Below are 121,896 nucleotides of genomic sequence, written 5' to 3'. Positions count from 1 at the left end.
GCCAAGTGATAACGAGGTGTGACTTTTTCCACTACCATGTTTTTGGGATGCAAATATATCACTCTTTTGAACACATAATGTTTTGGGAAGAGAAACGTTTTATTTTGCTGGGTCTAGCAAACCTGCTGGACTACTTTCGGCTTGACCAAAACTGGACGAGAACTCTGCTCACAGGACGCTGCCGGGGGTAAGTCAGCGTGATTGCATGACACTGGTGATGGGGAAGCCATACAGATTCATGTCAAAAATCCCGAAATATCCCTTTAAGCCAATATGCAGGTCCTTTGTATGTCCTCCTCCTTTTAACAGTTGTATCAGACAGTCTTGGTAGGTTCCCACGTCTATCTTGGCAATCATTGTCTTGCAATTTGACCATATTTTCACAGGCACCCACTGAATGGATTGCCATAATTTGTTTAGGGCTATGTTGAAAAGAACCACACAGTCTAGTATATCCCCCATAACATTATGTAGATGTTACTTTGTTCTCTTTGCACACAGACTTCTGTTTTTAGGTTGCTGGTACAGTTTCCCTCTGACCCTACTGGTAGATCCTGCTTGTGCAAGCAGACATGTGTGTCATATGGGGGTTTACTTGCCCTTATTCTTGTTAGTAGACATAAAGTGTTTTCCTGACAACGTTTTCATCTTTTCATTATGACCAAAACAGCCCATAATTAATGACATTTAAGTAGGTGAGGATTTCAAGCTAGAAGGATTTTAATCTCTCTTTATTCTACCCGTGTTGTAGGAATTAATAGTTCAGTTTTTCAAATACTCTGTCAGTTGTTTTGAGGAGCTTATGTTTGAGTGTTTCCAACATATTTGAAGAGTCAGAGAATTCCTCAGCCTCTGAGATTCCCTCTCATTCCAAATGGTAATACTTGGCTTGCATTACAAGTCAAAGCCTGGCAAGTTTATGCTGAGTTCGAAGACTTATCACGTATATTCGCTGTGTGTACAGAAGATGCACTGGAAACAGAGATACTATATTGCGCTTGTCCTTTACAGCTGGTCTATACAAAAGAAATGGCCTATGGTGTAATATGAGGCTTAAGCGTTTCCTCCCTTCAATGCTTATTCTCCAGTCTGTTTGAACGTCTGCTCATGTGTGAGGTGACCTCTCCACTCATTGATGTCATTGCCCTCTACCTTTGAAAGACTCTGCCAATATGGCAAAATCAAAGTTAGAATCCCCTCTATATTTAATTTCAGTTTAAAGAGACCACATACATTCAGTCATGCTGCGATTGGCAGCTCCTGCTATAGCTTGAAGATTACTTCATGCTTAAAGCAGCAGTAAGGATTTTTGGCCTGACATTAGTAAGCTAACTATTTAAAAGGCATAAAGTACACCACCAAAATTGGCAGTGATACAAGCTGTAAACATGCTCACTGGTGTCTTTTGCCAATACAGTTGGCATTGTTGCGCTGTGAAAGCGTCTCTTACATTTTTGCAGGGTGTTCCAGCCCTGCACACAGAACTGCATAGTGCATATCCTGGATGGCTAATGGGAACAACACGTGTAATTGTCTGTCATATCATGATCACATTGCATTAAAATTAATTTGGAGATGATACCAAAATACCTGGAAAATAATCTTAAAGGGTGATGCAGGCCTATTCAGAGTATTGAAATGGCCATGTTCACACAAAATACAATGTAGACTAATACAGATAAACAGCCTTCTCAGCCATGGGAGGCATTGGTGCATCTGTAGTGCATAGAGCCTAGTAATTGTAGTAGTAGATTGTTATTGTTATTATGTATGCTATTCTGTAGGTCTGACATTCGTTTAATAAAGTTAATGAGCATATCAGTAATATCACTAACCTAACACAAAATCAGATCAGAAGAATCGAGATCATAGACATATAAACGTTAACATGTCTATGGTCAAGTGGGCCTTTTTTTCCTCTTTCTAGAAGGAGACTTGATATTAAATTCATCATTAGGCCGTTTCTTCTGGTTCCCCTGGTAACAAGCAAACCCATTGCATCGTTGGGTCGTACCATAACCAGATTGCAGGGAGTTTGAACACATCGCTCGGACAAGGGCAATGGTCCAGTAGGCCTATTTGTGGAGAAAAACGTAATTTTGGATTTAAGTGCAAGCTTTGATAAATTGGTTTGTGCAAATGTCCATAGTATAATTTGTAGTCGACGCACAAAACTGCTTTAATGAAAACTCACGTTCATATCATAGCCCTATCAGCTGTCAGATGCTTGTTGATCATACTAGCGCTAACGTAACCTCTGTAAAATAGTTTCCCCACGATTTTATCGACGAGTAAAGTCGAATTCTCTCGAAATGATTTAAGCGGCAGTTGATGGTTAATAACAGTGCCAAGGTTTGTAGATACAATAGGTGCTGCTGAATCAGTTGGTCGAGCTTTTTTCTGTTTGGTCTAGGCGCAGGGTTGGTTTCCGTCCTGTCTGCGTGACTGGTAGCTTGCAGCAGTACAGCAGCAGAGCACATCAGAAGCGATTCGTGACGATGAGGTAAGCAGGACTGTCAATATTCTTGCAACCCGATGTTGCTAGCTAGCAAGCAAGCGTACTTTTGCTTATAGACGTCATTGGATAATGCTTATGTAAACAGCCGTGTGGGAGTCTAGACGTAAGTATTAGTTTCATCATAACCTTACAGTTGTCATTCCAGGCAGTGTTAGTGCATGGTGACGTTATTGGTCCATGCACTCAGGTTACTGAAAGCTAGCATGCTAGCTGACGTTAAATGTTCCGTAGCAGGAAAACTTGCTAGCTTTGAAAGTGGGTGGAAAGCAGCCATCTATATTTGAGCAAACATCTCCACATTGTCACAGTAGTAACTGTCTTGTGGTTTGTCACGTCTAATGGAATGCCTTTGACAGATTCCAGACTTTCTAGGACTCCGATGTCATTACTTCACGACTTACTGTGAGTCTGCGTTTAGTGGGAACTCGGTCGTATTATTTGGAGCACAGCGTTCAAGCTAGCTGGTCTATTAATTGGCAAACGTTATTGTCATCCAACCATTATGTAGCGTCAGACATATTAGACAGTTACACGCTTTAACATACGCTGGGCTGTTAACTGATCACTTTTCTTTTGAACAAATAATTTAGTATTTTTTTTTTTTTGGGAATAGATTTGGTAAGGACAGACAGTAACGTCACAACCGGTTCACTTTGTGACGTTTGTTTACTTTACTTCTCTATCGTCAATATGAACATAACATTTCTGAATACAGCGCATGGTCATCTGAGAAGCTTGGCTTCTCAACTTCTGCATTCATTTATCAGTTTTCATATCTTTAATAACTTTACAAGTGAAATGGTTTACTTAGAGTGCCCTTTACTGACTACAAAATATTTGATTTCTCATTTACTTCCATGAAAATATGTTATGTAGCAACATTTCAATTTAGTTTTCCAACAAACAAGAAGAGCCATCAGAATTAAAGGGATATGTGATGTTTCTGGAAGTTGGTGTATTTCAGCCTCGCCTGTCTGTCTGTTCCTCAAACAGCAGTTCTGTATGTCGTCTGCCATTGGACAGACCTCACTGGGAGGTCCTTCCTGCAGGCGGGCTGGGTTCACAGGAAGGGGGGTGGCCAAAAATGTTTCGGACAGAGTTAAGCAGACTGTCTTTTCCTGTACTGTCGGTGAAAGAAAATCCCTGTGAGAGCATGGACCCTTTGGATTCGACACCATACGAGTGAGAATTTAATGTGCCCAGAATTAAAGTAGACGAAACAATTTGTCGTCATCTCTGTGGATTCAGTAGCATCCACTGAGACTTGAGAGGATCTGCAGCACTATGTGAGGTGGGAGAACCGCTTGTTTTTGCTCTTTTCCTTACTTAGCTTAGATCAAAATGGACAGCATTGTTCTGTTAACCATTTGAGGGTTTGGAGAGAGTCAAGATTGGACAGAGGAAGAGAGAGAGAGAGAGTGAGGGACAAGGAAACCTGTTCGAAAAAGAGAACGAGAGATGGGATACCTTTAAAGTCAGGCACAGGTTGCTAGAATGTGCTGTCTCCCAGCACACCGCTGGCTGGTGCAGCACTGCTACCATTTGCATTCAGGCTGCTTCTGCTCACAGCGGGGAACTTAGCATACCTCTCGCCTCGCCCCAGGAGAGATAAAGGTGCCCCTTAATGCTCTCGGCAACTTACTGTGGGGCTCCCGCACAAGCTTGGGATACGGTGTCTGCGTCTGAACCCCACTCCTCTACCTTCTTTCTCTCTCCCTATCCCTCATGTTGGACTGTTTAATTTGGTCAAGGAGAGATAGATTAGATATCCTGCAGCAGACTCAGCCAAGGGCCCAGTGTCTCATCATAACTGATTTAACATTGCTTTAGATTGAAGACCATGCAGTGTGTCATAATGTTATTCAAATTGCAAGATGAAGGGTCCATTTACAGGGGTAATGGGTGAAGAATTATAAAGTTGCCACCTGACAGTGACTGTAAATGTCTTAGTTCTTTATAGCTACACTTTAATTTTGTGTTGGCTACATATAGCATCACCTTTTCTATCCTTTCCCCTACCAGATTGGATGCAAATTGTTAATTTCTCCACCCTCATATGCGATGTGTTTTCATTGGTAAACAGCAGTGTGTTTGTCATGCCTGATGTCAAGTGATCTCACAAGACTGACATTTTTTATAGGCCAGCAGGCGGACAGAAATAGTAGGCCTATTTTTTTCATCGCCACAAGCGTACTCTTCCTCTCCCTGTTGGTTACTCTTCGATAGATAAGCACTACAGACAGCATCAATCAGAGAGGTAACCTTACTGGAAAGAATATCTCAGTTTACCCCTAAAGCAAAACTTTGATGATTTTTTCAAAAATGACATGCTAGACCAAAAAAAAACATTGGAAGACCAAAATAAATGAGTTGCACATGTTTTTGATGGCTCCCATTCTGCAGTTATTTCACCAAGTCAAAATGGATTGGATTTATGGACTTACTGTAGCCTGAAACGTCTTTTCTTAGCAATTGAGACACTGCTGCGGCATTGTTTGGAGTGTGCCGTAGCATTCTGGAAGAGATTTTTTTTGGGGGGGCTGTGGAGAAGATTTTGCAAGTTTCTTCCCAGTTGCCTTTTTCTCTGTAGGCTACCTCGAAATGTCTTTGTTTGGTTGAAAGAGATTTGGTCAAAATCAGCAGTGTTCTACTTTTAACTTTGCTGACACAGGAAAGTGCTGCATGCATTGCCTCTTACTTTTCACACAAACCACAGCTGTGATGAATATGACTCTATGGCTTCAGCCTAAATACTAAATGATTCCCCAGTTTTTGTTTGATGGCCTTTATTAATAAATGGTTACGTTTACACTTTTTTTTTTCATTTTCCTCATTGGATATTGGTTTTACGCCTAAATCTGATGTTGGCAAATGATTTTATTGTTTAAACATTTTAGGTCAGAATGTTAAGCAGCTCCTTGTAATGGATAAAACCATGGTCTGTATTACCAAGGCTTTTTGCCATAGTAGCATGCCAGTCTTGGACAGTTTCTGAAGGATGTCTTCATTTTCCTAATTCCACAAAACTGGTAGAATGAGAAAATATGTTTCATATGAAAAAAAAAACATCTGCCATGTTTGAAAGGGCACTCCAAGAATCTCCAAAAAGAATTTCAGTGTTGACTGACACGATTGGAAGACTGATATTTCCGTTGTTGCTGATTTATCTGTAGTCGAGGTAATTTAGGCTTACGCATCACCTAGGCTAGATGTTTTTCCCCCTGAAAAGGCAGATGTTAAAACCCACAGTACCAATTAAGGAGTGCTCTCTACAAGCTATTTAAATTTCCCTGGGTGAAAAAAACATACACAATTACCCCAGTTAGCTTGCATTCCAAGCCTTTGGGGAATAAAAATCGTCTCGTTTGTTGAATTAAACGACGCCTGTCTGTAGTGGGAGGGTACTCGGCCTAATTTTCCCTCAGAGTTAGGCTGCTTTCGGCGATGATTGAAGGCATAATTGCAGTCAAACAGTTCAGTCTTGGTTCTATATTTTGTCCACAAATTAGCCTACTCTGAATTTTAAAGGGCCATATTTAAGAGTTAGTATTTTGAGTCTAGGATATCTTCGTTTGCTCTTAACCTTTATATATAAAAAAAAAAAAACATCTGTCGTAATTTCAGGGTATGGCCCTTGTCTTGTGATATAGGCCAACAGCTGAGCATGAAGTGTGTTTAATTGAAATATAATAAACCCCCGTCAGAAAAGCGTTCAAGGGCAGTAGCCCTGATCATCAAACAGGTAATTATGATGAAGTCGCCGTGCATTATGTGATGAGAAGATGAGATGCAAATGGAGCTTGACAGGGTCTTTTTAGAGTTCTGCTAGCCATAAGACTAGCTGCATGGAAAGCACTTTGGTGAGGAGCTTGCATTGAAAGTATGGGCTGACTTTCATAGGTCACAGGAGCATTCAACCTGCTGACCTTGTTTCTGGTTTTGTGATTGGGCCCAAAGTGTTTTAAGGTAGGTATTGTAGGCTAATGCATTGGTAGTGTTTTTTTAACACTATATTTTGGTGATGCCAATTGAACAATGGAATGTTCCATTTGTCATTTGATTTTAAGTGAAACACTAGTGCTTTAATTCCTGGGCAGAATAATTAGGTCTATAGTGCATTTGTAGGGTTGCATCATCTGGAACACAAGCAGAGTGGCCTCTTTGAACTCCAATAGTCATTAGGACTAGGTCTGATGGTTACTGCCCTTACCACCAGTTTGTTTTCTAATGGACTGTCTATTGAACCTTTACCATGTTAGATTGTAATGTTTGCCCTAAACGTGTATTTGACCAGCCTGTAGAAAAAAAAAAAAAAACATGTCCGGTTATAGTGAGGTCCTCATGAGGTTGGCCAGTGGTTAGAGAGTGATGGCGCCTAGATAATGTTCCCAATCTAAATCTTTAATTATCAAGATATTGCACTTGGTGTGTTTTTTCCGACTCACCAAGTTAACCATTACATTCTCATGTCAGCTGCATGTCAAACCTTAATTTGATTGTGTGAGTCATGTATCATCAAAGCATAATCAGCACTTCTAGCCGGATATTAACTCCATACTGCCAACAGCTGGTAAAACAGCAGTGATCTTACTTAACCATCATCTTTTTCAATAGCTGCCATTAAAATCCCCCTAGGCTGCCAAACAGTAGTAAGGGGTGGCAAATGTCAAGGGTAAAAAGCCGAACGAAGCCTGAATATAGCATATTCACAATGTATAGGATGGATCTTTACCATGAGAGAGGGTCTTAGAATTCTGTGAAATCACACATGTAACTCAGGGCTTTGTGCACTGATCTGATTTTCGTCTCGAGTAGGTCAGGTGTGTGAGGTTATGCATCGTGTTATGTTTAATTGGGGTGTCATATGGCGTCCTCCCATCCGTGAGGACTCCCAATCCTCTGAGTTGCCACAATGTTCACATTCCATAAGGCAGGTCAGATCCGATTGCTCTGAAAGTCAGAACACAGTACACATTGCACCATATTTGAAAAAGTCTTTAGCTAAAGAAGAATTTGAGCAGCAGACTTAATTTTTGTTAAGTGAAACTTGCTTAGCTATGTAGCAAAATAGTGTGAGAACATTTTATAGGGCCAGTTATTTAGACAAATAAATCCCCCATCAATGATACTCTTTCATTTTGAACTGTGTATAAAACATCAAGCATACTATTAGTTTAAAGTGCACATTGTTATCAGACACTGCTCCCACTTTTTAATCAGGCGCTCTACCTGTTGTCAAGAATAGTCTAAGCTGCTTATTCTTCTGTTGGAACAGAGGTGATTTTCAAGTAGTTGCGATACAAGCCAATTGATTTAGGTTGTTGTTGCTTTAAATCATCAGTGGGCAAGAATGGGGATTGTTTTGCTAAACTTTCACTTTCAGGAATTGCTGGTGTTGAATGGGAAAAGGGGCTACCATAATAGCATGTCAATCGGTGCAATTACAGGGAAGCAGTGTAACAGTACACTAGCGTAACAGCTTGCAAGAGGTCTGCTCCTTCCTTCAGTGATAACAGGTTGTATGAATGTGATATGAGCACGAGAGTGGGGGCCTCACAGATGTTAAAGCGTTCTACGGTAGGATGAGACGACCAGTTGAGAATGGCTTGGTTGTGTCTGTTGATGTGCTTAAAGTGTCCATGAATGCACCACAGGCTCAGACAGAGATTCCCTCTGAAAATCTCATTAGAGTGAAGACCACTTTCTTTTAATAGGATTAGTAATGTTCCTCCACCAGTACTCCTGGGCCTGTGCTATTCTAATGAGCTGAAATAGACCTTTCACACTCAGCCTTATTTTTCTCTCTCTGCTCTTCACAGATCTCTGTCAGAAAGTGCCTTTCAGATGCCAGCGCCCTCCCGACACTTCTCGCCGGTCCATGTTTGCATCTGATGCCAGCACTCCCCTGCTAGACCTTGGCTCAGACGGCGATCCCTCGCTTGCAAATCTTTGGCCTCCCTGTCTGATTTCATTGGTGAAGGAACCTCGAGCAGAAAGATTTACTGTGGAGAAGGAGGAATTGCCAATGTGGAAAAACCTGACACAGTGGAAAACTCAGAACTTACGACAGTGTGTTAGCACTGAGGTCTCCCAAAAGCGCACCTCGTTGACTACAGTGGTATAAATTGAACGATTGTTTCCAAATCGGTGCATTGGTACTGATGCTTCGTCTGTACGGTGAACGCACTGGGAATGCCTCTGTCTCATAAAAGTGCTCTTTCAACAGGACGCAACCATCCAGAACGCATAGTCTGTTGACTGTCAATTCAGGAGACTGCCGCTTCATCGAAAACAATTTGCTACCAATGATTTGAGATCTCACCAGATCTCACAATTGTCAGAACTATTTCCCAGACTCCTCATTGGTGCCATCTTTAAGTGTGCTTACAGATTCATCTGAACAGGCTAGTGCTAAGGTCAGACCTTTCTAGTGATATGGCTTTCAACCTGAGTTCAATACGTGACACAAAATGGCTGACTCTAGAAGTGTGTCGGCAGTTTCAGAGAGGGACATGTTCACGTAGTGATGAGGAATGCAAATTTGCACACCCACCAAAGAGCTGCCAGGTGGAAAATGGAAGAGTTATTGCTTGCTTCGACTCACTGAAGGTAAGGAATGTCATGCACAATTCTTTGAAAAGACCAGACAATAAATTTCCATAGCCCACTTCTGCATAATATCCCACATTAAACTGGTGAGAGAAAAATGTTAAGTCTTTAAAAATCACATTTTGAAATGAGGTAAACAATTGAGTTGTGTACGGTAACTAAATTATTTTGACCATGATGCAAATATTCAAGTTGATTTAATCATGTTTATGTCAAGTATTATTGTAAGTAGATTATTCAGTTACAGCAATAGGAGAGTTTTGTGATGGCCATGGCAGTTGAGAGTTGAATAGTTCCAGAGGTCCAGCTGCATAATGAGATGCAAGTAGGGAGTTAAAGGTGTTATATCAGCACTACTACTGTTCCATTAGAATCTAATGATTAATAAATCTGATATTTATATATATATATATATATATATATATATATATATATTGTATATATATAATAATCGTCTAAAATGTCACAAAAACATTTTACAGTTATTAAAAAGAGCTTTCTGATAGCCTTGAGTCTCATACAAAAGGACTTATTACAGCTCATTTCACAGCTATTTAGTGAACTCCACTGATACGTACCTACCGTTTGCAGCACCCACAGCAGAAATTCCTTGACATGCTTAGCAAATGCAGGCCCTCAAACTTCGAGTGATTCTGTTGAAATTGAATTTGGTAATTTGTCCTTAGGGGCTTGCTGATAACTGACATGTTAAGCAGCTCATTCGTAGTTCTAGGGATTTTGGGGGGCGCTGGACAAGTCAGCACAGCATTCTCATTATGTTTCCTTGTCCAATGCATGAGTCTTCAGGCCTGATGTGTTCCTCCTAAAGGGAATCCTCTGCATCTCACAGGGTTCATGAGGCAGGTGTTTGCTTTTCCCTCTAACTATTTGTCAGGGGTCACAAATGTGTTTTTCTAAGATAAATACAGCTGTCCTGTTTTTTAAAAACAGCTTCTGCATCCAAATCTTTGTTGGCAACAGACTTTACTTTATCCTTGTGATTTAACTTCTTTTCAGCACGATGTTAAATACACACATGCATTATTCGTGTCTGAAGGTAGGGCCCAGCCAAGAAAAGGAGCATCATGGGCACTGTTTTATGACTCATCAGTAGCTGTACATAAATTGTAGGCTGCACCAAGTGACCAAGTTCTCCCATCTGCATGACTTAAAGCAGGATTATGGGGTTTAGGTGTAAAACTAGCATGCTAACAACCTAAAAACCTTCCAGACCCAAACACGTTGCAAAGGCCACCAGCAGCCCAGTTTCTAACGCGCTGTGAAGGCTTCTTTCACATTTTCACGTGGACCACATAACTCCATAGTGCATAGCCTGGAGGGCTAGTGGGAACCACCGGTGTCCCCATCAGAATATGGGGTGTGGTTGTGCAGTGGTTAGCTCCACCACCCTGGCGGCGGCTGGCCCGGGCTCAATTCCTAATCGCTGCAGGCAGACAGTAAGTCTGCTAATTACCTGACCTTTACCTTCACCAAAGCAAAAGCAAAAGTAGAAGCCTTTAAAAACATAACACAAAAGGTGGCAAATTGTTACATAGTGTTACTATAGACATTTTTCTTTTCGAATTAAAGTATACTTTCATGGGGGAACACCAATGCCCACAGGCAAAGAATATTCTTTTAGATTAAATGATGCAGGGGTGTGCCCACCAACTGCCAATACTTTTCCATGGCCATTCAATAAACCACCCAACCCAAAAACTGGGTGTATTTCTTTGGATGGGTTTTGATGGGTCAGCCCTCACTTATGTAGCAACCAAAAATTCACACCTGCTTAAAATGCATTTGCTGAATATTACAGCAAAACCTTTATCTGAAAAGAAAGTGCAATGATAGATGAGATGCAGGACTCACGTATGATGCTTAGCATATGGTTACGTCAACATCACGTTATTGGTAAATGGTTACGGTTAATTGATTCAGAGGTCTGATTTCATGGGTGAGCTTGGCCTATCAAACTATCTGAGTCATGCTTGAAATGTGGAAAATTGACATTGAAGGAGGAAAGTCATTGCTAACCCAAATGGCACTCACTGAAGGACATCAACATGGGCTATTCTCTAGCAGGCTAAGAGTCAGGGACGTGCACAGGAGTGGGCTAAGGTTGCTTGGGCAACTGCCCATTTGCCCTCTTCGACCGAAGTTGCCCCTCCGAAGGAAATATATATATATTTGCGATCAGGGGATGGGGGCGTGGCAGCAACGGTTAGTGAGAGTTTAAAATGATATTAGCAAAATATGCGATCAGATGACGGGGGCGTGGCAGCTCTGCAGTGAGAAAAATTATTGTGTTGCCCCTTTTTGTCCAGGGCAGACCAACAAAATTCCTGTGCAGGTCCCTGCTAAGAGTGATGCTATGTAGTTTTTGTCTACTAGGAAGAAGTGTAATTTAAAAAGGAGCCCCACATGAAAACTGTATGGCAAGAGTTATTAGAATGCCGGTGAGCTTTGAGTACTTACGTAGTCATGTAAATTGAGGGATGGCTCATTGCTCATTGCATATGACTAGTTTTTCTGATATTTGGATGCAAAGAATGTACAATTGACTTCTTGAAACAAGCTTTTCCAAGCTATTCGATCATACTAAAGATTTCAAAGGTTTTTAATGGTGGTTTAAATTTAAAGGCACTTCTCCAGAAGTCAGTGTTGGTCTGCGGTGTGATCCTTTAACCAATGAGGTGTTGTACCCGGGTCTGGCTATGGAGGGGAGAAGGCTTAGAGGTCGCAAACCTGCCCGCCCTGCTGGACCCTAGTTGGCCTTGCTGTCAGTTATGACGACTCTGGAAAAAAGAGCTGTTTTCCTTACTGGCTGCAGCGCTCCCCTGGGCCTGTAAAGAAGCTGAGGTAGAGGAAAGCTGGGGACGCAGTGACAGTGGGAGGGGGAGGGGAGTAGAGCAGAGAGTGCTGAGGCAGCCTAGACAGGGCATACTGATGATGCAGAGTGTAAGCAGACAGGCCCAGAGCTGTTCGGCTCAGGTGGGGGAGGGCCAATGTGTATCACTTTCAAGCTGATTAAAGGCTCTTTTCTTTTTAAAGCTCATTTGGGTCATTGGGGCGGCGAGGGGAGACTGTGGCTGGAGTGTGTTTGAATGGTGGTGACGGCACAGTGCTGTTCCATTCACAAAGCTCAGCCACTGTCATCTGGCTGTAGCATGTTGTTCCTGCAGTAGCATGTTCCTGCTGTAGCATGTTCCTGCAGTAGCATGTTCCTACTGTAGCATGTTCCTGCAGCCCACTGTCTGAGCTCGATGAAAGGGTTAAGTTGCTCTCTCAAGCTGATGTGAGTCAGTCCTACGTGACGGACAGTGTGAAGTCCTTGAGAGGGTTTGTGGGTGAGCTGTCGAGTGACGTGCCGGATGCGTTCTGAGCTGAGATAATAATGGATTATTTATTCCAAGCCGCTAGAACAGCTGTGAGAATCTCTCTCGGGCTCAGAGAATAGACAGAAAAGTTGACGTGTATGGATTTTAAATGCCCCTTTTTTTTATTCCAAAGCGGTATTGAATACAATGTTGCTGTTAGTACTAGTTTTAATCCACCATACAGTCCACAACAATCTTAACTTTCTTCATTGTCTCAGCCTCACCTCCCTCACTGTCACAGCCTCATATCCCTCACTGTCACGGCCTCATATCCCTCACTGTCACGGCCTCATATCCCTCACTGTCACAGCCTCATATCCCTCACTGTCACAGCCTCATATCCCTCACTGTCACAGCCTCATATCCCTCACTGTCACGGCCTCATATCCCTCACTGTCACGGCCTCATATCCCTCACTGTCACAGCCTCATATCCCTCACTGTCACGGCCTCATATCCCTCACTGTCACAGCCTCATATCCCTCACTGTCACAGCCTCATATCCCTCACTGTCACGGCCTCATATCCCTCACTGTCACAACCTCATATCCCTCACTGTCACGGCCTCATATCCCTCACTGTCACAGCCTCATATCCCTCACTGTCACAGCCTCATATCCCTCACTGTCACGGCCTCATATCCCTCACTGTCACAGCCTCATATCCCTCACTGTCACAACCTCATCTACCTCACTGTCACGGCCTCATCTACCTCACTGTCACGGCCTCATATCCCTCACTGTCTGTTGTACAGAGTTGCAGGAGCTGATACAAATTTGTGTCCTGTGCACTTAGTCTCCTCCCAGGCTATCTTGTTTATCGCACGCTAGTGTTTAACATTCAGTGTGTGGGTGGGGTGACCAGCACACCACATGCTGCTTTATCAGTCTGAGTCTTATTTGTTGATCGAATGCGGCGGCTGAAAACTCAATGTTGTTTGCAGAAATTGCCCCCCAGATCAGCACTGTTGATGTGCTGTTGTCATAAAAATAGATGAAAACAATTGTATTCCTACTTTAATTTCCACACAAATGGAGGTTGAATGGTATCATTTAGATAGTTTGCACTTGCAGTATGTTGTTTGTGTGTTAGAGATTGGTGCATCTACCACCTGTCTCGGGTGCCACCCTTTAAGCCACATTAATGACTCCATGCTTGGGGCAAGATGATTAGCTGTGCATTAATCTTGATCATCAGTTTAGCAGGTTTGCCAGCTCAGCATACTGAATGTCACACCTGCAGAAACTGACCACATGTTGGTCCTAAAATGGCTGTGTTTACTCATGCCCTCCTTGCTGGAAAACAAAGATGTCTTTCATCAGTAGAAGGCTGTCAGTTTTGAAGCCCCCCCTCACTGGCTCTTCAGACCACTGTTTGCCTCATTCTTCCTGTATAGACCTCCCCTTCTCTCTGTCTGAAAAGGAAAGGCCAAGCAGTCTTTGAATTGAATTGGCTGAAATTTAATACAAAGGCCATGTTATGTTTGCTCCAGGTCTGTCCAAGTCTATTTGTGATGCAATCTTCAGGGGCAGTTCCTCTTCGATAACCTTTAGGAGGAAGAGCATGGAGCCCCAGCCTTCCCTCAAGCACAGGGGTCTGCCTGCAGCATGGCTGGGCACTTCATGTCATAACTGGCTGTGTAAAATATTTACTCAACAGGATGACTTTTGCATTTAAATGAGTCTCTGGAAACCTTATCTCCAGATTTTTTTTTTTTTTTTTAGAACATTTCCTCCCTTTCCTACTTTTGTTGAATGTATGTATTGACATCCATCAGCCATGGTCAATGAATGAACCATGTTTGTTCTTTTCCTTGGGCGCGCCCCTACAACAACATTGCATATTTATTCACCTCAGTCTGGCTTATTTCAGCTGCTTTCAACCTGTGTTAGCTTGTTATGCCCGTGTCAAAAGCACTTGGGACCAAACACGGTAGTTCCTTGGTCTAGTGTTTGTAGATTGCCTGTGAGCCAGTGACCCAGCCAACCAGTAGATGGTGAGTGTTGGTTCAGGTGAAGCCCAGTGGCATATAGAACTGAGTTCAAGGGGGTCATCCATCATCCTGTGAACAACATCAAAAGCCCTCACGTGACACGGGGCTCGAGTAGGAATCGATCAACTGTAGGGTCATTTTCAGTCCCGCGTCACCTCTTGCGTTCTTTCTGAAGGAATCGATCAACTGTAGTGTCATTTTCAGTCCCACGTCACCTATTGCGTTCTTTCTGAAGTGAGGCGCCAGCCTTCTGGACTCTTACAGCCACCTGCTGGGCACCCCGTCGCCTGCAGGCACCCGCGCCGGCACCCACGCTGGTGTGACGTGTGGGGGCCTAAGTAGATATGACTTACTGATGTCCTCTGAAGCACTGCGTGGAGGCAGTGGGCAGCAAGCACCCTTGCTGGAGGCCAGGCAGTGGGGTGGGGGGTAGGGGAGGGGAGGGGGAGCTATGGACTGCTGCAGGGTCCCACTGCAGATCCCATGGCTGTGCAAGAACACGAGCAGCAGCAGCAGAAGGAAGCTGTGGAGCTGTTACTGTTGCACTTTATCTGCAGAGGAGACACCGGCTGAGTGAGCACACATACACTCACACCCACACGCACACACATACGCACGCACACACACACTTACGTGCACACACACACACACACACACACACACACGCTTACGCACACGCTATTGTTTGGGGGTATTAATATCCTGCATGTCAGCAGTTGTTGTTGCTTCCCATCTGTAAGGGGTTTAATAGTGAAGTAAACAAATGCATGTCTTAATGACCTCAGGGGAAAAGATACAGACTATGCGCATGTGTGAATGAAGGCCAAAAAGTTCTAAAGATGAGCATTAACCCTCTTATATTAGGTGTTCTTACTTGGTGTATCAGCCTTTATGGAAACACTCACCGGTACACTCACAGTAGACTTCTGATATATGTTTGTCTTTCTTGTCATGGGTCTATGCACATATATGGAGTTCTTGCCATTGCAGCCGTCAGAGCCATTTAACACCGGCTGAACAATAACCCTTTTATTCAGGCCATAGATTTCCATTAGGGAATATTACGCCAACACAATATGCTCCTCCATTTAGCTCTCGGGGAGGCAAACATAATGCAGATCAAGGTGAGGACAAGCCACTGTTTTCTTTCTATTTATCATCCAGATGATAAAGATATATGTGTCTGTCCCATCTTGACAGTGCTTAATGGCAGACAAAGTAGAGTTACCCTTGAATGTGCACTTGCACTGAACTGGGGTGAAGCAGCTGCATGGAGTAGTGTATTGTACCAGATTGCACCAGAACCATCCTAGTCAATTCTAGCATGTTCGCTGCTCCACGGTGGATTGAGGGAAACTGAATGATAAGATCTGTCAGAAGTCATTTTTAAAAGAATGATGCTCTGATCATCACAGAACACCAAGCACAGCTCATGGGTGATGAGTGGGGGTGAGCTCAGTGACCACCCCACCCCCCACTGAACCACACGCCTTGGAATAAAGGCCCACTGTGCCTGGCCTCTGTCTGTGTGTGTGTGTGTGTGTGTGTGTGTGTGTGTGTGTGTGTGTCTGGCCACTGTGTGTGTGTGTGTGTGTGTGTGTGTCTGTGTGTGTCTGTGTGTGTGAGTGTGTCTTTGCCACCCCCATAGTGGCAGTTGGGGTGGGATTGGGCCATGGAACCTTGCTTCTGCAAGGCACTTAAGAAGTCTGTCTGCTGTTCAGTGTGATTGTGGAGGAGTGTGTGCATGTTTATGTTATGCAGGGTGTGAGCAAATGCACAATTGGAAATGTAAACCACATTAGTGGTTCGGTCTTCACCTACCAGATGGCTTGAGATGCAACTACGAAAACAGTACGCTTGTTACAACAAGTATGTAATTCCTACTGACGAGCATAATAGCTTAATTACCAGTAGGTATTATGATTAGCACTCTACCGCTAAATAGATTTGCAGAGGGCAACCATCCCTCACTTACATGTCAGTAATGGGGAAAATGCCTGACCCGAACATGCTATTAAACCCATTCATTGTTTAATACCTACTAAAGTGGTGATGGCATTTGTTTGAGGCGTTTTTTTTCCCCCCTTTCTCTCTCCTCGCCTCAGTTTTACAAATACAGTGTTGTGTTTTGTTCACGGTTGTGAATAGGGAGTTTGTGCTTTCCCCAGCTGCATGGGAGCTTTCTGCATCACTCAATAATTCAGACTCCTGCTACATGAATGGAGGAACCCACATAATTTATGTGCAGCTTGAACAAACCCAATTTAAACTCTTGACTTCTCAAAGGACTACCAAACCGATGATGATACAGACCTCTGATTTGGTCAGACCCTCTCTGTTGGCAAGATAAACAATTCATCTTTTTTTCCCTCTCTCTCACAATCTGCTCTTCACAGTCTAGAATAGAGTGAAATTGAAATAGAATGCAAATGCCATTTCTCATAGGAAAAAGTCAATCTTTCCTCCCAACAGGCTGTCCTTCCTGAAAAGCCAGGTCAATGAATTGAGCTGTACAGCAGTAGTCCTGCATACACTTAAATTGCTCTCTATCCTGAAGAGTTTCCATTTGCCTGTCCTACCTAGCACTTGCTCACTGGCAGTGCAGCAAAGACAACCAGCAGAGGACAGTCAGAATGCACTATAGGTTAGAGTAGTATGCTGAAGCGGAGGCACTATAGGTTAGAATAGTATGCTAAAGCAGAAGCACTATAGGTTAGAATAGTATGCTATAACTGAGGCATTGGGGATGTTAGTTTGAGATATGATGAGATGGAGCTGTGAGCGTTTAAACCCTCTAAGCATTCATGAGAAACCTGCTTTGGTAATGAACCGTGTCCGTAATGTGTTTATGAAATAAGTGGATATCCCTGTGGACTCAAATTGCTTATGAACGCTGAAAATATGAAAATGTCAGGGATGACGCAGAGCTCATTAGTCATACAATAACATTGTTTATTGTTTAAAATCTAACAACAGTACGTTTTTTTAATCCCCTTATTATTCACCCTGTTGTACTGCAGGCATCAGTGTGTGGTACTGGCTCAGCCAGCTCATATGGGGACAGGAGTCAGAGTGCAGAGCAGGGAGTAGAGGCTGCTGTCAGTCTGCTCTTTGGAATGTGCACTTCATTCGACCATCTCCCAACAAAAGGGAGTGTAGGATATCAGTGCTTAGAGATCCCCTGTCTGCGCTCGCAGGCACGCAGTCATTTTCTGGCCATTCAGCTGTTCCTTTAAGCCTCTTTTAGGGAGGGCTGGTTCAGAGAGCTACCCCCTGTCATAGGACAATCAGACGGGACCATTACGGTGTCCTGCTAAACTATTGAAACGGTGGATCAATCCTTATCATGCCTAGACTAGACTGAGTTTATTAGAGCACAGTGGATGGCTCTGCTCTGTGCAGTCAGCTCTTGTATTCTCCAGTGTTTCACAGAGTTGTGCTCTAACTTGGCAGTAGCAGCATCCTAAAGAGCCTGCAGCTTACACCCTTTTTGCCGTTCCCATACCAACACTGTCTGCCATCAGACTAGAATTTTTCGTCAGATTCTTTCCCATGGAAGCCTTGCTTGAAGCGCTTTAGCGTACGAGATGGAGTGCTGCTTGGCTGGCATTGGGGAAGCTGTGTGTAAAACGCTCTGGTCTTTTGATCACGGTGCTCAGTGATAGTCAGCCGTAACAAGCTGTCTGCTGCCACACCTCTCCAGCAGCACCACCAAGACTGGAGAAAATAATTGCATTTTGTAATGACCTTGGTCAGTGATATTCCTCTTTTTAGTTGGGTGAGGATATAGTCAGTGATCATCAGATTTGTTTGGCTACTTTGAGAAACACAAATTCAGTATTTAACATGTATGTTTTCTAATCTTTCCAAATCTATGAAATCTGTACTGTTGGATTTTAATGTGAAATGGAGTTGAGCTCAGACCTCTGTGTGATTTGCATGTCAATGTCACACTTAGCATATGTAATTTGACCGCTCATGATCACATGTCATTGTCACACTTAGCATATGTAATTTGACCGCTCATGATCACGCTGGCAACTTAATGGTTGACAGTGGGTGGTGCTGATATGGCCACATTACATAGTCTGCTGTTCTCAGATCTGATCCAGGTTGAGTGGAAGGTACCGTTTGTCACACAGTTTTATTGGCAGTGTTTGTCAATCTAAGGCAATTGGCGTTCTTCATCCACTGAATCGCTTACCATTCGCAGGGGCGCTGCTCACGTGAGAACTGCAAGTACCTTCACCCACCATCTCACCTGAAGACCCAGCTGGAGATCAACGGACGCAACAACCTGATTCAGCAGAAGACGGCGACCGCTATGCTGGCCCAGCAGATGCAGTTCATGATCCCCGGCGCTAGCATGCCCCCAGTCGTGAGTGTGCTTATCTTACACCAGATGACAGTGCAGGTCATCCAGCACTGGCCCTCTGAATGTTTCTGTTTACCGACCTACACCTTACCTAGAGATGAACGATGATTCACTGTCTAGTCATAGCTCCCTACAGCTGACAGGCATCACTGGTAGAGCAAAGAGCTAACGACACCAAGGTCATGGTTTCGATACCCAAGGTGTACACTGACTAACAAAATAAATGCATAACTTCTAATGTACGCAACTGTCATTTGCTAAATGTACTAACATAAAGTACATAAAGGAGGAAGTCAGAGGCTGCTCTCAATATATTGGTTTAACAAAAAGCCAGACAATCAACGTTTTAGTATCAAACTAATGAACTGTGGCTGAGACCTGAGATATTGGTCATGTCCCTGGCCTAAATGAAGTGTTTTACAGCATTCACAGCATTATGCTTCAGAAGACTGAGCCTTGTTTTCTGTCTGTTTCCTCCTCAGCCCCAGTTTTCTATGAACCAGGGTCTTGGGAGCAGCCCGTGCATCAGCTACTCCCCCTACATGACGTCCATGCCTCATGGGATGGGGCTGGTTTCCACGGAGATGCTCCCCAGCACCCAAGTCATGATGCCTGGCAGCCCCCCCGTCACAGTCCAGAGCGCCTCGTCATCCTCTCCTACCCAGAAGGCTTTGCGCTCCGACAAACTAGAGGTGCCCATTTCCTATCCTGTTCAGAAACACTGCCAACGTAACTTCAAGACAAAAATCTAATTTACTGTAGAATTTTTGACAACTCACTTATTGGCTGCACTTGTCATTTTTCAGACTGTTATAATCTTGCCTCAAACTAAATCATGTTCTTGGGCTGTCCTTACGAAATCAAATCAAAGTCTGTACGAAATCAAATCATAATGTAAATGTACATTTTACAGCATATGATTGATATGGTTCTTAGCTTCTAATGTTGACATTAGTCGTTGACATTAGAAACATATTCTGTTATAATTGAAGACTGTGCCTGTGCTTGGTTTATGATTTGGTTTTGAATTGGGATGTCAGTGAATTTGAATATTTTAAAGTAAATATGTATAGCTGTTTCCTTCTCATGCCTTTGATTTTTGAAAGCAGCTGTATGTTTACAGTGTAGCAATAACACTATCAAGAGCAAAATACCTTGGGGATGAATGTTTGAAGTGTCAGACCTGTAAACATGAAGACAAGGTGTACACTGTCTTGTGCTGAGTGAGTTTAATTTGAGGAAATTGTGTGAAGACTGGTGCCAGTATTTTATGTGATCCCAATAGGTTGGGAGGCATGTGTATTTTTTTCTCTGGTTCCTAACTTCAAAAGCAACCTATTCGCACTAAAGATGCATCGAAAACATGCTTGTGTGATTTTTACTTCATGTGAAATCACGATCCTTGCGCTGCCCTGCAGTTGCGCTCTTTGCACCAACTTGAAAAAGAGAACTGTTATCATTCCTATCTTCCATCATTCTTGAAATCATCTCAGTCCATTTAAAAGATGGCTGGGCGAGACCTTTCCTCTTCCTTTCTCCCCCTTCATCTTTCATCTCTCTGTGTCTGCTGTGCCAGGTGTGTCGCGAGTTCCAGCGCGGCAACTGTGCGCGCGGCGAAACGGACTGCCGCTTCGCCCACCCCAGCGACAGCCCCACCATCGACACGAGCGACAACACCGTCACCGTGTGCATGGACTACGTCAAGAGCCGCTGCTCCCGCGACAAGTGCAAGTACTTCCACCCGCCGGCTCACCTGTTGGCTAAAATAAAGGCCTCCCAGCAGCAGGCAACCCAGAACCAGGCTGCGCACGCGGCTGCCGCTGCAGCCATGGTAAGCCCGTCTCCAGCAAACCCCTTCAAGGCCCATGATAGACTTGATAGAATTATTCATATTTAATGCCTTAGTCATTCATATTATGATATATTCATATTAAAGGCCTTATTCAGTGAGGGTCTAATACTGGTAGCGTGACTTACCGGAGATGACACATGTGGAGCCCTGCTTTAGTGATGTGATTGCCCCATGAAAGAATTATTTACATAAATAAATAAATAAATAAATAAACAAAAACAAACAAACAAACAAACACCCACTGTAGGCTGCTGCAGGCCAATCTTAGCACATAAGATGTACACACACGGCCCGAGAGGACTGCTGACTGTTTAGTTGCTGTCTAGTTTAATTGTGAGATTTTGTTTGTATGTGAACATTCATGCAAACCTTTGCACATTGAGAAGCCTGACTCTCTGTGCACTTGACCAGTGATGTGTGAGGCTGGCCTTCAGCCCTGTCTAGAGGATATGAATTAGCCAACCCCTGCTGGTCTTTAGCGGTTCATATCTCCACATGACAGATCCCCACAACTTCCCCCATGATCCCTGATTTAAAGAGCTTTGTTGTATGGGGGAAATGCAAATGTCCAATCTTATCAGAATTAAGTTAAAAATGTTCGTTTTCCATACTCAGAATTTAATTCAGATGCCAGTCATGCTCTTTTTTATTTATTTTCATGCTGCATACCATTATCATTCTAGAATGAACTTCTTTTACTTTTTCAAGTTCATGAATTTGCGTGTTTTGCTCATTTTCTTTCTGGTGCTATCATTGAATCATGCATTGTTCAGTGTTATTTAATATTATAATGAAAAATACTTATTTCACGCAAAGATGCCTTTCATGGCAAATGTGAAATAGTAATGGAACTGGAAAATAATAATCATAATCAACCCCAAATTCACCAGCAGACCTACCATAGAGTATAATATGGAATAATTCGTTCCCACTTTCCAGTCATCTTGCCTCCTACGAAATATTAATTAAATCTTTCGACAGTACAGAAAATTGACTTTTCCAATGATTCAAGCCCATAACACAAAGAGGCGTCATGGGCAAGCATGAGAACAAGCAGAGCTCCACATTGTCCGTCCCTGCTCATACTGCTGTGCATGTAGGTAGTCTAGGTGGGTGAGACTGCATTTTTTCATGTGGTAGTCATTGGGTCAGTTATTAAAGCCAGTGTACATTAGATTGGCAAAGTTCATTGAGCAATATTAAATGTAGACAGAGTAGAAATGCACTGAACTGTTTTGTAGTCTTTTATATACTCTAGATGTCATTAGTCTTCTGTTTATAAGTACTTAGTATTATTTCTACTGTAAGCAAGTGTCTGAGAAGCTGAACAAGATGTGTGTAATGTGTCCTGCTTTTAACAAGGGTGTACCAGACCCAGTTTGCTCACCCACTAATTCGGGACGTGTCTCTTTAAAGTGCTGATTTCTGTTTATAAGCATGCTATTGTTTCAGTATGTTTGGTATTCTGCATTCAGATTATTTTGTGTTTTTTTCTTTTTGTTGTTTCTTTCTTCTCACCTATCCACAATGCAATGCTGTCCCCCCATGACGCACCTCTGCTTGCTGTTACCTGTATGTTAATACGCTTGAATCCCATTGGCCCACTGCCATCATGTGCTCGCTGCCTGCTATTTAAAGACTCAGTCGACTGCCAAAGCAGTGAAGCGACCCATCGAGGCAACTGTAGATCTGGTACTTGGACCTTTCACCTTTCGCTTTGCATGTAGCTTTAATTGTACTGTAGCCACTCACAGAATTGATTTGGCTTTTTTGTGTATGTCACAAGTAGAGTCATCCAGTATGTGTACAAAACCATTTATCATTTAACCTGTAAAACCTATTATAATAATATTTGTTTGAAAATGTGTTGATTGTTGTGTATATCCATAATTCCATAATTACTTGAAACATTTCTAGAATCTTCTGAATAATCTAGAATGTGTTAGTATGCATGTAAATATAAAACAATTTTGCACTGGCCGATTATATGTCAATTCTTTATACTAGTAAAGTGTGTGTGCGTGTCTGTGCGTGTGTGTGTGCGTGTGTGTGTGAAATGTTTACCAGCTTTGTGGCATTAATACGGTTTCTCTAACTCTGTTCCCCACAGGCCTACCCCCACAGTGTCTTGCAGCCCCTACCAAAGAGACAAGCGTTTGAGAAGAGTAACGGGGCCAGCGCTCTGTTCAACCACAGTGTTCTGCAGTACCAGCAGGCTCTGGCCAACGCGCAGATGCAGCACTCCTTCTTCCACAACGGTAAGCCCAAGGTCACTGCTCCCTCTCCCAGGCCAGGACGGGCCCTGCTGATGCTGGCCACTCGTCTAGCTAGGGCTCAGTAGGGAGCCAGTAGTCAGACACTCCTCGTGCTGTTTAGCCTGCAGTCAGGGTTTGTCAGATTAAAACAAACAAACAAAAAAACAAACAATCAATACAAGGGAAGACAGGATAGCAAGAGTGTGTAATAGCTTCTTTATGTCATTGTCGGGGTCAAGTCATTGATTGTCTTTGTGTGATCTCAATACAGTCTGAGAATGCAATGCAAGCGCAGCAAGATCTAGCGACAGAACATTCACATATATATCAATATTACACAAAGAACAGGGCAAATTAGTCATAGCATGCTACACCATCAGATGTGAATATCTACCAGTATTGTCCTCCACCTCGCTCAGACAAGCATGATGCTCCTATTTCCCTTGAGGAATTTTGTATTTCTCAGAGCAATTAGTGTTAATTAGATGGCAAGGGCCTTTTGCAAAAGAAACCGTCACTGACAGAAGTCTAGTTTGATCTCTGATTTTCACCAAGTTCTTTTTTTATATTGTGGCACTCTTGTGCCTCTCCAAGGCTTGTGTTGAGCTCCCACTGCCTCCAGCTCCTCCTAGCCCCTTAGCGCCGCTCGCTGCTCTGTCAGGCCCTCTGTCTCCGCTCCTCCCCAGCCTTGGCAGCCTTGTCTCTGTCAGGTGGCGGGACGTGACAGGCCTCCGCATGCTCCAGTCACACATGCCTGAAGGTTGACGTGAAAATCACTCCTGTAAAATTCACACACTTGAGAAAGCAAGACACGAATACACATGGATGCACACATGCATGCTGCTCACTGGCATAAGCTAGGTACCGACAACACACACACACACACACACATATACACCACTCATTGTATTCAACAATCCCCCCCCCCCCCCCCCTCTATACACGCACACACACAAACATGCGCATTAACACACACACACACACACACTCCCTCGCAGACTGGCCACGGCCTGTAGTGCAGGGGTGGCATGCCTGTTGTCTGCATGCGGAGCGCAGGATGAACATGTGAAGATGCGAGGGTGCGAGTGAGGACGGGCAGCATGCTGAGAGCGAGCACTCTGCTAATCTGTTTTACCCCTTATTAACCCTCTGTTCACTCTCCACTGCACAATCATCCAGGGCAAGTCTTGTGCATGACTCCTGCTACCAGCATTGGTAGGTCCCTTGCTTCTTTATTTCTCTCGTCTTTTCGGACGGATGGCTCAGACTGACGCGCTCTCACAGTTGATCTAAAAGGCCTCTCTTGATTTGACCGTCTTGATTGACTCCTCCTTAACTGGGGGGGGGGGGAGGGGGGGTGTGTGATTGGGAAAACTGTTTGGGGGGAGGGATGCTTAAAAATAGCTTCATGCGGGCATTTTAAACCAGCTGTCAGAGAGTCAGTTGTATGCATAAAGTGTAATTGTGTGTGTCTCTTGTATGTGTTTCATATGGCTATCTGCTCTTCCTGATCAGCCTCTGGTGTATAATTAGTCTTATGAATGTTGCCCTTGTTGTTGCGCCGTTTCATACCTTTTCCCCTTGGTCTCACTCCCCCAATAGTGTATTATTACACAATAAGTACCTCCCAACCCTCACGCCCTTCCACATACTCTAGATATTCCACGCTGTTGTGTCCCATTCTTCAGGACACTCTATCAGCTTCCCAGAGATTTTTTTGGCATCCAATATTTTCTCTTCTTAAAAAAAAAAAAAAAAAACAAGAAATGGAATTGTTTAAATAAGATAAATTAAATGAAAGGTTGCATTAGTGACACGAGATTGCAGGTTCACCGCATTAGTGGTTTGAAAGCGCACAACTGAGGGTCTCCCCGCATTTGGCGTTGATCATGCTGAAAACTGCTCTGGGAATTCACTGATATTCTAACTCATTTCTTGACTGTGTTGTGTCTGTAATCTGCCTTTCTTGCTTTGATTTCTCTCCTGTGCTTTATTTGTATTTCTCTTTGATTCTTGCTTTGCTCTGTTGCATGCCATCTGCTGGTCTAACCTAACGATGGCTTGCCGCTGTGTTGGTTATAACAACCAAAAAAAAAAAAAACTTCGCCATGGTTACCATAATGCTCCACCTACTTGTTCATTGCTTCCATGGTTCCCTTCCTGAAAAAAGTACCCATGATGTACAGTGCTCCGCCTGCTTCGTTCTCTGCAGCAACAACTCCTGCCACAAGTGTCCCCTACGCAGCAACAGCACCAGCCAATCAGGTTTGCTCCTTTTGAAGCTTTCTTTCATAGACCCCTGAACTCTAAATAAGTGCGCGTTGCCTGACGTTAATATTTATACCATGCATTCAAATCAGAGAGATGCCAGTCATTGTCAGTCCTGTGGGCAGACAATCAGGATTACTTTAAAAACCCTACATCTACTCACAATTTGTCAGGCTAAATTTGGTAAGGACATAATAATATAACTGGATCTAAAAATTAAAAACAATGCTAAGCACTTATTTAGAGATCCCACATATGCGATTAGTAGTTGTGTTGTGTTGCTTAATTTCCTTCATTGTTTTTTTTTGCATGTTTTTGCTTATATGACCTCCCTTTTTATCAGCATTTTTATTTGTATTGTTGCCTTGGAGATCTATTTAAACAGCAATAAAAGAAGATAGAAATGCACTAATGCTGGGGCTATTGATACTACCTTGTCATCTTCTTCTTGGAGATACCTCTGAGTGAAAAGCTATGGCGTTCCATAATTACTTTCATAATTATTTTCATACGTAATAGCAAGGTGTCAGTCAAGCAAGTCGATTAGTCATCTGCCAGTCATCCCTGAGATTTTGATCCAGTATGAATGAAAATTATATTTGATTATTGTAATTTCTGACAGCTTTTATCATATAGCCTATGGCTCTGAAAAAGGTGCTTATTTTTATATTTCTCCAAATGGAGATATACCTGCTTTAGAAGAGCCAGAAGACCAGGAAACTGAAATGGCTGTGCACATCCTCTGTAACTTAAAGGAGCCTCTCTATAACTGTGCTTTACTGCCCCCTATTGGCAATGTTAGGCAATGTAATACAAGGTTAAATTAGGTAACACTGGACCAGTCAGCCTCTCTCAACAATAGAGCAGTTTGTTGGGGTGTAGGAAGCGAGCGGTGGCAGTTTTAGTGTTAAACAGTAGAAACAGTGCCGTTCATTGATCATTTACTAAAATGGTGTAGAATCTCAGAGCTGACTGTACACAAAGAAGGGTTACCTCAGACTTGACGGTGGGGTTTGATTCATGGACTTAATACGCAGTGCTGACATTAGTGACAACAGCTTTCTTACACTTACTTGTATGCAGATGTTCTTTCAGCTGCAAGATAAAACTCTGCCTCTGGTTGAATCGAACTCTGTGTTTGACAGGAGCAGTCTACTAAATCCAACTTAGTTTATGCAGTTTTAATAGGTTGAACAAATGTAGTGGATATGTAGGTACATATCTGTGACCTGTTTGTATTCCTTTCCTTCAGTACCCTTTTTTGTTTTCGTATGATGACCAGTTCTATTACCAAACAAAGCAAGGACATCCATCGTGTTTGACTTGATTATGTCTCGTACTGCATCAAAAGATTTGTTGCAGTTTCTCATCAGCATTTTAAGAAAAGTTAGTGAAGTGTGAATTGTATATCATCTTCTTCCCATGATGTTTAAATACACACATGCCAACTGAATATTTCATGTCATTAATGTTTAAGACTTCAGTGAATCAGAATATGTGGTAGAGTAACCACCTGATAAGTATGGAGTAAGGAAGCTGTCAGAATGTTCGTGTGTATAAAATAGATATACGTGCATATTTCTTGAAGTTGAGCAGAAAATACATATTTGTAAACTCTTACAAACACAAAATGCAACTTCACGATAACGATTTCTTCATTACGAATACGAAAACACGAATTACAAACACGAAATACAACTCCACGATTACGGTTTCACAAATTACAAACACGAAATGCAACTCCACAAGTTACGGTTCACAAACGTGACTAAACTGTCAAAAATACGTCACCACTTTCATACGTCACCACAGACATTATTATTGAGCAGAGGATACATCGATCCCACAGACTGCGCATGCGTTCAAGTTCCCGACCAAAGCCAAGAGAAACTGATAGTGGCTTAACAACGCGATCGTGACCGGGGTGATAAAAGTATGAAATTTGGCACACATTTAGCTTTTACCCTTCCAAATGATATTAGAAGGGGTGCCCAAGTGAAACTGCTCAAAATTTTAGTTGTGACCGATCCATCCCGAACGGGTATGCAGGCAGGCTAATCCCCAACATGTAGGCCTATTATACAGCGCAGATAAAAATGATTCAGACTACAGCGTTTATATGTTCAATAATATGAAACTTATAAGGTGATTTTACATGACACCAAATTAATTTCGGATTATTCCAACGGCAGAATAATCGAAATTAATTTGGTGTCATTTTAAATCACCTTAGACTAAGTTTCATTCATTGCATTAACACATCGGACACACGCTTTTAATAACGTGCTTTCAAACACGATGATGCCGGTAACAAGCCAGCCTTCCCGGTTCCATCTATATAGGCCTAACAAAACGTAAATTCTTTCAGCAAATGAAGATGCATGAGTAATTATTCTCACGCATCTCAATGCATATTAGGCTCATTCATTGAAAATTGCAGATGAGGCACAGCTCGTCGCTGCCTCTCACTGTTTAAACAGGAAAATAAAAATGCTCGAAATGATTGTAATCGTGCAGAACATACATTAATAGCACAGATCAGTAGAAAAATGTTAATTGTGACTGGCCTTGCTAAGTTTGACTTGGCTATCCAGCAAGTTAACAACTCAAAACTAAGAATGTCGATGTAAGCAATGAATGTAGATAGACTGTCTTCCTTTCTTAATCTCTTATGCTTTAATTTCAAGCTGTAAAAGAGCACTGCCCTCGTGGGAGTAAGATATGATTAAAATGCAGGTGGAAATCTTAGAAACTGTAACTAGCGTTCTCCGTAGTAATCAATCACACCAATTGACCCTTCCGCAAACTCCGCCCCCCTTAGCAACGTTTGGTATATCAGTCAAGCATTCACGTTTCCCAGGTTCTCAGCATTGGTATGATTGGGGTGGCAACATGTTTTCAACCGTGTCAATTTCAGCTCTACCCAAAGAAATCATAAGTATTTTTTGGAAAAACAGCAAGATCTCAGATCGAAGCAGGCAAAAGGGTCTGCAATATGCTTATATAGGCTACAACCACGACATTACATGCCGTGTTTGTAGACAGACAAATGCTAAGGCTAACAGGTTCATTCCAGCTATGTTTATTTGTTCTATTATCTACACAGTCGCCGCTACGCAAACATGTAAGGTGGTAAAACTGAATCGTATTTTAAGCAAGGGTTTTCTCACGTTTTCGATGCAGTGGGCAGATTTTAGGGACATAGCTTCTTGGAACAAAGTAGGTGCTTCTGTTTACGTTGCTGACATTCAGCTGATGGGGGGGGGGTCGTCTACATTGTTTGATCCACAACAGGCATTTCTCTCTCTGGGTCTTGGGTTTCGGGAAGGGATAAAATGTTACCCCTCCCTCCAGCCTTTTTGGATATCGACTGTCAGAATTACACACTCCATAAGCGCAACGTTTCATTTTCTCTTCTCGAGCAGACATCTCTCTCATTGACTTCCATTCATCAAAATGGCTCGCTTGACTGAGGTCCCGAGCTTAGTAACCGTTGCTATGCTATGATTGATCAGTTACCGTTTTGGGGAGTGGTCGCGGAAGGGTCAATTCTCTAAACACGGAGCGGGAAGCGTTGCTATGGATTCTAAATTATTTATAGATACCAACTAAGGTCACAAGAGGGCGCTCTAACACAAGAAATTAAACACTTTACAAATATTGAACCTGTACTCAGACCATGACATTAATATTTATTTTAATTTTATCGTTATTTGTTTTTTACTTTCATGATGATAGATGGGGTGCTCTCGCATAGAACCGTGAGCGGGGAGCCAAGCTGCTTCACTGAATAGGCTTATATGCTTAATCAATACGTTATTTGAAGTCATGAAAGGTGTAGAGTAGCCTGTAAGCGAAATACACTGGAAACATAGATTATTTGAATATAAATCAGTTCACAATGTCGAAAAAAACATGCTGTGAAGGCTATTTATGTTGTTATTGTACCAGGACGTCGTTCCGCAATCTAGGATGAGCTCGCGCATGGTATTTTTGTCTGTTTATTTTAATTTTGCTACTTTGTTTAAACCAACACATATAAAAAGCAAACTATAAAACACAAACATACATGAATAACACTTATTTGGTGAGCATTTCTAGGCAAAAAAAAATCACAGGTACCACAGGTAACGCATATCCTGATATTGGTCAAAACTTCAAATCTCCTTAAAACGAAACAAGTTTCACTTGGGCACCCCTTCTAATATCATTTGATAGGGTAAAAGCTAACTGTGTGCCAAATTTCATGTTTTTATCACCCCGGTCACGATCGTGTTGTTAAGCCACTACTATGGTTTCTCTTGGCTTTGGTCGGGAACTTGAACGCATGCGCAGTCTGTGGGATCGATGTATCCTCTGCTCAATAATAATGTCTGTGGTGACGTATGAAAGTGGTGACGTATTTTTGACAGTTTAGTCACGTTTGTGAACCGTAACTTGTGGAGTTGCATTTCGTGTTTGTAATTTGTGAAACCGTAATCGTGAAGTTGTATATCGTGTTTGTAATTCGTGAATTCGTATTCACAATGAAGAAATCGTAATCGTGCAGTTGCATTTTGTGTTTGTCAGAGTTTACAAATATGTATTTTCTGCTCAACTTCAAAAAATATGCACGTATATCTATTTTATACGCACGAACATTCTGACAGCTTCCTTACTCCATAGATAAGTCATACCCGTTTGTCAATGGCTGAACAACGTCCCTTGTCCTTTAGTGCACATTCCAAACACAAATCTACATTTATGTCACGTCTCTAGGGCAACGCATCTAGGCTGTTACTGTGCGTTATCATTCATGTTGAATAGGAAAATAACCAAATTGTCTTTTAGTGGTCGGGTCCATCCCATCTCTATAAGTAACCAACCTCTCACCCTGTTTGCTTCCTTGAAACAGATAATCTTGAAATAGCTAATCAACAAGAAACGGAGTGTCATCATCATGCTGCACTTAGAGGTCCCCCACAGCTCCTCTGTAAATATAACCTGTTCTTCAAACAAGATCTGCAGCAACATGCATGCTAAGACAAGAATTAAGAAGCAGTCACCTTTTTCCTTACAGTAATGCCGACTTCAAATGTTAACTATACCAATAAGAGTAACGTAATACTAGAATGAATACTAGTTTCGTACTAGTACATGTATTTGACACAATCAAACTATTGTATGTACATACACAAAACTTGTGAATGTGGAGACTTTATGGAAATGTGTAACCTTGAGTTTTATTTTTGTTTCATATTTGTTTTTAAAACATTATGTACCAAGGAAACTTAATTTGCACTTTCAGGAAAGACATGACTGGTGTTTTATGCAGTATCCTATGTGCTGTGTAAGAATTATATGGAGAAGAACTTTGTGTAATGACCCAGAATTAGACCTGTTATGGTCACTATGGACATGGCTTGACTCTACTCCTCTCCTTAATACCACGAATGTTACAGAGACGGTTTAATGTCTCCACTTTAGAGAATGATCAAGCACCATTGCTCCAAGACCTGATATGTTTTTTTTTTATTATTTGTTTCTCTTAGTAGTAATAATAATGATATTAACAACAACATCAATAATAATAACAATACTTATAGTAATTGTTATGTTGGAGCACAGTGCCCCCTTGTGGAGGGAAATCTGTCCTGACCTCCTGTACTTATTGAACTACCATCCAGATAAAAGTAATAGGTAATCGCCATGCCAACTCATACAAATATTAATGACATGAATACATGTAGATGGTGCGGTTTAACAGATTCTACATTTCTAATTAGTTTCAACAAATTTCCGTAGTTTGTTTAGAGTTTGAATAAGCTTATCGTGCATCATTGTCAAATCCTTTTCAGTCCCATCACAGTGGCATATACCCACATCCACATGAAGTGCCATTTGGACATAAAATAAAATAAAAAAATAGATTATGTGGTTAAATAGTATGGGTGTCTGCAGGCGGACAGAAATGGCCAGGGAGGAATAATATATCTGGCAGAGGCCAAAAGGAGGAAGTCATAGCAGAGCAGACTTACTAAGGCATCCATAAGTTTCAGGTGGGTCTGTTCTGAAGTTGTCATAGACAACCACTGTCAATGAATGATTCATCCGTTTGAGTAACTGTAGAAGTGCCTGAAGTTCTTAATCTACAGAAACACACATTTTAAGATGATTTATGTTCATAGCACATTTCACCATTTTTATTGTGTTGTGTCAATATTATTTGATATGGAAGAAGGTGGGAAACATTTTGTTTTATTGGGTTTAATTTTTGTTTTTAAGTGAGATGTTTAAACCTTTAGCTGCATTTAGAGATATAACTGTGTTGGTATAGGTCTAAAACAAGTATGACATGATGTTTGGGGTAGAAGAAATGTTGATGTAATCACTTTTTAAATTGTTCCCAGTTTTAACTGCGAAAGTAAGTGTGAATACTGCATCCACATTGTCACTGACAAGTTACTTCTCTCATCTCTATTGTCCTTGGATGTACAATTTTATTTCAGAGCTAAGAGCTTTCCAAATGCATTAAGCACTGAACACCATTCTATGTGGATTTCATCATTATATGCAGTATCTATTATAACATTAGTCCTAACTTTTCAGTATAGTACATTTCTTTCTTTCTTTCTCTCTCTCTCCCTCTTTCTTTTTTTTCGCTCTTTGTTTTTCTCTCTCTCCTTCTCGCTCTCTCTCGTGTGTGTGTGTGTGTGTGTGTGTGTGTGTGTGTGTGTGTGTGTGTGTGTGTGTTTGAGAGAAAGAAAGAAAGAGAGAGAGCATTTGCGTAGGTGCACACTTGCATGGGGATTTGACAGAGACTAAAAGAAAGTCACTAATAGACAATCTGCATCGAGTCTCCTTTAAGTCTTGGGATGAGGCACTATTACTTACTCTTCTGTTAAGATATATTTTAAAAATGTCCTTATGGGTGTATATGGAAATATATTAATTAAGTGTATTTTGTTTTCATTCTTTGTTCTTTGTTAGTCATTGACACAGTGTTGTAACCGAGTATATTTTAAACTGAATGTAATTTATTATGCCAGGCCCTGTTCTGCTGGTGTCCCTGCAAGAGCCGGTACTGGCAGTAGGGTCTCTGAAAGCCGTCTGTGATGTAGGGGGGTTTCTGATAGGTCCGCTTAGGCCTCCAGATCTCACACTCTCATCACTGCCTTGCCACCATCACAAGACAGCGCACTACAGTAGAAGCAAGGCTGCAGAACTGCTTATATTATCTACAAAGGTTTTATTGTATAGGTCATGGAAGAAAACAAAGGGGTAAAAAAAAAAAAATACAGAAGTTTCATTGTAGTATGTGACTATTTTATAAAAGTACTAATTTGTCAGTGTGGCAACCTGAAAATGACAATGACTAAAGTTCTGTATTTTTGTAAATGATGTAATTGTTAACATTTTAGAGCACTGTTTTAAATTAGGGTGTAGTCTCTGAACATTTCTTATCCTATAACAACAGACCCAGTGACACATCTTAAGTTACCTCCGTCATGATTATTCCATAGACACCAGGGAGACAGTGGGCCAGGGTTCACCCCAGTTCAAACATGAGGGCTCACGAACATCAAGGGACACATGCAATGAAATGAAAGCATCATTTAGAGACTGATAGGAATTGTAGGTCAGCGTTTTCTTCATGTGTTGTTTCACTAAGTGATCAGTGATCTTACAAAGCTGGCAGTGATGTTCACAAATGGCTCTAAGTAGTGGGCATGGGACGTTACACATTAAAATGTGTTAAACAAACTGTTTTTGAAAACGGTTGGACCTGTTGACGTTCTTTTCAGCATTCCGCAGAGTGTCTTTGTGTCAGAATAACAGTAATGTCTTCAGCTGGATTTCAGATCACATGGTGAAAAATAGAGAGGGTAAATGTCAAAATGTTAAGACTTAACATTCACACACAAACGTGCACAATATTCTTGGCAGTTTTGGACTTAAAATGGCGTAAGTGTGAACCTTGCCTTACCTTTACAAGTACTGTTCTTATATTCTATGTTATAGAGCTCTTAAAATAGGAAGTACAGTAATTGGTCTTACAAATCAAACAAAGTGTGATTTTAAATGTGTGGCCAAAATAGTAGACTGTTGTGAAGGAGGCAATCTTGTCTAGCACTTCCTGACAAAGCTTGATGGAGATACATTTTCACCTTTATGTTTTTCATTCTATCTTTGTAAATGGTTGTAATGTGACTGCATAAACCTAATCTCAGCTGTCGACAGTGCCACATAGTTCCATCAGTGAAGTAGCACTTCGCACCGCAAGATAAGAGAGGAATATTGGGCCCTCTCTAGAGTTTAATTTCAGTCTGACAATTTATTGGTGGTTTATTTGTGCATATTTTTGTGCTGTTCATGTCATATTAAGTAGTTTGTTTTGAGTTTCTCTTGAAAATATGTAAAAGTTATGATAACAAAATAAATTAAAAATAAAATAATTAGGTGTGTGTGTGTTTTTGTAAATTTTACAATTTAGGACATATCTCAGTTTAAAAAATTATTTGGTCCATATCTGATCTTGTTAATTCATGAGGGGTTTAGGACTTTTAGGTGCCCCTCCACTTACTGTGAGAAAGTTGGACCTAGATAGACCAAAGGTTTGGACTGACTGAGGGTCTCACCCCTCCCCCTCCTCTCCTCGGCCTGTAGCTTAGCCTAGTGTTATTGGTTAATACAATCAAAAGGCTTGTTTGGCACGTCCAATGAGGGATACCTGGTGAACTTTAGTACCAACTTTAAAGTTGAAATAAAACACTGTTTGATAAATACGTTGTAAAACCTCTTCAATAACAACGTTACCATAGCAACAACATCCGACGCACTAGGCTCTTCTTGGATACACATCCCCAAGCTGCTTCTGCTATTGGATAAATGCTCTAGAGATGTCACTGTGGCAACCGAATGGTGAGGGGTTTGACATCCAAACGGAAATCCAGCCCTTGAATTTGTACTGGTCGGTTTGGTGTGGAGTCCATCGGTCCGTGGGCGAGGTTTCTGGAGACTGGACGCAGCCATTGGACTATTTAGAGATCTGTTAAATGAGGAGAAAGACGTCTCTTTTTCGTCGCTACGGAAGCCGAGAGGAGAGTGGCTGGTTGCGCGGCGGCGGTGGGTCTCCACCCGAGAGTATGGCGGCCAGGAATGTATTGCTGTGCGAATAAATACCGGAGAGCGATAAGAGAAGATGAGAGGAAATCAAAGAGGCTAAACTTGTTATATCAACTTTCGAGATTCCTGACCATTTAACGGCATTTACTCGGATAACGCAAGCGTCTCTCTGAGGGAAAAACGGGGTCTTTCCAGGTTTCCTCCTTATGTCCTCGCAGGAGCAAGTTTTGTTTTTTTATGATGCTTTACAGTGGCGAGCTAAACAGATGAAAAAGCACAAGTTATTAATTGCCGAGTCGCTCTATTCCACCCTGATGTATGCGGGGAATTACAGGCGTCTGGACTCAAATCATTATCAATGTCTAGGTTGCCTCGGGGAATTTTTACAATGAAACCCATCTCTGGGCACCAAGTCTTTGTGCTCTGGCTGTTTATTTCTCATAGCTAAGCAGTGGTAAGCGAGATAGCCTTAGTCTGTACATCCCCGTAATAATGGGATGCAGTCAGTAGCCTGATTGCCAGTGTTTTTACGGCGATTTATGTTTACATTTTCCAATGCCGAATGGTAAGTAGTAGCGTCCGACAGTATTTTTGTTTTATCCGCTAAAACACGGGAGCGATGCGCGAGTACAAAGTGGTGGTCCTCGGAAGCGGTGGGGTCGGGAAATCCGCCCTAACGGTGCAGTTTGTCACCGGGACGTTCATTGAAAAGTATGACCCTACAATAGAGGATTTTTACCGTAAAGAAATCGAGGTGGATTCCTCGCCCTCGGTTCTGGAGATTCTGGACACCGCTGGTACGGAGCAGTTTGCCTCCATGCGGGATCTCTACATCAAGAACGGCCAAGGCTTCATTCTGGTGTACAGTCTCGTCAACCAACAGAGTTTCCAAGACATCAAACCGATGAGGGATCAGATCATCAGAGTTAAAAGGTGAGGGGGATTGAAAGGGGATCACTTGTTCATATATGAAACGTCTTGACATAATGGATAGCCAATGCAGTGAGCTGCTATGTTGCAGATGGTCTGCCATCTGATCGTGGTGGCCAGCGATTGCTTCATCATAATGTAGCCAAACCACTCATGCAGAAGAACAGTACTCATATATTTCATAACAGATTGATGTTTCTTTTTGGAAGTGGTTAAAGAAGACCTCTCATTGTTGCTACTCCTGCCTCTGGTCTGTAGTGGTGCACTCAAATCGACCAAGTTACGTGGCTATGTTGCATACAATTTAATGGAAAATACAGCTCAGGCCCTCTAGACATGTTGGAATAACAGAATGTTGACTGTCCTTATATTTCAATCAGCTAGTGCTGGTGTGGTGGTGATAATATAAGTATTGATTGAAACTTGTCACACAGTCCACAGAGCTACGGCCCTCACCTGTTGGAGCCCCAGTACCCTAGAAGGGGTAGGAGTTACAGGTCTGCTTAGGTGTGTGTGTGTGTGTGTGGTCCAGCATACAGTTACCTACTGTGTCATCAAGGCTTTTTGCATTCATATAGTCTGGCCACACAATCATGCCGTGGACAGTTTAATCTCGTCGCAAACCATATGTTGCCCTTTGTGTATGACCCCACCAAAATACTCCTGTCCATCAGAAAATGTTTGGCTGACTGGGCTCTTTTTCTCTTCTGCTCTTCTATTAGAGTTGTGTGTGTGTGTGTGTGTGTGTGTGTGTGTGTGTGTGTGTGTGTGTGTGTGTGTGTGTGTGTGTGTGTGTGTGTGTGTGTGTGTGTGTGTGTGTGTGTGTGTGTGTGTGTGTGTGTGTGTGTGTGTGTGTGTGTGTGTGTGTGTGTGTGGAGCTCTGGTTTGATGAGCTGTCCACCGTAGTTGTGTACTGCTGCCCCCCTGAGAGACCCAAGCACAGCACCCAGAACTCAGTGCACTCAGAGCCCTGCTGGAGGAGGGACGCTTTTGGCAACACATCCCGGAACAGGGCTAAAGCTGTACAGGGTTAGGAGTGGCTAAATTTGGAGGAGGGGTAGGGTTTAAAAAAAAAAAAACTAAAAAACAAGCCCACAAAATGGCAAGTCCCTGCAGAGAGAGAGTGATGTTTTTAATTAAAAAATGAGCACAAGCTATTCGGAAAGAACAAACAAGAATCATTGGTGGCGTGTTGCTTCATTAGTGTTGAGTGGATACTGTTTGCATGAGGTCACACTTTTGTAAGATGACAGGAAGCGTTCTACTTTGTGATGTCTGTGGCACCATTTTGGTACTCCTAGAGCAACTTGACGATGTAAAGAGATCTGTCTACTAGGCTGTGAGGGACCTGTCTGCTTGAGTCAGAAAGGAAATGCTTCTCCCCGTCGTAGTAAATAAGTATTAAAAAGAGACACACAAAATCCTGTCTGATAGCACTGAAGGCCGTTCGCTATAGATTTATTCAGTAGCACGGAGTGGGTTCATACGCCAAGGTGTCGGTGCGGTGAGCTGGACTGGCTTTAGTGGGCTCAGCCTTTGTCATTATCCCCTACACATCAGCTGGCGGTGTTACCCCTGAGTGTACATCCCCCGTATGATCCAGGCTAGACTTTAATAAATACATCTCTCATAAAATAGAATTTGGCGAGTCACCATGTAAAGCAGGATAGTCTTACTGAGGGGGCATCGTGTTATAAAAGACTTGTCTTGTGGTTGTCGCGCCCAGCCTCGTGTCACCAAACACCGGATGGACTGACGGAGGTTCTCGCTCGTCATTCTCAATTCGTCGTGTTGCTCCAGGTTACTGTGTTGTGGTTGGTTTTGTGCTCCGCTGTTGTTTTATGTGGGGGTTAGCATAGTTTACTTTGAACCGCTGTTCTCTTTTCCCCACAAAAGCGCATACCCCAACCCTCCCATTCTCACCTTGGGCTTTTGTGTACTGTAAGCAGGCTGTTGCATTGGTTTTGTTTAGCAAGCACTGGCATTCCTGCTGTGCTGTGTGCCTCCTTTATGCAGAGGCCCTCTGCAGTTTTACTGCCCGTTGTTCTGTGGGTGGCATTAATGGCGGGAAGACAAAGGAAAGAGATGGAAGTGGTTAACGCATTCAATAAATTCTGCTGAAAGACTGAGGGCCTCTTTCCCATTACTGACACTGCAGGTCTCCTGCCGTCTCCACAGGGGTGCACGTCCACGCCCGTCCGCGCCACCCCCCTCTCATCCTCAGAGCCGCATACCAGCTAGGGCCAGACAATCCAGGTTCAAGCTACCCATAAGCCTACCAACTGCACTACACAAATCTGTGTCTGCCCACTCCATATGTGCTGATTTATGAGTTTCTCCTCCTACTCGCCCCTTCAGCACTCAACAATGTTCTTGTGTTCTGGACTTCATTAACCTCCGTCACAAATGTGAGATGAGGATTTTTGTCGACTTTGTTCAAAATGTCTGTCTGTTTATACCTCAGCTCAGTTTTCCCTAGTTTTCCTTAGTTGTTATCTGCAGGTATCTACTATCTCTACACTAGTGCTGAGCCGTACGTGATGCTCAAAGCAGACCATTCAGAGATGGTAGATGCCTCCTGATACCTCTCTGGTATTCCTTCTCTCAGCTTGATCTTCATAGAAAGAGAATTGGTTTTTGGTGAGAAAAGTGTGAAGTGAGCTGGCGGGGTGGAGGGGGGGTGTTACTGCAGTATTGAGCTGAGCAGGTGAAGGAAAACCCCACTGAGGCTCATACTTCAGGGCAGTCTTCAAACGTACACCACTGACAAATAAATCATCTGGAAAAGCTCATTTAAACTGTCTTCCAGTGAAAGGCTGAAAGATTAGCCTACGGTATCTTTGGATTGGGTAATTGGCTAGGTAATTTGTGTGGCACGCGCCAGCAGGCTTAAGTCCGTCAGCTTTGCTGTGGTCTTCACAAGTTTGTGAAGGATTCGCCCCCTCTGGAGTCCATTAGCAAGGCTTGGCACAAAAGATGCTCCACATCTATATCGGGTGATTCAGACAGATTACATTCATTCGCTGTGACATGGACATCTTGCATAGTAGTTGCTCTATTGAATCACAGAGCCACTGTGTACACATCAGATGAGAGCAGTGAAAGATAATCGATCACATCGCATAGTATTGACAAGGTCCAAGGACAGGGGTCCATGCCTGCACATTTCTTGGGGTAATTATCCTTGTCTGCCATGGTATTTGCTCCACTACCTCAACAATGAATCTTCAGGATGTGGTTGTTGCAGTTCCACAAATTATCGTTTATCATCCAAGTTTAAAACTGGATATCAAACTGTATGTGTAGAAACCAGAATAGATATCGACTGCTCTAGTATTAGTCTGTTGTCATGTTGTGTGTCTGCATATCTTTACCCTAGAGTTGCATACATAAACCGTATCACGGTGCATGGCAATGGTATGCGACACAGCTCAAGTCAAAGCTGTATTCCCAATGGCATTGCCCCCTGTAGGACGGCGCAATAGGATGTCAGAAGTCAGTGTTGGGAAGGAAGAAGTCACTCCCTGGGCTTGTTTGTTTGCAGGCTGGGAACATGTAATGGGAACGGGACCCTGTGTTTACTCAGTAAACGTGAAGTTTGAGGGGGAGGTGGGGGTTCAGGCTGTTGGGTTCATACATCTGCTCACTCACCCTGGTACTCACACCATCTGTGAAGCGTTTTACAAACATGCTAAATTGGTGGTTGTTTCCAACAGTAGTGTTTAGGGCTGACATTTAGAGTTTAGCAGTGTTTGTCCCTTGGGCTGTGCTCATTAGGGCACCGCTACTTCTGTTGCCTGTCTTATAACTATAGCCTATTACTTCTGTCGACCCACGCATACAAACTCAACAAACTTCTTTACTCGAGGCATGTCTTTCTAGGATGCAGTAGCACATACTTGTGCATGATAAGCGAATTGCGTGTTTAGGGATGACCTATAATACAATAAATGCAAAACCCGCAACCTAATAAGGTCAGGCAATGTGGGTTCAGGCCCTCCTGTTGAGTCTAGGCTTTAGCCTAGAACCTTTTCAAATCTGACCCAGATTTAGGCTTGATGTTTCTGTCTCACAGGTTCTTCAGACCTCATCAGCAGTAAGACTACGTTTCATGCCAAACATCACATCTGTACACACACCGGCCTTACCGCACACACACACAGACACACACACACACACACACACACACACACACAAACACCTTATTGATGAACTTTGCCTGTGGTGACAGCCTGTGGCTTCTGCAGCTGTCGCTGCTGCTGGCTACACCACCTCTCCCTCCCAGTCCGCTGCCAGAGAGGCCATCCAACGGGTCAGAGGCACCGGCGTGTGTCATACTAGTCCCGTAGCCCCTGTCACGCAGCATCAGCGTCTGTCCGCACGGCGTCACGGCTCGTTATTAGCGGAGCTGATGGGTGGGGATGATGAACTGGCGCTGCCAGTGGGCCGCCGCGAGGCTCATCAGCCCAGAGCTCAGGCACCGTTAGCGTGCTGCAGGTGATGGCTCTCGACAGCCGGCTCTGGACGTGACGACTGCAGAGCGAGGGAACCGGAGGGAGAGCCATTACTGATGAAACACCGGAGAAAGCCGCCTTATTACTTTCTGCGTTTAATCCCATTGAGGATATTAGAGCTGCTTCCCGCGATCGTTCTTGCTGATGAAGAATGGATGTGTGATTCTCAGCTTTGCTTATTTAATCCCTCAAGTGCAGGCTCCACGTGTGTCTTTATTAGCACACTGTTCTCTCCTCAATAGACAGAATGGACTATGTCATATCAGTACCTTCGTGCAAATGAAAAATACATCAATGGTTTTAATATTGAAATAGCCATATAATGCACTAAATATTTCCTCTAAAACATCAACATTCCTCATCTAGATTTTTATATCCTTCATAAGTACACAAAACACATCAAATATTTAGTAGTCTGTAGGCCTAGTTGATGCAGCAGTTTGGACAAAACCTGCTTTGTTTTGTGCTCTGTTCTGAAGACCACACAGAGTTAGCATGTTATACACAAGGACTCCTGGAAGCAACCACTCTGGGAACTGAGAAAGGCGTCTGTCTTTCCCAACTTAACATCAGCATGACCGTTCAAAGGCGTAAAGCAGTTATTGTGCCGTTGGTGAACAGATCCGAGGAAAGCAATGACAAATAATTACAGTGGCAGAACTAGGATGTCTGAGCACAGTGGTACTGCTCAAAGGGCGATAATTGAAATGATTGCACTGAACGTGTGACAAAACTATTTTATATCTGAACAGAATTCATAAAAACTCTCAAATTTTCTCTTTGTTAGAAATGGCAGTTCTACAGAGGCACATAATTGTAAGAAAAGCAAAGGGCACGCTCCAACTTAGTCTTGCAAATTGTCACGATTCGAATAGCCTACGAAATAAACCACAAGATGACATTTACCTTCTTGTTTTTCTGTCTCTTTTTTAAATGACCATTTTCATACCTGAAGCATTATTGCTTTGCAAAGGCTACACTAATTTAATAGCAAATGTGTGTGTGATCTTTGACCCAAACAGACTCAGCCAGCTTCTCAACTCTCTGTCCAGTCTGAGAATAGTATCTGAGGGTTCACAGGAAACACCATGAAGGAAGTGGTTTCCTCCAGCAGCCCTGACCCTTCGGATAAAGAATATAGGGACATTGTTGAGATACAGAGGCGGAAGAATGAGGTTATGTGTCAGCTGTTGTCTGCTTTTATCATTCGGCCAGCCCGGCATCACCCAGTAGGCTCCTGTTGGCGTGCTTCATCATGCGATGACGCAGCAGCCCTCGTACAGTAAGCCTCTTTGCTCAGCTAGTTAGGGGCCAGACTCAAGCAACCGGCTAAAGCTCTTGCCGTGCAGCTCCAAAGCAGATGGCCAGATCTCCCACCCCAGCAAAAATGCAGTGATTACTGGCGCAGATAAAGCTATTCAGTACTTGATTTTTGTGGAGGTTTGGGCAGATTTATGCGGTCTGACATAGCCGTGTCCTCAGACCACTACCAAAGTGCTGTAGAGGCATCCTGGCTCTAGCCAAGCGGAGAGGGGATTTGACATACCTCCAAGAGTCGATTCTTAATCACCTGAAAAGCTATAGCATATATCACATCGGTGTACTGTAGAAGGCTAGTGTGAAGCATTACACTTAAAGCTACACGATGCAAGGGGGGGCACTGTGGCTCCCATGGAGGACACGGGTTCGAATCCGGCCCGATGTCATTTCTCCAGTCCACTCCCCACCTCTTCTCCCTCTCATGTCCTGTCCGACTCTTCACTAATCTATCAATCAAAGGCATAAAAGCCCAAAAACAAATATTAAAAAAAAAAAAAAAGCTACACGATGCAAGGCCTGGTAATTATGCGTTTTGCTAACCAGATGTTTGGGAAAGAATCTCTCAGCTCCCTCCACTTCCTTTCCTTTCAAGGCCAAGGCTCACTGTGCCACATAAGAGAATATCTCCATCACGCTATCGTCAGTGGCGTTCATTAAAATGGCCATTGGGCGCATGTATCCGCAATAATGTTCTTATACGGATCCAGATGAGTTTACAAAACATGCCTTCAGCGGCGCGAGACCCAATGTATTCTAGCTGTCCGCACAGCCTTGGCTGCAGTGCTCTAAATCCTGCTGTCTGGCCATGCAGGTGTGTGTGTGTGTGTGTGTGTGTGTGTGTGTGTGTGTGTGTGTGTGTGTGTGTGTGTGTGTGTGTGTGTGTGTGTGTGTGTGTGTGTGTGTGTGTGTGTGTGTGTGTGTGTGTGTGTGTGTGTGTGTGTGTGTGTGTGTGTGTGTGTGTGTGTGTGTGTGGCTCCCTCCCACAGTCTGGAGCTGCTGCTAGCATCAGGGGCCAACAGCTCCCACCTCCCCTCAGCTATATCAGTTAATGCGTCATACATTATATATAAGGTGTGTCTGGGAGAGGTGCTGTGGGTATTTGCAGGGAGAGTGCTTCAATGTAGGCGGCCTGTCTTGGTGCAGTGAGCTGTGTGTGTGTGTGTGTGTGTGTGTGTGTGTGAGAGAGTATTTGTGTGAGTGTGTTTTTCTTCCAATTTATGTGTGGGTGAATAGTTAGAGGCGGGGTGTCAGTGGCAGTGTCTGCAGAGTGAGTGGATTGGGTAGGTGAGGAGGAGGGGGGGGAGAGGAGAGGAGAGAGGGAGGGAGGGAGGTAGGGAGGGTGTCAAGTGTAAAACTGTGGATTTGAAAGCTCTTCAGTGGGCACTGGGGCTTTGTGAAGGGCGGGGGGAGGGAGGGGGTGCAGGGGTCTGTTGTGAAACTGGCCTCAAAACCTGCCTACTCCCGTCGAGCCCAACACTTTCCGTGCGAAAACCTCCCAGCGCGGACTGCTGTCTGTGGCAGCCGTCCTCACACACCTCCTTGAGATTGCAGGTTTCCCTCCTCTGTTATTACGGCTATTTTTAGAGCCTCTCCTCCAATGGCGCCAGATTGCAGTGCTCTGCGTTTCAGGCGGCGCACGCTCCCATGTTCCAGGGCCCCACAGCGCCCCGCTCCACTCCGTTCCAGAGGGAGAAGCTAGCTCCAGCCACCTGGCATCTCCCACCACTCAGCTATTATTGTCTGCGCGTGTGGTGGAGACCGCTGGGCGGGAGGGGATAAGACCCAGGTCCCAGGTCCTCGGGGCAAAGCAATGTTAGCCGTCCTTCAGCAAATCCACAATTCAGATCTCCATCCATCTCTGACAGTGAGAGCAAGTGCTTTCCATTTTGTCTTTACAGTAGAAAAAAAAAAAAGAAAGTTATTTCTTTCTCGGGAACAGAGAGTCAGACAGCCGTGACGGTGGCACCAGGGAGAGGAGCAGAGTTACAATCTCATCAGCGCTCCTGAAATCCTTTCCTTATATCGGAGCTCAGGCGCTAAAGACCCGGCTCCAGAGCCTGACGGGGGGCACAGCCCTGCCATTAGATGCTCTACACTCTGCACACTCACACTCCCTCGCAGACACACACACATATACACACACACACACACTCTCTCGCAGACACACACACACACACACACACGTACACACACACACACACACACACACACACACACGTACACACACACACACACACACACACACACACACTCTCTCGCAGACACACACACATATACATACACTCACACTCTCGCAGACACACAAACATATACACTCACACTCTCTCGCAGACACACACACACACACACACACATATACATACACTCACACTCATGCAACCACAGATACTCATAAGGTGCTTTTCCACTACAGGAACTCAATGGGCTGTTTTAGGGGGGCTGGCACCTTTTAGGTGGTTTTCCACTTCAGGAACCGCCCATAAAGGACCACTTTCAGGGCTGTTTTCGTGGGTGAAATAAGTTGTTACTCTGGAGGAAGGTCCTTCTGTGCGGCCCTGAAACTGCCTGGTGGCGCTTATTGCTTAAACATGACGAGGGAAACCTATAATCTGCAGTCATGTGATGGTATTAATCCACTCAGAGACGGGCGTGTGTATTGGGGAGTCACTCACAGAGGTGTCCCATCACATCACTATTCCGCCATTCTGTTCAGAATAGACCACCACAGCCTGCGGTGGGGGGGGAGCGTGTCGGTCTCATTACCCAAAATGCAAGGCGTTTCCCAGCGTGCGTCTGAACGGGCTGTCGCCACAGAGTATGGGCTGAACCCCCCTCCTGTCTTCATCGCACCACTGTGTAATTAGGGTTTCCTTAAAAACAGAAAAAGACAGCAGATGACTGTGGTGCTGCACACTGTTACTGCACCCTGCAGTGAGATAGCACTGTGTACAGCAAGGGCCTGATGAACCCACAGTGCTGCTTAGTTTGGTATTCTTTTTCTGTCTCGTGTAAGCACGACATGCTTGATCAGTGCCGACGTTACCATGGCGGTTTTAATATGCTGTGGGGTTATGCTTGCCTTTTATGACTGGAGGATCGGTATCACAAAGCACATGGATTAAAGTTTTCCGTCGCTATGACGGATTTCCGTCAACTCGGCTCGCATAAGGCCAAAAATGAGATTGATGCAGATCCGAAGAGAAACAAAATAGGGAGGGGGGGGCACTGATATGATTTGCAGAGTCGGAAATACACGAGGGCAAAGGGCAAAACTGCCCCTAAGAAATGTAATTTTGCCCCTAAAATTTATAAGAGTAAATTATAATTTTCTGTAATAATAATTTAATGAACTTGCCAAAAACATCGTAGCCTATGACCCGGTCAGTTGCCATTTAATGTTTTGATTTTCGCATTGACTGATTGTTGCGTGAAGAAATGAACGTTCTAACAAAAAATATTTGGAGCGCTTCCTAATCAGACCTGGCTGTGAGTGCGAGAGTGAGGAGAAATGAGGATCAGCGCAGTCTCTGTCACCAGCTCAGGTTCTAAAATATAAAATTCATACACCCAGCGACTGTCAAAAATGAAAGCTAGATTGACTGGGTGGAGGAAGACGATGACGAAGAGAAAAAGACCCGGTTTTGTTTTCAAGGCATGTCGGAATTGTGGACAACGAGTTGCCCAAATCCTTGTCAATCCAGCACAGGTACATTCTTCTGCTGACTCCATCAAGGGGAGCAACAACATTCAGAAATACATGGCATTTCGTCACCAAGCACCAAGCGACACACATCGCCTACGTTGAATGATAACTAGTAATAATACTTTTAGAAATTATTTAGTTCGGTTAAGCTAGTTTAATGTTAGTTAGCAAACGTTGGCTACAAAGGCTGGCTTGCATGCTAGCTAACTAGTCTAATCTGTATATCCTGTAGGCCTACTATGGTAGGTACATGATTAAAGGTAACACAAAAATCCATAAATATAATGTGTTAATATAAAAAAAAGAAAGAAAAAAAACGATTGTTAATAGTTTTTTTTTTTTTTTTTTTTACCTCTAATAAGATTGTATTAGTTGTTATTACTATAATAGAATACTTTTGAATATGATTGTCCAATTTACGTTGTCTGTTTGGTTTTTGTTCAAAAAAATCTAAGAAAACATTTTGTATCTGTAGACTAATGCTAATAGTCTTATTATTGCCATTTGATGACAATTGTTCATATACTGTAAGCCTACATAAGTGTGTTTATTATTTTGAACAAAGGTTAGGCCTAAATGTTATTTCATAAGTTTCTAAAAGTGCCCCCATTTTTTTTTAAATGCCCCTGGATTTCAGTAAATCGTTTTGTCATGTATAGCCCATTAACAAGAATGGTGAAGTCTTGCAAAAAATATTGGTTTTATGCCCTAGCTTTGAACTAGTAAGTGATAATATGAAGATCAAATATCAAGGCGGTATGCAGCCACGACCCAAAGTGAGTGCCGATTTTTTTTTCAGTCAGATGATTTTTTTTTGCTTTAATCCCTGAAAGCAGCAAATCATTTCAGAATTATAAACTGAATTCAGTGTACTATTAGGCACTTTAGACATTAGAATGTATTGATTCTCTTGTGTTAGGGGATTGATTTGCCAGTTGTAGGTTATGTTCATAGAACACCAGAGCCATTTTCATACTGTCAGCGCACCTGTCAAGACCCCTCTGGTGCGGTTGTCAGTCAGTGTTACCAAGCGGTTATTCTTAGCCAAGGAAAGGCCTATTGCAGCAAGGCAGTGCTTTACAATCCTTGGTGGAAATTGAAAAGCCAGTGAGAAGTGACGGGTGCAAACCCTTACTCATAGACGATTTCTAGTTTCTCTTTTCCATCTACAGTTACTGATGGCCGTCAGGTGCCAGGTGCCAGCAGTGGTCATTGACTCCCCACACAAGTTACTCTGCGGTTTTTCTCTCTCTCTCTCTCTCTCTCTCTCTCTCTCTCTCTGTCCCTCCCCGCCTCTCTTCATTCGCATCTCATCCTCTCTCTTTGTTAGGGCCATCAGTTCGCTGTATCTGTTTTTCTCTTTTCTAACGGTTAATAATTTAATGGCATGAATATTTCATGCTTGAAAAGGCTAACCTCGTGAAAGTGGTAATGGTTGGTGCCCAGAGGTGGTTGGGTGGATAATTCTCTCGTGATGCTGTCAATAACATCACAACATAACACAAAGCAGAACTCCCCTCCATCTCGTGCTGTGGCCCAGACATTGTTTCGCCCTGTATGAGAGATGGTCAGTCACTGTTTTAGTGCACTAGTATTGACCTTATGCAGTCATTAAAGTGTCCTATATCCAGAAAATACTGTATTGGCACATGAAAGCTATCACAAAAGGGGAATACAAGTAATCTGTTTTACCCAACGCTGTTCATGGATTTGTTAGTGTGGCGTTACTAATCTGACAAGTGAGAAAGCCAGGCAGAGACAGTCATGTGTCCTTTAATGATACACTGTTTGGGAGGCGGTTCAGAAACAACTGGTATCGATATATTTGACAGCAGTGTGTTCCTCTGTGTTGTGCTGAGTATCGAATACAGAAATGGTAGGTGTTCACAAAATCCTACTAGTGCAACAACCAAGTCATCTTCAGAGTGTACAGGAATAGTTCCCCTATAACCTGAAGGAGGTGTGGGCTCATATGTAATATGCTCTGTTTTAGACTGGTGCTGCTCGCACATCCTACACATTGCTCCCACAGTTCGCACGTCCTACACAGTCTTCTGAGGTTATAGACAGTTTCCACGTTACATAACATGATTCGGAGATGAAGGACAACTGATGTAACACACCGTTTTGGGGCATTCTCACAAGGGATGCTATCCTCCTCACCATGCCTCGGTGTTCAAAGCGCACTGGATGAAGGCTTTCTCCTCTCCCTAGGGACTGTTGCACCCTAACGCCCACTTCCTGCTCAAGAGGAAACTATAGACTGCAGACTCTGTTATGTCCTTATCATCAAGGCAGAGTTCTAAGAGCTCCTATAACTTCATTGTATTCAGTTTAGATTCTGTATTTGAATATTGTCAATGTCTGTTAATGTTACAGCTCCTGGTTAGTGCTATTAAGGGAGGTGCGCTAACAAGATGGTAACAAACTATACAATAATTAGCTGAATCTTGGAGAAGGTTTTTGAACAAAATTAAATGATGAAATGATGAAATAACACTCTGAGATTCTTTTGAATGAAAAGTGCGTTAAAAATAAAATGAATTATTATTATTATTATTATTATTATTATCTAAGGCTCAAGGTTTGTTTTCTTCTTGGCAGGTATGAGAAGGTTCCGGTGATCCTGGTGGGGAATAAGGTGGACCTGGAGAGCGAGCGGGAGGTGTCGGCGGGCGAGGGGCAGGCCCTGGCGGAGGAGTGGGGGTGCCCCTTCATGGAGACCTCAGCCAAAAGCAAAACCATGGTAGATGAACTGTTCGCCGAGATTGTGCGACAGATGGACTACGCAGCCCAGCCGGATAAGGACGACCCTTGCTGCTCCTCTTGCAATATACAATAGCCCCAGAGCCCAGCGAGGACATTGTAGGAATCTCCGGACAGGATGAAGAAGGAAAATGAACACTCACATGAGTGGTGAACTGCAAAGGATGTTCTCTTTTTTTTTGGTGCATAAAAATCCCTTCATAAAGTAATTCAAATGAAAATGGTTATGTTTATAGAAAAAAAAGAGACATCTTTGTTAGCCATAAGACCTGAGGAACTGGACAAAAAAAAAAGCACTCGCCTTATGTCATCCTGTTTTCTATGGTCGAGGAAATTGAGATTTCAGTGCAGGATTTTCAAACTGGTTTTTAAGAAGCTTTTTTATTTTCCGCTGTGGTATGATTTGGCAATATTTCATTGAAACGGGATTCATTTCTCGTATGGATGGTGTGTGAGAGCGTGTGTGTGCATTTTGTTGACATGACCCAGTTTTTCTGTGCACATTTTAGTTTTTTTTTGCTTGAGAAAAAACCTTAAGTCACCAAGGCACCGCAGCCGCTATCTACTGCACAGCCCCCAAGAGAAGAGATTATCCCCCTTGATCATCTTGTTTGAAACATTGATGGGTAATTGATTTATGTACCCCGGTTTGTCTCCGCAGAGCTAAAGAAACCGTACCTCCAGTTGAGAGGATGTTTTGTACTCATCACTGTCACGACCAAAGAGGTCGACTTGAAAGCGCCTCAGTTCTTTCCTGTCGTTTTATTTCTTCCTCTTTTTTTTTTCTTTCATTTATTTGTTCTGAGAAAAAGGATGGTGGAAGCCCATCTCTGTCCTTGAACATCAGTACAATGACGTCTTTACCATCAGTGTTCTCTTTTTTTGAGAGAGAGAGCTCTTTAAAGAAAGTGCACAGGTTTAGCTCTGCTTCCACTGAGGGTGACTCCACACAGTGGAATAAGGACTTCATTTCCCAGTGACTCATTGGAACTGGACTCCGTCTGGAGTGAGGAAACTGAGTGTTCAGGAATGGAGGACATTTTCTCATAAGGTGCCATCAATCGTTCTACTAGCCACTACTGTCATGTTCTCTGATTGGGTAACAAGATACTTTGAGGTGCTGAGAGCTTGTGAGCTTCTCACTCATCTTCGTGTATTCTGAGTACTCATTAAAAAAAATAGTAATAATAGTGTTATAATAATGACAATGCTAATAACAACGGTAATTAACTGTAGTGTAAATAATTTTGTATGGACGGTGCCAGCTCCTCTTGAGACACAGACGTTTAACACTCATGTATGCATGGCTAGTAAAACAAACAAAAAAGAACTTGATCATTTTGAGATTTATTTTTTCAGGAGGTCGAAATGTGCCAGCCAAACACTCACACGTCTGGACCCGGGACACTGGTTAGCTCCATACGTCTGTGATAACCAGAGGGAGGGCAGTGTTCCCTCTGTTCATTCTCATTGTTGATTTTCTTTTCTATTTTTTTTTATGTATCTACTTTCTCCCCCTCCCTTTATGAATGGTGACACAGTTTCATTTTGGCATCGGAACAATAAAGTGTGTTCGACACGACTCTGCAGGTCTCCCTTGCATTTTCTCTGGTGATGTTGCTCGAAAGAGGACAGACTTGACCTATTTTAGTGCAGGCAGGACAGTTTTGCTTTTCTCAGGACGATTCACTGCCCCCGTGAATTTCTGAGCAGCGTGTTTAATTTTGCATCAGAAACCCAAAGTGGATGATTAGCTGCTCCCTGCTCATATGATCAAAAGTGCCGGATCTCTCTCTCTCCTGTTTACTGGAAGGGGCGGGTAGCTACATATAGGGCAGGATGTAAGTGTGGGTGAGATGCCTGTGCTGCTCAAGTAATGGCACCAGTGGAGCTTTAGTTGACTGCAGCCATGGATACTGATATTGCCAATTAGTATCCCAGCCCCTAACTGCCTGGGGGAAGGTGCTGGGAGAGCCTCATAACGCTGTCAGAGGCAGACAGCTGGGCAAACAGAAAACACTAACCTCACGCTGGGGTTCTGTTAATAACCATTTGTGCAATGTGGAGCAAACATCTGCGTGTGTGCGCATGTGTGTGTGCGTTACCAGTCCTGCAATTTGAGCCATACACTTCTTTTTTAATAACCCTGTCCTCTTTTGTATAAGGTTGTGTGCACTCCTGTTGCAGTTCATATCAGTTCATGGCCATGTAGCATTATGTATCCCCACCCATCATCCATATAGGGTATGGCTGATGTCCCAGTTTTACTCCCCCCCCCCCCCCCTGCCTGATCCTAGCCGACAGTGATGGGCTCGGCTCATCCTCTGCCACCAGGCCCTCCCCCCTCCTCCCTCCTCCACTCGCAGCCCCAGCTCAGAGCCTTTGGTCGGGTTCCATCTCAGCCGCAGGGGGCCTGCTGGAGGGGCTCCAGAGCCGTATGCCCACACAGGGCCAGCAGCCAGCAGGCCAGGAGGATTAGGGCCTGCTCAGCACCCAACAATCCAGTGGGACAGCCTCTGAAGATAATGGAATTAGACAATTAGCTAAATACTATTGAGATTGCTAGCACTTTCACAGATAAAGTGTCTCTGCTTTTCATCGGTACTTACAGAGGACACTGCCGCATTGTTGGTCTGATTAGCAACTCCAGTGGGTTGGGGCGTCACTGGAGATGAGACAGTCCTCTCGGAGAGAATGTAATGGAAGGGCAGGGGGATGAGGTCTATTCGCTGATCTGAATCAAAGCTGAAAATGACTCACGTTTTTATAGTTCGTCTATTTCTGGGCCACACTAATTTAAAACGAATCCTCCATCCCGGGGAGAGTTGGGAGGCGAGTGTTGGATGTAACAATGAGACACTTGAAAGGAATGATGAAAGTTTTGATCCCCGGCGGATCAGCTTTCCCGACATGCCTTGCTCGTGCCTCACCGTTTAATTCACAGATTGTCCCCCATTCACACAAGGAAACAAGAGCTCACAGGAACCACCAACCACCCTCAGGAGGGAAAGTTGTTAATAGACCCAAAGATGTCACCCGTGAAGAGTCCCAGCATCTCTCCAGAGAGACAGCTGTCACCAGTCACCGCCCACCCTGTGAGACATCCGTCCTCCATGCAGAGAAGAGGCCTGCCGCCCTCCCCTCCCCTCCCCGCTCTGGCTGTGCCTGCCGCAGTCATGGCTGGGTGTGTGGCTCCCTCTCTGCACAGCTCAAGCAGAGGAGCGGTGAAGGGTGGACTCTCAAAGAATGCATTGCATAACCAGGAGGTTTTTCAAAGCTCCGGGACACTGGAGCTTCTTCAAAGTGCTCCAGAAAAGCCCCCCCCCCCCCACCCATATCCACCCACACACCCACCCACTCGCCCACCCTACCCGCTGGAGCTCTGAAGCCTGGCCTCATGTATTAGTGATGAGCTGACTCACCGTGTACCTGTGCACCCCAGAACAAGGATACGGGTTGTGACACACAGTGGCTTGTGTTTGTTCCACCTGAGAAACTCATCACAGGCCGCTAAATGCTGAGCCAGGGAGGAGCAGAGAGGGAAGAGACAGTCACGCCACCTACCCCCCCCCCCCCCCCCCCCCCCCCTTCCTCTTCCCCTCCCCTGTCACTAAGGGAACAGTGGTCCGTGACTGCTCCACTCAGCCTGTGAGAGAGTCCGCTCTGCTCCTCTCCTCTAAAAATATTTTCACAATGCAAGGAAGGAATGTGGTTGCTTTGGACCGCCACAGAGCGTGAGTGTGTGTGTGTGTTAGTGTCTGTGTGTGTGTGTGTCTGTGTCTGTGTGTGTGTATGGTGGTGGTTTTGAAGAGGTGAGGGAGTTCACAGAGGATGGTCTGGATTAGCTCTCTATGATCCCAGAGTTTATTTGTCTCTCCAGATGTGATGTGGGACACCTCCCTCCTCCCCAAGCCTTCCGAGAGGAGAGGAGCCCCCCACTCCCCGCGCTGGAATGAGGCAGCTGCTCTGGAGGAATGACTCACAGATCAACTCTAACAGTCGTCTGTTAAGGTTTCATTAATTGGGTAATGAGAGCCCATAAAAACAGCAGCTGTGATTCCGCCTATATGCCCACATTCAGAGGTGCTACGGCTGTCCGTTCCCTGGACGAAATATCGTTAAGTGGCAACTCTTCCTCACACACACACACACACACACACACACACACTTCCACACAGAGTGTTTGCTGGCTGCCTGTATTCATGGCCTGGAGGTGTTTTTCTTTCTTTATCTCCAGGTAGAGCTCGACTTGAGTCACACTCATCGTGGATGAGGCACAAGCAGCACGAAGTACATGCCCGTGTAGGACTGTCATGAAGCCCTAATGACTAGGTGTCATGGCAACCAGATGGCTATACATGAGTTGTCAATTTCACAGTCTAATTTGCAGCTGTAGGAATTAACAGAGCCAGTCTATGCTGTGCTGTACTGTGTGTGTGTGTTTGTGTGTCTGTGTGTCTGTGTGTCTGTGTGACTGTGTGTGTGTGGGTGTGTGTGTGCGTGTGTGTGTGTGTATATCATGTGTGGTTAGTGTTGGGGGAAGAACATCGTGGATGGTTTCCATCTTGTGCTTATGCATTTTTCATCTGTGGATTAAAAGCTCCATGGCCACCATGGAACAGGAGCACAACTAGGTAGAGGATACAAACTGTGTGTATGTATGTACACACACACACTCATTTCAAGCTTTCAGTGCTGACTTGCCATCTCCTCATCAGTGGTGTTCTCTTTAGACCTCCTGCTTTAGTGAGGCATGACAGTACACCCCGCCGAGCACAATGCTCCCTTTGTCCTTAGCACACTCCTTGACGCCTTTCCAAGAGAAGTGTCCTTCACTAGGGGACCATGTCCTAAACCTCTCCACAAAGTCCCAAAAGGGTAGGAGTAAGATTGCCCGCAGCTGTGCAGATGCAAAGGCCTCTTAATGATGAGATGCCCAAGAGTGTGTGTGTGTGGACTGTGACGGGGCCCTCTGCTGGTGCAAAATAGAACTCTTCCTTTGAGCTTTTTGTACTTAAACAAACAGACCAACATTAGCGGGTTTGCTGGTACATGCAATGTATATTGACCATACTTGGAGACTAGTCATGTTGGCGCAAAGAATAGAACACAAAAATAGAACACAAAAGAATAGTTTGATGTTGAGGTGGTGCTTGCCCAAGGCTCGAAGGGGAACCTAGATGGTGACTGGCATAGCATGATTCAGCAGCGGCCCAACTCCACAGGATAGTGAAATCTCATTGTCTTTCAATATTGTAACATATATAATAGTTCATATTCCAATATTTCTCTTAATATATTAAGAGGTAGATCATTTACAACCTTAACCATGCTGTGTATACCACTGAGCTGAGACTCAGACTGAGATGTGATGTCTGTTCTGTCTCTTATTTGACGTGTTGCCAGATAGAGCTCTATAAGTACGCATATATGTGCCGTGTCTGATAGAGCTCTATAAGTACGCATATATGTGCCGTGTCTGATAGAGCTCTATAAGTACGCATATATGTGCCGTGTCTGATAGAGCTCTATAAGTACGCATATATGTGCCGTGTCAGAAATAGCTCTATAAGTATGCATATGTGCCGTGTCTGATAGAGCTCTATAAGTATGCATATGTGCAGTGTCAGATAGAGCTCTATAAGTACGCATATGTGCTGTGTCAGAAAGAGCTTTATAAGTATGCATATGTGCCGTGTCAGAAATAGCTCTATAAGTATGCATATGTGCAGTGTCAGATAGAGCTCTATAAGTACGCATGTGCTGTGTCAGAAAGAGCTCTATAAGTATGCATATGTGCCGTGTCAGAAATAGCTCTATAAGTATGCATATGTGCCGTGTCAGAAATAGCTCTATAAGTATGCATATGTGCCGTGTCAGGGTTTCCGTAATGGGGCATAGCAGGCAGCACCCCGCTGCTCCCCTCAGACTTTCAGGATCTGGGGCCTCAGCAGGGGCCGCACTGAGTGGGAGGCAAACACACCTAGTCAGTCCCCATCCCCACTGCGTGTGTGTGTGTGTGTGTGTGTGTGTGTGTGTGTGTGTGTGTGTGTGTGTGTGTGTGTGTGTGTGTGTGTACCCTCTTACTCCTACATTCCAGGAATTTCTGAATTAGGAAAGCTCCCTGGATGTTGCCAGATACTGAAAAATGTATCAGCATAGAAACTAAACTCTGTTCAACTCTGATCTTAGTAACAGCTATGGAAATCACATTTGTAAGTAATAGGTTTATAGATAATTCATGTATTTTCTAAATTATTGTTTGCTCATTCCTTCCAGTCAGAAATTGGGCCATTATTTAGCAGGCGTTCAATGTGTTTTTGGTTGCATAATTACTGCATTCATCTTTTCCAGGACTGCAGGAGTTTTTCTACCATAGCTCCATTTCTCCCCCGATGCCCACTAGAAAAGCATCTCTACGTGAAATGGGATCTCCGTTCATGTCACAGCAGTTTGCCACACCAGACATGATCCAGCATGAAGCTTGTTTACCACTGTCAGAAAGCATAGGTAACATAAAAATCAGGCTGTTTTTACCACGGATCCCCCGCAGTGTTTGACATCCTGTTTGTCATGCAGCGTTCCCTCTCAGACACCTGAACAAACAATGCAGCATCCTGTAAGGTCTGCAGTGACACGAGGCAACAGACGCCTCCCCCGCACCGCGCCGCTCCGCGCTCACTCCGCTCCATTCCACTCCATTCCGCTCCGTCTGCCTCTGTCATTATGGCCATGAGCCGCACTGGCAAGAGGCATTTTTCAGACTGAGGAATGAAGGGCTCCCTGAGAAGGAAAGGACAAATGGCAGGGAGTCGACAGAAAGGCAGCGTGTCCTTGCATCGAGTTGTTTACTGTTTTGGAAAAGTGGCAGAACAATTATATCCTAATATTTACACTGGAGTGTCTACATCAATAAGGATTTGACTGTGTCTCTTGGAACTGTTTGGATAAAGAAGTTTGTGCACCACCCACTTATTCCTCTATTTTCATGATGCCATTTCTGTTGACTTTCTTTCATACTCTACATATCCTTACATGAGAAAGGGTACACTATAAGTGCTTTTTCACTGCAGGAACTCACAGGCTGTTTTAGGGGGGCTGGCACCTTTATTCAACTGCAGGAACTGCCCCCTGTAGGACCTCTTCCAGGGGACATTTTTTAGGGATGAAATAAGTTGTCACTCTTCGAGCAAAATTCAACTTGACCTTGGGGTTCTCCTAATGCTATCTATAAAATATCTGGTTTAACGTCTAAAGTTGGTGCCGCTGCTGGAGAAATATATAATTATTGTGTTGTGCTTGGAATTGAGGTAGCAATCAAACAACTAAAGATTAGGCTATGTCAATTGTAGGTCCATACCTCCTGCACCACAGTGGAAACACAGAGAAGAAAAAGGCTGAGAGGGCCGAGTAGGGGGCCGCTTCTGTAAACGTTCGCGCAACCTGGGAAGTGCCCCGAGTTCCTGCAGTGGAAAAGCACCTTATAAGTATCATATACACATATAGTAACACAGAAACAAAACAGATCCAGCCAGGGCCTCCATGTTTTGAGAACTGCCAGTGGTAAAGAAATATATGGTTAATACCACAGGCTTTAAAAACATCACCACCTTATGCCATCTACTTCTATTTGGGCACTGAATCAAACAGTTCTCTGGCCTCAGGGCTACTCACAGTCATACTATTCAGGTTCAACAGATCAGAAGCTGCTTCTCCCACATCCATCCTGGAGTCTCACTGGGATCTTCAAAGAAACCAGCCACTCTATCTCTTCCCATCAGCATACGAACACTGCAAGTAGAAGTATCACAGCTGGCATGTTGCTTAATGTTCTCAGAGATATGTCTGAGTTTACAACACATTCACTTGTCTGTATAAGTGAAAAATCATCTTTGTTCATACACAGAAAAGCACATTGGTATTAAAGGAACACCTATAGTATGTTTATGTTTCATATACTGTATATTCCCCTTTGTTCAGACTTAACTCTGTCTCTCATTCTAAATTTCAGATAGCGGGGACAATATTGCGTCACCATATAATTCACCTTCCTGTCACATTCCCATTCCCAGGTTATAACTGTTTTTGTCCCTTTCACTCACAATAGCGCCCTCCCTGGACAAGACTGAGCATTGTCCTTAGAGTCCTCTTGCCTTAATGAGGTGAGGTGTTTCCTGTATCTGAGACAGCTTTAAGGAATTCAGCCCTCCCCTGTTATTCACAGCACCTATTCAATTATGTCTTATTTCAAAGCCCTCACAGGCTGGTTCTCCCTTTCATGTTCTGGATCATTGAGTCCCCCCCCCCTTTTTTTTTTTTTTACACTTTTCTGATGTCTGACTGGGCTTTGGCATTACACATTTTACAAACGCGGGACGTGTCCTTAAAAACCCAGAGTTATGCTTTGAGTTCCACTTTGATCCAGGTTGAGGTATTTTCAGTCTGGTATCCTACATGTCTTAGTTCCCGCCTCTCATCTTGTATCCTTGATAAACTATGACGGGTATTTACAAAGACCGGGAGGAAATTCCATCACTAAGGGAGTAGCCTTCGGCATTGTGTGTGTGACCAGAAATCCACAGCATGTAGCTATTGGTTGCTTGTTTAGCATCTAATGTGTGGTATTCATGTTATTTTATTTCAGCCTGTTTGCTCCAAAACTGTTATATTCACTCTCTCCTCATCTTGATTATCTTCTTCCTGCTCATCATTAGCACACTCACCTTTGTGAATTCTACTTCCTCAATGTCTAAGCAACCACCACCGTTGTTTTGTTTTTTTCAACCTCCCTCTATCCATCCTTGGGTCAAATCTTAATATAATGCAATATAATATAATATGGTATGGTCTCTCAATTTAAAATCAATTTTTTTCCCCAGAGACCTGATAAACATGGTTGCATCATAGCACAGCATTTTAGATCTTTTATGCCAATCTCAGTTTATTAGTTCTACATATCTTGGCATCTTCATTTCACTTATTCTCTTTGTCCCCATAACAGTATTTCATCACCCCTTCCTCAGACCTACTACATTGGAGTGAAGTGAGAAGTCTTTTTTATCTCTGTCTTTTTCAATTCATCCCCCGTCAGGCTCCCAACATAACGCTTTTTAAACAGTCCCTCAAGACTCAACTTTTCAACCTCGCCTTCACCTGAATTCCCCTGCTCCCTCCCCTCCACTTTAAGACTCTTACGTTCAGTTTTCCTTTCTAACTTGTTTCTGTCTGTTTGTTTTTGTTTGATCTTTTGTATTTCACATTTTTTTCTGTTGTCTTGTTTGCTTGCCTTCTGTAGAGCGTCTTTGGGTACTAGAAAAGTGCTATAGAAATTCGAATTATCTTTATTATTATCCCCCACTCTATTTTACTCCTTCAGGTATCCCTTTGTGACAGTTATGTTTGTCAAATGAAAACCACACTTTTCTATTCTATACGTCTACATTTTTCAGGCATATTTTCCCCCAAAGCTGGGAAACAGCTGGATGAGAATCCCTCCTATCCCCACAATGAGTCATTACTGTTAGTGAGTATAGCTTTGACCCACCAGACACCAGACACCAGACACCAGATGCTTCTGCTTCCATAGCCGTGCCCGCAGACATCAAGGAGGGATTGGTCTGCTTTGGGTAGTAGTCTCTAAGTTTAGGCCCTCCTCAGAGAGAATGTCTGCATGCTGTCGCTTCTTACAGCACTTTCAGTTTGTGCAAAGACCCTGCAACTGGTTCACTCAGACATTCAGTAGCTCCTGAAAGCATGTTCTTTCAGCATCAACATGCTATAAATTATAAAGGTTATGGTGCATTTCTGTTTTGGACCTTATTCCAAGCAAGCATTCAGGCTGAAATGTGAACAAAAACAGTCTTTACTCAGACATAGAAAGAAATCTGATTAATACTGAATGAAGTATGTTGTATTATGAAACATGCAAGACACTAGCTTGCAAAGGAATCGCCCTAAAAGTAATCGCCATTTCACAATAACAAAAGACACTTACACATATTTACCAAATCAGTATTTTTTATTGCGAACATTTATGTTCTTGTATATTTCCAAAGGCAATATATTGAATTTCTCTGCTTACATAAAAAAAAAAAATTACAGTACTTACATAATAATTCACACCCCTGTGCTTTTGAGTTCCAGATTAAGGCAGATGACAAATTATTTGCAAACGATACACTTACCACTTATTTGACCGTAACCAATCATAATTAAGTACTACCTATGAGTGAGATATAAAATAACATAAATCACCATATTCATTATATACAATTATAGATATAAAATCACTCTGTCGAAGGATCATCAGGTTGTGAAAAAAACAGAGGAAGAGAGACTGTGATTCAGTGAGGAAAAGATTCCAGTGTTTTGATGTCCAATTGAGCACAACAGAATCTATAAGAAGAAAGTAGAAATTGCATCACACCACCCAGATGCTTTGCAGAAAAGGCTGTCCCCCAAACATCCAAGGAAGATATTAACTGGTGAGGAAGGCCACCACAGTCCAGCCATCACCCGGAAAATCTACAAAGTTCAGTGGCTGAAATTTAAGTGATAGTCCACAATCTTAAGACCTATTCATAAAACATCGTTTTAGAAGATCAGCAGTAAAGTTTGTATCGAGATTGTTTTAAGATGTGGTCATATGAGACCAAAAATAAGCTCTCTGGCTAATCCTGGAAGCACTATACGTGGCATAAATCTAACTCTGCTAATGGCTGAAACACCATTCCAGTCATGACATATGGCGCTGGTAACATTATGGTTTGGAGATATTTCTTGTCTGCAGGAACTGGGAAACTTTTCAGAATGAAAGTGAGAATAAATGGAAATACATTAATCACACATAAAACCTGTTGCAGAAAACCTAAGGCTTTGGAGAGGGAATGCCAAGCAGGAGGACACTTACCCAAGACACAAGGCTAAAGCAACATCGGAATGGCTTAAAAACAGTATAGTGAACATTTTAGATAGGTTAAAGTCTTGACCAAAATCCTAGTGAAAATCTGTGGCACTCATGTTCAGGACCGCTATCCCATCAGTTCTATATTAATTCAACCCAGAGGAATGAAGAGGATACACTGCAGAACATGTGCAACGCTGGTCCTGTCTCACTTCAAAAGTTTTAAGGCTATTGTTGCAGCAAAGGGGTGCCCTTCCTGGTAACAATAGGGATTGAATATTTGTATAATAGTATAATATTAGTTGTTAATTATTAGTTTTAATTTATTCCTTTTTAATTTAACATTTACATTTAGTCATTTAGCAGACGCTTTTGTCCAAAGCGACGTACAAGGGAGAGAACAGTCAAGAGAATTTTTTGAAGAATAGAAAAACAACATAAAAAGGAAAAAGAAGTGTGGGACTGTCATTGCTTAAGTGCAAGTTAAGCCAAGGTGCCAGTTAGGAAGGGAGGTGCTCTCTGAAGAGTTGGGTCTTCAAGAGCTTCTTGAAGGTAGAGAGGGACCCCCCTGCTCTGGTAGTGCTAGGCAGTTCGTTCCACCAACGTGGATCTACAAATGAGAATAGTCTGGATTGCCGTGCTTGCACAGGCGGTAGTGCCAGACGACGCTCATTAGATGAGCGTAGCGTCCTCTGTGTAACATCTGCCCTTACAAGAGCATTTAGGTAGGTGGGAGCAGAACCAGCAAGCACTCTGTAGGCCAGCATAAATGACTAGAGCATAAGTGCTAAAGATTGTGGTTGGAAAAATATTTGTAAGTATCTTTTGTAAGCCAGAAAATGGTGATGTCCTTCGGGGGGTTGAATACTTTTGCAAGCCACTGTATAACAGTAGATGACAATGCAGGGGGTTGAGCATCAAGAATTAGTCACCAAATCAGCGTGTCTTTGGACATCCCTAGATACATGTTGTAGTGAATTTACAGCATGACAATATGTGTAGAACAAATGGGCCTTGACCACTTATGTGGGACACATGCAGTAATGCCATGAAAGGAATGACATGTCCTAACAAGAACTGGTGTAGATATTAATGCCATCAGACTCAATGAAGAAATGCAAAATAAATGACAGTTAATTGAATTCAGTATACTTTAAAAATTAAATTCTGCAAATATGAATCTTCATTTAGCCTGGGTTACATCAGTGGCCCAATTGCAGATGAATTGATGTTTCACAGTACATGAGTATATAATCCCCACAAATGTGATTTAGTTATGGGACGTAGCTTTATTTTACTGTTACCACTGAGCCCCCTCTTCAGTATTTGGAATGTTTAATATATAAAGGCAGTGTCTGCAAAAGTCAGCTTTTAGTCAGCCAGCTAAAAGAAGAAATGAGTCCATGTTCTCCAAAGCTGAGTAGTGTAAAGTGAAAAAGGCCATGACAGCCATGAACACCCTGCAGAGAGCTGATTCATTATCCGAGCCTTAAAGCACCAGTGCAGCCCTAGCTGCTTTTTTTAGAGGTCTGTATCGCTTCCGAGAGGCAGAGTGGGCTCTCCTCGGTGCGGAAGGCAAATGAGGATTCTCTGTGTGTGTGTGTGTGTGTGTGTGTGTGTGTGTGTGTGTGTGTGTGTGTGTGATTCAGTGCCATTCAGTGAGGAGGTGGGTGGACAGCAAAGGAATGTAAAGCCTGAATCTGGCTCCTCCGCGACATCGCTTGGGCCTTTCATCTGCCTCCCCTGCCTCGGCTGCATGTAGACGAGGCGTGGGTGGGCGTCATCAAGGCCTCAGCCTCAGTTAATGCCCCAAGCCACCCAGAGATATCGTTCCTGAAGAATACATCAGGTGGGCAGGGAAATGGGCTCCAAACACAGGCAATGGCAGCTGTCCTTTCAGGCCTATTTAACTGCTATGAACGTTTTGAGTTCTGAGGTATTGCCATGACACCATTGTGTCAAACCCATTTAGGAGACATTGCAGGGCATCATTAATCATACTTTGAAACTTGAGAACAGAAGCCAGAGGACGTTTGGCTAAATTACACAGAGTTGGAGGACTTCGCATTGTATGGATGATGGTTTTAATTATGTGGTTAACAAAGGTTCACTTCCAATAAGGTGTCACTCACTCTTCTATATAGAGCAGGTTACAATGGAGCGCCTCCGTCTCCAAACTCTTAACAGTTTTTTTATTGTAAAAATGAACTGAAGTCTATCATCACAGTTCCCTACTTATTCTGTATCATCATGAAATACAAGTTACAAGTCTTTTATTGTCAGATGCACAAAAATGACACAGGATTAGACTGGGCACTGAAACTCTCAGGACAAGGCACCGCACAACAACCTACCATAACATAACAGAACATAGTATAACATAACATAACATAACATAACATGACATACACTCTGTGCAAGTACTTTGAGCATAATTTAAACGTAATAAACATATAATAACATGAATAACCTTACTAATTATACAATATAAATATACAATACAGTATGCTTAACATATAACAACTTATACATATAATACTAACATACATATAACATATAATACACATATATAATAAACTATGTTAACCTATTTAACCTATTAAATATTGGGCATCCTTAAGGTGATCCCAGACATGACACGCATAGAAAACGTAATATCAGAGAAAGCGTTCCATTTACAGATTCAGACACCAGGATGATTCTCCAAAAGGAACACTGAAACATTTTAAAACATTGTAAATATTGATGATCTGAATTATTTGTGCCCAACCTTGGAAATAAGGATGTTTTTGCCTTATTCGATACAGACAGACCGGCCGATAGAAAGATACATAAATTGATTGACTGATTGATTAGTCATGTTATGTTCTCTACCTACAATTCTGTGGCAAGATGACAGAAGCTGAAGCGCGAGCTCTCCCTCTCAAAACCGCAAGATGGTGCTAAGGAATTACTTTTCCTTTGCTGAGGACTCTTGCAGTTGCAATGCCAATTACAATGGCTGGAGGCACTGTGCGTCCTTTTATTGTTTGAGTAACAAGCTAAGTGTGGATCTGCCGCTCGTTTCGATGTAATCCTGTCTCCACAGGCAGTCGTCCGACATGGCGACCAAGAAGAAGGTCCTCAACGCTGCAAGAACCATCTGAATTGGGCAAGGCAGAAAGGCTGATCAACTTGCTGTTGAGTATTTTATTCTTTTACCCCTGGAACGCTTGCTTACACGTGGATTTAGCAGAATTACAGGCAGAGTAAGTCATTTCATATCGTCCCTCTTCTTGAATGGACAACGGTAGTGCTACAACTTCTGTCTCTAAGGGAGATAAGCTGTAAAGCCGAGAACAACCTGGGGGTATTGGTGACATTGTTGGTCTTGGTTTAAGCGGTTTAATTGTTGTAACGTTTTATTTGCCTATGCCACTGCCGGACCATCGGTAGTGAAAGCAGTTTTCAGGAGGGAGTACAGATTTTTTTTGGTCAGTTTACATTCAATTTGAATAGGCAACCACAACACCTTCAAATCTAAAGAAGAATATGTCTCTGGTTGGACGTGCATTGCAATGTTGCCTACATGATCATTTACACGGTGTTAAAACGCCGCAAATGCATGTAAGTTCCACACACATGCCCTGCATTTGTTGGGAGGGATGCAGAGGAGCCGGTAGAGCATCGTTTCGCCGCACGCTGCCATTCATTTTGATCTCATGATCGGTTATTCTCTTCGTTTAGGTTTTCTTGGTGAGAGTTAACACTAATTATCCTTTTTGTCTGTCCCTCCACACGAAGAACCTTATCTTACCTTTGGGGGGATCTTTTCGTGTAGCCTAAATGATTTGTCCGCTAACCTACATTTGATGAAGACATTGAATTTGACTTTGCAATAAGCAGTATTAGTCTAGTGAATGAATGGCTTTTAAATGTCACGTTAAAAGAGAAGCTTTTGTGATTAGTATTCATTTGATTAATTTGTAATGATGATTTCAGTTGGTCGTTGGCGTCCGTTTAACTATTCCTGGTACATTCACCTGTAATCGTATCTCACAAGGTTTAATTTCTTGGAGGCAATGACAAACACGACAGTTGCCTGCAGATGTGTGGAACAGGCTGTGGACTTAGTAAATTGCATGATGTTGGTGACGTTCGATCTCTTGCCTTAAAGACCTGTCAAACACTTCCCCTCCCCCTCTCCAAGCCGTATAGCATGCAACAGTGTAATAGCATAACATGGACAGCTTGCCTTGTGGCTTTGAACAGCCAATCCTGGAAGATATCATATTGCTTTGGTGTAATTTTGGTTTGAGACTGAACATTTGTATTGACCCTTTACAAACCACACCCTTATATGTAGGCTACTCAGTGCTACATATGATCATGCATAACAATTCCAGCAATACTGAATTTCAACCAGGCGCAGTTATTAGAAAATGCAGCTGTGCAGCTTAAAGTACTTGTGAATTATCTGACAGATGACCATTGCCCGAACAGAGGGCTCTGTGTTCCTCTCCAAACTTATAGGCATGATGTCTACTTCCCCCCTCTTGCACGTTGATGGGGAATGTGAACACAAACAAGTTCAAAGACGCAGAGAAATGATGGGCCATCTCCACATTCTGGTTGACACGCACCCAGCTGCCAGTTTTCTAGGAACACTGAGCTCAAACTAATTCAGTCCAATACACCAGTCCACCAATAAAGCTTAGTGTCATGACGGTTTTAATATTTAGTATTGGTTTAAACTAGTTTAGAGAGCTGTTGATTTAACTGTGTGCTCATTTTGGAGGCTGTTGTTTGTGGTGATGTTAAATTTGTATTGCGCTGTACTGACGTGTGCTTCTATTAATTTGACCACTCCATGTCAATCAGTGAGGTTAGGCCAAACCATTGTTTTCTCTTTTGACACCTTTGATCGAATACAGTTTACAGCGCCACAAACTGCATCCTCCAAAATGATCTTTCAGTTGATTCGCCATCTTTCTTTAACTGTTTCAACATTAGCTAAACATTATAATGGACATGAAGGGGGATGTATTGTTGGTCTGTTGTATTAGACTGCATTTGTTTTTGCTAGGTGTTCTTAATAAACGAGTTTGAAACTGATTGAAGTTTATGGTGAGCAGGGAAGTGGAAGATTGCCTCTGACACTCTTTTTGAACCCTGCACGGCATCCTGATGTGTTTGCATTTAGCTATTGCATGTGCAGGTTCAAGAGCCCAATCTCTACACTCCCGGGCCGCTTGGCCATATGGGAAGAAGGCTTGGCAGGGGTGTTGATTGATGGGCTTGAGGGCAGGCAAGCATCGTTGTCACATGTGCATCTTCTATCTCTGCCTTTGACAGGGTACACATTGGTACTAATGTATTTCAGGATCATTGTGCAGAGTTCTTATCAAAAATTAAAGGAATTGTGTTTGAAAATGGTTATATTTATGGTTTCCTGGCATTCTTGTCTTGGTCTGATAAGGGCATGTGTGTGTGTGTGTGTGTGTGTGTGTGTGTGTGTGTGTGTGTGTGTGTGTGTGTGTGTGTGTATGTATGTGTGAAGGCTTTGGGACTGCTGTGGACAGCTGCAGGTGATTATGAATGCTTTGCTTCCAACATAGTCCTATTTAGAATGTCAGGTTGTCCGGTGGCCTAATTGTGATGTGCTGAATATTCATTCATAGTAATGATGCATGGTTTTTATTAGCCCATTGAGTCTCTTCAGACCCTTGGGACCAAAGAACAGAGCCATCATTTAACCAGAGGCACATGGCATACTTTTTTGGAACATACTGTAGTTTCACGGCCCTCAGGAATAGGACAGTAGGTCCATCCACTCTTAGTGAAATACATTTTTGGGAGATGGTCATAAAAATCACCCTGTACAACATAAAATATAATAGCTGAAGTGTGTGTGTGTGTGTGTGTGGGTTGAGTGTGTGTGTGTGTGTGTGTGTGTGGGGGGGGGGGGGGTGGATAACCATTTGTGTTTACCTTCCCATAAAACACCTGAGGTACTATAATGATGTCATTATCATTTCAAGTTGAACTTTAGTCAACCTGTTTGTGAAGTCTCCACAGTTTCTTCCCAAACGTGCTGCCCCCACACTCAATTGGCCCAGTTCATTCAGGTCTTAAGGTTACATCACTCTAATGGAATGTGTGATAAACAGAGTGGAACTATCCAGACCCTCTGGGTAGGCTTGAGGAATGGAGGTGGGGGTGGGAAGGATTGCCCTGCCTCACTAATCCTGCGGCTTTGTCAAGATATTCATCAATAATTGTTGTTTTTAGTCCAGTCCAAGTCAAGGATGTAAGTTTCTGTCTCTATTTGTATGCTTCTGCCATTGAGAAAATAAGTTTAATTTGGCTTGCTGAGTCTCCATATTGCATTCCAGAGGCATGCTTCTGGTAGTAGCCATCAGCTGCCTATCAGCTGGCTGTGTTTGAACTCTGCAGCACTTGCTGGTGGCTGGTGTGCCCATTCTTTCACTGCCGCCATGATGGCTACCGTGCGGTTATTTTGACATTTCCCCTTGCATTTCTGCCCTTTTCCTTTTTCTGCCAGAACAATAACGTCAATCAATGTGTTGCTCTAGCCTCTAAGCCTATTTGTATTTGATTTGCTGCTTCTGCTAGAATTCCTCTTTTTACTTCAGCCTCATGTGTGAAATGAAGAAGGCTAATTGAATTTCTCCTGCAGTCATAACATGTTTACTAAGGAGACCGCTATTTCTCTGTTCATAATGGAGATGACTGATGTCATCAAAGAGTTATCTCTGTCTTTAAACATGCATTTAGCCACATTATTCCTGCAGTCTTTAGAGAGAGTTTTTATCATTTTTCCTTTATTGCCTCCCTGAAAATGACCAGGTCGGTTCAATTCCTTAATTACATTCCTGAAAACTGTTCTTGGCCAAAAGCCCTCTTCCTTGCTCTGCACCGTCTTCTTTGAGTCATCCTGTTAGAACACTGCAGCACAAAGAGCCAGAGAGATGGAGACAAATTTAAGATGTGTCCTCTCAATGTGCAGGATTGAAGGACGTATTACGGACACGCCATGGTGGACCCAGAGACTCGAGCCTCTGCAGGCCAGCGGCTGGGAACCCCGGAGACTATGGCCATCAGCACGCTGGCTCCAGGCCTCAAGCCGCCTGTCATGCCCCCGGGCCGACACATCACCGCCAGGGTCCGCATGCTGGATGAAACCGAGGAGCTCTTCGACATCTCTGTGAGTGTTACCGTGGGTTACCGCTTGCCTCACATGCTGTGGTACAAATACAAATGTCAGGATGTACTTGGTTGGGAGGTTTTGGAGATATGTTTGGGACTGTTAAGAGCGCTTCAGTTTGAAGCTTATTACATGTATTTGGTTTCTGTTCATATCCTCCACATGAGAGCTTGTTGGAATGGAATGTGTTGTTCATGTGCTGGCGGTTATGGGTTGAACTAGGAAGGAATATGTGTTTCAAGGCTTGTGATTTGAAATTTGGAGTTATTCTTTGTCAGAGACCATGAGCATTTAGATATCTATAATTTGATTTTAAATACAATATCATTTGAATTGTATTGTGTAGAGGATAGCTAGTGAAATAACAATTGAAAGTATGACCTTGAGGGGAGACAGTGTCACGACAGCATAATGCTCAAGCAGATCCTTGCATGCTGAGAACTTATCACATTGACCATACAGTTTTTTTCTGTGCTGTAAATTCCTTTTGAATCTATGACAATATAGTAAAATGTGTTTTGAAGCACTGTCAGAATCTGCTCTTTGAATTCTGTTCAAATGTTTCATCATGTCACGCTCCATGCAGATCAGAATTAGTCACATTGTAGCTTTTTCCTGTGGACTGGCTTCGACACATTTCCTGAGCTCATGAACAGATATGTGTGCTTTGGGAAATACCATTTTCTCTCACCTAGCGAGCTCAGAGTTAATGCACACCCTGGACATCCACTGAGACAGGAGATAATCTCTTTGACGTCTGGTAGCATAGAGATGCTGCAGAGGTGGATGACCTTGTTATTATGGTGGGCTTTTCTTGGAACAAGTCAATGAACTAGCCTACACATCACTGGAAGTAGTGTGCCTGGGGCACAACCAAGAGAAACCTCTTTAAATCATGTCATTATGGTATTGGGGTTTTATTTATGCTGTTAATTATGCTTGATTGTAGCCTTCACTTGGGTTTCCAAATGACATGCTCACAAACTAAATGTCAAGGGATTAATGTTAAATATTAGTGCAGGAAAGCAATGTGTATTTCTAATTTCATCATATCACACCTGTTAAATCTTCTGACGGCTTATGTATAGAATTCACTGGCGGTTAAAAAAAAAAATCCAATTTAATAATGATGAATTTAAGGAAATAGTGTTTTTGAAATAATCTGACAGCCTTGCTGGTTTGTGTGCCAAACATAGCAGCAGTCTCTCTGAGGTGGGTGGAGAGGAAGTACAGAACCATGGTATGTTATTTTCGTGGCGGTTAGGTACTTATAATTTTCCCCCGACCACAGGTCCTTGCCCTCACAAAGAGTCAGACTCAGGGAGAGAGAAAGGAAAGGCCTAGGTATGAAAAAGAGCAAGTGGTGTATAGATAAGGGGAGCGTTGGAATGGAGGAAAAAAAAACTCTTAAATGAGGAATACCTTAGAGAGTTGTGCGAGTACTGAACAGTTTTATCTGGCATTTGTCCAGTTGTACTGGGCTTAACTTTATTTCCCACAGTTCACGATACAACTTCCTTTGTAGGCCCTATTGCTACAGTGAGTCACGGGAGAACTGGGGTGTTTACATTTGCGTGACGAACAATTGTCACGAGGAGGACAATTAGGAAGGAGAGGATAGGCTGATTCCTCTCCATAATCTGCTTTTCTCTAGACTTACCCCAACCACTGGGTCAATTTTACCTTTACCTTACATCTGAACTTACACCATATGCTTACACAGTTTAGGGAGCAGCAAACTGAAATCAAGGCCATGATTTGAGTTTCTGCTGCTGTTGCTGCTGCTCATTATGCAGATATGCTCATGTAAAATTAAAATATTTTTAATGTATATTTTTAAAGCACACATTGGCCAAACAGTGAGAACATTTACTGACTATGACCTGTATTCCTGAAAGCTACAATGGGAATGTTGGAGCTAGCAATCTTCTGAGTGCTTTTGCAGTGGGAAAGATGTAATTTTATCCCTCCAAGCTGTGATCTAAGGTCATGAACTGCAGCTTAATTAGCCTAAGGCTTTGCTGAATTACAGACGTCTCCTTATGTGGTGATGTCTCTGTCTTTATCTTACCAAATCTAAACACTGACGCTTACAAACAACACTTCCCATAGAACTCATCCTCATTTATTGAATGTAGCATTGTATTGTGATGAAGACATTCTTCCTCTGCATAAGGGTTGTACTATAAGAGGGCCAGCATTGCTGTCAGCCACACAGTAACCCATGCACCAAGCCCTCTTACAAGGTAATACAAGAGGATCCCTTGTGTTCATGGGTTTGACAGAATACAAGTTGGACATTTCCAGATACAATGTAGACCTTCAGGTATGGATGTGCATAGAGTTTGCCTACATTTTGACCTTGTTTTGTGACGGAAGATGTATTTTGTAAAATGCTGTGTGGAGGCAGCATTCATAGTGTGGTGATGAATCTTCCTTCCCTAGACATTGTGGCCACTTCTGCAAACTGGATGTAAACAGGACAGATTGCTCCGGAGATAGGAGTGGAGCAAAAGCCTGCAGATCAAAAGCAATTCGGAATACTCAATTTACTCCAGATTCAATCTCTTCAGTTGCCTTGCCCACCCTGCCCCTCTCCAGCCTGATCATAGGTTTCATCATGGGTTGGTTGGTTCAGGTGACCATGAAATTGTATCATGTACGTCAAGATCATTTTCAGAAGAGTGTACCATATCCAGGGGTGTTCTCCCCCACCCTTACAGTAATGCCTGCCTGGTAGTATATACTTCATTCTTATAAAGTATGTGTGAAGTGTGTCTGCAGTACTGATATTGGTCACAGAACAGTGTGAACGAAAGCCACAGAGACTATAGTGTTCTGTACGTGGTGCATTTTTCTGGGGTAGGCGTAGACTGGCTCTAAAGGTGGCCAAAATGGCTTCCTTTCAAAACACAACAAACTAATTTTGGTTAAAAGTGAGGTAGTGGTGATGACCAAGCTTGTGTTTAGTCATATGTGAATGAGTTGTCTTATAGCTGCCAGGAGGAATGTGTATTTGTGTCTCCCATCCTGTAGTTTCTTTACCCATCCGGGCAACTTATTTCTTGGAGCTCCCACAGAAAAGAGTTTTTCTTTTCCTTACTGTCTGCTAAAGGCTCATCTGTGCCCCTCCTCTGTGTCATTTGTGAATGTAATAGCTATCTAGCCATCCACTCACATACGTGGCTAGAAGCAGCATCCTAATTTGGATGGGACTAATGGGAAAATAACAAGAGGCAGCCTTGATTGATGGAAAATATTTATTTCTCCAAATTGTCTGGCATGAGTTTGGCTGTGTAGGCCGCTGGGCCTAACATATTGACGTTGTCCAGGGACCCGACAGTTCTCTGGCCTGCTTGAACGGGTCTCTATGCCGTGGCAGTGTACTATTTGTCACCTGTGGTCAGAGGCTCCGCGCCTTGATGAAGGGGGATTTGATGCCTCTCTAGAGACCCATACCGTGACGAAAGCCTGAGCTAGTTGATTATTGATGGAGGGATGATTCCTTTGTCTAAATAGGCTTCCACTAAAGGTGGTGCACTGTTGTGTCTCAGTTGACTTTACAGGTTAATTAATTAAATACACACATTTATAAATGTGTTCTATTGATATTCACTTTAGGTTTGGAAGCCCCCAATAGAACACCATAGAGAGCTGCATGCCTTGTTTCCTCGGCTCACCAGACACTGGAACGGCAACAGAACAAACAAGCCGTTAGTAAAACAAACATATAGCCTAGACAAGGTCACATTACACATTAAACCGTTCCTGTAAATATTTGGGGCTTGAGTCTCATCAGGCACTTTGTAAGGTTAAGAATATTGATGGCACTTCGGGAGAAGGACTTTAAATACATTTGAGTTGCTAAATGGACTCCCAGAGTTCGAAGGCTCAAACTAGAGGGAGAGTAGGGGAACTATCTGCCAGGATGCTTCTTGCCTTCTTCCTCGTCCTTTCTGTGAAAGGTTGAGTCAAGGGCTTTTTGGGTTTGACAATTTTTTTGCTTGCCATTAAAACATTCTAAAAAGTTTTATTGTTAAATCTACAGACAGGCGAGAAGGTTAAAACATTGAAACACTCAACAAGAGTTTTGTAAACTAGCTCTAAGATCTGTTAACTAACACCAACACCACTAAATTCGGACACAATTAAGTCCCTGTAAGCATCTATCGAAAGTATATTCTGTATTTCCAGAGAAGCTCACCTGGGTGTTCAGAACCTGTACCAAGGTATTTCAATTTCCCCACAGGTTCAATGTGTTGGCCGTCAAGTGAATTTGCCCTGAAAGTGAAAGTGCTCTATTTTCAGGTCTTGTTTTGTGCAGATGATGAATTCCTTTGTCTTAGCAACATTGATTTCTTGCTGGCTATTGCAACACCATGTTTGAAGAGCCTTGGTGGGGGTCAGATAAGCAGTTTCACCTAGGATGCAGCTATTCTGATCACAACCCTGGGAACATTTGAAGCGACTACGAGTGCATGTGTGTTGGTGCTTGGTTGGATGTCAGCTGGAGAGCACAATGTAGAGTGAAGGGGGAGGGGAGAGTCTCTTGGGGCTCGAGTGGGGAATGAGGATGGTCCATATTTGTCACAGGGAAAGAACTATCCATGGGAAACCATGCAGAAATGAGTAACCTTAGATTCAAGTGAAATTGAGCATAGCGCTATAGTGCATCATGCTTCCTGTTGTTGTTTGTTTGTTTGCGTGTTTATCTTCCTCACCGGGCGGTTGTCTGCCTGCCCTTGGCCAAATGATGAACACAAATAGGCATCATCCTAATACCTAGGCAGATGCTTATGTACTGTCTGCAGTCATTTACAAAATGAACTTGAATTAACAACAACAGCACACAATCACAATAATGAACACTTCTTGCCCTTGAGAGCCTGACACCAACCCCTCCCCCTCCCCCTCTTAAAGCCTGTCTTTCAGCCTCCAAACACAGCGTGGCCGCACACCAGGTTACATTTCAATCCATTGAGCGCATTTATGACACTCCACCAGTTCCTCGTGTAGTCCCTTTACTATAACAACACCCTAAATAATAGAGCAGTCCAGGGTCCTTCCCCAGGCCTCCTACCTCATCAATCACATCCTTTACTGTGTATTATGTGTTGCCTTATTCAGCATGTCACACTTCTCTTTTTTCCCTTTTTTGTCATCACTCCAAGACCATAAACAGCATTCTACTAATTTGATTCAATCTTCGATCCCAAGACAGAAAGCCAGGTTCTGTACTCGTTGCTTTTGTTTCTGACACTAAATCCTGTCTGTGCTAACCCCTGTGGAGCATTATACACGAGCACTATGAATGCAGGCTCTGGTGTAATCATTGATAGAAAGTGAGTGAGGAGCTGATGCCTACTGATAATCCAGTGAACAGCTTCACAATCATGTCTAGCTCTAGATTTAAATCACTAGAGCACTGCCTTAATGAACGACTCAAGATTACAACTCCCCATCCCCCATTATTTCTAAAAGGGACCTCTGCTATTTTACCACTTGCACAATTTTCTGTTAATTAGCTCCTGCCCCCAGGGTTTACACGCAACCTAATAAATCTTTTGTGCTGTTTAATTCCCTACCGTACCCGTCCTCTTTTATCTCGCTGGGGTTTGTCTTAACGGAGCGTTGTGAGGGCACGCTCGACTCACGTTAGGCCTATTTGGCTGAGGGGGTCGGAGGTCAATGTTCTCACAGAGACATGTGCGTTCCGGGAAAGCAACAACACAAGGCTGCTCAGTTTACACAACAGGACGCTACTGTTCACCCGGGCAAAATCCAGCTAAGCCACTGTTGTCCTTGTGTGTGTCATCCTTGTACCGCATTCCCAACTGTGAGAAAGGACACCATAGGTCACAGCAAAGCCTGTCGTGCACTAGCCGTGAACAGAGCGAGAAGTACATGGAAAAGGGACCATAATAACAATGTTAAAAGCATTTAATTTCATTGTTATTATGTGGTGATAATTGACTGTAATTGCTAAATTGAGATCAATTGAGATAATTGCTCAATACCACCATGAACCTTATGTTAGCCTAGCCTGGTCATGCCTCAACATGTTGCTCATTTTGCCCCTTGACCCATTCTCTAATGTGCTCCCCAGCCACTTGAGAGAGCTTCATTACCCCATTCACATGCCTCAGGGGGGAAAACAAAAACACAAAGTAACAGAACGGACCAGAAAGCGGGTCATGGCAGACCTCCCGGTCCCTTTTGGTCACAAACATGGCAGTCCAGTGATCAGCTCACCGATTCTCAGCACAGCACACAATTACTCATGTGAGGCGCAAAGTAATTACAGCCTCGGCCAACTCCTCCATGAGGCCTGGGTCTCCGATGAATGCTAACAAGGAATCCCAGCTCTTTTGGATGAGTAGAGCCACCGTGAGGTGGAACCGCTGGCTCCCACCAGTTGGCTATTGACCATCAAGGAAATTATGTAGCACTATCTAGAGAACCGGCTGGTATGGATATCCAGCTGTCAAAGGCCGGTCCTGCCAGACTAGACCGCCTTGCCATTAGACACAGTCTCTGCCCCTCCCTACCGTCTCTGAAAGCGGAGAATGTGTGGTGTATGCAGGAAACCATTTTAGACATGCTCTGATTCACGCTGTAGATTGAAATGCATTAGTCTCAAGACATTAGTTCACATGAAACGCAATTCTTATTCAGTTGGTATTCACTGCATCAAATGTGAACAGCATTGAGAACATTTTTCTGGTATACCCTGTCACATCAGTTTGTGGGCCTGTGTCCTCTCTCGTTCTCATATGGTAATAACATTATGAGGATTACAGTTGTGTTGCAAGTTTGGATGTTGTGTGTGCTATTGGCAGCTTAGTGTGTCCTGAAAAGCTTGACTTAAACTGCAGTCGAACATTTGGAAGGACAGACTGTCAAGTCATTGTACATTTTTGACCTGCTGTTTAAGAGCCGATGGGTGTGTTTTGATCTGGCTGGCAGATGGAAATTGGAGCGGTTGATGTGCTTAGTGTTTGATGTGCTTAGTGTTTTTCTCAGTCTTAGAGTTTTTCTCTTGCATCCTGCAATGATGCTTTGCCTGTGTCCCAGCTTGTTTCATACTCATATTGGGAGCTCAGACTCGGTAGTGCTACTTGTCATGGTAGGCTCAACACCAGGTGAATGGATTTGTTGTCTATCATTCTAGTGGATGTCTGAGGGTAAGTGAGGTTTGTTTTTCAGAGCAGGAGCATCTGTGTGCGATGGAGGAAATGATGGAAACAAAGGGAGCCGACATGATTTCTCTCACCCATTGGGATTTCTTCTGAAAAAAAAAAAGCATCTTTGATGTGCTGTCATGGAATTTTTTGTTGTCAGAGGCGTTTGAGCCTCCAGGAAGTTATCCTCAGGGAGGCTCGCTTTCACTCTCGTCGGCATTACACTGAGTGGATTATACTAAACCTTGCATTTAAATGTCCCTTTTACCCCCTCCTCACCCTTTTGCAGTCAGTAGGGCCTTATACATGTGCCACTGAGATCAGATCAGTTTATCGTATCGTATTCGCGTGTAGGTGTGAAGATTTTCAAGGGAAACGGCTCTTGTCGTTACCTGTATACATGTGCAAAATGTAAAGCGGTTACATTGCCTCGGGCATGCGCAAAGACCACGGAGATGTGCTCCCACCTGGTTTGTTTACTAACAACATCAACGTGGATCCGCATCGGACACTGGCAGTGTAGTGGCTTAAAGTTCCCTTCTTTCTATCAGCATATAGTGCTTAATATTTTCTTTGAATAACCACTCTCGGATGGAAAGAAAACGAGTCTACGCGTGGATGTGTTTCAACAACGGTAGAAAACTGTGTTTGCTCCGTCTTTTACTGGACTCATAATTATATGACAGTGGTATTAGTTACAGTTGAGACACCCGAAATAACTTGCATGCGCAGCAATCCTGAGACGTAATTTTTAGTTTGCACATGAATACTAACGTCTTCTTTGATCCCAGGAAATTTGAGCACATAACCCATCTCCCTTACGGAGATATTGGCGAAAGTTAACCTACTTCATTGCAAACGTCTAGTTTTTCAAACGTGTCTAGTTTTTGTGCAGTAGTGAATAGAGTCTCAGTCTACTACACCATACATAGCATATCATGTTTGTAGAAAATGATTAAGGTGCAACAAATGCCAATAAGCATATTTCAATTAAATGATTCACATTGCAAGCAAAATGGTGCGGCTGGAGCACAGGGAGGGACAACGGTGACGCAGTTTGGATGTAGCGACAAACATTTATGTGCTGTAACAAACAGTGTTAACCAGTATGTGAGTAACGTGGCTTTTATTAAAACATAGCGTGTGTAATGTGTAGCTATTTCATTCCGTTTATTAACCTTTCCGGCTGTCTGTATTACTAGCCAGCAGCAGACGTAACGGAAAGGGAGCATTTTACTCCCCGGCAATCTCTCTACAAACTTCCATACAGACGCGGGATCAGCAGAGGAAAATCTACTTTCCTTTTGGGAGAAACCAGGCCAGTCGTTCCCACGACTACAGCACCTTGCAAAACGAATTATATGCGTTCCAGCAACAGGTGCTGCGAGTGAGCGCTCATTCAGTGCAGCATCAGGGCGCGTTATAGAAGCCAGGCGAGAGCGCCTGAATCCTGACACTGTAGATGCTATTTTATTCCTGCATAGTGCTAAGACAAATTCTAAATAGAACGAAGGTTAGGCATATCAGCAGAGGTATATTTTGGTTACATTAGGATGGCTACGTTTATAGCTTGCGTTTTGGGCGCACCACAATGCCAAGAAGTTTGTCGCGACTGTAATGGCATATTTCATTGTGGGGGTGATTGATAGTTTAAGGCTTACGAGACACGGTGTTTTCTGATGTTTTACTGAGTCCTCTCTGTCTCTATCACACACACACACACACACACACTAACGGAAGCAAAAAAGGTTTAAATTAAGTGACATCCCTCAAATGTCGCGCCTCCCGCAAACCTGCAAGCTATGAGTCAGCTGTCAGTATTAGAAGAAGCCTTAACGTCGAAGATGAAACTTCCTGGGTTATTTTGTTTCGTTAGGCTATTAGTTATATTTTAAAACAGCCAGTCATTGTAGCCTACCACTCATGGAATAAGGAATTTCAAAGAGATGATGGAGTGAACTTTCTAGCCTCCTGTCACCGTCTCCCCCCAGTCACGCACGGCCTCCCCCATGACACATCGGCCTGATTTGACACGCCCTTTTGTAAGACGAATTAACGTGGTAAACCACCTCTCTCGAAAGGCTCAGACGATCGGCGGAAAAACTAACGGTTTACATCTAGACCCCTTATACATGAGGCAATTGTAACACGCTCGCGAGTTTCTATCGTGGTAGGCGCAATGTAACCGCTTTACATTGACGCATGTATAAGGGGCTAATCATTCTTTTCAAAAGATCTGATGACTGATTCATGATTTCTCTTTTTCTGTTTGATTGGCCTCTTCATCTAGCTCTTATTAAGCTCTTATTATTTGCTGCTTGCTTTGTAAGAAGTGGCACCCGGTGGCACCAAGGGCGTTCTTTATTTCCTCATGCTCGCATGCGCCTCCTCGCTCCGTATGTATGCGCTGGCAGAGTGCCATGCCAGTGTGTCGTTCTGTCTGTCTGTCTGTCTGCCTCCCTGCCTGTCTGTCTCAAGGTTGCTATGGCGATTCTTTTGGCTGCGTCTCTGGCCGACACTGTAAGCTGGCAGAGGAGGCTTGAAGGGATCAGTGATTCCGGTTCTCTCCATCATGTTTGGGGGTTTTCTCTGAGCTGCTTTCACCTGTTTATTTTTTTCCTCCGCATGTGCCGCATAGTTGGAGCTCAGTGGTGTACACACGCACATTCATGGCATGATCCCTGTTTTGTTGCTGTATAATCATTTCTCCTTGAAGGTTAACCCTCTCTGCTGTCTGCCTCATTTGACCTATTTCTGCTGTGTGGGGGTTTCTGCAAGTCTTTGTCTGAGTGCACACTGGTTTGTTTTGCTCATGAGCACCAGACTGCTCACATTTTGTTTCCTTAAATGCCAGGCAGAGCTTAGAGCTACCATAAGTAAATGTGAGTAAGAATATTTACTCATTAGCTAATATCCCCTTCTATGTCCGAGTCATCTGATATCCCATCCACTGTTCTCAAAAGCAGGGCAGCTAGTATGCCGTCAGTCAGGTGTGCTTCCCTGCCCCACCCACAATCTACCCCGGCTGCATCTCACATACCCGGAAGTGCCACCATATAAGCTCTGTGCTGTGCTCATCTCCCCACACATACCCTCAGAGCAGCCCTGTAGCCCCGCTGCTGATAATCTGTTTATGATAGCCGCCTGAGCTGTGTTCGATATCAAGCCTCCATTATGTTTATGTTATATTGATGGGTGTGGAGCTCTCATCTGACGCCTTAGAGAACAGAGGGCCGTATTTGTACTCTTGGCTATTCTAAGATGTTAATCTTTCTGCGATGTTGATTTACATGAGGAATAGCTCATGTCAGAGATGACACGTTGAGGATAAATGGGGTTTTATATTGGGAGGTTCTGCTCTTTGTTGAAATGTAATGCATATTCAACCTGGATTTTTGTATGTCAATTCAAGGCCAAAAAAACATGTCATGGGAGTTCAGTCAGTATACTCTGGCAATGTGTCCCCTCAGTATGGTACTCTGTGCGTCACAAGACTACGACTTTACCGTTTACAGTTGCCACACTTTATTGAATTGCACCCTAGTCTTACGCTGACCTGCTGTAAAAGGTCACATTCAATCAATCGGGCGAAAGCTCTTTCGTTCAGAACAAACCTTGTTTTTCTATTTTCTTCTAGTGCAATGGCCTGTGCAGAATAGAGATTGCAGCATGGATTAATGTAGCGGTTCCTATGGAAACCAGAGTGATTCTCCTCCATGCAGGGCTCAGTGCAGTGAAAGTAAACCCTTGAAATTAATACATGTAAAAGGAGGAAGGCAGTCTGTAGAGGGGATGCTGAACTTGGAACACACAATTAATTAGATGCATTAGAAAATAAACTCTGTCAACACAGCCCTACTTTCAAAGCATCTAAGCAGACACCACTGTATTTTCACGAGTCTCAATGCTTAAATACCTCATGTCCAACGCATAAAAAACAGATTTACAGATGTAACTACTGGCATTGAGCAGTAGCATAGGCCCTACTGGGAGACACTACTGGGAGACACTACGGCTACATGCACTTTGATCAATTATGAATTCCTGATTGATATTCATATGCTGAGAACACATTATGGCAAAATAGCATTGCCTCATGAAATCACACATGCTCAATCGTGGTCATGTTGTGCTCCACAGGTACTCCTCCATTTGATGGCAGATTCTCACTGCATGTCTGATACATATTTAAAGTGGGATGTCTTGGAACAGTCCTCAGCAATCCTCGCACACAATATGCAATAGAGTAATCTATTTTTTTCATAAACATGAAATCCTCTGTTGAAGTTCTGTTCACAGTAATCTCCTACGAATAACTTTCTGATCATGTGATTGTTGGCTTCTTGAACTACACTCCTTATTCCACTGTTCATAGGTTGAGGCTGACACTGTTGTATTTATCCATACCTGTAAATTCCTTTTGAAAGTCCTTCAGTAGCTTTTGAGTTACGATCGTCTGGAGACCTATCAGTCTAACTTAGGATCAACAGGCCCAGCTGTGTGTGTGTGTGTGTGTGTGTGTGTGTGTGTGTGTGTGTGTGTGTGTGTGTGTGTGTGTGTGTGTGTGTGTGTGTGTGTGTGTGTGTGGCTCTATATTGGTGTCAGTGTCAGTACTACACTAGATGCATTGACGTGATGGCTGCGTTCCTCCAATCAGAGCAGTGTTGCGTAAGCCTCTCGGGAGGAACTAATCACATCACAAGCCCACGGACGGTGAAAGAGAAGACTTAATTTGGCCTGAGGTGAAAACTGTACCGCCAGGTTTCCAGTTACGTCTCTCGTCCCTTCCTGTTCCTCTCACCATCGAAGGAAGACTCCTGCGGATTGCGGAGGAAGTTCTGAACTCAATCAAATGAAGTTGCTTTAATTTACTGTGGTCAGATGCGGTTATGTAACTTTTAATTCGAACGATGAATGGTGAGGACATTGGCAGGACATGCCGTGCCATCAGTTTATCTGATCTGGTGGTCTTTGCTCTACTGATTCCTTTTTACAATTCATTCCCTCATCACCTTGCCACTTTCTCAGCTGATTGCCTCGGAACAATTTTATATCCTCTCAGAATTATTATTTTCCTTCTTTGTGGGTCATTTGTATGGAGCTATGTTGAGAACACTTTAAAGCATCTGGCTGTGGAGACTCTTCAGTGTCTCTCTTGCAGGAGTGAACCTCTGTGTGAGCTACAGCCGGCTGCCTCTTAAACATCAGTGGGTTTCACTCTCACAGGAGTGGCCTGAATGGGTTGAGGGGGCTGAGGAGGAAAGGGGCTTGCGAGCGGCAGGGAGATCTTAAGGGGCTCTGGGCAGGCAGATGCTCTCGCTCTTCTCACTGACATCAATGGGCTGTTTGTACAGCGGCCGAGACCAAATGCCACCAGTTGCTATGCTCGGCTCAGTGCTGCAGCCAGGGTTGGCTCTGATTGTTTGGAGTCGTTGAGTCGTAGGGTAATAAATAGTAGGGTCAGAAACCTCAGTTCCGTGACCATCCTCTGGCTAAGTTGTTTTGACGACTGATTTGACTTCTTTAAACCTTTTATAAAAAAAAATTGCCCCCATGTCCCTCGCAAAAATGTCTGCATTTTTTGCTAGAGGGCTAAATCAAAAATGGCAGCAGGGCCTATCTTGTAAAAGTAACTTTTTTACCAGAGCACCTAGAATAATGTATGAATACACTTTTTGTGGTAAATTGACCATAAGGATTGTGATTCTGACATCATTTTGACATTTAGACATCATCTTGACCCAGAAATCCAAGATGGCCGCCATGTGGTTATATTTATAGATGTCAAATCAGTCGTCAAAACAACTAAGCCAGAGGATGGTCACGGAACTGAGGTTTCTGACCCTACTATGATGTGCTTCTGATTCCTGGTCTGAGATCAGTGTGGTTTATGGTGTCTCTCTTGATACACTCAGCAATGCCTCACAATCACCTGTGCTTAGGAGTAACGGCCATGTGTTTTACTTCATACGTCATAGACCATTTGTTAATTTGAAAGTGGTTATTGTCATAGAGCGTACAAGAATGCTTTTCATCCTTAGAGGATCATTCTGGGTGAAAATGGAATAATTACACTCAAGAATTTAGTTTTGTCTTCACTCTATAATGAACCTCCTAGCGTGAACCCAAAACGTTTGTGTGGCTCAAAACAATCTCACCGTAATATTAAGGGATTAAAAATGAAACCCCCTTTTTTATGGTTGCCATAGTTACAGCAGTAGGTTCCTCTTGAGGGTGCAGAATTTGTATTCAGTTGTGACAAAGACCTACATTCCTGGGAGGACCCAAGGGCCAACAGCCATGGGAGGGTAGCCAGACTCCACTTTCCTGGGGGCAGGCTGTATGATAATTGGACAATATCTCATTGCATTGCAAAAAAAGATCAAACTATGGCCTGGAGGCAGAACTCCATAGCATGCTGCTCATAAAATGAGCACTATATTCTGTCATGCAGCACAAGTCTGAGGGTGTTTTGCCAATGATCACCTTAAACCTTCATTGTTTTGAAGTCACTTTTTTTATTCATGTGTAAGATGTTTTTCTGTGAGGTTGTTGCCAGTTGAATTCACCTAGTTAAATAAAGGATAGACATGTAACATTGTAAGTCCAGCTAGCTCATTGCATTTCTGCCACTGGTACTCAGTTTTGTCTTTATGGAGAGAGAGAATTGTCTATTTTTCTTCAGTTTTTGGCTGTAGACAGCAGGTACTTACTGTTCACAGGGATCTGATTGAAGCTCTCAGATACCAGGAATGTGTTTGATGACTAGAGACTGTAGTTCAAGCATTGTGTGCTTTCACTGGTAGGAACTAATTAGGTTGGGCGCACTGAGCACGCCTTACCTTTAGCTGTAACCCACAGGTACGGCTGACACTGTAAACTACAGGAAATGATTTTGTCACTGTTGACCTTAATCTTAACAGGACAGCACACTGACCTCTGGCTCAGCAGTAGCTCCTGATGCCAGTTACTATTTTAAGAGTAAATGTTATTTGTAGACGACTCAAAAATAAATCATTTAGTTTGACATTTGTCTCTTGCAGTATGCTTTCCCATACAGGGATTTGAAATGCACAAGCCTTTAAATATCGAGTATTGAATTAAAGGAGAAGCTATAATTATAGTACTTTTTCTGTGAAGTCATTCTTCAGTAAATTACATTATTGCATTGCAAATTAAATTATTTCATTACAATAGTGCTCATCTCTTTCCAGATGGCCGTTTAACCCATCTAATTCTATTTGATTTGTCTTTGATCAGTCTTGCTTAATTGGTGCTACAACAGCCTCAGCTGCAGAGAATTCAAAAGAAGTGTTGCCTGAACACTCGCACTACCTACTATGGAGAGTTATTCCCCACTCAGGAGAGTAGAGTGCTGGTGGATTGGTAACACTGAGGGTTAAGTCGTTTACGTTAATCTGAAGAAGGCAAATTGATTGGTCTCACTAAGAGAGGAGCATCTGTGGCTGTCACCGTTTATTACCCAGGGGGATTAGAGCCGAGCCAGAGGACCACACTGAGCCACAGGCCTCCACCAGCCTGCTTGCGCTGTCTTCTGGTGCCACTTCTGGGTTGCCATGCCATGCCATGCCATGCCAGCCTGCATGGCATCACCCACAGCCCTGCTCGGTGCCAGATAGTGGTGCAATCTTTGCTGTGGATGTGTCTGTCAGAGGGAGCGGCTGTGTCGGGTGCACAGCTTAACAACATGGTGACAACATTCCCGCCCGGTTGTGTCTCAGCCACGTTTTTTTGTGCTAATGGCTTTGAGTTTCCAGACATGTTGGTTGGTAGGTTCCCTGAGTGTGATATCATTAACATAGTGTCAGCCATGGTGGATAGGGTTTAAATCTGAGTCTGACATTTGTTGTTTCAGTAAGTTGGCTCATGTAGTGTGATGAGTGGCCAACCTCTAATAGAACTGGCTCAAAATACACAGTCGGATCATATGGAGGGGAACCATTTTCTCTGAAACAGCTCATTACTAGACTGCCTCCAATATAGCCCTTTCTATTTATCTTTACTGGGGCCATAGTGGGGGCATGCTGCAGTTTTGACTGCTACTCAGTTGTTTTTCATTAGTGTTTTTAAAATGTCATGGTTATAGAGAGGTATATGGTGTGTCTGATGCAGCTTCTGAGAGAAATATTGTGGTTCAGCTGAGTTCCTGCGTACTCCCTCCCTCCCTCCCTCAGGCCCACCTGTGGAGATCCCTCTGAAATGAGACATTCACCTGCAACTCAATACTTCCTGCTCGTCCAGCTGAAGCTCTGAGTGTTGACCTACTGATGCACTCTCCCTCAAAGCCCCATTTCTGCCTGTTTACGCCGGGCTAAATCTGTGGTCACAGAGGTTTGGGTAATCAAACCACATGTGGTTGATGTTGCTATTCCTCTAGTATTCTCTCCGTATCTTCTGCTCCTCTCTCTCCCTCACCCTCCCTCCATTCCTCTCTCTCTCTCTTTCTCTCTTTCTCTCTCTCTCTCTCTCACCCTTCCTCCTTTTCTCTTTAGCTTAGCAATGTACAAAATGCCACGTTAGTGCTTTGGTCTGTTTTTTATTAACAAAATGGGGCCATCCCTCACACGTGTTTATCGCATCACTCTTGGTCACTGATTGGCATGTTGGCCCACTGTCCCACACCACTTATGCCTCTGCGGTGCCGATCTGAATGACACGCTGCCTTCTCAGTGGGTTTGGCTGTTCTGACCTAATCACATGAGCTCATTCAGAAATGTTAACCCTTGCCGGCCTGTGCCATATTCACAAAAATGGGAGAAATTCTCCATTGGCGTTTACCTTAAGCTAAGCATGGACGTCACTCATAATATGACATCAGCAAACGTTTAATTCTGTTTGTTCCACTGTTTTTTGAACTTCTGTTGATAGAATATTTTGTTGCACATAAGGCAGTGTGTAATAATAAGGAGTTAGGGTCCAAGTTTTATACTGTGGAGGGAGATTCGTTGAAGGGCTGAACATGTAGTCATATCAGTATCATGTGATTTTCTTTGACCCAGTTTGGAGCTGCTCAGCATATTAAATCACATTACAGCAGATCACAAGTGTAGACACTTGCTTTTCTTTGAGTTGAGTGCTCTGGTAAATATTACCATTAGTTTCATCCAGATAGTCAGGAGATGGGACTGGCGCAGTATGCAATGACTCACTGTACAATCAGCTATGCAGTACTGTACCCTGAGGTGGCTGCTATTGCAGTCTGTTTGTGTTTGATCTTTCCAGCAATCTCTTGAGTGATTTATTTCACAGAGGCTCCATGTTGTTTTCCATCTCTTGTACTCTCAGATGTATACTCACTTGTTGTGGAATTTTACACATAGCACTTCTGGCCAAACGAAAAAGAAGTTCAAAGCGGGCGTGATGCTGATGAGGCTAGTCCTGATGATGTCCTTGTGTGTTGGGTAAAGAAGCTCAAATCTTATTGTTGGTGTTGGGAGAACTAGAGTATGTCTGTATGCAAAAGAAGTGTTGGTGTTATTTTAGGCTTCAACGGAAATATTTGTGAAATTACTGACACTCTGTTGGTGTCTGTCACATTTCGGTTGATTATTTTCTGCTCGTATGGCTTAGAGCTTGTTTACGGCCAGGGAATCAAAATCATGTCTGCCGCTGATGCAAAACACTCTTATCAGTGGGACCGTAATCCTTGGCTTCTAAAGTGGCTTCAGACAGCAATTTCAGTGAACCAGCATGGTGCCAGAGTCTAATGCATGCTTAAATGCGATTGAAAGAGGTAAAGAAAGTTGAAAGCTTTTGGCTGTGAAGTGTTCTGGTTCTTGGCCTACTCTGTGGTCTTTCCCTGAAGTCAAAACGGGTGGTTATGGTGAAGTGGCAGCCAGGGCTTTTCTGGTCATGACGTTTTTGGTCTTTAATGTGCACTTTGATTCATTGTACTGTTCATAAAAGTCCTAAAATTGCTGAGGTTTCTTCAATGAAACGGCTGATCTACAACAGACAAATGTCAAATTTCACAATATTTACATAGTAAAGAGAAACTTATAGATCTTTTTGGGTCCAAAGTTTTACTAGGGAGTAGGGACAAGGGATCGTTTGAATACACATGAAAGTAAACTGCTTATTTTAGCCACAGGCTCGTTAATGTTATTATACGGGTCTTACAACATGGAAAGGATCCCTAAAAAGATACACATGTGTCTGTTCACCACAATAACTGTAAAGAAACTGTAGAAAATGACAGTTGGTACTGACACATAATAGGCCAATCCACGACAGGCACTGAATGGGATGCTACGTCAGACTGGAAGAAGAGAAAGGTAAAACTCTGACTTTACAAACACAAGTCAAGACTAGTTATTTAGGTAAACAGCCGCAGATGTATCTGTGTGGATCCTTTCCTGTTAACTACTTTGGCGTTGTTTGCTTGCTCCATAGGAGTCCGTTAGCTGTTTTATGGTTGCCTGGGTTTAACGTTCTAACTCTGGATTTGGTCTGGACCAATTTCAATCCTTTTTGTTCCCAGTAAAAATAGGGCCCAGATTGAAAAATGTTGTCTTTAATTCTCCATTCATTCATACAATCCTCAATAAACCAATGGCTTAAATGACTGTTGAGCATGAAGTGAGTTGGTTAAACACAGTCTTTGGAGGCTGTTTAAATCTGTGACTATCAGGGACTTGCATAACACTGCAGTGTTTACCGCTGGGCACAGTGATTGTCACAACAGGACACTTCATTAAGCTTTATGCAAAATCAATATGCTCAGTCGCCTGGACCCAGCGCACACTGAGCACTCCTGCTGCAAGTGGGGAGGACGCTAGCAGAGCCCAGGCTTATCGCAGCACAGCACCTTCACCCCAGCACGATGTGTGCGGACGGCCTTCCCGTGGCTAGCCTCTCAAGCCCTGGAGGGTGAGCTGGTGTGACAGTAATGAGTTTGACAGCTGTAGCGACCAAACCGCATTTCTGCTGTGCCTGTTTTTTATTTTCAAGTGTTGGTTTGGACTGTGTGTGTGTGTGTGTGAGTGTGAGTGTGAGTGTGAGTGTGAGTGTGTGTGTGTGTGTGTGTGTGTGTGTGTGTGGGTGAGCCTGTGTGTGTGTGTGTGTGTGTGTGTGTGTGTGTGTGTGTGTGTGTGTGTGTGTGTGTGTGTGGTGTTTGTGTGTGTGTGGTGTGTGTGTGTGTGTGTGAGTGTGTGTGTCTGCCTGTCTGTCTGTGTGTATGTGAGCATGGTCTGGTGCATCTGCATCTCTGGTGTTGTGAAGACAGGCTGCTTGCAGCTTACTCCATATTGAATTTTATGCAACAGTGCCATTTCATTTGTTTTGCCCTGACACAATAGATGGTGTTTTTGTGTCGGCCTCAGTGGGTATGAAGACTCGGCCGCGTTGTTCACGCCACAGCATGGTGAATAGGAGTGTGGGTGAAATGGATGATGGGATTATCACCAGGGCACCCTCCTGTCTCTGCTGCTATTGTCATGCCTCAGCTGCAGAGGAGTCACCCTGACCTGAATCTCAATGAAGTTCAGCCTCAACCTCCACATGTCAAGGAGAGCTTGAGCTCTGCAGAGGTGCTGGTAGACCTGTGCTGTGATGCCATGACTTCAATATTGCTTTTTTATTTTTTATACTAATTTGGATTATTAGCTCGTCTCCATATCAAGATGCTACATGTTCAACTGTGAATATAACCATAGCCATATAAGGACAGTCACTGCATAACACTGACCCGTCAGCAGAGATCTATGTGAAATTGGTATAAAAAAAAACTCCATACGGACCGACAGTGAGCATTTTTCATTATGGCATTGCACTTTACACTCATTCTCTTTTTCTAGTTTTTTGTGTCCCGGTTTCCCTCTGCTAGATAGCTGTTTCCCACTGCTAGATAGCTGTTTCCCAGCTGTTGACTTTAAAAGAGAGCAAAGAAGACCCCAGCGAATCTAATCTGGCTCTCTCCCAGAACATCTGCTTCCAATCCAATCAGGCCAAGGATGGGAATGAATCTGCTACTGTAGCCAGCCTGTGACCTCAGCTCTGTGCTGCCAAGGCAAATGTAGGGAAAAAACATGTAAATAAACAAAAGAGCTTCCATGCCTGTTTGCCCTTGGCCTCTCCGAAGCTCTCCATATGCTTTCCTTTGACATGCTATCATAGTTAAAGGGGAAACAGAGGTGCCTGTTTCTGGGTAGACTAGCCTAGAGGCAGGGCCCTTATTTTTGATGCAGAGTTAACGATGCACTTGGAAACTATTAATTCCATGTTTGCCCACTGATGCAGATTTTCTGTTTGCACATTGATAATATTAGCTTCTTTTTTTTTTGTTCAAACAATTTGGGCAATTTGTCGCTACATAGTTATTCAGCCAGAAGTCTGCTCTTAAGTCTCTCTAAATATTTTCCAGCTCCTCTAGGCTTTGGTGAGGCGTTGTCTTCCCCTAGAGATCAGTTCATCCCTCTGGTCTGTTGAGTGCTAGTTTATCTGGGGGGTGCTTACATGAGGTTTTATGTGACCTGCTCAGGGGAAGTAAACCACACATAAACCTGGCCTAGCATATCTGGGCCAAGATCAAACACATGTTGACACCTGATCTCAAGCACACTGGCTGGGGGAGGTGCCACTGATCACCACTCACTACACCAGGAGGCACGTTCTCCAGAAGACCTGTCAGGATTTATTTATCCACCTCCAGTCAGAGACTGCTTGTTTACAACTGGAGGTCACAGCGCCGATAAGGGAATGATTGAGCGTGGCGATGGGAATGCTGAGTTAGAGGCGCTCAAATGGCTCGAGCATGAAGGTATTTAACCTCACTTGAGCATCTTTCCAACATGCTGTTCTGGCACATTTGGATTCTGTCGCAAATTCAAGGCCAATTTCAGGCATAGCACCATTCCCAAATTAATTTATATTAATGCCTGAAGAGGCCATTTTGTTACGTGACATTTTTTCCCCATGCATATTTGTTGATCACTCAGTCTGAAATGTCAGCTGTCACGCATGATATTTGTGGTTGTGAATGTGACCTTTTTGTAATTGGGCATGCTGCATGTTCCCTGAATTGAGGGAGTGTTCTGTGTGTGTTTGAGTTTGTGTGTGTGTGTGTGTGTGTGTGTGTGTGTGTGTGTGTGTGTGTGTGTGTGTGTGTGTGTGTGTGTGTGTGTGTGTGTGTGTGTGTGTGTTTGAGTATGTGTGTGTGTGTTTGAGTATGTGTGTGTGTGTGTGTGTTTGAGAGAGTGTGTGTGTGTGGGTGTGTGTGTGTGTGTGTGTGTGTGTGTGGGTGCGTGTGTGTGTGTGTGTGTGTGGCATCTGACTGCTGCATGGTAGATAGGGACATGCATGAGTTGTAATGGTGCACAGGGCCACTCAGTGATCAATCTGCGGAGCTGAAGGAGGGCCCTCTAATGGCTCTGTGCTCTCATTCTGCTGGCTGTGGCCACAGATGGCTCCACTGTCTGTGTGCTCCACAGCAGCTCTTAATCACCCCGCTCACATCTCATCTTCCCTTTCTGTGCTGCTCTGGAGAGAGAGAGACTGTTAGTGGCTGACAGAGAGTCCTCAACCTCACAGAATTCCTTTCTACTCCCACACTGCTCAACATGAGCAGGTTCCTCAGAAAGTCCCCTGACTTCCCCTTCTGCCTCCGGTTACTTTTAAAATGAATTTGAAATGATAATTTTGTCAACTGCAAGGCCATTTGCACTTATGGGGGTTATTAAAGAAGTGCTCTATTTTGTTATTTTTACTCTCACACATAGAGGTGGATATTCATATACATAACCCATCTTCCATTTAGTGTTTTTCTGCCGAGCTCTGCCTCTTTTTCTTATAGTCTTATACATCTAAAAGAACAAAATTACACATTTGATGGCATGAGAAGATTCGGCTTTAAGAATACATACAGCTTTAAAGTGAATACCACACCGTCCGCCACTAGAGCAGCTCAGTCTGTCTTTCTGTCAGTCAGTCTGTACTTGTGTCCTGGGTAGTATGAGGCTCTGCTTGTGTCCTGGGTAGTGAGAGGCTCTGCTTGTGTCCTGGGTAGTATGATGCTCTGCTTGTGTCCTGGGTAGTGAGAGGCTCTGCTTGTGTCCTGGGTAGTATGATGCTCTGCTTGTGTCCTGGGTAGTGAGAGGCTCTGCTTGTGTCCTGGGTAGTGAGAGGCTCTGCTTGTGTCCTGGGTAATGTGAGGCTCTGGCCCTGGCATCTGGCTGGTGCCCCACATCTTCCTGCTCTTGTGTGCTTCTCCTGCTTAGCAGCCCCCTCCACCCCATGCAGGCAGCTGGCTCTCTGGGCTCCGTCTGAGGCCCAGTCTGGCACCGCTGAGCAGGGGCCTGGAGCCTCTGAGTGAGGACAGTGAGTTGGAAAGAAGATGATAGGTTCCCTTACTGCATATGAAATTATAGAATGAAGGATTTTTTGTATGGTTTTTCAAATGCAGCCATTTTGCTTATCCAAACCTGCACAAAAATCAACACCCACGCCCGTTATGACGTAAGCCTGGAGATTAACTTCCATTCTTCAAGGTTTTCCCTTCTGGTGTTTTTTTGGAAGGATTGCGTCATCAAGAAAAGCTGGTCTTTTGCTCCAACTTCTGATATGGAGGTTTATGGTTTTCTCACAAAGCTTGGTCAAGTAGTTTCGTTAGGGACCCTTGTACCAGTAACTTTCCATACTTAAAGAAAGCTTCCAGCGTGTTCTTGGGACCTCTGGCGTGCCGCTCTTCATCGTGTAGTTCCTCTGTGAGCCCCCAGTGTGTCTGGCCTCATACTGTCACACAGGGGAGGATCAGCTCTCTTGCTGGGTGGCGGAGGACAGCGGTAGGCACAGGATCGAAAAAAGATAGAGGGGGGAGAGAGAACTACTGAGATTGTAGGTCATTACCCCAGCTATAGCTATTTCCAAACACACACACATACAGTCATTTATTCAACTCCAAGTCTAACTCACACATACCATTTGGCTCTTTTTAGTTTGTCACATACTTGTGTGTAAATCTTGTATGTGTGCCTCATGCAGCAGGATTGTGTGCTGTAGGCACTAAATCATTCTTACACACAGTACTACTTAATGAAATAATTAACTTTTTCATACACACATAGTTGGCTTTGCGAAGTCAGATTCTTTCCTCTTCGAAAAAAGGAAGGAATAGACGCCAAATGATTCCCACTTCAGAGAGTCCCCCCTGGCCTGTGGTGGAATGGACCCACTAAGAGAGAGGGTGCCAGGAGATCAGCATCAAAGGCAGCAGGCCAATCAGATTGACTCTGTGGATGGGTCTCACACACACTCACACACACACACACTCTCTCTGTCAGCCTCCCTCCCCTGGCCTGGCTCTGTGTTCCACCTCCTCTGCCTGTCTCAAGGGGCCTTTGTGTGGGACACCCAGCCTGGGAGTTTTGGGAGCCATCAGCCAGGGATGTGTCTTCCTCCTGTTTTTTATTCCCTGGCTCACTGAATCCTCTTATTCACTCGTTCTCTCTCTCTGGGAGTTCAACTCAACTGAATGGACATTCGACATTTTGACATTGACTTTCTGTCAGAGATTTCAATAGTTATCATCTGTGGTACAAACAGGATATGGACTTTTTGTAGGCAGTCTGTCCATGCAAACTGGGCAGCAGGTGGTGTTGGAAAGGTTTTCTTGTCAGAAAATGGGCAAGGTATACAACCGTAAATCAGCCTCCTTTCAAAGCAAGTGCTTTTCAAACCTCAGTCTAGAAGTGTTTATCCAGAGTTCAAACTGGGTAGTCAGATATTTTACTTCCTGGTTTTGGCCACAGGAATCTGATATATTCACGGAAAGCCAAGAGGCAAGCACACACATGAATACAAATCTCAGCTTTCAGACTTTGGTCACAAATATTTATAACCTAGCCCTAATTTCAAAAAAGTATGTGACCGCTAGTTAATCCTGACTGTTTCTCTCTCTTTGTCTGTTTGTAGCAACGTGCGTCGGGCAAGGTGCTGTTTGACATGGTGTGCACTCACCTGAACCTCGTCGAAGGAGACTATTTTGGCCTGGAGCTTCAAGACCATCGGAAAATGGCGGTGAGTAAAACTGACTGTCTAATCCGTCATACTGTCAAGCCCATGGAAAGATAAAGTATCCATTAGAGCCAAGATCTGATTAGATTGGATCTTTTCATTTTCCTTATGTGTTATTTAGATATCCTCTCCATGATCAGAACATTAATCACATTAATGACAGTGAGAGGGTCCCGGTGATTATCTTTAGGTCTGAATGTAAGGAGATTAAGGTTTAATAGAGGTCAGAAGAAAACAATTTAGGAGATGGAACAGCCATTATGCTCAAGCACTCTTTGAGCTCTTGTCTGATGACTGAATCACATGAAGAATATTATTATGAACATCAAAACGTTTTAGGGCTGAAGCTGTCCACTATAAGACATAATTAATACAGCACAATGTAGCTTTTTTTTCTTACAGCTCAGTCTGCCTGATTTATTTGATTGTAGACAGTCAGAGATGTGAAACATTTGTTTGGAACGGGATTTGTCTTACAGATTTATCATCTCAATGCTCTTTTACTTTCAGGTTTGGCTAGACCACTTAAAACCCATCGCAAAGCAGATCAGACGTAAGTCAACATGGTGTTTTTTTGGAGTTGCTTACTGCTCGTTCAACTGACTTCTCAAGGAAAATACTGTTCCTCTTATCCAATCTGTAGTTCATATTGTGACACTAGCTAGTTTGTTTTCCTGACGTACATACCCTCCACTGACGCCTCTGCAGCCCTGTAGCCAGTGGAAGCAATCATGACCAAAACATATGGTGACATCATGTCGTGTTAAACACCACATCAAAGAAAAGGACAATTGAGCATGGAGGTGGTCCAATGAAACCTTTTTTTCTCTTTCTGTACAGCCTCAGAAAAGATTAAACCTTATCTTGAACAGCATGGGCTTCTTAGCAATGGGAGTCTTGATCTCCTAAGTTTCTTTCACAGGACTTGGCCATTTCATCTCGATTCAACCTGGAGAAAAAGGGAAAAAGAAAAGCTGAGAATAATTTCGCCTGTGGTGTCTTGCCATGGGAACCTCTTTTGATGTTCCAGTCTGCCACAGTCTAACCCTGATGTCATGTTTCACAGGGCCCAAGCACTGCGTCCTGCGCTTCGTGGTGAAGTTCTTCCCCCCGGACCATGCCCAGTTACTGGAGGAGCTGACCAGGTGAGCTGCAGCCGCCCCCAACTGACTTCATCTGCCCGCTCACTTTTATGTGCAGCGGCCAGAGCTTCAAAGTCACCCTCCTGTTTCGCATCAGAAGGCCTGGAATATGCCAGAGAATGCAAATCAAAACATCCGCAGCGCTGCGCTGCCTAATCTATTCCCTTTCCTGATTCATTAGAATAATTTTATTCATGCAGCTGATATGCTACTGACAGTAAGCCTCAATAGGATTATCCAGAGCTAATACCTGTCATAAGTCTACCAATTGTCATCCAGAGTCCCCATCGTATCACCTCTACAAAAGCACTGTGCCATTGGCACTTGGTCTCTGTGTGGTTAAGTGCATTAAATGATCCAGGCACCAGTAGAGCATGGCCACTAATGCATAGGGAAATGCCTGTAGTACAAAAATTCCAGCAGATTTATGTCATTAATATGTCGACCAACATAATATCTGCTTCGCCATTGTGACCCCACATCACTGGACCTCTTCACTGCTTACTTTTATCTTGGATTAATAACTTTAATGACAAGAAATGATAGTGCACTGTCTGCTAAGCAACAGTTTTCAAGTAATGTGTGACTACTTGGGCTTTCTCTGTCTCTTCCTGGGGCATTTTGTTACGTGGTCTAACTCATGGATAGTCTGGAGAATGTAGTGTTTGTTGTTGTTTTGACTGTCTTGTCCTGTCCTGTCTTCCCCAGGTACCTGTTTGCTCTGCAGATAAAGTATGACCTGGCCTGTGGCCGACTCACCTGCAATGACAGCAGTGCTGCTCTGCTAGTCTCCCACATCATCCAATGTGAGTCATACTCGGCTGCTTTCCTTTAGGGGTTTTCTTGAAGGCCAAGCCTGCATGTGTTAAAGTGTGAAGTGTCTGTTTTGTACCCATTTAACTGCCTAAATGATTGAATTGGAATGATTGAAGCACTTCGTTGAGAAATGTGGGTTTAGAGTCATGGGCTCTTCAAAGAACAGAGAGGAGATTTGGGGTTTCACATTGCAGCGTTGAAAAACAAATTCAGATGGTATTTGTTGTCATGGATACCTTTGAGCTCTCGCTTCATGAAATCTGCCAGGCAGCTTTAGTGAAGGCAAATATGTCACCCTCTATCCGGAGAGATTTGAAGCCCTTGGAGAAACAGCTCATCCATGTGTCCATATAGGCCAGACTCTGACAGTTGGCTGTCAAAGAAGCCCTAATCAAAGCGAACAGCTAACAGTGATGGAGAATGCATGTTTTTCTCAATTATTCATGATACACTTGGGGAATATTTCAGGTGCATCCATATAGGCTTGTAGTTTACCCTTCATTTTACAAATGAAATGTATTCAGTGATCAGAAGCAGTTAGCTGAAAACAAACACACACATTCTTTCACTACCTATTGACTTTTCATCTCTAAAGTTCTCATAGATCTGCATAGTCACATGTAGAAAATAAGCATCTGTCGGCTTTCAATAATCTCTGTGTTTTTATTTGTCCACAGCTGAAATCGGGGACTTCGAGGAGACTCAGAGTCGGCAGCATCTTCTGAACAACAGTTACATTCCGGACCAGATGGCCCTCATAGACAAGATCATGGAGTTTCACCACAAGCATGTGTACGTTCAGACCCTCTCCTCATCCTCTCATTGTGCTAAGTCTCTTTGGTACAATGTGACATTGTGCTGTAGACTCGCTGGTTGCCGCCATCATCCCGCTGATCACTGGGTTGAGGGGGTGGGCGGAGTATAAAACCACATCCTCAGGCACTGTGTTAATCTGGAGTGACACATGCTTGGAGCTCGCAGCTCTTTTAATAGCTCTCTGTATCGTGAGGGAGCTGGCTTTCCGTGTTCGACTGAGTAAGACCACCCCACCGCCCCCCACTTACCCCACCCCTTCATCATGTCTGTGGTTTGAGCCTGAAGGCAAGAGTGAGGCAGGGAAGTGCTCAGTGCTGCCTGCTCTAATAACAAAGAGACATGCACTACACACCCCAGAAGACAAGGAGCCACCTGGATCTGCGCTTCAGGTGGAAACTCCTCAGACATTACAGCGTCTGCCTCTAGGACAAAGGGAATATCTGGGATTTGGCCCGCTTTTGATGAGCAAGCGTTTCTGTGCTCATGTTTTGTGTGCGTGTTTTGGGTGCGTGTTGAAACTTGGGCGAGTGCTGAATAATGTCTGGTCCTCACTGAGCCTCACTGTGCTAAATGTCATCAGTGAACCCGTCAGTGCTCTCCACATGGAACAGTGCGCTTCTGTGGCTCCGCAAGAAAAAGAGAAGTGCAAAAATGTATTCCTCTCCCACAATTTCCTTGTTTCCCCCCCCCCCCCCCCTCATCAATGTGGACATGCTTTGAAAGTGGGCCAAAACATAAATAAGCACCTCACCTTCACGACACTCACTTGAGGAGGGAAGAATGCGAGCTCAGCAGGCAGCTGACGGCTGAAAGGCCCACCGCTGGCTCGGACCAGCCTCACTGACTTGTTCTTCTTTTTCTGGGTCTCTTTTTTTCAGCTGATAACACATCCCACAGTTATTTTGGGAGAGAGCCATGCTGGGAATTAAACCTCTAATTAAGCAGGAAACAGGAAAGCTTCGCAACGATAAGATTGTGCGAGGCAAATCTCAGCGGCTTTGTTTCCCTGCAACCGCGGTGCTGTCAGTTAAATCATGTGAACACCTTTTTACTTGGCTGCGGCATTTACCGGACTTCAGTTTAAAGTTCGTTGTAAGATTGTAAGACAATTGAAAAGGACTAGCATTCAAATCCAGCGTGTGTGTACATTATGTAGTGCCTCATAACTGCTAATGTTTCTATATACAAGCTGTCTAATCAGTCCACATCAGTTTGCCGTGCAGTCATGATGCTATGTTGTCCCTATGTATCTGTGTTTTTATAGAGGGCACACACCAGCTGTGTCAGATTTCCAGCTGCTGGAGGTGGCTCGCAGGCTGGAGATGTATGGCGTGCGCCTGCACCCAGCTAAGGACCGAGAGGGCTCCAAGCTCAGCCTATCAGCCGCTCACACTGGCGTCCTCGTCTTTCAGGTGATTCGTTCATCTCATACCAGTGTTCTGTTTCAGTGGTGGGGGCTCTTATGATTTAGGTTCCTCCTGAAGACTTGATTGATGGATTGATGCTGTATATTGGAGGGGGAAAAAAAAGTATTTTTGTCTTATAGGGTCACACAAAGATCAATGCCTTCAACTGGTCCAAAGTGAGGAAGTTGAGTTTCAAGCGGAAAAGATTTCTTATCAAACTCAGACCAGACCTGAACGTAAGTCACCCCAAGCAGTGTTTGGCTCTGTGACTGATTATGTGCCTGGAGCCGTGTGGATGCTGACCCCCGTCTACCCTGTGCCCTGTGCCCTGTAGCAGAGTGCATACCAGGACACGCTGGAGTTCATGATGGCCAGCCGCGACTGCTGCAAGGTGTTCTGGAAGATCTGTGTGGAGTATCATGCCTTTTTCCGGCTTTTCGAAGAGCCCAAGCCCAAGCCTAAGCCGGTTCTGTTCAGCCGAGGATCCTCCTTCCGATTCAGGTGAGACGGATGTTGTGCGATGAACACTGCATCTGTGTAGGAGACATTGATACAGGCACACCGAGCACATGTTCTAACATTTCTTGTTGACTCTCTCTCTCTCTGTTTTCCTCCACTGCACTTCTATTCCTCTACCAGCGGTCGGACACAGAAGCAGGTCATTGATTTTGTGAAAGACACAGAATTTAGAAAGATTCCCTTTGAAAGGTGAGGCCTCACTAACCTGTCCATGAGAGTCTGTACGGTGTTGAGCATTCAGGCTTCAGCAGCTGCTCTTTTTCATTTCTCCTCTCCAGGAAACACAGTAAAGTCCAGTGCAACAGTAACTCTCCACTGCCTTCACAACGCTCCCAAGTGCCAAAAGAAGTCAGTGCCTCCGACCTGTTGTGTTACATGTTTACCACTAGAGTTGTATGGGAGACAAAACTCCCACTAAAGTCTTCTATTGTTCTCTATCAAAGTCTAAGTTCAGCGTCTTCACATTGTTGCACTGATTAACATTGTTCTTGCTCTTGTCTTGTTCTGGTGTACTTCCATGCAGAGTGCAAAGTGTGCTGCCCGAGAGAGGAGCAGCTCCCCAGCCAAGCACCACTGGAAGGAACCGGCGCTGGTGAGTGCGGAGGACTCGCCCGCCCTGCGGAACCGTGCCAGCCCCTCGTCTCAGCCCAACGGCCGCGGAGGAGATCGGCACGAAGAGGGGGGGAGAGCGACGCTGTCCAGCAACAGGCACCACCAGGCAGCCGAGCCCCTCAACACAGGTCCAGCATCACGGGCTGCTAAGGGCAGCAGCTCCTCCATCCCATACATCGACTGCAGTGATGTAGATAGCGAGTACGACGTTGCCAAGGGCAGAGTCACCCGGTCGCATTCCAACGCTAACAGTGGCTACGGGGACGGGGATCTTTTACCGGGGTTCGTGCGCGGTGGCAGCCAAAACGGAAAGCGTCACGCAGAGCGGGAATATGAGCGGGAGCGAGGCACGGGCCAAATGAAAGGCAGGCATACACCTCCTTTCCCCCCGAGTCCAGACGCCTCAGGGCAAGAGCCCGACGATTTTGAGTTGTCTGACGTGTCCTATTACGCCCGCGGGCCCTTCCACAGCACGGTGATAGACGATGTGCTGCGTGCCGGTGCGGATATGCGGAACAGCCCGTCTCGTCACGCGGCGGGCACCCGTAGCCTGACCTCTAGCCCCGCGCTCAGCTCCTTCAACAGGACGGGTTCGCTCAGCCACGCCGAGCAAAACGGCTACGTCGGCGGCAGTGGTCACGGCATTAACGTGCGCCCCGGCCACCCGGCCAACCAGGCGCAGCGCTACGGCAACTACTCCCCCATGATAAGCCGAGCGCCACAGCTGCAGAAGCTGCAAAACGCGCGCAACCGCTCCGAAACCGACCCCTACCTACTAAGCCCCGCCACCTCCACGCCGGCCCGCGACTCCCGGCCTGTGCTGTCGCGCGTCGAGCGCATGGCCGCCCTCGAGCGCCGCATGATGGCCAATGGCCTGACGCCCCCTGGCATGCCCCGCTCCAGCCTCTCCCTAAAGCCCCACGGGCGGCCCGGGCTGGAGCAGATCGGGGCCGTGCAGATGATCGACGGCTCCACCAGCAGCGGCACGGAGTCCAGCGACTCCGAGGCCGAGTCGAGCAGCTCGTGCGGCCAGCCTCTGGCCTACGGCAACCCCATGGCCATGAACGCCTCGCCCCGCCTCCCCCGGAGTAAGTACTCATTCGGCAGCTTGGAGCTGGATGAGGAGACGGAGGAGGATGGCTGCCTTACGCTCAGTGAAGAGGACGGGGCGCAGGTGTTCAGCTGTTAGAGACGGCCGAGGAAAAGAGTTGCAATAAGCGAGCGTGGCATTTGGCTGCCTGCATGCTGGGTTTGGTACGCATGGAAAAGGAGCGGAATGGAACGGAGGGGCTGAGCGTCTTGGCTCAGACACGTCAGAGATGTCATTCCAGTGGGGAGGAAGATAGATGGGTGGTTTCGGTCAGGAGGGGCCGAGAGGCTTGGCTCCCTGCATGGGAACATTGGGGCGTGCATCCCGGTTTCAGTGCACTTGTTGTGGGTTCGCGTTGAAGCGGCTGTCCCTGGGCTCTGTCCCATGAGACCAATGTTGTGGACCTTTGCAGATGCTTGAGGCAGGCTGTTTTTTATTGTACGAGGAACTTTTTTTATGAGGCTTGCATGTTTATTCCATTTTGATTGTATTTGCGGCTCTGTCACTGCCAGAGAGCCTCAAAGAATGTCTAGTGCCATATTTTCCTGTGGAGCAGCGCTGCTCCACACTATTTTGACATTAGTAGACTAGAGCACATCCCTCAGATGCCTTCAACTCTCTTTGGGTAAAATGGTCCTCTTTTCACAAATACAGGACAGTGAATTCAGTTTTAGATCATTTGACTGCTGTTGCTAATTTGTACTTTCACCTGCATTCTCGTGATATTTGTTGTATGTTTTAGATGCATGCACCGTAGAGGAATGAGTTTGAAGGGGATCAGGCATACTGCCTACACAAAGGTAGCTTATGCAGTAGCTTAGAATGTTTACATGTCGTATTGATTGTATGTCTTCTAGTGTTCATGAGGACGACTCATATAGCTTCTACATCAACAAGAATACATATCCGTTTCAGCAGTTCTTTCTAGTGTGTTCGTTTGTGTTGGGCTTTGGGAAGGCCGCCCTGCAGTCAGCGGTTTAGCCTAACATGCGGTCATTGATTGATATTCAATATATCTTACTGTTTACTATAACCCTTTTTCTGCACATGTGGTGCATCGGTGAAGGTCTTGGTTGGTTGCGTTTCCATTTAGTGTGCATATGTATTGCAACTTTTGGCTTTCAGTGTCGCACTGTGACGTTATATTGAAGTCGATTCACGGATGGAATTGAAGGGGGACCATAGAATCAAACGTTCATATCGTAGGCGTGCACAGTATAATTCCGTTGTTGACACCACACACTGTCACTGATTTACACAACATGCCGGTCTGTTGGCCCGCGGTGGAAAGCCACTCCGGGACGACCCACTGCATCGCCATCCTGCTTCTGAGTTCCCACCACTCATGTGGCTTGCTCTGTCTGCTCCTTTACCTCCTGTCTGTACAACACATGGACTTATTCCCCTCTGCACCCCACCCCACCCCAACCTTCTGCACCCCACCCTTCCCCTATCCCCACAGACATTCACTGCAAACAGCATAAAGGAGGTTTGGCTTTGGCACTCTGTGTACCCCTTTTTTTCTTTGGTTTCTTTGTTTTTCCTCCTCCCTGATTCCTTTGTTCTTTTTTCTTTCATTAAACAAAGGTGGCTTGGGCTTCATTCTTGTCATTGTCATACTGTATGTTTGCTGTTTTTTTTTCTTTGTGTGGTTCTGCTGGTTCAAATGATGGAATGAAACATCTGGACACACTAATACACTCTAATATTTTGTCAAAAGAGACTTTTTTCCTTTGTCCAATGTAAAGCACTGTTCTGTCAGCATGCACTTTTGGAGGTCACGTCTCACCTACTCTCCCCTTTACCCCACAGTTATGCAGGCATGTACCCCCCCCCCCCCCCCCCCGCTCCTCCTCAACTGTCTTGACCTTTTACTGTTCTCTCACTGTTTGTTTGAAAAAGAAAAGGTTAACCTGGCTTCCCTTGAATGCAGTGATCCTGTTAGCTGGAACCAGAGAGCGCAGGGCCAGTTGACCATGACATTGGAGTGTGATGTTGCTGAAGAGCAGTTAGTGGAAGGGTGAAGCGAACGAGTGAGGCAAAAGGACAGCTTGTGTAGCTCTGAGAGGGCTGGGCTGCCTAAGGCTTGAAGGCAGCCATTGTCCAATGCACGTCATCCTCATTAGAAACTCCATATTAGATGGACCTTATGTATTATCTAGGTCAGTGTCTGCTGCATCATATTTTAATATTACAGCTTCAATATCATATTGGCAACATCATTTTAGTAATTAGCATCATTATAGAATAATGTTATGATCAGCATGTTTATAGCAGGACACATATACATTTACAGTTGCGTCTATATATTTGCGTTCTTCTGCGTTACTATTCCCCGTCTCACATCCATCCCAGCATGCCCTGCTCCATTAATTTTCTAACACTCGCACGAGTACAGGGTCAATATTTGTATTGTCTCTGTCATGTTACATTTGGCCGGCACAGACACTAGTGTATGGCATGTGAAACTCCAGGCAGGGATTCAAAGGGTTCTGCTCATTACAGGATCACTGCATTTTCCTAAGAGAATCCTGACACATGTACCAAGCCCATTGCCTGCTGGCTTTGTTGTATTGGGAACACACAGCTAAAACGTGTACATCCATTTGCATGCTCTTACATTTTCTATGGCTTCAAACCAAACTCCAGAGGGAAAAACTGTCAAGGTTATACTGCTTTCCCCATCCTGGCTGCTTCTGCTTTGTTTCATTGTAACTCACATCACTATATGAAGTACTAAACTGCTGTGCCAGTCCCCCAGCGCAGCGGGCAAGCTTGTGTTACCCACTCGGCTGGCGGTAGTGTGCCAGGGTGGGGAGCCAGATCGCTGGCATAGTGTGGTGTGTGTGTGTTCTGTTTCTTTGCTCCCCTGGCTGTTCACACTGTATCCTCACCTTGCACTGTCACAACCCCTGTCCTCTCCAGCCCCCCCCCCCCCCCACACACGCAAACGCTGAAATATGAGTACAGTCAGTGGGATCAGGGTCTCATTGTGCAAATAAAACATCCTCCAGTGGGTTATGTTTCTGTGGTAAAGAATGTTGTCAATTTTAATAATATATGTGACAATAATTAAATTATTTCAGATAACAATTGTAGCAAAATATTAGTTCCAGTCTACATTTTCTTAAAGGCGAAATACATAAAAGCCAGAAACTTCAGTCTTTTTTTCTATGTGCAGAATTAAGAGAAAGGAGAAGACTTATGGGACTATTTGGACTTATATCACAGAAATGTTGTGTCTGTGTTGGACCCCATGGGACTGCACCTTTCTTATTTCCCCTCCTGTCTCTCTCTCTCTCTCTCACTCACTCACACTCAGTACTGTAACACTCTTATGTACTGTAGTCTTGTGGTTTCTTTTTGACACACACTGGACTGTCACTGCCACTGTTATTTCTATCTCTCTTCTTCACTGAAAGACATTTCTACACTTTTTTAAGAAACCTGTATGCGGTTGTGCACTAGTGTCAATAAAGCTGGCCTTTGTGAAGTGGGTCTCAAGAATCTTCTTTAAAGCCCATCGCCATGATCACCCATGATCCCATAATCACCTGTAGACCGTAGACCCCACCCCCCTCCATTTCCCTCATGTTGTCATAGTTAGTTTTTATGGCTTTGTTTTGTTTATCATCATTTGGAGCAATGTATGTATAATGTGAATGTGTGAATTATACATACATTTGTCTGTCTGTACGTGTGTCTTGTTGGCATAGTGTTGTCTCGTGGTTACGGTGGATTCCCTCTCCATAGAAGGTAGTAGATGTTGTCTAATCACTGTTTTGTCTGTGTCAACACAATCAGTGCAATCAGAGGACAGGACTCAGTTATGGGCAAGTATGCAAACCTTGTGCCATAGAGGCTAGTAGTAGTAGCAGCAGCAGCAGTGTGCAGTACAGTAGTTGGGCTCGTAGGTAAGTCTCCTTTTGTTTCGACAGTCTGCAGTCTCTGCAGTCTCTCAGACACACTCTAGCTAAATTCTTGGACGGTCTGATGAGCCAGACAGCCTATGTGTGTCGAGTTCAGACCAGAGCAGCGCGCCGGGTGCGGTGACTCATCAGCGACTGGCTGCATGAATGCACATCCGCAGCTGCAGGCTAGCCTGGCGCTCCACTGCAGCGTAGCCACTCTCTACCACTCACTTCATTCTGAATAGATGGTTTGTCACACACAGCTTAATTCAGCTATCTGAAGCCTCTCTCTATATCTCTCTCTCTTTTTCTGCCTCTCTCTGACTCAGTCTCTCTCTTTTCCATCGTTCCACAGAGCCGGTCTCCAGCAGCCCTCGGTTGTTGGGGGCAGCTCAGGGCATGGTCAATGGCCAGAGCCATGCCAACGGGGGCGGGCACAGTCCCAGTCCCGACGGCCCCCAGCCATCCCCCCTCACCAGCCCGCTGCTTAATGACGCAGCCACGCGTACCGATGATGAGGACGAGGCGCGGAGGAAGGTGAGTCAGACAGTCAGCCATTAAGAGAGGGGTCTGCTCTCTGTACTTTATGTCTCTGTCTCTCTCTGTATGTCTCTCTCTCTATATATATATGTCTCTCTATCTCTGTATGTCTCTGTCTGTCTGTCTCTCTCTCTGTCTGTCTCTGTTTGTCTATGTCTGTCTATGTCTGTCTGTCTGTCTGTGTGTGTGTGTGTCAGAGAGACAAAAATCTTCTGCATACTGTCTCTGTGTCTAATGTGGGTCATTTGAATCTTTTTTTGTCCCCGTAAGGACTTGGTTGGCCTAAATTACGTGCCAGAATGCACTGCAGAGACCCGAACACAATTACAAACACTGTGGGAATGTCCTTACTGTGTGTACCCTGTGTGTGTGAATTAGTATGTGGTGTTGAGTTCCAAGGGAAGCCCTGACCTTTTATATAAACCCTTCTTCCAGCGATTCCCAACAGACAAAGCTTACTTCGTTGCCAAGGAGCTACTGACCACAGAGAGAACCTACCTGAAGGACCTGGAAGTGATAACAGTGGTAAGGCACCCAGGGCCATCCCTCCCCCCAGAGACTAGCAGTATAGTCACACTATGTATTTTTAGCCATATACATTCTTACAAAAAGCTCATCTGTTCCTGTACACTCTAGTTCACTGAACACACAAAAAAACACTCTTCACATAAGTTATCCAAATTATAACTTATAATGATGCAGCACAGGTGTTGTTTTGCACAACTTACTCTGATTGTGGCGATAACTGCAGGTTGTGACCTGGGAGCCACAGATGGGAACACTGGCACTGGCAGGTCCCAGCCACTGAGGTTCCCAGACCCGTTTCTTTTTTTAGCCTTAAGCTGCTGGCTTGTGCTCATCTTTGTCTGGTCAGTGCAGTCCCCGAGGAGAAAGCTGAGACGGAGGGGCAGGACCTGGTGCTGGGTGAAAAGAACTGTGGTTAATAAGGACTTGCTGTGTTGGTGTGGCGCTCAGACCGAGCTCGCTTAAGCCCCCGCAGTGATGACGGCACAGCTGGTCAATGCTCCTGCTGCTGCAGGGCAGAGAGTGGCACTGCCTCTTGCACTGGGGGAAGGCCAGCGTGGAGCCTGGGTAGAGGGAGCAATATGGTGTAGTGATTTGTTTGTTGTTGTGTCAGTTTGCACTGTAAAATGAATGAATGAAGATATTATCCAGTGATAAGTGGGAAAGTCAACAGTGCCTTATCATTTAGACAAATGGAAGAATGAACGACTGAATGAATTAAATGGTCGTTGTAAATGGCTAAATTCAGATAGAATACAGTATAACAGTATAGCTGTCTCAGTTGGTTGTTTTTATACATATGCAATCAAGCACTAGAATGCGAAAAGTAATTGAACTAATAGTGTTTTTGGGTTGCACAGTCCACATTTGTGAAAGAGTAAATAAATCTTAGTCTGAAGGAAACAAATGGTGTCTTTACCACATTCTGTAGAGCAGTGCCTTTTTTAACACAACAAAGGCGTGTCAGAGTGAACAGAATCTGAGATTAGTACTAGAAGCTCCTGTAAAGCACTCCTTCATGTTAGATGGTACAATCAGTGTTCATCATATTTTCCAGCACGTTCTTCTCCCCTTCCCTTAATTGCATTTCTGCTCTCTCTTTCTCTCTCTCCCTCCTTTCTTCTCTCCATCTCCCTCCCTTTCACTCCTCTTCTATTTTTAACAATGAGGGTTCCAGTTGTAAGGGAATTCATCTGGGTGGCAGCTGCTGCTCGACGGCTGACTCTCTTCCAGCAGCAACCTGTTTCCCTCACAGCTGCAGAGGCTCTCCACACACCAGCTTACAAGGGTTCTTTTCCCAGTCTCAACACTCTCTCTCTCTCTTGCTCTCTCGCTCTCTCTCTCTCTCTCTCTCACATACTCTCTCTCTCTATCTCTCTCACACTCTCTCTCTCCTTCTCTCTCTCTGTGCGCCTGGCTCTCTTTCACTCTTTCACCCTCTCTGTCTCTCTCCTCCCCCCTCCCACCTCCCTCCTTCCCTTCCCATCTGACCATAACAGACCAGACAGTGTTTCCCCATTTAATTAGATCAGGTAGCGACAACTGAAAGCTGTCCCCATGGGCAGCCCCTGGAACGCGGCTGCGCGATTGATTTGTGCATCGATCACATGGTGGCTACAGGATTTCAGGAGAAGTCACAGGATAAACATGTGATTCCTGAACCAAAGCGAATGCAGACCAACTCCATCAGGCATGGTGCTGGATGCCTAGTGTGGGCCCAGCAGCAGATGGTGTCCTCATTCAGCCCAAAACTGCAGTATTTCCCCCCGTCAGATAAACAGATAACACTGCGCAGCGCTGCTGTAACTGAACCCTACCTAATTCAAACAATTACCATCACTGAGGGAAACATCTCTCTCTCTCTCTCTCTTTCTCTCTCTCACGCTCTCTTTCTCCCTGTCTCCCCTTGTTTGTTCACTGCAGTCATTTCAGAGCATGATGGAGAAAGAGGAGGCAACGCCTGATTCTCTAAAGAACGTGATCCTGTCCAATTTTGAGCCCCTCTTCAAGTTCCACACGGGCTTTCTCAGGGAGGTGGAGCAGAGACTGGCTCTATGGTGAGTGTGTGTGTGTGTGTGACCATGACATTGTCATGCATGTGTACAGGCCAAGCCCAAGGCCGCTCTTAAACACAATTAACAGGGATCCAATTACGTTCTCCAATACAAATGCCCTAATCACAGCATTATAGAAATGCAGCAAAATTAGCCAGTTAAAATCACCCCCCCTTTCAATTACACACAGATAGCTCTCCACACGTCTCATGGGGACAATCACGATTGCTTTCATTGATCCCAGCACGGGGCTCTATTGTGGCTCTGTCCGTTTCAACGGCGTGCAATCTGAGAGGGGTCTTCACCACATGACCCCAGGGAATGAAGGGGTTTCCACGGTAACAGGCCGAGCCACAACGCTGGGTCCCTTTGCCCCCGGGTGCCCTCTGTCTGGCTGTCGCAGGGGATGAGGCTCCGGACCCAGTCCTCCTTATGGTGACACATGGAGAGGCTCCAGGCGGAGAGCCAGCCCCCTCGGTAGCCGTGGAGACAATGAGCGTCCTCACAGTGGACACATGCTCCGCTCGTTTGGAGGCGCGGAGAGCAGAGAGGGGAAAATGCCATGCGGCAGGATTTCCTTACGGACGTCTTCCTTTAGATCTACTGTATGTGTCCTTTGTTGTGAGGGGTGTTTCAGTGCCGTGGCAGGGGGGGTTGTGGTGGTGTGAAGGAAGCACTGCCTTATCTGTTTGCATGAATCATTAGGAGGGAATACATTATGCGCTCTGCTCAATGGGGACACCTGGTGGTGATTTTGATGTCCTCGTGTCGGGGGCCAATTTGAAGGACCAAAATGAACATTCTGCCGTTATTTCCTCAAGCGCATGCCTGCTGTCACCCATGAAAGGTTTGCCTGTCAGTGCAGCTTGTCAGGACAAAGTGAATAATCCATGGACACAGACCTCAAAAAAGAGGCCACCATTCACTTTTAGAGAGTCGAAAAAGAGCTGTGCTGTCTAAGCCCTTTGGTGTTCGACAGGAAAAGAGATTTAATATGAAATTTACTGGCATGAAGAGGAGTAGATAGCGACAGATTTTTCACTTTTCGGGTCAACTCTTATAAATTGCAGGTTAGCGGAAACATACATTTGGGTGAAGGTACTTCAGCATGTATGACTTGTCTGCTTTCATGAGTAGTTGCCTTAAAGCTGACTGCTTAAAATGACTGCTGGAATCCTAATGATGTTTATGTTCTGTTTTCTCTTAGGGAGGGGCGCTCCAACGCTCACATCAAAGGAGACTACCAGCGCATCGGTGACGTCATGCTGAAGAACATTCAGGGCATAAAGGTACGCGGGAACTCCATCCCCAAAAATCCATCCCCATTTCCAAACCCGTGTCTCTAACCCGTGTCTCGCTCCCGCTTGCAGGAAATGGCGGCTCACCTGCAGAAGCAGTCGGAGATGCTGCTGGAGCTGGAGAAGGCGTGCCGGGCCTCTCGGAAGCTGGAGGGGCTGTGTCGGGACTTTGAGCTCCAGAAGGTGTGCTACGTGCCCCTCACTGTCTTCCTGCTGCGCCCCCTGCACCGGCTGCTCCACTACAAGCAGATCCTGGAGCGCCTGTGCAAACACTACCCCCCCGCGCACGCCGACTTCAGAGACTGCAGAGGTGAGGGGAGGGCAACCACAGACTTCAGAGGGAAGGGCAGGGCCTGCATACACAGATGGAGGGTAGTTGGGTGGGTTTGGCACAAGACAAAGACGTGATTTGGGACAATTGATTTGTTGTAAGGCAATACGGCTCTTGGACTTTCAGACCAGAGATGACATTGCAATTTTACCCTCACAGGTGCACACATACACAGACACACCTACATACACACACCTACATCCAACGAGAGAAGGAGAGAGAGATGGGAGTAATGTGTTTTGTAGTTTTCTGTGCTGAAGCTATGGTTGTGTGCTGGCCTGTTCCCCTAGCGGCTCTGGCGGACGTGTCGGAGATGGTCTCCCAGCTGCACAGCAGCATGCTCAAGACAGAGAACTACCAGAAGCTGCTGGAGCTCAAGAAAGATTTGATTGGCGGCACCGACAATCTGGCTGCCGCAGGAAGGGTGAGTGAAAGAGATGGGGGATGAAAGGTGCGAGGTGGGGGTGGGTGATGCTTGCAGATGTACAACAAACTGTTGTGCTCGTTAAAGCGTTGTATCTTGTCTTCAGGCCATTGAGCAGAGTGTTGTTTTATGGTTAATACTGAAGCATTTTAAAATTGCAGGATGTGTTTGTTACGGTTTGATGCTGAGGCCGGTTGTGTTTTGCAGGAGTTCATCAGGTTAGGGTGTCTCAGCAAGTTGTCCGGAAAAGGCCTTCAACAGCGCATGTTTTTCCTGGTAATGTCTAGTTCGCTCCTCATATATGTTTAATGAAAGTGTTGGGATATTTTTCCCTCCTGTTCTTACTATGTGCTGAAAAGTTCTTGTTCTTTTTCACAGTTTAATGATGTTCTTTTATATACCAGTCGAGGGATGACGTCTTCGAATCAGTTTAAAGTACATGGTCAACTGCCACTACGTGGCATGACTGTAAGTAGAACTAATTTATCTTGACTTCTCCAAAAATCTATCTCTTTCTCTCAAATATTACCAATTACTACGTTCTTTTAGAAATATGATTTTTGCCCGATGTGTTGTGTCTCTCTCTCTGTGTATCATGTGCTCTCTTGACTTGTCCTTCCCTGAAGACCTTTACTGATGTCCTCTCTCCCTGGCACTTTCCAGATAAGAGGGAGTGAGGATGAGTGGGGTGTGCCTCACGCGTTCACCCTGGTTGCCCAGCGCCAGTCAGTGGTGGTAGCAGCAAGGTAAAGCAGCCCGCCCGCGCGTCGCTGTGTAGAGGTCGAGCCAGAACTGGCTGCTGCGGTGGCAGTGCTTTCAGGAACACGGAGCGTAGCTCTCCTCATAGCTATAGGCTCTACAATGGCATCTTTGTGGGACTCCAGAGGCACTTTCATAATTTATGATGCACAGATGCTCATAGAAATAACTGCATGAAATATGTATAAGGGGCAAACCCAGGGGTCTTGGGGGGAACAAAAAAAACTCTGTCTGATCAAGAGCAATCCAAGTCTCGTCCCCATCCTGCTCATTTCCACAAAGCCATTTTGTACTGCATCCTGAATTAATTGAAAATATTTCACACACTGGGCTGCTTGAATAGATGGCAAACATCCTATGTTTTGTCTGCCAGCTGACAGCTTATGGTTTAAATTCAACTCTCTCCACTCACTTTCTCAGTTCGTTGTCGGAAATGGAAAAGTGGATGGAGGACATAAAGACGGCAGCTGACCAGGCGGAGACGTCCAACGGGCTGACGTCCGAGCTGATGGCCAGCAGCATGAACGATCACAGTAAGTAGTGTCCAGTCCCCTTAGGCCCTCACTGAAGGACAAGGCCCCGTCCTATAGCAGCCTCCGGGGGTGGGGAGAATAATCTGAGCCTTCTGTATGCTCTCTGCACTCTTCCCTGTGCCCTTTACAGTGTTCGGCATGCTTTTGGAAGTCATTGAATTAAAAACAAAAACATAGAAAGTTCTTCGTTTTCTCCACCCAGAGGTAAAGTTCTCTCTGATTGTGTGTAAGGGTTCATACAGTATATCTGCCTGGGCATGCCTAATACGATTAGTTGTTCCTTGACCTATCCAGTGATTAGTGATACAGGCTTTGTTTATTTTGTCATTCAGCCTTTGGCCTAGAACCTGCCTAGCAAGTTTGCTCTCCGATTCCCTTGAAAAATGATTCCCTTCATTGTGTCATGGTAGCATGATTCACGTCCACCCATCTGTTCCTAGTTATTTTGTCTGACAATAACAGCGTCTTGAATTTCCCAGAATTTCTTGAGGACTCCGCCCTGGAGCCGGAGTCTGAGGACGACCTGAGTTCCTCACGATCGTCTCTGGAGCGCCAGGCGCCTCACCGTGGTAACACCATGGTACACGTGTGCTGGCACAGGAACACCAGCGTGTCCATGGTGGACTATAGCATGGCTGTGGAGGTACCAGCCCCAGCACCTACCGTCTCCTCCCCTCACATCTCTTCTCTCCCTTCTTGCCTTTGTGTGGTGTATATCTATGTTAACCTTGTTCAGTTTCTCTCCTCCTGTGAGAGCAGTATCCTAGACAGTCACGTCCACTCCTCAACCCCTGGGCTGTACCCTAGTGTGGAACAGAACTTGGCTTTTTCCTCAGGCTCATTCTTGAGCTCTCTGTAATCTGTGTGGTGCTTAAGTCTGAATATTTCCAGGCATACCTTCATAGAGGTGCAGTCTGCAAATGTAATCCAATATGCTTTTTTGCCAATTCAGTGCCACAGTCCTCTAGATGTCCTTATGTGTTAAAGAAAAAAAATTGCAGACCCAGCCACAAAAACCTATTAACTCCTGGCTCTATAAATGGGAAACAAACATTGTGGCTCAGACCCAGCCACAACAAATTCCAGCCAATCAACATTGCTTCGGGAGCAAGGAAGGGAGGGGTGTAATTTGATTGGCTGTTGTACTAAAAAAATCAACCAAATATGCCAGAATCCAAGACTGCACCATTAGGTTTTTTTATTGTAAATCACTCAGGTGTTGCTCAGTTTTAATTCTACAATTAGCATTTTCCTTCAACCATCCACCATGACAGCACACACTCTAGAGAGATGTCTAAACGCAGTAAAAGTGACTGTTGGGATACTGGCCTCACCCAGCCTCTTCCTCCTAGGGTGGGGCTGTCTCTGTCTTCTCTCCACCTGCTCCAGAGCCTCCCTCGGCTGCCCCCCCTGCAGGCCCACAGTGCCTGGGCTCCACTGTCTCCTATATGCATGTGGACACGTCTACTCAGTCCTTTCCTCTTATTCCTTTCTTCCCCTCTCTTGTCTTTGTGTCTCCCATCTGTTCGTCTCTCTGTTTCTGTCTTCCTGTCCTCTCTCTCGTTTCTCTCTGTCTTCTGCTGTCTTGTCTGCTCTCTCTGTCTCTGTCTCTCTCCTCTGCTGTCTGTCCCTGTCCCTCTCTCTCTCTCTCTCTGTCCTCTGTGGTAGAGGACCCTAGTCCAGTCAGTGACTCTGAGGCCTCCTCTGTGAGTGGCTCCAGCAGCAGGGGCCAGAGCCAGGCACCCGTGCCCCTCTCTCTAATCTGCTGGTACAGGCTGCACAGCCTCTCCTTTAGTGATACCTGCAGGAGTCTGGAGGTAAAAGAGCCAGGCCTGGGCAGGATTAGACTTGCTGCACTGCACCGCACCACTGCAAGCTTCTTAGGGTCATGGGTGGTTATCACAGCTGATCAGAGCTGATCTCTGCAACTCAGTCCCCGATGACCTACTTCAAGATGTACACGCTGTTTAAATTATATCAAGACATGCATGTGATATGGATCATATTATGTGAAAGCATTTAATAGCTGGGTCAATTTGCTTTATGTTGCTCCCTTGAATGGGCACACTTAAGCTGACCCAGAAGTCATTTTCCGGGAAGTGCACCTGTAGTTTTCTCCACTAGATGGCACGAAACTTTCCATTCCAATATTCCAAATTAGTATTTGCTTCGTTCAAGATGGGAGAGGGCAGTCTGCTGCTTAAAAATATTACTAATTTATCAAAATTGATCTAAATGTAACTGAATACAAAATTAAGCTTTTTGTTGTTGTTATTCTGGTTCTCTATATCTTATATACAACCTGTTTAAATGTGCTGTTTAACCATGTTCCTTGTAGAATCAGTTGTCTGGAAATCTGTTGAGGAAGTTCAAGAACAGCAACGGCTGGCAGAAGCTCTGGGTGGTCTTCACAAACTTCAGCCTGTTCTTCTACAAAACCCATCAGGTGAGAGACGCTCCGACAGTGTTAACACTAGTCCCCATTGAACTTAGACGTTCACAGCCTCCTGTGGAATTTCAGAACGGCTTGCGATGCATGGGATTTGTGCTGGGCCCCACTAGTTCTCCCAAGTATGTTCTACGGTGGTATTTTTAGCATGTGGTGGCTGCTGAAGGCCTGCTCTCTGTTCCCCCCTCCGCAGGATGACTACCCACTGGCCAGTCTGCCCCTCCTTGGCTACTCCGTCACGATACCTACCGAGTCAGAAAACATCCACAAAGACTACGTCTTCAAACTGCACTTCAAGTCCCATGTGTACTACTTCAGATCAGAGAGCGAATACAGCTTTGAGAGGTACACTTCACTCTCCTCTTTGTTTCCCTTCACAGTGCACGACTGTGCCTGGTGCTGTAGTCCAGTAAAGCTGGAGGATCGTGGACACACATGAAACATGTTCGTTAAGTGCCTGTGGCTTTTATGGGGATAATGCTCACTTAGACAAGTCATCATGGTAGTCATGCCAATAGACTGATGCTGGTGTGGAAGCTGTGAGATGAATGAATGGATTGATGGATGGATGGATGGATGGATGAGTGGATGGATGAATGAATGAATGAATGAATGAATGAATGGATGGATGGATGGATGGATGGATGGATGGATGGATGGGTGGTGGTGTGAAGGGGAGAGTGCTCGACACATGTTCCTGAGTACTTGTGCCTGTAGTTGTGTTGTGTAAACAGCAGACAGATCCTTGTCTTGTCTTGTTTCTTCCCTCAGGTGGATTGAGGTGATCCAAAGTGCCACTAGTGGGCGGGGAGCAGTGTCAAGCCGGGAAGAAGCTCCGGCTCATTGACCCAAAGAGCCGAATGGATCGCCCTCCTCTGTGACCTTCCCGTGACCTCCTCTTGTGCATCCCTCTTCACCTGCTTTTATCCTTATCCACATGGGTCCAACTCCTGAGGCTCCTGCAACTTCTTTTAAGCTTCCACTACACTTCAGTTCCTTGAATAAGACTCTTGTTCATATCCATTTCTTTTTTTGTTAATACATAAAAACCAGTAGAAGACACTCTAACATTCTCCATCTCTTAAATACACACAGGCACGCACGCACACACACACACACACGCACACACACACACACACACACACACACACACACACACACACACACACACACACACACACACACACACACACACACACACACACACACACACACACACACACAACACAAACAAAACACACACACACACACACACACACAAACAAATCACACATAAGCTGTGACACATTCTTACAGTCGTTCCATGCAAACTCTTGGTGCTTTTTGAAAATGGTGACATGTCCGCTGGTTTAGACTGCATCAGACGCTGCGTTGTTTTTCCTGCATTTTTATGGCCTTCCAAGCCTCTTTTATAGGATCTCATTTTCTACTCTTTTTAATGGTCTATGCCAGATTCTCTCAGTCTGGTTTTTGCATTTCTCTCATTGGTTGTTTTACAATGGAAAACCTGTCAATAAGAGTTTTGTCATTTTAGGACTATTTTTCATATGTAGCTAGATGTCACTGCTACACCACACAACTTTGTAATGGTCTGTTGTTAATGTTAAATAACGATAGCTGCTTTGAAGTCCAACAGCTTGAGTGCCAAACTGTTTTGCCGTGTGGTCTTTGTAATTCATTTTTAAAATGTGTGAGGACACAGACTTCGTAAATTTCTGTTGTAAAGAGAATTTTTGACACGTCATGATATAGGCATCTTAAAATGATGACTCCAATGTCAAATGTCCACAAAATATTTGAAAACTAATATGTAACAGTACCATTAACAAACTTATTGTTAGGGAAAATGTAATTTTTCCTAAAATCCGTTTCCATGTCTGATCAGTTCAGGAACTTTTCATTTGTTTTAATTTATATTTAGTTCATCACGGCTGCCATTTAAACTCTATATTTAAAAAGGTTTTAACTCCTACACTGACAAACTAATTGTGTATAGTTGCCAGAGGTCAACCAGAAAGTTTGTAAAAGTTTGACACCTAAGGCATTACCTTTAAGATATTAAAAATAACATTTATATTAAACCCCCTGAGAGGATTGAAGCTTTAAAATGTATAGAAAACATGAAGTTTTAGTTTGATATAAACTACGAAACCCCACATATACAAAACTGCCTCTTATGTGTTTTAGTCTTTCTCCTGTGAAAATGCCATGGATGAGATGAGTAAAACCAGGTTCAGAATGACGTGTTCAGTTTATGTGGATGTCCATTTTGTGGCGGGGAAGCCCTGCTTCCTCAGGTTAAGAGAGCCCTTTGGAGATGAAAGCAATAAAAACTCATCTGAACCTTATCTGTGTTTTGTTATTATGTAAACAAATTCTAAGACTGAAAGTGAATATTTTTGAGAGATGTTATTTTAGTGTAGTCCTGTAGAGGGCACTATTACTCAAGATATTTTACAGAACCCAACTCCATGTAGGTAGCTTTCTTAATACTCTTATAAGGGGAAAATATTACCAATACAAACTGTGTTAATGTGTATCAGGACCTAACAGTGACCAGACCCAAAAGTGTGTGCACTAAGCGCACTGCATATCCTCGGGGTTTGACAAATTTAGTTCAACTTAAATCTCCAAAGTGGGTTTAGGTCAGTTAATAGCTTAACGAGCTCTAGTAAATGTTTGAGACATTTAAACAGCTGGCATTGTTTACTACAGGAGGGTTTCTGTACTGCTGAAGTAACAAGGGAGGCACCAAAGTAATGAGCTTTGTCATCCTCTCTCACTCTGCTGGAAGCTGTCGGATACCTGAAAGGTGCCCCATTACACTTATACACAGACCTATACATTTAAAAACAGGATTACCTGCATATGGATATGACAACAACATTCAACCTTCATCGTGAGGAAGCAAGACTCTACTGACGCACATTTTTAGCATGGCCGTCTACACTTCCTACACAAAATAAAGGTATAGGCTGTTCATAGAAACGCAGACCTCCACACCACCTCATGTTTAGATGACTTAACAGAGTCCACGGGCAGTGGCGAAGTCGTGGGCAGTCCTCTATAGTGGGGGGAGGGAGCTGCGCGGACCTGCTTAGGGAACGAGGCACGCAGATTATGCTCTGTGCCTGGCGCAGCGTGTATGCCGACGCGGATTTCATACTGAGCCGGTGACAGCACTTGGAGGCGACCATGGCTTGTTGTGACATCAAAGTGTCAGAGAAAGGCCATACCGAAGGGATGCCTAGCTGTTTCTGTCTGCATTATGAAATTTAAAAGGTTGGCTGTGAGTCTGAAAAGGCATGATACAATTACAAACTCAAGGTGCGCGCTAGTAGGCTAGTTGGAACGGAAGAGAGGAAGCCGGTGGATGTGTCTGAAAACTCCTCTCACTTTTAACAAACAATTTAGTTTTTTCTACGCGAATTAATGACTGTGTCTGCTCGACCATGGCTCTTCCAATACATGCGGAAACAAGGAAATTTACAAGGGGACTAAGTAAACTCGGAACGGCGGCAGAACTCCGCCAAAGCGTCTCCGAGGTAGTCAGGACGTCAGTATTTGTTGTAAGTACATTTTCCACTTTAAAATGTTACTTTAATGTGAATGGTTTCTCTTCGAACGTTTTGTGTTGTTGCTGCTCACTGGCCTACATAATTGCACTGTATTGGTCAGCTGCCCCATGTGTCATTTAGTTAAACAAACCACCAGGTCTGCCGGTGCAGCGCAGTAATCTGGTGTGTCCAGCCCGCTGGTGTGTTACCTGTGTAAAAAGTAAAGTAAGACACCATCTAATGGGTACATCTCAACACATTTGACCCAGAACTCTCATGGTATTAATCTGATATCATGATGTTAAGCTCACATGTAATTTTGTTGATTTCTGATCATCTCTGATCATCTCATGTTTAAAAATATATATTCGTAGTTTCTGATTGTTGAGGGTTAATGATTTTGAAAGTAGGTTAGTATAATTACCCCTTACTCTATAATCCATACTTATCAGAATTGTTCTGAACTTGAAAACACAACACTGAGCACAGATATCCTGCTGTGGGTTCAGTCTCCATGTGAAACTTAAATGTTTACTCTGTTCTTTGGTATGCGGTTGCTGTTATCCCCGATATTAACTGAGAGCTGTGCAAATAAGGTTGCCAGACAAAGTTTAGAGAGCGTTGAAGTAGTCATCCAAAGTTATTAATGTATGCATTCAATACATTACTATATATCTCTGTTGACAACATGAAACCACAGATTAATCAGGGCTTGATGGTTCATTTACTAAACCTGATATGTGCTTTACCTCAATCAAAGTCAGTGATGTGGTATAGTGTATGGTGGGTTGTACCCAAATGCTTACAGTGAAAAGTAACACTACTCTTGCATCATGCCCCATGTCATGGGCAACAAAACATTGACTAGACCATCTGTAAGGGACACTGGTGAAACCCTCAAGTGGGACAGGAATGTTAGTGTGACCAAGACCACCACACAGTTAGTAATGAATGCCCCCATGATGCATGTAAATATGGCCGGAGGGAAAGAAGGATCCCATTCAGGAACATAAAGAGGAGATTGTCATGAATCCCTCCGAGTGGAGCTCGATTGTATTTCAACCAGCATAGAAACACAAATGTATTGTTTACTTGCTGTGCCCAAAAGCTTGCTGTGGAGAGACCGACATCAGATCTCATGAAGGTCTGTTTTGGCTGTTGTTACAATATGTCATTTTCAAAATTCAGAACGTTTATTGCCAGGATGTCACTACATTTTAGTTAGTGTTTTCTGTTGTCTGAACTCAGTTATGGCCTTCATAACCATATCGTCCCTATTTCCACCGAAAGGCCAAGTAAAGATGTCTGTCACTGACCAGAGGCTGAATCTCTGGGGCCTTGCACTCGGCGTGGGGCAGTGGGCACAGCCTGGTTGTTCTCTGTGTGGAGGGCTGCAGCGGTGTTAAGGCCCAACATGGATGTCTCTCTGTTTGTCCCCGTTCAAAGTCTTCCCTGCCTGAAGTCCTCTAATGACCGTCACCAGCTTTGAATTTGTTGTGCTGTTGGCACCACTGTTTCTTCCTTGAAACAAAACAGCATGTTGCATTCTTTCGGTCTCATCAAAAATTGGATTAAAGGAGGTGCTTCTTTTTCATGAGGGTTCCTTAAAACCTAAAAGTGTTGTGGTCTTTGAATACGTAAAGGCTATGGTCACTACAATTATCGACCTCTGACCAGCTGTAGCATTATTATTATGATGGGATTGCATATTTCATCAGTTGAGCAGTCGGAAATGATCAGCCGGGGACAGTTGTGTAATTGTGATCAATCCCATGCCTTGTTGCTCCACAGCTAACTGCACTGGATCAATAATCTCCTCGGCCCTGGGGCTGATTGAAGCCTGCCATTGTTTAGCCAAACTGACTGATGCCACCACAATGGTTATGATCCTCTTACTGTACTGAGGGACTAGATCATCTGACTGATCAGTTGTCATGTCCAGCTGTCATGTCCAGCCACTTGGACTAGTCTAATAGTCTCAGATGCAGCTCACATCCTGTTTGTGTTCAGAACAGTGTGGGATGGAACAGCATTATGATGGAGTGCTTCATTATCCAGAACAGAACAGAACAGAACAGAACTGGTGTTGGTGTGGTTACTGTGGTTACTGGTATTTTGTGTATTAAGAAGATACTTGTCATGCTTTTAACATATTTTCATCTGTAGCACAACAAATTACATTGTAACACAGTCCTCAAGCTAACATTGAGTCTCCGAACCAATCTACAAACACAAAAGCACATAGTCCTGTAAAGAAGACAAACGGAAAGTTACACTGACTCCATAGGGCCAGACTGTGTGTGTGCGTGTGCGTGTGCGTGTGTGTTGCACATATCGATAGAGTAATCTGTCATCCTGCAGTATGTCTAGCAGTGAGACAGTACAAAAGATGTGTCCACCCACAATGGTAGAATGTGGAATATCCTACTTCTATCCTTTGCATCCTTTATGACCTCTTTAGATCATCTTTGCATTTGTCCAATGACTTAAAATGACATCGACAATAAGAAAATAGTATTTCCTCTCTCTCAGTGTGCTGTCATTGCTCATTCAGTTACCTCTTCGCCAGAGGTCAATGCATAGCCAGCATGCCTGGCTGTTCTCTGATACAGATATTGACCCTCTCATCTGTAACTGCGGAGAGAGGGAAGCCCCTCCTATAACAGCCAAATGATTCCTATTTGTCATAAAGGCATGAACCTGTTCAAAGATGATTTGACATTCAGTTCACCGGCAAACTCGGCTGTGTCCGCGGAGGATGAGAAGACTCCTGACATTTGCAGTAAGGTCAGCGACACAGACCAGGACCTGTTCTCCTTCATACAGGCCCGCCTTCATCACCTACTTACTGAGCCTCCTGAAGCTGTCCAGTGCCCCCCCCCCCCCCCCTCCCTCCCAGCACCTGCCCTGGCACCCTCCTGACACCCGTGATGGACACCGCAAATAGACACGTGATGACTGGACTGACCTCTCCTGGCTGAGAGGGGCCTAAAGATGGAGCCAAGGACAGAGAAAGCTTTGTTGGCAGAGTAACCTGATTACATTGAGAATCCAGACTCTTGGAGGATTGTAATTGTCTTTTGGTGTTGGGTGTCCCTTGGAATCAAAAATATTCAGGATCATACATATGCTTATTTAAGGACCCTCTTGAAATTTAAAACATCACAGCAACAGTAACCACAGCAATAGATTGTTCTTACAGTAATATGCACTCTGTCATCATAAGGCTAGGTGTTACGTGCTATCACCACGATCCTCTCCTCTTCCCCCTGGATGGTGTTGAGTTGGTTACTGTGCTGTAAGCAGGAGATTAGAGGGCTTCCAGACTGGTTTGGGCGCTAAGCAGTTGGTCACACGTGTTGTTGGCAGCACCGCTGCAGAGCCAAGTGGGAAACCTACACCTCCTTCAGTCTCTCGACCCGTACGAGTGAAAATCAGCAGGATCCCGACACCAGAGTAATGAATTTACAGGAGGACTTAAGAGTATGGTTTGGCCCTGGCTGCTAAAATGAGTGCTGTAAAGTCATCAGTGCCTCCTGTGGGAGTTGGAGTCTGAGGGGAGATGTTGAGTAGACAACGGGCCCTGGGCGAGAGAAATGCCCTGCTGAAGGGTTATCAGATGGGTTTAATAATTCATGAGTCCTCAGACCAAGTGCCCATCTAAGCGGCCCACTCCCGCGTGTGTGTGTGTGTGTGTGTGTGTGTGTGTGTGTGTGTGTGTCTGTGTGTGTGTGTGTCCGTGTCTGTGTCTGTGTGTGTGTGTGTGTGTGTGTGTGTGTGTGGCTGTGTGTGTGTGTGTGTGTGTGTGTGTGTGTGTGTGTGTGTGTGTGTATATACCAGATGCCTATATGCTACAAGCAGCTCCCTGTCCAGCCATGCTCACCCCATCTCTCCGGTGCCTGTGTGTCCAGTGGCTGTTGATTCGGTGCGGTGTGGGGCCACAGCCAACCTCGCTTAGCTTCCTTCCTCTTGGTGTTTACCAGGACAATTACACTCATTATCTGATTGAAGTGAATAAATGTGGAAATACACAAACATTACATGGCCAATTGCATTCTGTTTTCCTGCTTGTCTGAAAGCACAGATACTCAGAAAGTAATTCTGGATAATGATATGGGCGCTAAAAAGAGGAGTGGAGATTACCATGCTTGTGTCTGAAATCTATAGAACATGATCCGAATGCAAAGATGATAGAAAAAAAAAATACATTCTAAAAGAATGACAAAAATGGATGTGGAGTTTAAAAACAATCCAGGCCGACAGATATTTTCTCCAAACACAGAATATTTATGGAGTCATTGTGAATGAATGCTGTGAGATATTAAACCCACTATGTGTAACCCACCCAGAAGATTATCCATAAATAATGTCTGAGCAGAACTGGGCAGGAGACTGTGCTGTTGAGGTTTTAATCCAATCCAACTCATCTCCGGGGGACTGACTACAGGATTCCACACTGTGGTGGATGAAATGAGTTCGATGAGCTTGTCCAAACGTGTGCGAGGATATAGGACTCATCCAAAATCTCTCTGAGTTGCATTCTTCAGCCTCTGACTACAGCTTCCTCAGCCAAGTGGAATGTTTATATCAAGGCCAAACTGACCATTGTTTCATCCGTGCAGTTTCAAATCTAACAAGTGGAGAGTGGTGAATGAGACCTCAGAATGAGGAGAACTCCCAGGCTAACAGTCCTTAGGACACTACAGATTTCACAGTTCTCACAGTTTTCCCAGGCAGTCTAAGCTCGTTTCACAATCAGTTATGTAATTCTGCTCAATGCAGGCTTATAATAAACAGGGATTTAGTTCAGTCTCATTTGTCAAATGAGGGTTCAGATTTTTGTCTAGGAACCATCAGAATAAATAATTAATTAATTCATTTTTCTTCTTGGGTTGAGGGTAAGTACTGCAGTGTCACAATACCAGAGCCCTCCCCAATAGGCCCTGCTCTAAAAGTCACCCCTACCAAAACAGGAAGTGCCCACTGCTTCCTGCCTCTCATGTCATTTTTCCAGTGGACTCCCTGAGAATAAGATAGAGCACTGCTCTCCGTCTCTCTCTCTGAGCTGGGCCCACTGCCGCAGAGTGGGACTGTGTATGAGAAAACCGCCCACTGTGACGGCTCTCTCCGATAGGACCCAACTGTTATGGAACACAGGGGAGGTTACCATAACAAAGTGGCAGAGTTCTAAAGAGGCTGGGCAGATTGTGTGTTTTCCTGTTCGCAAGTGCTGGGCACTGGTCTGGAAAATGTTTCCCTTTCCCTCCACGGCATGTTAAAACTGCTTCTGCCTTTGATACTTCAACGTCCAGTGGAATACTAAGTGGCAGAAAATGAAATCGTCCAATGCTTGTACATAGCTTTTGGTTTGAGGTGAGGTCCTGTATTGGTTTTGGGGAGGTGCCCTTTCTTGCAAGGAGATTTGGACAAAGAAATAAGGAATATAGTTGTTTGAATTGGAGGCTTCTGTTCATTTCAATCCTACGCATCTTCCCATTATGACTAGAGTATTCGAAACGGTTCAAAAAAGTTTTAACCACGGTATAAAAAAGGACCTGGAGAAAGCATAAGCAAAGCACATCTCTCTGTATTTCGAAACTTCTACACGATCGCAGGCTTTAATGTCAAGTGAAACTGAAAAGATTCGAGTGGATGCCCAAGTGTGACTGTTTACAAGCTGCAGCCCCAACCGAGTGCATGTGGGACAGATCATGCGTCTAGCCAGGGCTTGTCTGTGAGAGGTGCGTGCCTGCAGGGAAGGTTTGTTTAACCAGAGGCTGGCTGTCTGCCGCTCCTGCCGAGGGCTCTGCCTGGTGCACTCTCATCCAAATAGAGAATGATTTAGGAGCCGTGCCTGGAGCGGCGGGCCTCACGCCTTCCCTCCACGCTTTGAGCAACTGCTGTTTGAAAAGTCCTGGCCGCGGCCAAATATTGTCTGACTGCTCTCTGTATGGTGTGGTCTGCGGTGCTCTGCGAAGAGAGAGCGTGACCTTTAGTGCTCCCTTCAGATGGCTGGCAGGGTGGTTGTGGTGTCATTCCAGCAGAATCTTTTGTCATTGTTACACTGGAGGAGCTGGTTCAACATGTGCTGTTGCTGCGTGTTTACGACTGGGGATGTCATCATCGCTATGCAACAAGATAATCAGATGAAGATGTTCCAAATGCAGATCCATTGTATCTGCAGTGGGGAAGCTAGACTCAAGCGGTAGACCCAACTGGGCTCTTGCACAATGTAGTGTGTGAGTCACATCCTTTGAGGTTTCCATTGGACTAATCTAGTCAGGATAGCTTGATAAATACCTCTATGTAGCCATTTTCACTCTGGCATGAGGACTGCCAATGGAAACTAGCCTTTAGGCTACAATTTGGTGCATTTACATTTTAATGTACACAGTCCCTCTTCATCAAATAAACAAACTGAAACTGAATATTGATACAGACTTCAGTAATGGCATGAGGTTATACACACTATCACCTGTGTGGCAAGCTGGGTGAGCTCTCTAGTCATGATTAGATGGTTTGGAGTACATCTCTTCACTGCGTGACCTGGGTGCGGCTGCCCTCTGTTGTGAAAGCCCCTTGTGATCCCCGGCAGGTATAACTCAATGCGCGGTGTGTTTCTCTGACATGATGAAGCATCCTGTTACCACCTCAGAGGAGGACGTGCCTGAAGCCTGAGGGGCTGTGAGTCTGGGTGTCAGTGAGCATCAGTGACTCCATTAGCGGCAGGCTCTCACACGTCCACAGCAGGATACAGGAAGGGAAGAAGGGGAACACCAGGTCCAGGAGGATGTGCATTATTGGTGGATGACTGTGGCCTGCCCACCACCCAACCACAAATGCAGTCCACTACACCCACACACACACACCTATCAAGACGTGCACGCATTCATACTCAAAACGTACCGATCGCCTTCAGGCGTAGCAGTGACGCTGGATGAGTTTGCCTGGCCATGTTTTGTTTCACCATTGATCTGCACATATGACATGGCCGTCTCAGATTAAATTCCTGGGATTAGAATCTGAGAGTGAGCGGAGGCGCCTCAGAATATGCCAGCCGGGGGGGGAGGGGGGGGGGGGGGGGGAGGAGGCAGCAGGGGTGAGAGGGAAGTTTCTCACAGGAAAATCCACCAGCCTGAGGGGAAAACGTTTTCATTAAGGGGTTTTGTGGGCAGGTGTGCTCCTCCAGCTCTATAAAAATGTCCATAAAGGCAATGTATTTTTCCCTTTAGAGGTCTAAACAGAATAGCCAGCTTTCCACAGTGTGAAATGGGTCCAATTTCGTCAGCACAAGAAAAGTGTGTGTGTGTGTGAGAGACAGACTCAAAATCTTTCCTCTAATGGCTCGCCCAGACAAGTAGCCCTTAGGCTTAATGGGAGAGCCCCCATACCCATAGTCACTTTCATCTCCAGTCTGTTCTCCCTCCCCCTGTCATCTGTTCTCCCTCCCCCTGTTTAAGTCATTAAGACCACGGTACCTTCCCCAAATCGCCTGTTGTTAGTAAAGAGCAGTGGCAGAACTCTGCTCTCACTACACTGATTCAGGCTTCAAGATGGACAGGATTTCAATGTTTTATTGATTACTTTACCTCTCGTTTTAATGTGATGTTAATGTTCATTATTTTTCAAAAAAGGCTTTGTGTGTTTCTGATTAGAAAAAAAATGTAAAACTCGGTGTGCTTTGAGAGCTGCAGACAGGCAGGGTAATGCTGGAGTCAGAAGTCTAGACGAATAGGTTAATCTGCTTTGATGAGTGTGTCATCTATCAGCCAGAGTCTCTTTAAGCTCCAGCCACTGCCAGCCACTGCCTCTGCCCAGCCCTGGCCCTGCTCTCAGTGAAGCTCGTGCTGCTGTTTCTAGAACTGCTCCAGCACTCCCCTCATCCTGCCCCCCCCCCCCCCCCCCCCCCCCCCCACACACAGCACAGCCCGTCCCTGGGTGGACTGGATCGATGCTGGGCCGTTTTGAGAGGGAGATGTGGTGATACTCAGTGCTGAGTGCTGCTGGATCTGCTGGGTTTGGGACGGGGCAGGAGGGGAGCCAGAGGCTCGATTGGCAGTTTTAATCTCCCAGTCGCTGTGAGACAAGTCCTGTGGGGTTGGAGAATGTGCCGGATTCCTGGGGGGGAGTTTGGGAGTTGGGGATGTTTCCCATGGGGGGAAAAAAGTGAGTTCACTTTCTGAGAGTCCCTACGAAGTGAATTTATGCCCCAATAAGCACCTGTGCATGTAGCCCTGTAGGCACTGCAGGCTTCAACACAACTACACAACAATGCAATAATGCAGAACAGCTCTGTGGTTCTTGCAAGAACAATGTTCTGTTTGTACTCTATTTATTGCATCTTCCTGGCAAAACCCTTTGCGTGAAATTGGAATTTGTAATGTTTTCTAAACTTGTGTGTGAAGAGTGTTTACCCTACGTAAGACGTTGCGTCAGTTAAAGTGGACTAGAGGCTAAATTCCAATTTCATAACACAGACAGCCTACGATTTGTTTTTCTGATTCACAATTTGACATCTCCTCACTCTGTTACTCCATCTGTGACGCTCAAGGAGAAGGCTTCCAGCAGTGGGAGAGTTGCATGACGGAAGTGAATAAATCTCCCTGCCTCACTCCTCTCCTCTCCTCTCCTCTCCTCTCCTCTCCTCTCCTCTCCTCTCCTCTCCCAAGCTGCGTGTGTGTTATTGGCCCTGGTGTGATTCAGTGAGCATGATTCCTAACGGATCCACGCCAGTGGGCATGAGCCGGTGCACAGACTGCATGGGACCTGTTGAACTGGCGAGAGGGGATCAACTCTAATGACTTTTCACAAGGGCAGGCCGCATACTTGGGATTCCTCAGTCTCACAGCATGGGCATTGGGTGGAGAGAGGGAGACCCACACAGCACCAGACTCCGGGACAGATCCGGCCCTGATCCAGCCCTGATTAGCTAGGGAGAGGGAGAAAGGGAGGAAAGAAGCTGTAGAGAGAGAGAGAGGGAGAGGGAGGGAGAGAGAGAGAGGCCCAAGCCAGCAAGGGCCCGGCTGATTAGAAGGGAGTGTAAAGGGGGGGGAGAGTCACGTGAGGCATATTGTGTTTGGATTAGGTTCATTTTTGAGAGCAAAAGGAAACCAAGGGATCATGCTTTGTTCCTTCCTGTATAGTGCCCCCCTTCTGCATAATGTGTTAAATCTCCCCTGATCTTCAGGAGTTACTCAGCATGACTGATTTGATGGCAAATAATGAGTGTCAAATCTGTCATTCCTAATCTCTACAATATGGAGAGGCTTTCATCGGATGACGTTTTAAACTGCTGTGGTTACCAGACTGTCCTTCCATCATCATGATGTGAGCTGTACTGATTTGCCAGGCATAAGACACCGAAAGGACAAAAGCAATCTGTGTTGGTTAGCAGGAAGTTCTGCTGGCCAGGTCAATATTTAGTTTCGCCTGACAGCCGATGCAATTAGACCTTGACCCGTGCGCAGCCCCCACCACCCCAGAAGCTCCTGTGATTTTGTTTGTGCTGTTTCCTTCTGCAGGCAGCAGCCATCAGATGCACCTGAGCAGGCCTGTCCTTCAGAGCCCTATGCTGAACACTGCAGCTGGCTTTAGTGTATGTGCTGCACACTGCTTAGCCCCCCGGCTCGCTCTTAATCGGCCCTGCTTGTGGTGGGGCACACTCTAACCAAAGTCTCACAGACACACACACACACACACACACACACACACACACACACACACACACTCCACACTCTCTTTCTCACTTGCACTCTCATACACACACTTACAAACTCATACACAGTCATTCATCACATCCACCAAAAATGCTTACAGTCATAAAACACACATACCCCCCCCCCCCCACACACACACACACACACACACACACACACACACACACACTCACACATTCCCCACTCCCGTGCCCTGTTGCCACACACACAGCTACCCATGTAAACACTCCTCACCTCCCCCCTCCTCCAAGGCCCTCTCCTTCTCTCCTCTCTCTGCCCATCTGACGTGTGATTGATCAGAGAGAGGGCAGGAGGTGCGTGCCTCCTCTAGTCTCCCCTGAGGCCATACCCCGCAGAGATAAACCACTCGCTTTAATCTCCCCGAGGAGCCTGCACACTCCAGCACTCACTGGAGATATTTTTAGGTGCCTCCACAACACGTAGCAAACCATCAAGGCGCTAAGAATCTCCGGCCAGTCTCCCATAACGCT

The 121,896-nt window shown here is 44.5% G+C and overlaps 3 protein-coding genes across 13 annotated transcripts; all 3 read left to right on the top strand.

Moving 5' to 3' along the window:
* Nucleotides 1–2,270: 2,270 nt before the first annotated feature.
* Nucleotides 2,271–33,630, top strand: LOC308365210 (muscleblind-like protein 2a). Of its 10 annotated transcripts, none has more exons than XM_080838571.1 (9): nucleotides 3,664–3,809; nucleotides 8,338–9,127; nucleotides 18,713–18,877; nucleotides 19,357–19,566; nucleotides 20,451–20,705; nucleotides 22,365–22,418; nucleotides 22,837–22,984; nucleotides 25,152–25,246; nucleotides 30,144–33,630. In XM_080838571.1, the coding sequence occupies exons 2-9, from the start codon at nucleotides 8,954–8,956 to the stop codon at nucleotides 30,156–30,158; spliced, it is 1,116 nt and encodes a 371-aa protein (XP_080694697.1). In that variant the 5' UTR covers nucleotides 3,664–3,809; nucleotides 8,338–8,953; the 3' UTR covers nucleotides 30,159–33,630. The 10 variants fall into 10 exon arrangements, with proteins under 10 accessions (XP_080694694.1, XP_080694695.1, XP_080694696.1 ...); XM_080838572.1 differs by having other exon boundaries at nucleotides 25,168–25,246; nucleotides 30,144–30,270; XM_080838568.1 differs by lacking the exons at nucleotides 3,664–3,809; nucleotides 25,152–25,246 and adding an exon at nucleotides 2,271–2,503.
* Nucleotides 33,631–34,353: 723 nt separating this feature from the next.
* On the top strand, nucleotides 34,354–49,096 carry rap2aa (RAP2A, member of RAS oncogene family a). Its single transcript, XM_080839536.1, has 2 exons — nucleotides 34,354–35,287; nucleotides 47,426–49,096. Exons 1-2 carry the CDS (start codon nucleotides 34,974–34,976, stop codon nucleotides 47,661–47,663), a joined length of 552 nt encoding a protein of 183 aa, XP_080695662.1. The 5' UTR covers nucleotides 34,354–34,973; the 3' UTR covers nucleotides 47,664–49,096.
* A 12,503-nt stretch (nucleotides 49,097–61,599) lies between these two features.
* Nucleotides 61,600–109,359, top strand: LOC308365760 (FERM, ARHGEF and pleckstrin domain-containing protein 1). Of its 2 annotated transcripts, none has more exons than XM_080839348.1 (27): nucleotides 61,600–61,738; nucleotides 65,500–65,697; nucleotides 88,806–88,910; nucleotides 89,418–89,460; nucleotides 89,974–90,052; nucleotides 90,758–90,855; nucleotides 91,543–91,657; nucleotides 92,946–93,093; nucleotides 93,228–93,323; nucleotides 93,422–93,588; nucleotides 93,727–93,795; nucleotides 93,885–93,954; nucleotides 94,130–94,346; nucleotides 99,575–99,756; nucleotides 100,195–100,284; nucleotides 102,208–102,341; nucleotides 103,546–103,627; nucleotides 103,709–103,946; nucleotides 104,258–104,391; nucleotides 104,599–104,667; nucleotides 104,770–104,859; nucleotides 105,055–105,137; nucleotides 105,571–105,683; nucleotides 107,352–107,500; nucleotides 108,022–108,129; nucleotides 108,326–108,477; nucleotides 108,904–109,359. In XM_080839348.1, exons 2-27 carry the CDS (start codon nucleotides 65,527–65,529, stop codon nucleotides 108,977–108,979), a joined length of 3,078 nt encoding a protein of 1,025 aa, XP_080695474.1. In that variant the 5' UTR covers nucleotides 61,600–61,738; nucleotides 65,500–65,526; the 3' UTR covers nucleotides 108,980–109,359. The 2 variants fall into 2 exon arrangements, with proteins under 2 accessions (XP_080695474.1, XP_080695473.1); XM_080839347.1 differs by lacking the exon at nucleotides 107,352–107,500 and adding an exon at nucleotides 106,163–106,326.
* The last annotated feature ends 12,537 nt before the right edge of the window (nucleotides 109,360–121,896 follow it).

Source organism: Sprattus sprattus (assembly GCF_963457725.1).
Source record: "Sprattus sprattus genome assembly, chromosome: 5".
Lineage (NCBI taxonomy): Eukaryota > Metazoa > Chordata > Actinopteri > Clupeiformes > Clupeidae > Sprattus > Sprattus sprattus.
The sequence above is the reverse complement of the archived record's forward strand: the minus strand, read 5'-3'. Positions and strand labels throughout refer to the sequence as shown.

Bases quoted from the DNA above. Each gene is read 5' to 3' on its own strand.
- LOC308365210 (XM_080838568.1), top strand. From the start codon at position 8,954: ATGGCTTTCAACCTGAGTTCAATACGTGACACAAAATGGCTGACTCTA. The intron at 20,706-22,364 runs GTAAGCCCGTCT...TGCTATTTAAAG, and splicing joins CGGCTGCCGCTGCAGCCATG to ACTCAGTCGACTGCCAAAGC. The intron at 22,419-22,836 runs GTACTTGGACCT...TGTTCCCCACAG, and splicing joins TCGAGGCAACTGTAGATCTG to GCCTACCCCCACAGTGTCTT.
- rap2aa (XM_080839536.1), top strand. From the start codon at position 34,974: ATGCGCGAGTACAAAGTGGTGGTCCTCGGAAGCGGTGGGGTCGGGAAA. The intron at 35,288-47,425 runs GTGAGGGGGATT...TCTTCTTGGCAG, and splicing joins CAGATCATCAGAGTTAAAAG to GTATGAGAAGGTTCCGGTGA.
- LOC308365760 (XM_080839347.1), top strand. From the start codon at position 65,527: ATGGTGGACCCAGAGACTCGAGCCTCTGCAGGCCAGCGGCTGGGAACC. The intron at 90,856-91,542 runs GTGAGTCATACT...ATTTGTCCACAG, and splicing joins AGTCTCCCACATCATCCAAT to CTGAAATCGGGGACTTCGAG. The intron at 100,285-102,207 runs GTAAGGCACCCA...TGTTCACTGCAG, and splicing joins ACCTGGAAGTGATAACAGTG to TCATTTCAGAGCATGATGGA.